The sequence below is a fragment of the Daktulosphaira vitifoliae genome, unplaced genomic scaffold, assembly GCF_025091365.1.
Source record: "Daktulosphaira vitifoliae isolate Bord-2020 unplaced genomic scaffold, ASM2509136v1 Scaffold_1, whole genome shotgun sequence".
Classification (NCBI taxonomy): Eukaryota; Metazoa; Arthropoda; class Insecta; order Hemiptera; family Phylloxeridae; genus Daktulosphaira; species Daktulosphaira vitifoliae.
Window position 1 is genome coordinate 24399392 of NW_026099572.1, and position 120043 is coordinate 24519434.

The 120043-nt window shown below is 24.5% G+C and overlaps 11 protein-coding genes across 23 annotated transcripts in view; 5 read left to right on the forward strand and 6 right to left on the reverse strand.

Moving 5' to 3' along the window:
- Nucleotides 1-230, reverse strand: part of LOC126894953 (5-hydroxytryptamine receptor 1-like) — a 136799-nt gene extending 136569 nt beyond the window's left edge. For all 3 annotated transcript variants that reach the window (XM_050666329.1, XM_050666330.1, XM_050666331.1), the window contains exon 1: nt 1-230. This exon is cut by the window's left edge and continues 128 nt beyond it. The gene's annotated coding sequence lies outside the window, so the exon portion shown is untranslated.
- Nucleotides 231-18473: 18243 nt separating this feature from the next.
- On the reverse strand, nt 18474-22537 carry LOC126894959 (cdc42 homolog). The gene is made up of 6 exons (XM_050666339.1): nt 22275-22537; nt 22020-22135; nt 21667-21739; nt 21485-21594; nt 20564-20761; nt 18474-19669 (listed from the first exon to the last, which is right to left on the reverse strand). Exons 2-6 carry the CDS (start codon nt 22122-22124, stop codon nt 19580-19582), a joined length of 576 nt encoding a protein of 191 aa, XP_050522296.1. The 5' UTR covers nt 22125-22135; nt 22275-22537; the 3' UTR covers nt 18474-19579.
- Nucleotides 22538-22708: 171 nt separating this feature from the next.
- LOC126894957 (replication termination factor 2) lies at nt 22709-25245 on the forward strand. Its single transcript, XM_050666335.1, has 4 exons — nt 22709-22921; nt 23149-23328; nt 23414-23930; nt 24191-25245. Exons 1-4 carry the CDS (start codon nt 22853-22855, stop codon nt 24400-24402), a joined length of 978 nt encoding a protein of 325 aa, XP_050522292.1. The 5' UTR covers nt 22709-22852; the 3' UTR covers nt 24403-25245.
- A 2129-nt stretch (nt 25246-27374) lies between these two features.
- On the reverse strand, nt 27375-38216 carry LOC126894950 (GRB10-interacting GYF protein 2). 3 transcript variants are annotated; one of them, XM_050666320.1, is made up of 24 exons: nt 38035-38215; nt 37404-37474; nt 36454-36646; nt 36163-36396; nt 35802-36100; nt 35620-35731; nt 35467-35563; nt 35054-35404; nt 34391-34561; nt 34168-34325; nt 33963-34096; nt 33674-33761; nt 33435-33602; nt 33119-33364; nt 32334-32510; nt 32208-32266; nt 32039-32150; nt 31598-31800; nt 31002-31185; nt 30613-30940; nt 30308-30532; nt 30076-30248; nt 27636-27738; nt 27375-27565 (listed from the first exon to the last, which is right to left on the reverse strand). In XM_050666320.1, the coding sequence occupies exons 2-24, from the start codon at nt 37433-37435 to the stop codon at nt 27555-27557; spliced, it is 3858 nt and encodes a 1285-aa protein (XP_050522277.1). In that variant the 5' UTR covers nt 37436-37474; nt 38035-38215; the 3' UTR covers nt 27375-27554. The 3 variants fall into 3 exon arrangements, with proteins under 3 accessions (XP_050522277.1, XP_050522278.1, XP_050522279.1); XM_050666321.1 differs by lacking the exon at nt 38035-38215 and adding an exon at nt 37586-37853; XM_050666322.1 differs by lacking the exon at nt 36163-36396 and having other exon boundaries at nt 38035-38216.
- Nucleotides 38217-38510: 294 nt separating this feature from the next.
- On the forward strand, nt 38511-43741 carry LOC126894954 (guanine nucleotide-binding protein-like 3 homolog). Its single transcript, XM_050666332.1, has 7 exons — nt 38511-38722; nt 38831-38938; nt 39815-40050; nt 40133-40599; nt 41924-42116; nt 42187-42335; nt 43529-43741. The coding sequence occupies exons 1-7, from the start codon at nt 38704-38706 to the stop codon at nt 43704-43706; spliced, it is 1350 nt and encodes a 449-aa protein (XP_050522289.1). The 5' UTR covers nt 38511-38703; the 3' UTR covers nt 43707-43741.
- Nucleotides 43742-46955: 3214 nt separating this feature from the next.
- LOC126894952 (sodium/potassium/calcium exchanger 4-like) lies at nt 46956-62280 on the reverse strand. 3 transcript variants are annotated; one of them, XM_050666327.1, is made up of 8 exons: nt 62152-62275; nt 61836-62062; nt 53219-53422; nt 52649-53053; nt 49009-49152; nt 48726-48926; nt 48543-48644; nt 46956-48443 (listed from the first exon to the last, which is right to left on the reverse strand). In XM_050666327.1, the coding sequence occupies exons 2-8, from the start codon at nt 61951-61953 to the stop codon at nt 48118-48120; spliced, it is 1500 nt and encodes a 499-aa protein (XP_050522284.1). In that variant the 5' UTR covers nt 61954-62062; nt 62152-62275; the 3' UTR covers nt 46956-48117. The 3 variants fall into 3 exon arrangements, with proteins under 3 accessions (XP_050522284.1, XP_050522285.1, XP_050522283.1); XM_050666328.1 differs by having other exon boundaries at nt 61872-62280; XM_050666326.1 differs by having other exon boundaries at nt 61836-62280.
- Nucleotides 62281-65208: 2928 nt separating this feature from the next.
- Nucleotides 65209-71743, reverse strand: LOC126896584 (sodium/potassium/calcium exchanger 5-like). 4 transcript variants are annotated; one of them, XM_050669502.1, is made up of 11 exons: nt 71661-71743; nt 71297-71471; nt 69347-69491; nt 69022-69225; nt 67977-68170; nt 67271-67418; nt 67106-67213; nt 66799-67044; nt 66337-66438; nt 65997-66226; nt 65209-65707 (listed from the first exon to the last, which is right to left on the reverse strand). In XM_050669502.1, the coding sequence occupies exons 3-11, from the start codon at nt 69471-69473 to the stop codon at nt 65636-65638; spliced, it is 1431 nt and encodes a 476-aa protein (XP_050525459.1). In that variant the 5' UTR covers nt 69474-69491; nt 71297-71471; nt 71661-71743; the 3' UTR covers nt 65209-65635. The 4 variants fall into 4 exon arrangements, with proteins under 4 accessions (XP_050525459.1, XP_050525460.1, XP_050525461.1 ...); XM_050669503.1 differs by lacking the exon at nt 71661-71743 and adding an exon at nt 71571-71603; XM_050669504.1 differs by lacking the exon at nt 71661-71743 and having other exon boundaries at nt 69356-69491; nt 71297-71620.
- Nucleotides 71744-71988: 245 nt separating this feature from the next.
- On the forward strand, nt 71989-78872 carry LOC126896587 (innexin inx3-like). 3 transcript variants are annotated; one of them, XM_050669507.1, is made up of 7 exons: nt 71990-72151; nt 72221-72343; nt 72908-72946; nt 76089-76273; nt 77145-77476; nt 77864-78358; nt 78432-78872. In XM_050669507.1, the coding sequence occupies exons 4-7, from the start codon at nt 76117-76119 to the stop codon at nt 78555-78557; spliced, it is 1110 nt and encodes a 369-aa protein (XP_050525464.1). In that variant the 5' UTR covers nt 71990-72151; nt 72221-72343; nt 72908-72946; nt 76089-76116; the 3' UTR covers nt 78558-78872. The 3 variants fall into 3 exon arrangements, with proteins under 3 accessions (XP_050525466.1, XP_050525464.1, XP_050525465.1); XM_050669509.1 differs by lacking the exon at nt 72908-72946 and having other exon boundaries at nt 71989-72151; XM_050669508.1 differs by lacking the exons at nt 71990-72151; nt 72221-72343; nt 72908-72946 and adding an exon at nt 73330-73474.
- An 11512-nt stretch (nt 78873-90384) lies between these two features.
- LOC126896586 (probable citrate synthase 2, mitochondrial) lies at nt 90385-98012 on the forward strand. The gene is made up of 7 exons (XM_050669505.1): nt 90385-90537; nt 90696-90771; nt 94359-94517; nt 94580-94966; nt 95187-95522; nt 96254-96562; nt 96634-98012. Exons 2-7 carry the CDS (start codon nt 90724-90726, stop codon nt 96805-96807), a joined length of 1413 nt encoding a protein of 470 aa, XP_050525462.1. The 5' UTR covers nt 90385-90537; nt 90696-90723; the 3' UTR covers nt 96808-98012.
- Nucleotides 98013-101670: 3658 nt separating this feature from the next.
- Nucleotides 101671-107964, forward strand: LOC126896588 (ADP-ribosylation factor-like protein 5A). Its single transcript, XM_050669510.1, has 4 exons — nt 101671-102321; nt 102414-102622; nt 107395-107630; nt 107701-107964. The coding sequence occupies exons 1-4, from the start codon at nt 102276-102278 to the stop codon at nt 107744-107746; spliced, it is 537 nt and encodes a 178-aa protein (XP_050525467.1). The 5' UTR covers nt 101671-102275; the 3' UTR covers nt 107747-107964.
- A 3394-nt stretch (nt 107965-111358) lies between these two features.
- On the reverse strand, nt 111359-116002 carry LOC126894683 (uncharacterized). 2 transcript variants are annotated; one of them, XM_050665868.1, is made up of 5 exons: nt 115782-116002; nt 115050-115253; nt 112275-112349; nt 112031-112090; nt 111359-111889 (listed from the first exon to the last, which is right to left on the reverse strand). In XM_050665868.1, the coding sequence occupies exons 1-5, from the start codon at nt 115930-115932 to the stop codon at nt 111852-111854; spliced, it is 528 nt and encodes a 175-aa protein (XP_050521825.1). In that variant the 5' UTR covers nt 115933-116002; the 3' UTR covers nt 111359-111851. The 2 variants fall into 2 exon arrangements, with proteins under 2 accessions (XP_050521825.1, XP_050521824.1); XM_050665867.1 differs by having other exon boundaries at nt 115050-116000.
- Between the last annotated feature and the right edge of the window lie 4041 nt (nt 116003-120043).

Below are 120043 nucleotides of genomic sequence, written 5' to 3' on the forward strand. Positions count from 1 at the left end.
TCTTTTTCACAACTGCGTAACGATAATAAATCGAATGCCCAGAGAGCAATAAACAAAAAGTATCTCGAAAAAAAATTGACGTGTACGTAAAATTTGTTATTTAGCGACAGCGACAACAATAAAAAACGGCACGCGGCCGCCAACAGAAAAGCGAACTGAACTCGTCTCCGGCTACCCGCGAGCACACCGTGCCGAATTTATGAACACCGACGGCACCACCGTCAACGCGCAACTCCTCGTCTAATCACCATAAACACACAAACACAACACAATCGCTCACCCGATGACCCATCCGACCGACATGGCCACTGTCGGTCACTCGTATCGAGCACCCTCCTGCATATGTATGCCAACGTGTCAACCTGTCCCGAAACACAAAGAATCAGTTGCGAATAATGTATAATCTCGGTAGAGCTTCGCGAATTTTTTACCTGTTGAACATTCCTATTGTTGTTATCACGGAAACTCAATATTTACGCATTTCAAACCGTACACGTTTTCCCTTCAATATTTCTCCGTTTTCCATTCATCTCGGACGCCGCTATGACCACAAAAGTTCTCAAAAATAACAAATGGCGTTATACGTCCACTTCAAAAGTATGTCCTAATGATATAGTGTCACATGTTATGCTGTGCGTTTTGCAGTGATGAAATTTGTAGCTTTCAACGGAATACATATTTTACATGAGCTGTTCAAACTTGTATTTGTTGAAGATAACACTTTAAACGATAATACTTTAAAGAATTAGTCTGTCGGGACTTAACTTTACTCAACAAGTTCCGTCAACAATTATTCACAGCGGAGGGTTTATAAATAACGAGAACAGACTCAATTTTCGTCATTTCTTTGCCCTCTTTAAAAATCTATGACGGCTCATTATTCACGGTTTCGAACATTCTTAACGCATAATATCTACATTGTATGATAATAATGCGACCAGAGGCTTTTATTTTCCGTTTGTCATTTTCGTGCATACCACTTGATTTTTATCTAATGAATAAATAGAAAATTGATTTATAGCGATTTTTCTGAAAATTATTATTACAATGATATACAATATAACAATTATAATAAAGCTTTTAAGAAACAATAATCAATGTACACAACTTTTTACTGACGTTGAGTTTTTTAGGAAGATTTTACAATTAAATTTGCCGCGAAGTATCCCAAAAGGCTTCGCGTGGTAAACCGGAGTTACTGTAAACTCTTTCAGAGTGACAAACATGAACCAAAATATTGAATATTTGTCTACGGCGTGGGATCTAACCGAAGAATGTAATCTGTATGGTAAAGTACACAAATTGATTACTAATTACATAAACGTGACAACAGCTCAACGTCTATGGATACACNGTCTACGGCGTGGGATCTAACCGAAGAATGTAATCTGTATGGTAAAGTACACAAATTGATTACTAATTACATAAACGTGACAAGACGTCGACGTAGAGATCGTCGAAAAACACAATACTTTTGTTGATGTTGCTTTTTACTAGAAGACTCTAAATTTGTCCACATACGACTAAAGTTTTTATTCAAACGCAATAATTAGAAGATTAAAGAAAATAAATAGGCATTAGTGTGGAATATAATTAACACCGAGTAAGTTAAAAGGACCACGGCAAGAATAGCGATTACGTTAATCCAACGAACATAAAAACTCCTCTACTTTCTTATTTACTATTTAAGCACTTCGGTTTATTTTTCCCAAAGCAACACTGTATTTATGAGGTAGAATTATATTACTTTCGAACAACAAATCTTCTTGCTTTGTACGATTCTAGATAAGTTTGACAATATAAAAATAATAACATCTTCTGTTTCATATAGCTGTAATGTACCAGCCATTCTTGCGGCTTGGATCAGATAGTAAAGAGTTGAACTTTTGCGAATAGTTTTGTTTATTTAAGAGATTCAACGTTTAAATTTCAAACTTTCAATAAAATTGTATTTTTTATTTCAGAAATACAGAATTTTCTGACATTTTGACAATTTACAAGGTATTTTCTAAATATTTTTTACAATATTAGCATCATTAGATATCTATCCAACGTTTCACTAATTATTACTTGAACGTGAATGCCAAAAACGACAAAGACTGTTACCTGTTAATTAGGTCTGTTGGCCAGTCAAGTATTTTTGTAAAATTAACTATTTTAAGAAATATTGGCATACAACAACTTCAACAAAAATAGTGTAACCTAAATCCATCATAAAAAGCATTGGAAATCATGTATTGCATTCGTTAAATAACGAATGCTCTTTTATTTTTAGGAGCAAGTTTATATTTCAAAATTATTTTCTATCGCCTATATTTAGTACATATAATATAAATAAACAATATCAGAAAAAGTATTTAAATGGAGGCTTATCTGCTAACGACGTTGTTTTAATTTTTTAAATGCAGCTATTGATAAACCTTTTATTCGAAAAAATTATTTTGAAATATATTAAATAGAGCACAGTTGAAATTCCAATATTAACAATATTTCAGTTGGTCTATTATTTTTTTGCTAAAAATAAACAGTTATAACCAACAAGTTATGTTTTCGCGAAGTTTCACAAATTTTTTCTGGGAAAATTTAATTGTCCACAAAATCTTTTTATTATTTGGCAATTGAAAACTTCAATAGTCCTGTTAATATAATAAAAACAGAAACAATACACGCTAAAAAGTCTTTTATTTTTATTATTTGTTTTTCATAATGTCTATAAATATACTACAAAAAATTTATGAAAAATGCATTACTCTTTAAATAAAGTAAAATGTTTAATAAAAGAATAAAAATACTTAATAAAAAATATATAGTGTGTAAAGTCTAATTTTGTGAAAGTGTGTTCTAAAACTAATAGCCTATTTAAATTGTTTATTATTAACAAAACATATTTATCACATATTTAATTGTGCTTTGTAAATATTTTACAACATTTTTATTTTCGTGCGGTACCATTCGTGCAATAATATTTACATTTAAAGTGTACACCAAATAAAATATAATATATTTACTACTGCTAAAACGTGTACTCTAACCATACTTTTTTTATCATCTGTCATTACTTTCAATAAATGTGTTATTGTAAATTACTTAACATTTTTAATGTATATTCTAAACATTTTTATTATATTTAATCAAAACATAAATTTAATTTTTTCAATTAATTTTATACATATATAATGATATAGTAATAATGTAACCTATTATTCAAAAAATTATTTATATTTTTTTATATCGTTCTTATACTTTTCTACTGCTCGTTTAAATTTAAACGAAATTTATGAAATTAAATTAATGAATTATATTTGTGTAATGTTATAAACACATGTAAAAAAATTCATGGATATGTCTGTTATCATATACATTTAAACCAGTGCTGTATGGTTCTTTCAGCTACTCATACAAGAATTATTTACACGTCCTGTAAAAATAATCTTGATCCTTTCATACAATAGTTAAAGAATATATAGAGAAATTGATTAATCGCTGACTACTGACATTATCATTAAACAATAATAATTTTGAAAAAAGTATTTTTGATTTTGTATTATTTCATTATTGATTATAAGTGGTTAAATATTTCTTAGGTTCATCCATTGTCCTTTGTAAAGATACCAATTTTTTATTTTTAGTAACATACATATTTATCTACTCCATACAACAGAAAAATATCTAATTAAGGAAATGACTGGTCAATAACAACTTGTGAATCAGTATTTTTAAATTTATTAACATTTTTTAAATGTTTACTGAAGGAAAGGTGCGGGTAATGTTATTTTTATCATTATGCATTTCTCTGTCGCGTTCTCCTCACATTTAGTTGTAAAAATATTTATAACTCCTGAACTACTACTTTAAAAGTTATTATGGACTAGTCATCTCCTTAATTGGATCATTTTCTATTATATGAACTGGCTAAATATTTATATTATCACTTAAAATAAATAACTTAGTACCCTTATAAGAAATGAAGGATAGACCTAAAAATTATTTAACAACTTATAATCGAGAAAGAAATTTTATTTAAATAAGCCAAACAATTTTTTTTTCAAAATTGTTATTATTTACAAAAAAACGATGAATCAGTAATTGTATATATTTACTTTAAAAACTACACCACTAATAATGTTTTTCTCTTTCAATATTTATATAAATAATTTATTAAAAGTTTAAATTAAAACTATCGATGCAATCCGGAAAGACTAGAATGGGTTTAGCTCCTCTTAACTTCGTCGTCCTCTAGAATTTATGAAAATCACATCTAAATTTATATAAAAATAATTTTAAAGAATGAAAAAATTAAATTAATACCCCCAAACATTTTATTAAAATTGTTCCTATGATTACATTTAAGTATTTATTTATTGCATTATGCATTACTTTAATTTACGAGTAGTATAAAAGTAATTCTATGATTATATTAACTTAAAATAATAATTTTTATCGTCGACAGTGATAAAACAATGCATGTCTTACTTTTTCCAAGTGTTTAAAGTTTAATGAGCAGAGAAATGTTACTAAAAACAAGAACATATTATTTCATGAAGAAATATTATTGAGTTTGTGTTTCTAGATTGTGTTGTAAAATTTAACGATCTTCTACCCTTGTGTTATACACTCCACAATGAACCTATTTACGTTACAAGAAGGTCATGCATTTGTCATTGCGTGGGGTCAGACTTTTTTGTTGTGACTTGTTAATGTAAAAAAGTCATCTTTTATGTTTGCGTGCAATTGGCTTTTTATTTTTAACTCGTGGAATTTATTGTTGTAATTAGGAATTTCAAACAACTATAGAAGCAACTCGAAGTTTAAGAGCTATTCAAAGCATTTTTAGAGCCAATAAATATTTTCTACTAAAAAACGACAGCAAAAATAATTCAATAAAATATAAAAATTTTTGTACAAGTTATTTAATTAGAGTTAAAATACACGAAAACTTGGGCATAAAAATGTAACAACAACAAAAACATTACAAATTGAAATGAGATTATGAATTTGTATGATATTTTTAGCACATACGGATTTTTTGTCATTCCATTGAGTAAATATAAATGTGTCAAATTAATATGCTCAGGAGCGTATTTACATATAGGAAATGTAACCACGTGCATACAGCGACAAAATTTTAGGGGTACCATTATTTTTTTATTAATTATAGTAATTACGTATTGGAGATACTGTTTTTAATAACAATGAAAAAAAATAAGGTCTTGGCGGCGAAGTTTCCCTTGCCATCTTATGAAGGGCGTTAATTTTTTAGATGCTTGCACGCAGAAAATATGTAAATACTATACTCATACATAGCGATAATCATTTCAATTGTAATTCAAATTGAACATTCAAAAAATTAATTTTTATCGTATAAAAGAAAGAAAAAGTAAAAAGAAACAATACACTCGTTACTCCAATGAATAAGTACAATGTTGAAAACTCATTTAAAAACCTGTACTTGTCAAGTGTTTTGTAATGTACACGCTTTTAATTCAAAATATAGATGGTGATCAATTAAGGATAACACAGTCATTTAATAAGAAACAATGGAATGTTTTCAATTTTTGCAAAGAAAAATATTGCTTAAACTTTTATTGTTAAACTTTAATTTTCTTTGATAGGAACCCCAATTTTTAGTTTGATGATATGATAGAAAAAAATTCAAACAATTTTCATTATATAATTTTTTTTATCTGTTTTTTATTTGTTTTATAATTTTAAAACTCAATTAGTTGATTAATTGAGTTTTAAAATTGTTTAAAGATTTGAATTTAAAATAAAATTCATCATTAATTTGGTTTTTGTAAAACCGAAACAAAAATGTTTTAATGGTTTATGTAATTTGCGCCAAAAATTATCTATACTATAAAGAGTTTTGGTAATTTGCATTACATAAAAAACTGATTTATGTAATCTACGTCACGATTGATAAATATCTAAAGTATACACTTTTCACCACACTAACATGTATAAAATGTAATCTGCCAAATTATTTTCAAATGTTTTTTCTGCGTTTGATAAACGGTTATTGAACAATCCTTAACAATCTTTCAAAAGTTAACAATCAGTTCGATTCATTTGCATATGAGTGTAATCGATAAACATGTATAGTACAAGGGTGTTAGGAATAAGTATAGATAACAAATATATGTTGCGATTTGACAACTACACATATAAATATACCAAATACTATACAACTACTCCAACAGGGGTGTATTTAAAACGTATTTTAGAGAGGGCGACTTAATTTTTTTTACCTTGGTGAGCGTGCAAGAGAAAATTGTCTTACTAAACAGCAAAGCAATGACCAAAACGAAAAGGTCTTTAGAGCTTTATGTTGTAAATATGAGCTTTAAAAAATATTAACAGCGCTGATTCGTTCGCATCTATTGCCCTCATAAAATTTAGCGCGAATTTCATTTATAATAGGATTTTTTACAAGTATAAAATGGTGCAAAATACATGTGTACAATTTTACACTTATTGGTGGCGCAAATTACAAAGGTTAAAAGTAGCACAAATAATCATCTGCTGAGATGATTACTGAATTAAGTTTGCTAATCGGCTAATATATACCTTAAGATGAGCGTATATTATTCGATTAAGCTCATTATATTCTGTAATATTCAAATAGTTTGGGTTTAATAGGATAATATTCGCAATTTTGAGTAAAACCATTATTAACTCGCTAATAAGATATGTTCAATTGTTTTGAAAATTATTTGGTTAATTTAATTGCAAAAAATTACAAGTAGATGTATATATTTTTAATAAATAAAACTTACTAAAAAATTTGTAAAAAAAAAAAGGTCATACGTCATCTAGTAATATAATAACTCTATTGAGATAAAAAAAAATATTTTAATAGATTATTTCATGAATTAAGTAAAAATTTCCATTGCTATGAGATATAAACATTTTTTTTTTGTTACAGTAATATAGTAATTATTTTGTAAAAATACGCTGAAATATTTTATTGATAGAATTCCAGAGACATTAAAAATAAATTGAAAATATAAAAACTTATCAGAGAAAAGTGGTATTTTAATGTTTTAATAAAAATGTATAGATTTACATTTTTATTAATACAAAAATAAGTATTCAATATAAAATATTTAATGAATTTTAATTACAAAAATGAAATTTTTTTATTAGGGTAGGGGTGATTTGGGAACGCTGGTCAGTGCATAATCGCAGTCACCTAGTTTTCCACACATGTATTAAAGCTAAAAATGATTGACCACGTTAATTGGGTTATCAAACCAAAAAATGAAATATAATAATTATTAGTTTAGTTTGTCTCCAAAATATTGTTTTAAAGTTTTATCATAAATATTTTGTTAAAGTTCGCGATCTGAAAACTTTATTCAAGGTAAGTTTACTTTGTTATATTTCACTTTAATTTTAATATGAATAAGAAGCAGGTTGTAACGAATCTGTATTGCAAATATTGTTATGATGGTTAACAAAAAATCAGTAATGAATTTTTAAAACATATTAAAATTGAGTAATTATCATCCCACTTATGTCTTTGGAGTAACCATTTCCAATTTTTTAATTTAAATATAATGAGGTAACAAATATTGCGACCCTTAAGTTTATAATTTTGAAAGGGAACTCATCAATGATGAACATTTATTTTTCGGGATATATCGATTTTATTTTAATATTTTCACCTAACATATTTTTAAGTGATCTGATAACAATGAAAATTGAAACTTAAGCCGACGTTATTATGTCATAACTTTTTGTGAGGACTCCATCTTAATATAATTAAACATGATATTACAAGTTGTTAATTTTTTTTCTTTTAAAATAATTTTAGTATGGCTCATTGATTAATTAATTTTAGTAATATGACTGGGAATTATAGTGATGCAAATAATATCGATGAATGTTTTTAAAAAAGTTTTAATTCATTAAACTACCTGAAAATAAGCAAGGTTCGTGCAAAGTGTAGGTCAAAAACGTGGTATTTACACACACTGTCATGGTTTTATCAGATATAAATACACCTAATGACTATTCTTTTATATATTATATATATGGAAAGACTTTTCAATAGTTATATCACATTTGACATATCATTTTATTATACTCTGTTACATTTTAAAAGTTATCAAAGAAAAAGTATTGACTATTGTAATTTTGAATAGTTATTTTTTTTAATTTAAAAATGAAATTAATTTAACTTTTAGTGAGACTTAGGACACTTCCAATTGGAATAACCTTTATTATTTTCGTATACATTTATCTTTATAATTAGTGGTTTTAAATAGTTATGTCCTATTTAATTATTGTTTTGGTACAAATATTTGAATTAATAATAATTATCATTTTTATTGTATATTATTATTGTCATTTATTATAAATTTACCTTCAATTGATCAATATTGAATAGTTTTTCTGGAGAACAATATTTTTGTATTACCCATTTTTCTGTGGTCTTTATACGTAATTCATTATAAATATATATATATATAATAAAATTACATTAATAACTGTCAAAATTCTAGTAGCAAACAAAATATGTGTAATGGTGTTTAAAAATCATCCTTGTCGAAATAATAATGAGTAATGACGACAAACCTTGACAAGTGTTTAACAAATATGTATGAATGGTACGTTGGTAAGAGGTGATGTTTCATAATTTTCAATGGGAAATGTGTTTCTTACTTCTAAAAACAATAGGACAGTATGACTTTTAAAATATTTTTAGAATAAAAACCATTTTATTATAATAACAAGCCTAATATTTAATATTTTATGGAAAGTATACAGCACTAAAAAATAACACTCGCACGATAAAATGTAAACGGTTTATTTTGTTAATTTAACCATACATGTTTATAGAATGTCAATGATTAAATTTTCAAAAATGTTTTTTCGTTAAATTTAATATTTTTCATTCAATCGAAGATATGTTGTATTCGTGTTTAATCACATTAGTTAATTTTTTTGTTTTTCAGGATAGACTCTGTTGTGTAAACGAAGATTTCTGTATACCTGAAAGTATGTAGATATCGTCTAAATATCTCCGCCAAATAATTCGTCTAATGTTTTTAAATCTTCCGACTCGTTAAACAATATAAAGATACACAGTTTACAAAAGCAAGGAATTCGAGCTTTGTGCATTAATTTCATTTCACTTCACTATACATACGGTTTAAATTTTTTTCCTATCAAACAAAACGTATGTTATGTGAAATAGGAATGTATATTATGTAAAGTTTTCAATACATAGTATTATTATAGCTCGATAATTATGTTCTATTACTGTTATTATTTTTTAAGAGCAGTTTTTAGAAATGATGCAACAAGTTTTGAGCTTATATGAAAATTTATCACAGATAAGTGGGATACAATGACCGACTAATCTCTTTTTTTTTTCGAATTTTTTCAAATCGATTTTTGAAAATCTGTAAATATTATAATAAAAATTGATCACCAGTGACTAATATTATTTCGACAACTATTTTTATTTGATCAACATAAACTGTTTTTTATTTGTATTAAATCGAAGGTTATAGTTTTAATTATTCGTATATTTTAAAATAATTTTTGAGTTATGAATATAATTTACAGTTATGTATTTATACGCCAAAGAAATTATACCAAAATCCAAAACTGGAATTATAATGTTTGCAAATAGACACATATACAAAGTCCTTCACGAATAAATAATAAATAAATCACACGGGTATCGTCATTACTATATAGACGATGTTCAAATTAAACTATAGTACACGACATGCAAAGACACTAGTATACATATATAGAGTGTTCAGTAAGTAAAGAAACGGATTTCTATTGTTCTCTTTGTTGGTAACAACTGCTCTGTTCCCTTACTTACTGAACACCCTCTATATTTGCGTTAACATCATAAAAAATGTAAACAGTACTTCAATGGTCTCCTGGTTTGTAAAAAACAAAATACCATAACAATTAAAGTCACAATTTTTCGTTTTTAAACCGCAGTAGAAGGGACCATTTCTCAATTATTAAATTCGTTTATCTCAGAATTAATTTTTTGTCACTTTGATCTCTTTTGCTTTAGGCGCCTCGTTTATAGTTTCGTTTGTGTTTGTCATTCTAATAATTTGTATATTCTTAAAACAATAATTTATAAATAGATTTAATTAAGAGTATTCATGTAAACTATTTTCATTGTAACAACAAATTAAAATTAAGCAAAATATTGATACGCTAATTATTATTTTAATAATTAAAACATAATTATTCTTCGTCTAATTTAACAAAATAAAGTGAATTACATCCCCTCCAAACAATAGTCTCAAATCAAAAATATTAATAGATAATCGATATTTCTTCAAAGGAACCTAACAATCGGAAATAATTTTATATTAATCTCCCCACTCATTCTCATTCTCAAAGTTAGATTTATAGCCTAATTGTTGTTTTTCCTATTGTTAATTTTTTTTTTTTTATCTTACCTAATATGTTTATATATGAAATGTATGTAGTTTAGATGTAAATATTATAATGGTAGATGTGTAAATACTAAATAAATCAATAGTTATCCAATGAAAAAAATTAGAGTACATATATTTACATTCCGGCTAAAGAATCGGTTTGAATATTTGAACTAAAAATATTTGTTTTAAATTATTCATTCCATTGTAGACTGATAAAGTTGAATATTATTTTAATACTCGACTTAATGTTGCAAACGTTTTGCCTTTTACGGTAATGTTTTATAGAAAAATAAATATACTAAGCTTTTGTACAAAATGAATTCTCTTATAAACTATGTAATTTTTTTTTATTTCCTCTTTGCAAATAAAAGAAAGCTGCCTTTTATTGGAAATTCAATGTAATTTGTAACCTCCAAAGACGAAGAAATCCCAAGGGTCGGCTCTTTTTTTTGTTCGTAATGACAGCTATGTCTCTAGATATTAAATACGTGTCCTGGGTTACATTGTGCTTAGGTCATTCATATAGGTTTATGTATATTTATATATGTGAAAAATACAAAATTAAAAAGGTATACTTAAGTCAGCAATGCACGCACGAGCACGCAATAGAAATAAAATACTTAAAATTTTTTCAACATTAAAAACTACTGATATATTGATTTGTTTACAGCAAGCAATAATAATAGTAGTTTGTTCAAATTAATAAAATAAACAATTCCCAATAGTACCGAATATTTTAAAAATATATAATATATACAAGTTTACATGCAACTTAAAATAAAATTAGTAATAAGTAACTGACAAATATTATAAATAAGTTAAATAATATATATATATTTAATAGTTTTATATTAAATTATTATTCAAATATATACTTAAAATTACATATAATGGCGTGAAGGAGAAATGTATATTATTTGAGTAATAGTTACATGGCTCTTGATAAGATCAAAATTTTCAAATAATTTGCGCTGTAATATGGAATGTAGAATATTGGAGTAAAACGTTTATTATAAGAGAAATATTAATAGGAATGCAATTTAATAAATATAGTTATAATATATTTTATAGTTGGGTGGTTCATAAATTAGATAAATTAAATTCCCACCTCCAAACGAGACAGACATATTTAGAACATGTCTAATTTCTGGGTAATTATAGTCATTGAAATTAATATTAAACTTAAAAGTTAAAAACTTTAAAATTAAACTCGTTTCAAGCTAATGATGTCATCGACATATTTCTATATGAACTCCATATAGGTAAACTCATATTCATGGATTAGTCGTATTAATTAACAATAGTAATTTATGTTTGCAGATCATTAAATTTGAATGAATATCGTTTAACGAGTCTTAATGTTTTTAATGACTTACTTACAATATTATCAATATAATCTTGGGAATTTAGATTATGTGCTTATATTATACCTTATAATTTGTAATGAAAAATTTCCATGTATCACATATTATAACAAGTGATTAATATCTCTGTTAATGGTTATTATGAAAAACATTTAACTGAATCACCTTTAAAAATTATTCATTTTTATGAAAGTTGTAGTATTTAATTTAAACATTTTTTTTTACTAGTTTAATAATAGTTTTTGAAACTTTTGATGCTAGCGAAAAGTTCTACCTAAAATTGTAAAAAATTAAAAAAAAACATAACATAAATTATTTTTTAATTTTTAAGTAAATATATATTTTTTTAGAAGTTACTATTCCGTATAATATGACCAAAGTAAATCCAATTTTTTCATGATTTTCATTTAAAAATGTTTTTAACTTTTCTTATTTTGTTATATTTAAATAATAAATAAGGTATAACATGAATAATTAGTTTTAATTTTGATTTCTATCCATTTGTTAGTAAGAGTCAAAAAGAATTAAGTCAAAAAAATTTTAATTGAAAAGGCTCAGTACTGTACTAAGCCTTTCAATTAAAATTGTTTATAAATATTTCTTTCATAATCGAGGATTATATTAATTTATTCCACTTAGGAAATAATAATTGTATTTATAAAAATATTCAACATTTAAAAACTTTCGAAAATTCAAGATGCTGTTCAATAAAATTATTATAAACCTTCTCTACAATAAAACGTTTGTTCACAGGCATACATTTTAGAATGATTTATTTCTCACAAAGAAAATAGTATCTTTAAATATCCAAAGTTCGTCAGTTGTTTTTTTTCGTTCTATACATTTCAGTTGTAGTTAGTGTCATACATGTAAGTGCACAGGTATCAAGTTTTGATTGCTTCCTTCCTTGGTGGGACTAACATAAAATTACTTCCTTTAGAAGACGTTGAATTTCTTTTTCATTAATATTAAAATATTGATTCTAGATTTAATGACCTCACAATTGTTTGAAAAAAATCATAATCATAATCTAGATTCATTAATATATATTAACAACTTTATTCAAAAATTAGGTGAGTTGTTCATTATGTTTTTAAATATAACCATTTAATTAAAATTAAATAATTACTTAATAATCATATGTTGTAGACCTGTTTATAAAAAATTTTATTGTACAATTAAATTTTTCATAAATTATCATAAAAATTGTGTTCATAAAACATTTTCTTAAAATTCATCATCAATATGATTAATGTATAACCCCAACGTAAATACAAAATATCAAATAAAATAAATACATAATATAATATAAATGAAGACTGAAAAATGATATCTTAAATACCAACATTTACTTTGCAATCGTAAAAGTTACATTTTAAAAGTATAAACGAACTTAAGTATAGAAAGTTAATTACAGAGTATTAGAATGATGTATAAATTTTAAAACTCTAATAAATTCTGATAATTATGATGATTTTTCATTCAAAATTTACAACTTTTTTAACAATTTTTTCAATAATAAATTTATTTATCTTATCTACAGACATGCATGTCTTACTTCAGGTAATAATTATATTATTATATTGACAAAATTTTACAGATAAGTACTTACAGATGAGACAAATAACTAGATTAGTTTTAAAGATGTGTTTTCTATATAAGTATTTACAAAGCTTAGTTAATTGTCTTTCCTATTTTGAAAATTGTCAGTATTTTATTCTAAAAATTTGTTGAGATATTCTTCAAAAAATTTTGTATTATTATAATATGTAATATTAGCTTTAATTTAACATACTTTTAAAGGATTTTGTATTTTTGGTACAATTTATGTTAAAAGTATTAATTTTCCATGCAAATGTTGAAAAAAATATAAAAAAAACCTTTCCAGATAACAACTTTAAAAAATAATGTTATAAGGATCATAGTAAAATTAATACCTTCTCAGCTTCGCATCAATGCTAAAAACATGTACAATGCTTTTTGAGCTATCAGATAATTGTAATAAAATAAAAATTAATTGTAATATTTTTCTTCAGTATCATTTAATTATACAATTTATTTTTCATAAGTAAATAATATACTAAACTTGTGTTCTTTATTTTCGTGAAATAAAAAATCACAGATACAACTCAAAAAATTTGAAAACATTGCTAACAATAAATTTACTGTATTTCTTTTTGCAATATTGTATGATTTTCAAATATTCACAAATAATTTTACAATAGGAACCACTTTCAAAAATGAAATATATCTTATAATACTTGTATTGAAAGTAGACCTTACTAGTCTTCCATGACAATTGAATACCGAATGATACATTGTCATTTATAAACGCATTTTGTGTAATGGTAAACTATGAAATATTATATATATATATATGGTCAATGTCCAGTTGTTGATATTCAATTTCTTGCTATCGAGGTCAAATACTTGTATAAAACGAGAAACATCACTCTTATTCTTTCTTATTCATAAAATCCTATGTACTCAAGTAAAATATTTTTTCTCAATAAAACTATACATACTCTCATATTTACTATTATTATTATTATTATTATAAATTGAATTAAAAATTTTTTTTACAAATATTTTGCTAAAAATGTTGTACAATTTATTAATAAATTAACACTTTAAAAATTGTAATAATTACTTTGAACAAAAATCTTTTAATTTTTTATAATTGCATTCAATCAATACATGTTATTATTTTAAACCTTTATACGTGGTGCTTAAAAATTTAACTTGAACAGAATTAACACACTTGTCTTAGATTTATACACACATTTTAGAAAATTTAATCGCTGAATTTTCTCCAACAGTTTTAAATGGACAAAATACGGCAACACGAATAGGCAATTTCACTACTTTTATGTTAGTGGAATTATTTAACATTCTTGTTACTCGATATACGAGAGTAATCGTCAAATTAAAATATATTTATTTAATGATAATAAATTAATTTAAAAAATAATCAAATGTTAGAATAAAATTGAATTTTATCCCTATAAGCAATACAAAGTTATGTTATTAGAATTTAATAAATTGGATAAATAAATCCGAATTGGATAAATAAGAAAAATATATTGACAAATAAAGGTCTTGAACTCAATTAAGTTTGCGCTCAGTTATTAAATATATCAAGTACTAGATAACGAAATAAATTTCACTGGGTAACATTAAAATCAAATAAATTTAAATGAACCTCTAAACAATAAAATTATTATTATCTTTACTAAACTCTCAAAAATCTTCTATAATTTTCTTAAATACTGAACGATTTCTCAATGTAAGTAAAACTTGACTAGAACAGAGTCAAACGACCCAAACAAAAAAATAATTCTTGTTTGATGGGATTCTTAGTCAAAAAACCCGTTATATGTACGACAGCAAGTACTATGATGTAAACTCTTAGTAAAATGAAATATATTTTAACTAAATGTTTAGAAAATATCATGTCCCTGACTAAACATTTTTAATTAGTTCCCCTATGCAGTAAAATGAAATTAGATTTACTATTTTAAGCTTACTTGTGCATTTCTTTTAATTTCCATTAGCGAGTACAAATAAAAGTTCGTAATAAAAAATAAATAACCATTTCTAGTATACGAAATTCAAAATTAATCCCTAATCAAAGTCAAAACTATCCTAACTCAACAGTTATAATATAAAGTAAACGCTTCCCTTTTAACATCTACTTGATAATTTAAATAACTTTTACTTTTATAACATTTACGATAACGTGTATCAAAGTTCAACCACTAAAAAATTAATTTATTGTATAAAATAAAATCTCTAATTAAAAATTTGTGTACATACACGAATGTGACATTTTATCAATTTTAAGTTTATAGCTACCTTTTATGGCGTTAGTCATGTCGAAAAGCGTTACTGCGATTTTTCGGTTTTTTCGAATTTACAGAGCAATAAATTTATACTTTATGTATAGAATATGGAAGCTATCGTAAAGATTTTCACATCAATCTTTAGAAGTAATAAAGTTGACTATCTAGTACACTTAGTATCATATAAATTATACTACTTGGTTTTTATACCTTGTTGAGTGTTACTATGCATGAACAGTCATAAATATTCGGAATTCTATATTATTAAAAGCGTTGATTACACCATACTGGATAATGCGCAGTAAATTGTTTAAGCTTTCATCAATGTTATTGTTCAAGTCACAATTTTGAGATTTTATGTCGAAAATACCGAGTAAATATTCTCACTACTCCTTTCGAACAAGTCTTCATTGTATACTTATTTGCCTAATTATTTAACTTATAACTATCTTGATAAATATCGTTATTATTCATAATAAACGCAACTAGAATATAATTTTGCGGTGGCTAAATGTATTTCCACTCCCTCCTTAATAATATATTTATAAAATTATAAATACAATTTACTAAGTTCTTTTATTGTGGGATAAAGTAATTTTTAAACTTAAACTGTAGATTCACTAAAGTTTCTCGTTGAATCAAAAAGAAAAAACCCTTTAATGTAATCCTCAAACTGATTTAAAAAGTAAATGAACTTATTTTTTAATAAATTAAATCATTAATTTATTTCACTTTAGCTTTAATTAGTTAAATTTATTATTTGCTAATAATTAATAATCGTCATCGTTTCAGCTTAACTTGAGTTAACAATTTCAATTAACTTGCTTATCTATAGCGATTATTAATAATTTTTAAAAAACATAAAAATCCCAGTATAGAAGATGTGAAGAGGTAAATCACCTCACTACTTTTAATTTTGAATTTATCTGGATTCCCTCTCTAAAAAAAAAATTAAAATTACGCCACTATACATTTTATTATTTAGTTAAAACTCTTAAGATATTTCACATTTTAATTTAAAATATTAAATAGCATTTCCTAATCAAATAATCAGTTAACAAAATTGTTTTGATGTTAACCTGTATTCACTTATTTATATGCTGTCTGGGTCAGTTAAGCTTTTAAATAAATACAACATAGGACGACTGGTTTTCTCCGAGGAGTAAAATCCAGCCGTCTACTTATCATAAAATAATAAAAATAAATATTGTTCGCGGTACTAACAAAAATTACTTAAAAACTGAGGACACTCTTTGTTCTCATCGCCCAGATATTATGAAATTAACAGACCAGAATGAATCCATCGTATATTTATGAAGGAAAATCATACAATTGAAAGTAAATAAAACAAAATATTTAAATTTTACATAAATCTAAATAAATACACTAGGAGCTAATAATGAGGAGGTGCAAAAGGACTCAGTCTCTCTTTCTCTAAGTGTTTAAAGAGCGTCCCACTTAAAAAAAAAATGTTTTTTGAAGTCTCCTACAACACTAAATGTTTAGTCAAATTAACAATATGATGTAATAAAAAAAGAACTTATAAATTCGTTNTGTGAAGAGGTAAATCACCTCACTACTTTTAATTTTGAATTTATCTTGTATTTATTTTGCTATCATTATCGCGCACTATTACTTTGTAATGATAGCAACTATTGTAAAACTTTTATTATATCAACTTTTTAACCTTTACAATGAATACCACAATCACAATAAAACCGTGACCATGATTAAAAATATATCTATAATCGTGACATGACCACATAAAAATAATTTTATTATATCTGGTCATCAGTTATAACTAATAACAAAATATTATTTGATGAATTGCTGTTAATGTTCATTCGTTTGTTGTTGTCTCAATTAACAAAATTTTAGAATAAAATATCATATGTGTTTAAACAAACTTTATTGCCTTTATTTTAAATATTAAACTTTTTGACAAAAAAATACTATTTTATTTTCTATATTTTTAAGTATTGTATGAGACATAATTATGAAATCATCCTATATACACCTATCAAATAAAGTAATTAGGTAGGTAAAACTTTTTCTTTTCCGATCCTTATCTAACAATGTAAATAAGTATAAGTTTTCTAAATTATGAAAACGTCATCTTTATTTCCTTAACTTCCAAATTTTTGGGGTCGGCTCTACCGTTTGGTAGATTCATAATTTGACAATATTTTTACACCGGCTGTTGACCAAACGGAACCTTATTACACTAAGAGAACCAGTAAGGGCGCAAGGTGTATTTCTCATTGTAAGCTCCCGTATGAGCACATATTCGGAAAGTAAGAGCAAACAGCGTAGCTGAAAATCAACGCTAAGGCAGCAACTAGATGATCCACTACACTTTAAATTATGAAATAATGATCTATAAAAAAATAAGGGTATCATATTATTATCCCTTAAATTGAATCTGTCTTATAAATCTATCCACCTTCTTGTAATACCGTTCATGGATACCTATGTAAAAAGCTCAAAATAATATGAATGTTATGTATACGGATCCATTTCATCTTAATTAAACTATAAAATAGTTACCGGTATCACTCAGATTATGGAATATTGTATATAATTATTTAGAATAAGTAGCATAGAAAATATTTTTTGATAAAATTTAAGCTGTACAGTTTTGAACTATTGAATGTATGAAAGTATATACTTAGAAGATAAAATGAGCCCACAATTATTTTTTGTAAAATCAATAATATTTTTGTTGTTCTGCCGTCAAAAAACTTAATAAATATTTTAAAAATAAAACAATGTTAAGGTTAATTCGTTTTTTAAATTAAAACATTCAATGAATAATTGTATTATGATACATTAATACAAAGTAAAAATAAACATATTAATTTTTATTTAACCAATGTTGAATAAATATATTCCAATGTTTCTATTAATAGGTACACATGGTAGTTAAAAATTTCATATTAAAATTAAAGTACAATTTAGTTATGACTATAAAAAAATTTAACAACTGTAATCAGCTATATAACAAAAATCATTCAGGAGGTAGACAATAAATAAGTCTTTGTTTATAAATAATTTTTCATATATGTTCAGTTAATTTTTTGTTCTGCTTGTTTATAGCAAAAATCAAAATTGGCCATTTGAAAACAGTAATATAACATATTTATGGCTGTATATTTATCGCATTATATTGACCAAAGTATAAAAAGCCACTAGACAATAAATAGTTTCATATCATAACATCATTACATAATTTCAAGAGTAATTAATCTAAGAAACAGTGATATAAAAAATAAATATACAACTAGGCATAAAAAAGTTTAGTTTAAAAAAATATTGTTAAATTTAAATTTAATTGTATGAATTTCGCAAGTCAATATTCACAAGTAAAATTCATTATATTTTGTTTATTCATCTACCTTCATACAATTTAAAATCAAGTATAGAAATAAATTATGTATAAAATTTTCATTTTATAAAATTGTTTTTAAAAATATGGCAGGATTTGACCTGATAACTATTCATTGGGTATCTTAATATTATAGGTTATTAACAGTATTTTCATTTAAAATTGAAGTGTTTAATAAAATAATATATAATTAAAATTGTACATAAATTTGTATATATAAAGTAAAAATTATATATCAGAAAAAATTAGCCTTTTAAACAACAGACTAGGATGACAATTTTTAATGACAAAGAAATGATATTAGTTATTCAATATTTAAAATTATTGTACATCTGGATCTCATGCAAAATTTTATATAAAGTAAAAAATAATTTAAATATATATATGTATATTATGTACTACATACATATAATATATTTTTTAAGATTAGTTAAAACAAAATAATTAATATTTTATCAGCGTTTACATACTAAACCATTTCATTATTTTTATAAATTTAAAAAATTTTAATAAAATTATGACATATTTGTCATATTTTTATTTATGTATTTGTCCATAGCTCTAGAGTATAATACATTTTCTTTTTTTCACTGGTTCTGGAGGCTCCAGAGCTGCAAGAATAGCTTCATCAAAAACATTTTTTAATCCTTTCTGTTAAAAAAAAAATATCTTGATTACTTTCTAAAATAATTTTTTTAATTATTTAAAAATATATCAGGTAAACAAGTTTTTATTTTAATCATTTTTGTTATATTAAATAATAATATAAAAATTCTCATATACCATCAAAATTTGTTGTATTATTTCTATAAACTGCTTTTTAAAAATAGTAACAATAACAAAAAAGAATTGTCAAGCTATAACAATACTTTGTATTGAAAGTTATAAAAATAAACAAGTAAAAAATAATAATAGTAACAATATATTTTTAGGATAGTGGACTTTCATATAATACAAATAAATTATTTATTAAAATAAAGTATTAAATACAATTTTTGATAAAGCCTACATTAAAATGCAAAACACCACAGTTTGTTTTGTTGATTTTTCACTTAATTTTTTTTAATTGAAAAGTTTCTATTTTTAAAAAATATATTAGCAAAACATTTTTTATATTGTTATAAAAACATACAGACTATATCATTTTTTCCTTTAAACACTTCTTAAATAATGCGCTCAAGGCAGTTTATTATAGTTCTTCAATTATAAACAGTAAATACTGATTTTAGAAACCATATTATACTATATAGCAACATTTATTATACATTAATAGCATAGATCAATAATATAAAAATAATTTTATTCTGAGTATATAGAAATAATTTTCCAGTTAAGAATTTTATATGAAGTTACAGGATTTACCAATTTGAGGAGTTGGTACAAGTTTTAAAATGTGAATATTACTTAAGAGTTTATTTACAAATTAATCAAAAACACTTAATGTGTTTAAAATATTTCACTATTATTATTATGAATAAATATTTTTTATTATATTAATTTTGTAAAAAAATTATATTAAACAACAATAAATTGTTAAATACTAACTTGTGTTAATGCAGAACACTCAACATATTTTACAGCTTTAAGCTCTTTAGCTAGTTTTTCTCCTTGTTCAAAAGATATAGACTTTTGTTTATTTTTGGCTAACTTTTCTACAGTTGTTGCATCTTCTCTAAGATCAATTTGTGTACCAACAAGAAGGAATGGAGTTTTTTGACAGTGATGGGTTATCTCTGGCACCCACTACAAAAAAAAAAAAAATACTATAAATATAGACAATGGCTGAAATACACTTATATTAATAATTAAAAAGACTTTATATTCATAATCACTAATAAGGTTATAGTTAAATTTAATCAAAACAATTTGTGACAATAAAACTATAGTTGTACCAAATTAAAAATTGGAAAAAAATGTAAGAGATTAATATAAAATTTCTCATCTTGTCCTTTTTTAATTTATTATTTATTGAAAACCACGTGAACAAGAAAATAAGAAATGTTAAATCATATCACATTATTAATAAATTAGGGAGCAATCTCAAATATATGATTATGATGTTTATGAAAATCGACATGAATATTACACATAAATATATTAATTTTGTATAATAATATATAAATAAGTAATACTTAATTTAACTTTTATGGAAGATCATATCTTTGAATTCATATATCTTAAAATATAATTTTTCGAGATTTATCATATAATATAGTTATTAATATGCTTTTACTACCTAGAAATATTATACATACTATTGTATTGATAGTGAGATATTATTCTCTTCTGAATAAGCAAATAATTTTATATCAATTTTAAGGGTTCTAGTATTAATGTAATTAAGACTAGATTTTTGTTAACATAAAAAGAATCTAATTCTTAATCATATAATTATCTAAAAATACAATTTTACTTCCTCCGAGAATTCATTATCTCTATAAATAATAAATAATTGATAAAACATACCTTTTCTTTAACATTTTCAAAAGATGAAGGAGAAACGACTGAGAAACAAACAAGAAAAACATCTGTTTGTGGATAACTCAATGGTCTAAGGCGATCATAATCTTCTTGGCCTAAAAAGGAAAGCATTGTATATTTATAATCAAATTTATATACATATAAGCATTGAAATAAAAAAAGTATACCTGCTGTATCAAATAGACCTAATGTGTATGGTTCTCCTCCGATCATCACAGTAACAGCATAATTGTCAAAAACCTAAAAGAGTTTTTTATTATGTAACATCAAATATATATATATATATATAAAAAAATCGAAATAATATGTAAAATTTTATTGAAACAATGAGATAATACTAAAAAATTAGATAAACAAAAATTTTATAACTAATCTATTTGATACAATGAACTGTAAAAGTAAAAAAATATTTTTCATTTGGTTTGAATTCTAAATAAGAATTTAATTTAAATTATAAATTGAAACAAAATGTATATTCAATAAATTAATATATTCTTATAAATATGATTAAATCACTTACTGTTGGTACATATTCTGATGGAAATTTGTTTGTTGTATATGAAATAAGTAAACATGTTTTACCAACAGCTCCATCACCAACAACCACACACTTAATAGTTTGCATGTTGTAGTTGACTATTAACAAAAAATATACAATAAAAACTCTGAATGCAATAATCAAATAATACTTTATAAAAATCAGTTACAAACATTAAAGGTTTAACTATTACGATTAACATATTACACTATGAATATCAGAAAGAATTATTTATACCTGTAAATAGTTATCTACAAAGTTCAACTATGGCACTAGAATAGAAAACGTATACGCAAAGCAAGTAGACAATAAATAATACACTAATAAGATGTACACAACCAAGAAAAATGTATAATAGAAATATTTATGAGGAAAAATAATTTTATCAAACTAATTAACTACGTAAAAATTAATACATATGAAGAGCGGCAAGTCATTAAATTCACACAATCGCATTTACGGAGTAATGGTTCGGAATTACTACGACAGAATAACAAGAATTTCGGGAATCGGGCGTCAACACACACAAAATAGCTCGGGCCACGTTGCCGCACTGTGCTATCGTAAAGGTTATTCGCCGACAAAACAGTGGTACCACAAATCCAACAAATGGTACGTGTTGGAGATACTGTCCACAAATATTTTATCAAAATTGTTTTCATTAGCCAAAATCACCAATAAAAATAGTTCATGGTTAAAATATTATTATATTGATCTTAACATTCGATATATTTCACTTCAGTCTACTGTAATATATAACATAAATTCAACAATATTTATCAATTTATTTATTTTTATTTAAAAACAATTTTAAAATGGGATGTGATGGTGGTACTATACCTAAAAGGGATGAATTGGTTCGAACTAAAAAGAAGCCAGAGCAGGTAATGAATTCCTTCAAATTTGTTTTTAAACTTATTATAATATATGTATATATATAGTATATAAAAATACTTAGATAATTATTTTTACAAATGGTTAAATTTATCATAACAAGTACTAATAACCGAAGCCTCATTATAATATTTTTTTTGGAAAATAATTATTAAATATTTATAAATATTCATTATTTCAAACAATCACCATATATGTTTAATAATTTATTTTACAGAAGGATAAATCATCAGAACAGTTATTCCGTTGGCGCAATTGCCATCTAACTCAAGAAGCTCTTAGATCACCAATAGTTGCATGTGGAATGGGTCTTTTATATAATAAAGAATCTATATTACAACATTTATTGAATAAGACTCCACTTCCTGAATGCTCTATACATATAAAAAATCTCAAGGTATGTAATTTTTTGGCTAATATATCCATAAAAATTAACTAAAAAATGTTCTAATCATTATAATATTTATTTATTCAAATTTCAGGATATCAAAGAAATAAAATTTACTGCAAATCCTGCATTCAAAGGAAAAGCCCAAAGTGTTGGAGGATATACAGATAATAATGTCTCACCCTATATATGTCCTTTAATTGGTTTAGAGGTGAATGATCGTTCCAAATTTTGTTTTTTATGGAATTGTGGGTGTGTTATTTCAGAAAGAGGTTTAAAGTTAGGTGCTGATAATAAATGTGTAAACTGTACATCTGATTATGTAGACGATGATATTGTTATATTAAACCCAAGTGAAGATGATATTAACTTAATGAAACAAAGATTGGTTAAACGAAAGGAAAAATTAAAAAGTAAAAAAAATAAAAGTAAAGAGATTGTCATTAAAAAGGAGTCTAATGAATCTATTGATTTAAAAGATGTTAAGCCACAAATTATAAAACCCGATTCCATTAAAATAGAATTTAAAAATATTAACGTAAAATTAGAAAATAAAAGTGAAGAAACTAAAAGAAAATTGGAGCCCAGTTTTAAAAAAGAACAAAATAAGAGTAAGTTTAAATATAATTTTATTCACTGTATTATTTTTCCTAAGTAAAATTTAGATCTTTTTTTTAGCAAAAACTAACATAAATATCTATTAAAGTAATTAATAGCTTCTATATTATCTCCTACTAAATCTCTATGATAATCATACCTCTTAAAAACCAACAAATATTTGTTTAGTATTTTTATTATAAATGTATACCATATTTTAAAAACACTACACTCTTTAAATTTTAGTGATTAATTAGATAAAATTTGTTTACAGAAGCTTTATACTCTGCCAGTTCCAGTTCAACAAGTACAAATTCTTGTTGTCGTAAACTTGAAGATCCAGTTTACAAAAAAGCAAAATTATCTCATAGTATTGCTAAAGATGAATCAGCAACTAACGTGTTCAAATCTCTATTTACTAGTCATGAAGATGATAAAAAACAAACTAGGGCTCATTGGATAACATACAACCCATTTTATAACTAAATTTAAACATGTAAATTATATAGCATAATTGTTATTTTCAAAAAACCATTTTAATTGTATAATATTCATATATACATAAAATTTTAGTGTACAAAAATATCTATGTACTTATTTTCTAAAAAAATTAAATTATACTAAGCTTTGGTTTATATGGTTCATTTTAAATTTTCTGAAAATTCAGGGGCTAAATGAGGATAAATAGTTATGGTGTTTAAATTTTTTAGTTATATCAGAATAATAATTTCTTCACTAGCTTTTCAATTTCTCTTAAAATTGTTAGTTATATATCTTCATTAATCTGTTAAAAATATTTTTTATGTTCATTTCTTATACCTTATAAGGGTGACAATTCTTTTTCAAATAGTACTATCTATAACTAATTATTATACCTGGGTATTAAAATATAATATATTTTTAATTAATAACAGAAAATTTTAAAACATCCAAAAACATTTGTTCATATTTTTAAAAGTTTAATACAAAAACACTATTTAGAAGAAGGAGATTAAAGTTTAATACAAAACTTAAAATAAATTCATTGAAGTATAATTTATTTAATTAATAATATATAATTATATCAATATTTCAATCATATTTTAACATTGTAAAAAAAATGTAACATCTAGTATTCATTTATTATCTTTGGTAAACACACTACACATTAATAAATACATATAAAACTACATTATTGACCTCTGCGTTTGACAAACCTTACCATTAAAAAAGGTAGCCCAAATCCGGAACTAAAGAACACCGCTAAAAGTGCAGTAAACTTATACTTGCTGTACACATCAAAGGGCAAATTTCTGCCAGGGCCTTCATACGCATGACTATTTCGAGCAGCTGTTGCTGAAAAATGACGAACCATTTGTAATCCCTTTGATGCAATCATCTTTTTAAAAAATTATTTTGAAAATATGGTACAAGAAACTTTTTGAGAAGGAACAATAGATTCGCAGGGATAATGTATGGCTTTCTTCTAACCCTTTGCAAAAAAAGTTGTAAGATAACAGCTGAGAATTGAAACTGATTTATCAGTGGTACCAAGATCCCAAACATAAAATAAGCCCTTTAAAATTGTTTCCAATAGGTATGGATAGATATAAAATTAGAAATATTCTATTCTAATTATAGAATAGAGAAGAATTAATGAAACCATAGACAAAGTAATGTCACTATGATTATAAAGATTAACGCTATACTACAGAAAGTCAAACATCTTATTCTGTGGCTATACTAAGAATATTACCAGTGCCGTCGTGAAAGCACAGTTACATTTAGAGTTTTGCTTTTTGAGGGATATATAGAAAAACTAGATCTTCACCGTGTATTCATTTTCACTGCGATAATCTATCCTACTTAAAGAGGGGGTATAAGTGGGATAAATTATCTGTCACAGAAGCATAATTATTTTTTGCATTAAATATTACTATTGGGTTGTATCTTATTCCATAAATATTACTAATAAATTTATTAGTTAAATTAAGTATTGTTTTAATTTTGTAAACATTGATTTAAAATATTACATTTACACCTTTAATTCAAAAATTAAGCAAATAGCTTTGATCTGACATTTTTTTATAGGCGTAGGGTAGTCAAATTCTTTAGAGGAGTACTAACTAGCTAATAATCATTAACTAGCTTATTTGATAGATAATAATGTAATTAAGAAAATTACTTGTTAATAACAACTCTAGTACCAGGCTTCGGAAGTCATTCTTATTTTTATACATAGACAGGACGAAGAGTACTGTAGGAAAATAACTAGTGATAAAAATAGAAACACTTACAGTTTACCTCCAGTCATTAATTAAAATTGTTAATAAATTCTGGTCCAAAAGTTGTTATTGACCAGTCATTTTCTTAATTACATCTATTCATGTATCGTTGCAAATTGAAAAAATAAGATTAACACTCCTATTTTGCATATAATATTTAAATATTTTGGAAAAATTTACTGTATATTTTATATAATTTTTTTTTTCAAAAAAAATATTATTTTCATGTTTAGAACTTTTTATTTTTAAGTTTTTTTATCGTAAAAAAATTTGTTTTTTAAGTGTATAAAACTAGTTTTAAGCATAAAATGTTTCTTTATATACAAATATATGTTACAAGTTATATTATAATGTATTATATTTTAAACATAATATAAAATAACCATTATTTTATATTATTTAGCCATTTAACAAATTTACCAGGAGCTAATTTTATGATCTAAAATTTGAGCTATAGAGAACATTGACCTCTACATTTTGCTCAAAACTTACACAGTAAACAGTTTTTAAAATTTAATCACAAGTATCAATCAGTAAAAGTCAAAGTAGTGAAATACCCAGTTATCACAATTAAAGATAACTTTGTACACTATCACAATAAAATAGCTATTCATTATAACCAGGGATGATATTTATGAAACAAAGGAAATGTTACACATGTTGGATGTCAAATGTACTAATCTTCTTGAAACTCAATTTAAATACATTTTGAATTCAGAATAAATGAAGCTCATCATTCTAAATTATCGAAAGTTATCATATTATTGATAGAAAGTATTAATTAGCAATTGTTAGAAAAACTCTTCAAATAATGCAAAACATAATACTTCAACAAGTTATTAGTTTGTCAAAAGTTACAAAATTGACTTGAATCATCGACTCAAAAATAATTCATAGAAATATTCATAAATATTATACAATTTTTCAAACATATTGAACAATAAGATAAAACGTATATACATATACTTTTTACTATAAAATTATATTTATTTATATATGTATATATAAATGCTAATTTGCATTATTTATTACACATACATTTTCTTTATAATAGTGTTATAATAACTAATCTTTTATTTACATAATAATAAATAATTTAGGCAACTAGATGAAAGGATATAAATGTACAGTCAATATAAAAGCCTACTTATTTAACCAGTGGATGCCTGTACAAAAAATATGACAACAATCATCTAGAAAATTAACAATAATTTTAATATTATTAATTTTTTATATATTTACAAGAAAAAAAATGATGATAAAAAGAATTGAATTTATTTAAATATATATATTTATCAATAAAAAAAATTTCAACGAGAAACATGGAAAATATTTAATACTCAAATAAAATTGTTTCTTTACATTCTCAAAGATCTAAATCGTTCCTAAAAACCAAGATGACAAACAAGATTAAAAATCAGATAATTTAATGATTTAATGATCAACCTTATTCACCAAGGTCTAATTCTCCGACATTGATGCGTTCTGATGCAACCACATTGAAACCAAGAACCTTGTTATCTAAAGGCACCATTTTATTCCTCTTTTTATTTTTGCTCTGTAAAAATATTTATCAATTAAACATGAAAGTTGTGAATTATTTAAATATCTTTCTCTTATTACACTGATATCTATAATTTATAATTTCATAAAAATGGATCTTAAAAGTTATTAAAAAGTGAATTCAAGGCAACTGAATCTTATATATATTTTAAAAGGTCCAAGAATATAATAATATAAAAATTCAAATTAATTATTAACAGAAAAATTAATTTTAATATAACTATATAACTTATGATATTTTACAAGATAACAATTTAATAATATATGTTTATAACAATTACATTTTTTGTTTCTTATAAAAGTGAAAAGATTATGTTGAATTAAATCTTTATATATTAAATTAACGTATAAAACTATATTAAAATTCTATTGCAAATTTATAAAAGACTATAAACTTTTCAATTTATATCTAATAACATATTTTAAAAATGATTAAGGACTATTTTTTAGAATACTGAAATAAGACTACAGTTATCTAAAATAAAGAGATCAAAATAATATTTTTATATTATTATTATTTTAATGTTAAAACTTGAATTTTTTTCATTTAAAATTTGTGTTTAACCATAAATGGTGGAATTTAGAATAAAAATAACTCTATCATTCAACTAAAGCAGTTTAAAGAACGGTCAAATGATTAGCTTTACATAAACAATTTTTTAATTTTATACAATTTAATTTTTAACTATCATTTTTGAGAAGAATATATAAACATATTTTAAAGTATTGTTTAATGTTATGAATTGATATATGTTTAACAATATTTCATGGTTATTAGGATAACATATTTTTGGTATAAAATTTATGTTTTTATTTTGACAAAAAAGTTCATTTTTAATGTTGTAGTTATGAAAAAAAATGATTACAGTAAGAGTACTAAATAAAACATTTTAAATATTTGAGTACTTGTAAAAGCTGTGTAACTAAATATTCAGCATTAATGAAATAAAAAAGCCAAAATCTTAATTTTAAAATATTCTCTCCTTATTTAAGTAAAGACCATAATACAGGGTAATAAGTTTAAACCAATTACCCAGTCCAATCATAAACAACTTGATTATTAGATAAATAAATACAATATTGAAAAAAAAAACATTTTTTTTCTACTAGTTACATATATTTCTTGATTTATAAGCTTATAAATACTTTTTTGAATCGTACCTTATAACTAAAAGAGGTGTCAACTTTATTTTTAGATGGTATCATTTAATTAAACTTTTTAAACTTAATTAAACTAATTTAATTAAGAAAATAAAACCAGTATTTTGGAAGTTATTTTCATTTTTATACATAGGTGGGGCGAACAAACGACTAATAATAAAAATAGCAACACCCATTTTTCACCTTCATCATTAATTTAAATTATTAATAACTTCTGAAGTACTGGTTCAAAGGTTTTTATCGACCCCATTCATTTTCTTAATTAAATTAGTTTCTATTTTACAATTTAGTTAAATATGTTGCTATTTAAAAAAGTTAATTTGACACCCCTTTTAATTATAAGGTATGATTCAAAAAATATTTATTAGCTTATAAATTAAGATATATATTTAACTAATAAAAATAAAAAAATTTTTTTTCCAATATTATATTTATTTAGCAAGTAATCAAGTGATTAATGATTAACTGATCACCCCGTAAAGGCATTAGGTGGAAAGCTTAACCCCCATATTCAGAATTGTCTCTTCTAAAAATTAAGAAAAATCATGTGTAATTAGTAAAAAAGTATTTTTAAGGAGCAATATTTGGCCTCTTCAAAATTTTGTCCACCTAACAAATTCTTGCAAATACTTTTTTATAAAATATTTTTTCAGATAATTTAAAAAAAAAAGCTTTCATTAAAATGTTGTAATTATTGAATACCATTTAAATTTATATAATTAAACATTTTTTTTTATTACTTCATAAACATAATAATATTCCTCAGTGAATACAAACTAATAAAACAATTAATCAAATAGGAGCTACTTATGCTGAAAGACAACAAGAAAATATACACAGGTGTAATACATATACTATTAAAGGGCGTTATCTACCTGATTTTTTATATACACAAATAATATTTGTGATTCAATTATTCAAAAGCAGGGTATCTGTCAAATTTCCAATTTTTATTACAATTTATCAAAATTGTCCCTTTCATCGAATCCGTTAAAAATTCCATTACATGTATATAAAAAAAAATTGACATTTTTTTATGAGAGTAGTCTATACTATTGTTATCTCATATGTTATTTATTAAATTACAATACTTAATTTTCATACTTTAACTTGAAATTAGTAAAGAAAATATAAACAATTTATAAGATAAAAATATTTAAAGTACACATACCTTCATTTCAACAAAGTCTGACCCTTTTTGTTTGTTTTGAATTTTCAACCTTTTATCAAAAAATTGTTTAACAAATTCTCGTACTTCTTTATTATCTCCTAGATAACTCTGAATATATTCTTTAACTTCATACTCAGACTCAACATCTTTCAAGAATGTAACAAATGTAGGTACTAAAATAATTATAATTTAATTAAGAAAATATGATTTTATTTTTTATTTTTTTACTTACTATCAATAGTGTTTTTGTTAATAGCTGCAAGATGTTTACAACACCACTGACTAAATTCATCATTACAATTATTATTTTCACCACGATTTTCTAAAACTTTTTTCATTACATTATTCTGAGCAACTTGGCTAGGATTTTTTACCACATTATTTTTGGGATTATTTTTGTTGGTATTTGTAATTGAAGCCTTATTAGATTTGGGGGGATTTGGCTGTTTTTCAGTATCTAGTCAATTAAAAACTTAGCTAATGAATCCAATATTTTTAAATGAGTCACTAGGATCATAAAAACATGTAAAACATTACTTGTTTGATTAGTAGTTCCCCATACAGAGTTACTAGATGCAGACTGGGGCTGAGGAACATTTTTAGCTATTACTGTAGACCAGGATTGCATTTTAATATTAGCTCTAGCTTTTTCTTGTTTTGCTTGTTCAATTGCAGCTAGACACATCTCTCGTTCAGTTCTTTCCCGTTCTTTTTGCTTAATTAACTGCTCACGCTTCTGTTCTTCTGCTTGAATTTCTGCCATTGATTTTACTTGAACTTGTTTTTTTTGATCACTACCTGCCCATGGAGCAGAAGCTGTTTCAACACCATTATGAGCTACAGTTTGTGGGTCTTTTTTTTTCTTCTTTAAAAAAATAAATACACTAATAAGTAAATTATAATTATAAAATAATAATAATAATTACTTTTTGTGGTTCTGTAACAATAGGAACTGAAGAATTTGGTTTAGAAGAATCTTGTTTCTTCTTATGATCGTCATCTTTTTTTTTTTGATCTTGTTTTTTAAATTCTTCTTTACGCTTTTGTTCTTCTTTCTTTTTTTGTTCCTCTTTTTTTTTTAATTCCTCTTTCTTTTTTAACTCCGTCTTTCTAAAAATTTAAAAACAATCATTATGCATAAAATAATTATTTATTTATTTATAATTACAAGTTTCATTCTACTTGAAAACTTGTAAATAATTAAGATAAAAATGTATTTAAGGTAATTAAAAAATTTCTAACATTATTTTTAATTAAATAAGAATAATAATAAAAGGAATGGTATAAGCAAATCTGAAATGTGACTGTGCCTAATGTACAGTTACAAGTCAGTGCTAAGATAGTATGGCTCTATTTTTTTAACCAGGAAATTTTCAAATTTTCCAAAAATCAAATTTTATCTGAATTAAGCATGAAAATTGGATTGAAAAAAAAATATTAAACATTTAATAAGAAAATAATAAAAGACATAGATAATACATTTTTATTAATAGCCAAATATGTATAAAAAGTTTTGAATTACTTTTTTTTCTCTTCTTCAATTAGTCTTCTATCTTCTTCTTTCTTTTTTTCTTCTAACAGTCTTTTTTCTTTCTCCTCTTTAACTTTTTTTTCATGTTCACGTTTTTTTGAATTTTCTTCTTCAAGTTTTTTTCTTTCTAATTTTTTTTTTTCTGCATCTTCTCTCAATTTTTTTTCATGTTCTTTATGTTTTCTTATTTCCTCCTAAAATAAGTATGTATTATATTACAATGTTTTATTTATGAATAAACAATCAATTATAATAAAAAGAATTATTCCATTTTTTTAAAATAATGACTAAATTCTACATATACAACTCCTTACCTAAATTATAACATTAACAACAATATATTGAAAAATTACGGGAAAAAACAAACATTTTTGTTGAATTTTTAATGAAACATAACAATTATAACATTTAAAATTTTTTAAATAAATTTACTTTTCTTCTTTCTTCTTCTAGTTTTATTTTTTCTAATTCTTGTTTTCTTTTTATCTCTTTTTCCATCTTAGCTTTCTCTTCTTCCCGCTTTTTTAACTGTTCATTTTGTTTCCTAATTATTAATGAATTAGTACTCAGATAATAGGAGAATAAAAATAAATTTAATTACATGATTTCCTTTTTTCTAGCTTCTTCACTTCTTCTTGCTTCCTCTTTAATTGCCTCCTCCTACAAATTTTATGATATGGTTTCAATTTAATGGGCAATTCAAAATTACATTAAATGATTTACTAACAATTGCTTGATGATCAGCACCAATTATTTTAGTGTATTCTCCAGATCCCCATAAGACTCCTGGAGTTTGTTGAGATTGGTCGACTGAAGGCATTGATTGCCAACCACCTAATCCAATTGGGCCATTCATTTTTTGTTTATCAGAGAAATCCATTCCCCAAACACTTGTCTCAGTAACCTGAAAATTTAAAACAAACATTTTATAATAACAATGAAATATGTTTTATTACTATATGTCCATACTATGATCTGAAAATGTACAAACATAAATTATAACACATTTTTTATTATGTTCATACATTCACTCATTTAGACAAATCATTTAAAGACATTTATTCAGGGAGCAAAAAAAAAAAAAAGTCTTACTACTCAGTTTTTATTGTACAATAAGTAGCAGAAGTTACATTGTATTGTTATCTTTTAAAATAGTATATTTATATATATATATACTTTTTACTTATCATGTAATATTTATAGAATTAGTAACATTTTAAAGTATCCCCCGAGAGCTGTTTAGATTAAATAGACCAAGCTAAATTATAATTTTAAAGTTTTATTATTTATTTAAATTTTAAGTTATACCACAAAAACACAAATAGCATTTCTATGATAAGTAATCTTATTTCTACCAAACATTTAAACTATAACAACGTCAAATTAAACAATAAAGTAAAGTTTCAGGAGATAACAAAAAAGAAAAATTATAATTTTTACAATATTAAATCAGACAAGTAGTGTAGAAATCTTACATAAACCTAATGTTAAATATTAATAATCATAATTTACCTTCAATGGTTTATCTTGAGGTGCACCTAATTGTCTTAATAAATCGGATATAGGATTGTTTTCTGGTTGTGTAGTATTGGTCCGAATAGCGTTTGAAGTCGGATGATGATGTGGTACACTTACTGGTGATGATGTAGAGGATTTTAAACCTCCCATACTTTGAACTAATGAATGTAATGGATCCATTTGTTGATTGATAGGCTGGCTTGGAGGAATACCATGAGCATTATGTTTAGGATCTATTTGCTATGGTATTATATACTGTTTAATAAATCATAACTAATAACACAAGTAATTGATCTTATTTTCAACTTACATGATTAAAATGTTGTTGTTGCATTTGTGATAGCATCACCATCAAATTATTATTAGTAGGGGGGTTCATTGAATGTAAGGATGGCTGAGGTTGAGGAATAATAGGCGCTGCAAATATTGGAGGTATGGTGGAATTAACTTCAACATTTCTTATATGATGCATTATCATCTAATACAAAATTTAATTGTTTAAAATAGAAATCCATAAATATACAATTGAAAAAATAATGTTTAGACTACCTGTTGCTGTTCAATAGGTGATAAAGTATTCCATCTTTCAGACTGCGATAGCTGATGAACTGCACTCTGTATTGCAATTTCTCTTTGTCTAAAAAATTAAAAATTGTTCTTTACTTTTTAAAATTTACTTTTTTAAACTATAATTTTTATGATGAAGTACTCTATAATTAAAAATAGAACATATATTATTCACTAAAACAATCATTTTTTTAGGTTCTAAAAATCATCTTTAGCAATTGACTATCACTATAAATCACAACAATATAACAAAAATCTAGATTTATCTTACTTCAAGTATAATTGTCTATATTGATAATGTTGTTGCTGCTGTTGTTGTAGAACCAAGGACTCATTTATTGTGAATGGATTATGTGGGGGTGGAGGTTGTACTCCTATTCGAGCTGTCATTTTGACATCTTGTTCCTAAAAAATATATTGTTGTACAAAAATATATATATATATAAAAAAAGTTTAAAATTAATAAATAAGCATACAGTAAATGGAGTATCTGAAAATGGTAAATTTCCTTTGAGTCTTACAAGATCACCCAACGAATAAAAATTTTCATCACATGACCGCTTAACCATCAACATGTTATCATGAAAATACCCCAAACTATACCACTCAGTCATTTCTGATGTCAAAAAAGGTCCTGCAAATAAAAAATTAATATTGTATAAAATGGAAATTTTGTTAAATTAAAAAATTGTCCCAAACCTTGCACATCTCCTTGAGGATCTCTATAAAACCATTTATTACTTGATTGTGGTGCTAGAGCAGAGTGTGTAGAAGTACCAATTTTAAAATTATCACTAGTTAACCTAGACACCATAGATTCTGCTTCAGCATCCATAGTATCTAAACAATGATTAGCATTGGCATTTAAACCTAAAATATAATCATAACACACAAATAAAATATTAAATAAATATAATTTTTTTAAAACTAAAGTATACTTTTGGTAAAAAGTAATTAATATTAATAGAATAATTAAAACATAAAAATATATTTTTTTAATTAAGACTAAAATAAATTTAAAACAATTTTTATTTTATTTTAATATTTTATATTAAAATATATTTTGAGTTATATATATATATGGTACTTAGATAAAAAATAAAAATTGCATAAATTGTAAAATTTATCTGATGGAATAATAATAAAAAAAACTTATTCCATTATATAGAAAAATTAAATCTATAAGAGTAATCATGTTTGCTAAGATATCTCACTTAAGCACAGCAGAATTCTTAAAAATAATTAACATTTCAATTAAGTAAGACTTCAAATTATAAAATATTTTATTATTAATTTTACAATATTTTTCAGATATTAATTCTATGAGACAGTTAAATTGTATAAAGTAATTTTAAGTCTTACTTGTTGATCGATGTATCGAATTGATATTAGTATTTTCTAAACGATTATTAATTAATGACACATCTCTAATATTTTTTAGGTTCTCTAATTTATTTGGTTGACAATCAGAGATCAATGGTAAAGCTGGACTACTTTTGCTATGAACCACAGGAATATCTTGTTCAACATGTTGTGTTCTTATACATTCTTGATGATTTATGACAATTGGTTCATTTTTAATAATGGATTCTTTAGGAACCTGTGAACTAATATTAAGTTGATGCTGTTGTCTCATAGTTTTAAACCGTTCTGGGGAAGATACAACTTCTTCATTTTGTGAAGGTGAACTAGATACTGAAGTTGAGGTAACTTCTAATTATAAAAAAATTTTTATTTAATTAAATTATTAAATAAAAAATGACCAAACAACAAACCTTCAATTTCTTGACCATTCAATTGCTTATCAGAAGTAATTTCTGAACATTCAATATTTTCATTGTTAGAATCAATGTTTTCCTCATACTCATGATCCTTTAACATTAAAATTATTAAACAATTTATTTTTTCAAAACCTTCAATAAACTTACATTGTTTGACTGCTCTCTTTCGCTATAATGTTGATCTTCAAAATGATTGCTATCATGGAAAGCTCCAGACGAGTCAAAACTTCCTCCCTTTTCACCAGGATTGTCAACAGCCCTACCAAATTATTTTTTTAAATATTATTCATCTTCTTAGATGAAATTTGAAGTATAAATAAAGTACCAACCATTCTGGTAAAGTTTCTCCCCAATCAAGTTTCCGTCTATCACTAATATTAGTGTTATTTGACCATTTAGAATCTCCTCTATCCCACCCTTCATCTTCATCAAATTTAGATGATGGCCTCCCTGCAGGCCATTTGTCATTATTATAAGAATCTGTTCGAGTTCGACCCCAACGTCCATTAGATTCTTCAGACTGATTTTGGTGTAGGCCACCTCTATTTTTTCTCCACCAATTATTGGATTCGTCTCGTCCTCTCCAATCATTTGAGTATTCTCCATTACGATTTAAATTTCTCTCATTCTATTAACAATTTAAAGATAAAATTATAAAGGTTAAAATAAATTTTAATAAAATAAAATTACGGAGTTAAGGCGTTCAAAAGGTCTATGAGGACCTCTGTTCATTGGTGAACCTCCACCTTCAGGACCCTCTTCATATCCAGGCCGAGTAGTATTATAGTAATAACCACCACGTCCTCCTCGTCCTCTAGCACTAGCACTTCCACCCCGTACTTCAATAGCAGTACCTCTACCACCAGTAGTTCGTACAGATGCTCTAACTATAGTATCACTATTTATACCTCGATTCCATAGTCTCTAAAATTATTAATTAATTTAAGTATATAAATTAAAGCATAAAAATATATAACTTACAGTTTCTTCTTCAGACATTTGCTGTAAAGACAGTGGTGTTTGAGGTTTTTCACTATATACCATAGAGAGCTCTTTTAGAGATTCTGGAGGAAGATTACAGGATGAAATATCAAAAAGGGCTAACATTTCTTCCCTACCATAACGATGCTCTGCTAGTTGAGGCTTTGATATGCCTTGAGACATATTTCTTAACCTAAAAATATAAAACTTCTGTCATTATATAGTTTTTTTCACCAAATTAGGAATAAATAACAGTGTTTAAGAACATATTTTACATAAATCTTAGTTAAAAACAAAACATTCATATAATTATACCATCAAATTAAATTTTTCAAATAGAATAACAAGTTACATATTAGAAATATTGATTAATTTTTATAATAGAAAAATACAAGTTAAACATAATACATGTAAATGTAATATAATAAATTTAATGATTCTTATATTAAAAATCTCAATTCAAAAAGACATAATTTAAATATGAAAACTCAATAGAAATTAACAAATCTCTTAAAAATAATGAACAAGATTACATAATATTAAAATTTAAAAAAAATTTTAATTTCTTAAGTAAAAAAGTATCTTATCAGCTATAAATTTAATAGGATATGCATTTTAAATGAAAATAAAAAATAAACTATATTATTTTGGATTTAATAATTCCTTGACTTATTTATGTATTTTATGAATTAAAATTTTTGTACATTACCATTTTTTTCATAAATTTTATATTTAAAAACTAAAAAGTTACCAATAAAAACAAAATTGTATATGAAAAGATAGTTATTTTACATTTAATCTGAAATTTCTATGTTAGCAAAATAGATAAGGAAGGAATAATAATAATTACCAAATGAAATTGGTTAAATTAAAAAAACAATGTAATATATTAATTTATAATACTCAAAATTTTTTCAGAAGAGTTAAAAAAACACTGTTTGATTGCTTACCATTCTGGACCAAATTTAATAGAATCCGTCATGTCTTCAACTTATTTATGTAATTTATCAAACTCAATATGCTGCAATAAAAGAAAAATTATGATTAACAATAATAAAACATTATAAACCTGTTGATTATAAAAAATAATCTAATTAAATAAAAAAAATGTCTTAAAATTTTAATGATATACCTAAAATATTAAACGTCAAAATCAAACAAAATTTAGTAAAAAGCTAATTATTCAGTTGAATGTTTGCTTCATAATAAAATCGACGACAAAATTCACGAAAATCAACAAAAAAATTTAATTCTCAACAAATCTCACATTCAAAATAGTGACAACAAAGCAAACCTAACCTAACAATCGTTAGTCAATACAAGCACGAAGAACTTGTAGTGGAACGTTTGTAATTCAGCCGGAATCTTTTCAATAACGTTTAAGAGGTTTTTCTTAATTAATTAATAGGAAATTACAGGTGAAATAAAAGATAAAAATTTATTATGGATAACATGAATGTAAACAGTAGATAGCGATGGCGCAGCTTATAAGGTCTAGAGTAATCATTCAATTCCCAAGTTTCAGGTGTTTATTATTACGAATTGGTGGCTTTTGTGTTAACATAAATTTTTAAGGCGTACCTGAAATAATATAATCCAAAAACGGGATTAATGGCAACAATATGGCCGACGTAGGTGCACACGTTCTCATGTAAAAATAAAAAAACAAATTTATATTTATTCCGTGCCAGCGTATTAAAATATATATTACATATACATGTACACTCAGCAGTAGATATAGATATAGATAGATATTGGATATATACGTGTTTGCATAAATGTATATAAATATATCTATCTTATACAAAACACTAAAACGTGGGTGCGAGTGAGACCGAATGAACAAAAATGTAGAAGGGATATAATCATATGACTGGTATCCTCCAATCATCGCCCGATTCTATTGTTTACATTAAACAGCTGTTAGTATTTTAGTAAGGACGCTTTGTATAGATAACACGAATCACAATGAACGTTAGAAGGGATTTTTGTTTATCAAAGTACTATCAACCTGATTTTGTCTTACGTTGATTTCTATATTTTATAGGTTATATTTCCAATTCGTACTTACTGCACGAGTGCAACAAAACTTATGTATAGTTTTGTTCTTATGAATTGTTATGTTTTGATTTCAAAGTTAAGTGAATAAATATTAATTATTTTACACACATGTGGGTTTTTTTGAACCATAAAAAAACTTATTTTTTTAATACTTAAAAACTTTTTTAGTATATACGTATTCTATTTATAATGGCTTTACCAAAAAAAAGTAGGTATAACAAAAAATAATTTATTTAAAAAAATTTACTTGTTTATTTATTTTACATTCATTTTATAAAAATTATTTTATTTTATTTGGTAATTCTTTATTTTTTAGGAAAACAATCAAAACGACTTCTATGTCGTACCAAGTACAAGGTAGCAAAGAAAGTACGAGAACACAACAGAAAGAAAAGAAGAGAGGCAAAAAAAAATCCAAAAAAGAGTAATATGAAGCAAATTTACATTAAAAAGTTTATTTTTTTAGTGACACTTTAAATTAAAATATTTATAGAATGATATCCTTACAATTTTTAGTACTGTTCTTAAAAAAATAAAATATGATATTCTTCTAAAAATTTATTAATTATTAGTAGTCTATGGTGTATATTTTGAATTTCTTCTAGTGGGATCTCATGAAAGACAGTACAAAACTATTATAACTAACATATAGGTGTTTATTTTTTTTTGTAAAAAATTCCTTAAAAACAAATTAATAAAAAAGAAAGTTCTACTGAGGTATTGTTACCTCAATAACCTTAGGATTCTGGATAACTGCTTCTACTGTCCCCTTTACGCCGTCATTGCTTTAGGGTACCAAAAAATAAATACTGGCTCCTTAAAATATGAACAGCGCCAATTCATTGAGTCGACCATTCCTTACCCTTAAATACATCACTGGTCATCTAATACCTTCAGACAAATATATATATTCATAATTTTTAAATTAATAGTAATGTTTGCTTCTTAATTACATTTATAATATTAATTTAATTCTTTCCATCAATTTTTTTAAATTCTATTAATGCTTTTTATGAAAAGGGTATTAGTAATTTTTTCACCAGTTTTCAAAAAATAAATTATTTTTACCAATAGGTATTTGAAGTTTAACCTTTTGCTATTTGGACTTAGTTATTTCAAATAGCAAAAATATTTACGTAAATGACAGTGATATCAGTAGATTAGGCACAAAATACTTACAATTTTCATTTATAACAAAAAAAATTTTCAAAAACTGATTTGTACCTTTTCTTATAAAAAGCATCATAATAAAAAAAATTTATTTTAATTTTAGTTTTTATTTTTATAATTTTTATTTTAGAGACAAAAAATAGTATGATAATTGCTCCCAATATGTGTCCATTTAAAGAAGAAATTATTGAACAACTAAATGAAGCAAAAAAAAAAGAACGTGAAATTCGAATGGCAAATTTTGCTGCTATGGATCAACTACCAGAAGAAAAAAAAAAAAAATCTGAGCCATCCTTACCATTTAGACAAAGATGGCTTGCTAAAGAAACAAGGGAAGATAGATATCCTGATAAAAATTATGAAAATGTAATTATAGTTATTTTATCATGTAGTATTTTTATAAATCATAATCAAATGTTTTCATGAGAATATTTTTAATTAATTTTAGATAATTTCAATGTGTGATGTTGTTTTAGAAGTACTGGACATAAGAGATCCATTAGCCACCCGTTCAAAAGAAATAGAGGATTACTTTGCTATATTTTCTGATAAAAAGCGTATTATTTTATTAAACAAAATTGATTTAGTTCCCAAATCTGTAGTATCTAGTTGGGTAGACTATTTTAGTAAAATAGCACCAACAGTACCTTTCAGAGCTAGTCGAGAAGTTAGAAACACGCCGAAAACCAGTGCAAAAGATCCTAACTTTTTAGCTAGAATTAAAAAGAAGCAAGCAAATAAATGTTTTGGAGAAACTATTGTATGGAATTACTTGTTAAATGCTATCAATACACCTATCTTAGGTATAACTATTGGTGTAGTTGGTATGCCCAAAGTAGGAAAATCCTGTGTAGTTGATACCATTAAGTGGAAATATACTAGTGGAGATGAACCTGTACCATCAAAAAAAAACCAGTAAATACCTATATTTTAAATAAGGCTCAGGTGTTTATGCAAATTCCTTAATAATCAAAAAATAATTTAAATTAAGAATATTAACGTTTCTTAATGTGCAAATCTATATACATAGATTATATTTATATACTATATACATAGTGGCCCAGCATTCACTAACAACTTAAATAACTTTTGATCTAGTTAATACTTTTTACTGATTTTTTTCAAATAACAGTTATATGTTAGGTCTATGAATATATCTCAATAATTTATATTTTTACATTTTATTAAATATATTAATTATTTTTAAATTTTAAGTAAAATGAAAAAAAAATCCAAGATAACTATTTTTAAAGTAGATTTTGGTAATATTATTTTTAATATTTTAAATTTTGGTAATAAATATTTTATTAATATTCAGTAGTTAATTTTCTGTAAAATTTTTTAATTCGTAAAAATTTGAATTGTCATATTTTATTTTACAGTATTAAATTTTGAAATACGTTTTGAGACAAGGACAGAAGAAAAGTAAGATAAGTAGTTTTATCTCAAAGAGATAAGTGTTAATAATTTTCATGGAAAAATCCATACTCATATCATATTTAGTGTGAAAAGATGGTGTTTACTTCTGTTCTTTTTTATATAACATAGCCAGCGTTTGAATCTATAGAATAAATACAGAAGATTAACTACCAAAACATTAATGAGTATCGTTTTCACCAAATTATTATTATTTTTTTAAATCTATTCTAAAAAATGATTATCTAAAACTTTCTTTAAATATTTTTCTTACATTTTTAAATTTAATTATAAAAATAATATTTATTTATTTATTATTATAGTCCTCAAGTATATTAACTAAAAAAAAAAAAAACTGGATCAAAAGTTATTAAATTTGTCAGTGAATACTGGGCCACCCTGTATATAGATTTTTTTTTTTAATTTGTATTTTTAATAAATATTACATGTAACAGTTACCGTTTTAGTGTTATTAAACATATATTTTTTCTCAGAAATTTTTATGTATGTATTTTGATCATAAAATTATATATTCATCAAATTTTTCTCAAAATTCTTTAGCTAAAACTCTTATTGTCTACACTTTAATATGATTGGTTTTTGATAAGAAATTTAAGCAAAAGAAAACTGTTTTTCAACTAATATATATTTTTACTATTTAATTATTTTGTGGTGTTCAATTTATTTTTTAGAGCACATTAATTTTTTTTTATTTTATGCTTTCCAATATTTTTTTTGTAAAAATTCAGCTTTAAATTACAATTATAATTGTTAACATATTTGAAGAAATAAAAATAAAATGTATAAAATAATTCATTTTTAGAGAAGTCTGTGTATTTCCTTTTAATGATGCAAAAATTGAATTATTGCCTTGGAGTTGTATTGGTGCTAATACAATTTTGGACAAACCTAGTGATAGCCGCTTATTAATTAAACAAGCTTTGGATGTTGATTTACAAAATGTAGTTCCAATCAAACTATGTGCACTTATATTACCATTGATAAACAGGAATCAGGTTTGATAGTAAAGTTATAGTCATTTGTTAAAATCAGTATTAATTTTTTCTTAAATTTTATTGTTTTTAGTTAAAACTTATGTATGATATGTATGTAGAAAACACTGAAGATTACACACAAATTCTTGAAGTAAAAGCTAGACGTAATAGTTTAATTAATAAACATGGTAAACCTGATCATGTAAATGCTGCTAAATCCTTCATGAAAGATCTTAAAGAGTAAGTAGAAAAAAGTTCATAAATATATTGTTTACTGGATTATAAATAAGGTAGAGCAAGTCTTCCTGCTTATTTAAAATATTTATCAGTTGTTAATTTTTTAAAAAAATAGTCAAATTACACAATCTTGGATGTCAAAAAGGGGCTTATCCTTTCCAAACTCTGCTACAATTTCTAAAGATTAAAAAATTAATTTTTTAATTTATGTAGACATATTATTTAGAAGAAGTAAAAATTTCAAAATTCAGAAAATAAAATACTTTTATTTTTTTTACATTATTCACATATTAAAAGAGGGTGGTAGGGTAACTAATCCCCAAGTCACCAATTTTTTTTTCTACACATTTGCACTTAAGTATCTTATAATAGTGTTGTTAATCACTATTAGGTTTCAGTCTGTAGCATTGGTACTATATCACCAACCTCTATTCCCATGATAACAACTGTTAATAAAAAGTAAGTTATGTCATATACTTTTTTTATCTCATGTATGTATGTTCTTGTTCCTCATTACATTTAAAATAAAGCAATTATGTTTAACAAATATTAGTCCTATCTTTTAAATTTTTAATGAAAAATAATTAATCAAGGCCTTCAAAACTATATTGTCCACTATGCCATGTTCAAATGTGATGATTTTTTTTTAACTTTCTTACAATTATCATCTATATAACGATTAAGTAATGTCGTCATATTGATAATCTAGTTATAACTACAGAGTTCTACAAAATTTGTACTATCTTGAGACACATTTTCTAATATTCTTTTTACTATTTATATACTTTTGAGGTGTAAACTTACCCAAAATGATAAATGGTTATAAAATTATAATAAATTGCTACTATGAGCAACAATTTGTATCTATGAATTTTCAATTTTTATATTAAAGTAATCAGAATACTCTAGAGTATATTTATTTTGAGTAACTAGTGTATCATAAAATCAAAAAAATTGTTGATGCATATAACATTTTTATATGAGACATCATGTTTCTTTTTTGGCTCTTCAATAAAATAATACTTTTAGTACAGGTTTACACAATATGTAAAATGGTTACCAAAGTGTATCATATGCCAATGTGTAATATTTATTTAAAAAATTACTCTTATTTTTCATAATTTTGCTTTTCCTATAAAATTGAATTATTTATAAAAAAATTTGAAAGAATCTGATTATATACTTTTTTGTTTCAGTGGAAAATTATTGTATTATACAAGACCACCCAACAGTGATGCTAAAGGATTACTGATGTCTCTTGACCAAGAAACCAAGGTGAATATAGATGGCATGTATGCAAGGTTAAACAAAGAGCTATTACACTGTAGAGATAAACCTAGAGTAATTTTTTTTGATATGACAGACTCGTGTTGAAATTCAATATTAATAAAATATATTATTTATAGAAATTGTATTTAATTATTTTTAGATAATTCTAATAAAAAACTTAGAATTTAAATTATCTAAACAAGAAAACATTAAAATTAAAAGTTCATCATTACATAAAAAAAATATTGTACAATTTCAGTCTTATAGGAGAGCTAAATTGTACTCCTCTCTTTAGAACAAGTTGTAAATAATGATTATTTGAGATAGGATGACCAAATTAAAACTTTGCCTTTTAGAATCGAATTTCTTTTTTGAAATTCTATCAAATTTTGGCTGCAAAACTTTTTACATTTAATATTTTCTGTAATTTTGAAATTACTTAATATAAAACAAATTAATAATAATTAATTATTAAATTATTTATAATTAATAAAGAGTCGTTTTTAAAATTGCTGACATCTCTTCTAATGGCCGATTTTAAAGTATCCGTATCAACTAGTTTATCTTCATATATCACTTTAAATGTTCCTACGAGAAAAATCAGCATGTATTAAACCTAAACTACTTGATAGCTAAATTAACTGTTTTTCGCTAAAAATATATGAAATGGCTCAATCACACTGAAATCATGTTTTGATAGATTTATACAAATCTGTTGTAAGGAAGGAATAACGTGTTAAAAGATATTAATTATACATATTTTATTAAGTAATGATTGCCGTTCGCACTTTCCTCGAAAAAATACAAACTGATTATCGTCTTCGGAGATATTTGCGTCATACAATAATATGTGAGGAATGTGATGGTGTAGTATGTGCTAACTTTGAGTTTTTGACAAAATAGTATATCATATGTTTTCCTTGTTTACTTGTCCGCATGTTTTAACCTTCTTTGATGTTTCTTTAAGATGTACGAGATTTTTTAAGTTGACAGGTTATGTGCAGGCTGAGGATTTCGCGTCTACGTAAACTCCTCAATATAATTTTTATTCTTAAACATCGGTTAACGATGTTCGTCATGATTATCGTTACTTTGAAGGTTTCTCGGATGTTTTCCATCCAATTTAAAATAGTTTAATGGTCTAGAAACTCTTGTTTTTTTTAACACGTTTATATTAGTTTCACCTGTATGTATGTTTGTGTGTTTGTTTGTAACTCTCCATGCGCCACGTATTATTCTCGCGTATCCCGTCGTCTATGGCCTTGAGACTAGACTATCGTAACTCATTCACCCCACTCCACTCATCACACGACGGCCACACTATTCCTGTATAATTTTATTTTTGGTTTTCGTACCCGTACATGCGTGCATATCATCAATATTATATATATATAAACAAATTTTTGTCGTTTATTATTAGATATAAACATTTAAAGATTCAAATTTTTTTTGAGATAATATTCATGTATAATATACAGAGTGTTCAGTATGTCAGGAAACGGGTTTCTATTGTTCTCATTGTTTGTAACAATGAGAACAATAGAAACCCGTTTCCTGACTTACTGAACACCCTGTATAAGGGATCACAAATACAGGTAGCAAATTGTTTTTTTATGACGATATTCGCAGGTGAGTTTATAAACACACTAACTGGCTATACAGATATTATATCTATTTGATAGTCATAATTGACAATAAACACTCCGTGATTGTAACAGCGATGTCATAAAAAACTAAAAAGTGAAAAATAATTTTTAAAATAAGCTTAAAACAATAATGAACAAAAAATACTAGTATTATTGTGAAAAAAGCGTGGAGACTTTGTGTCATATTTTTCGTATATTGAGTGCCCGACTTTTATTTTGCACAATACTAGTATTTTTCGTTCGGTATTGTTTTAAGCTTATTTGTACAATTATTTTTAACTTTTTAGTTCGATATGCTTTAAAAGCATGTTTTTCAGTTTTTTTTAACTATATTTATCAAATTTAAATCGAGTTTTAAATATTCGAAAAACTAACACGACTTTTACATTACAATAGAAAAAATTCTTAACAGTGAATAAACGTTATCATAATCCAAGGAGCCATAATTTCTAACTACTATTTTTACTTTAAATATTTATATCTATTTTTGTTATCGCCCTAACACTATTAGTTCTCGTTTCAAAGTGGGGATTGCATTTTGGACTAGCTGTATCTATTAAGTGTTGACATTAAATAATATATTTGAACAACAATTACATTTACTTAATATTAACAATTAACCTTAAATTACTTAATTTCTATTTCTAAAATACATAGTCATATATAATTATAATATATAGCTATTTGACTTCTTAGCTAGATAATTACAAAAGTTCAAAAAAAATAATGTATCAATTAAAAATATATCTCCTTAAATCTAAGTTTATTAAATGTCTTAGATTTTGGCTTAAATTATCTAAATATTATTGCTACATAATAATGGAGAATTGTATATTGTGATCACAGTATGCAATACAATTAGTTTGTTCTTAGCTTATCCCTACGATTTTCTTTTGATACTACTGAATAATTTAATTTTCATCATACTTCATTTTTTTGAAGATCGTGAACTTCATATCTTATGTTATGATAACATAAGAAATTTATTAAATAACAATATTATCCTTTCTTCATCAACATATTGAATATTCAATTAATTTCCGAAATTCTTTGGGTTATTAATTGTATTAGAAGTAAGAAACGAAAGATTCTTTTATAATTAAAAGGATATAACAAAATCGACGGTAATATCCAAACATTTTTACCTTATCATACCTTACCATTTTTTTTTGTACTTTTCCTAACATTAGTAATAAAACCTTTGTTTAATATTTATCAATAGTATAAAATATTAAAAATTTTGATTAAAACTAGATTAAATTTTAATCTACTCTAAATTTTTACAATATATGGCCACTTTATTTCATTGAGTATCTAAAACGCCACTGATAATTTTTTTTTTACATCAATTATTTATATATGTACAATAAAAATTTTCAAAAAAAAACTAATTGACTGAATTTGATAATGCAGTTTATTTTTTAATTATTTATGATTTCAAAAAGTCTACTAATGAAAGGTCATCTGGGCTAAACGTTTATTTATTTAAAATTACTAATTATTTATGACTACTAATATTTCCAAATTCCGAATAAACTTGTTTTTAGATAATGAAATTATTTATTTTTTTTAAACAAATTGGGTATCTCTCTATCCCTTTTAATTTTAGTCATTGCAAAATTTTACTTAAGTTAAACACTTATATTACTTACACAAACACAGAATGAGAAACGTAGATCTCATTTAAGGATACGACCCTTAAAAATTCTGAAATTTTTAAAGATAATGGAAATTCATAAGACTTAGTCCTCTCAAACTTTTCTGAACCCTATGCCTATGCTTAATTGTTAAAAATCGTTTAAGGGAAAACAAAAACTGAATTTACTATCGTAAGATTATATAATAATCATCTATAGTAAAGCATTTTTTCAAAGGGAAAATGATTGAATTTAATCATGGTTGGACTAAATATCTGTGATAGTGCTATTATAATGATAATTATTAACTTAGTTCAATTTTTATAAATGATAAATTCTTATTAGCTCTTAAAAATCATCAGGTGGTTACTTGGTCTCTCATTTAGAGATAAAGATTATTCAAGAAAATTTAATGTGATCTTTTTTCTTTTCAAATTAATATCCTCTGCTACGTTTCAAAATTTGACAATCAATCATTTATATTGCTAAAAAGACTTTTACTACTACAAAGTTTAAAAATCACTACTTATTTCAAAGTGAAGTCAATTACAATCCAACTTAACCCTACCTCATGGTTGTTCTTCTTCTTATTATGTTAATTTAATTAATTCATAAAAAATTGCAATATCTTATTTTGATTTACATTGTTCAATGCCTCGTTCGCTGAATATGCTTCTGCTACATCTAATAAGTGATAAAGCATAATAGTTATAACACATATATGTTGAAACACTAGATTGTATCAAATTTTGTCTTTTCATTTAATAGAAATCCATCTTGTATAATTAAAAACAATTACTATAGAAGTGTTAAGTGATACCATGAAGTTTTCTTTTACCATATTAATTTCTGTAACATCATTTATCATTCGGACTATTTATTTTCATAGATTTATATTAGTATTTTTTAACTTCTAAAGTAAATTTAATTTTGGCACGTTCATTTGTACTTATATATTAAATGAAATTTGTATTATGAACAAATATATACATTATTTGGGATTGGTTATTACGTTTTATTCCCAAGTCACGTGAATTCCAATATGACATAAACAAAAGTTTTGTTTTGATTAAATAATGGTAATGCACTTGAATTGTAAAATAGCACGATCCTGCGCTAAATAAGTACTTTCTTACTACAAGTGTTATTATAACCATTAAATTTTACGTTAATTCGACTTCCTTAAACACCAATAATCTTAGTCACTGCTTTATTAATATTGTTTAATCAATATCAGCATTGACCTTCTATTGGTATTTTAACAAAATTTAAACCAACTATTATAAATGTTGTAATGATAACCACGTGGCCGACTAGACATATAATTCCGAATATTTTATACATTTTGAAACCGTTAGCTGCAGCTGCCAAATTTAATACGAACACGCTACCAATCATGCATATACAATTGAAAAACAAATCGCTAGATTCCATTATAACTGGTCCTCCATTCATAGATGCTGGCAATAAAGATTTAATAAACCATGGCAAACCGAGACACAGTAAAATATCTAAAGTGTTCCCTCCAAGAGCGTTGCTTATACTCATTGATCCTACACCTATAATTATTATTTTTTTTTAATCTCTTGGCAATTATTATTTAATAATTATAGTTAACAAATTATTTTCTTATTATTTATTTGATATATTATTATTACCATTTAACGCATTTATGACACTAGAAACTGCTTCGGGTATACTTCCACCTGCCGCCAAAACTGCTATACCCATCACGATATCACTAATATGAAAAGTATCCCCTAAAGTATTTAACACATTTAATTTTTTTTTTAATTGAATGTTGCCATATCATTGCATATCACTTATCTTAATATACTAACCGCATATTGTTAACATCCAAGACACAAAATAAGAACTAATACCTATCCAAATAATGCACATTATAAATGTCAAAGGATATACTTTTCTTTTAGTTCGACAATCTGGTATCGTCATGGCTAACGAGAATGTAACCGGAAGCGAAAACGCCCACCACGCAGTTGTTAGAAGGTTGCCTTTTGGTACTTTCCATACAGGAGAAACTGTAGCAAAAATGATAGTTTAATTAATAATATTATAAAGTTGCAAATTTCAACTTAAAAAGAATTACGCTTCGTGACGTACCTTCTTCTTCAACTGGTAAATTAAAGTCTTTGGTAGTGACTGGTGGTTGAATTGGCTTTGTAGGGGGTACATATTCAGTAAAATAAAACGAACGATAAATTCCAAATCCAATATCGAATCCTGGAGGTTTCGTTGTACTTTTGGCTAAAACATTTAATTTCATATTTATTTATATTTGTTACTTAAAGGGGTCGGCCTGTCCTAGTGGGTAGGAATGTATGTTTCAGCGCACGGAATCAAGTGTTGGATCCCAAGAGTGCCAACGAGATTTTTCTTGTGTTTTTCTCATTGGTAGTATCTGGTCTCTAGTGCAAACCGGCATAATACCCGTCCAGTTTATTATTGGCTTAGCCAAAAAATATTTTTGACTCCCTAATATGTGAAAGAGGGCCTCCATCCTATGTAGCATATTAAGTTCGAGAAATAGAAGAATGTAAAACTGATCATTTATTTTATTTCTCAGATTATTTTTGAATTATAAAACTATAAGCTAATAAACCATATATAAGCATTACAATTTTCATAAAATTGATGTCGGTTTTGTTCAATTTTAGAACAAAAGTCCACACGTTTAAAACTTAGATGTAAATAATTGTATTTAATATATGACAAAAATTCCATAAAAAAAATTTATTTTTAACTAAAGTCAACTCAAGGTAGCTACATCGATAGAATTCGCATATTTAAATAAGTGGAATGTCTATAGCTATTTATTATTTTTTTAATTGGTTTAGGGTAGCATTCAAAATATTGCCAAGGCAAATTAACTTGAACCCACAATAAATATATATTTATACTTAAGAATATATATTTGTTTGATTCGAAACTCGTTTAATCACTATTGGTTGATTGTAATTATATGGTTTCTTCTATGAGTAATTCTACTTATAACTTAAAATGAGTATAAGGTGTATAAAATATTTGATGGGGTTATTTAAACAATAATAAATTAGATAAAGGTATGTCAATGCTATTATTAGGAAATAAGAAAAAAATGTCCAAATATATTTTTTTTACAAAATACTTAGTACAAAGTAAAATAATATTTAAATGTATAATGTGCACTATACAAGTTCAAAATAAAAGTGATATTAGCAATCACAGTAATATAACAAAGTTATATATTATACATGTCAAGCTCTCTAAACTTTTTAATGCTTATTTCAATTAACAAATCAGTAGTAAAAACAGTTGAGCAACGCAAATCTAGTAGAATAATATTACTCATTTGATATGTTAATTAAATAAATTCAGATATAAAGATACGGAAAATGATTTACTTTATGGTAAAGCATACCTAGAATAATAAATTGTATGTTTATATAAAAAAAAAACGTATATAAAAAGCCAAAAAAAAATTTAAAAAATAAAAACTAACATTTTATATTTCAAAAGTGGTATCTTATATTAATTTTAATAACAAATATCATTTCATTTTCAAGGATATTTGCTATTACAATCATTATTATCAATTTCACGTACTAATAATTGCTGAAGCCTGGTAGACAAATATATAAAATAAAAATTAAATCCAGACAAAATATATTTGCAATAAATACCAACTCAACATGCTCAAAATCATTGTAATTATAAAGCTTAAAGATCACTACAATGGCCGTTGCCCCTTGTTTAAAATACGAGGGGGGCAAAAGTATCATTATGTGCCTCGCCCAATAGAATCTAACAATAAATTTATGATTAAAAAATAAAATAAATTATTATTATACAAATTAAGTCAAAATAACGGTTTTTAATCATTTCATTTATATTATAATAAATTCATTTAAAAAAAAGTATAGACGATATTTGGCAGTGATTAAAATCCCCATCATAAAAAACGCTTGGATACAAATTTGTAGATAGTGTTTAATTTTAAGATTATAAATTAGTGGATTATTCCAAAAGCAAAATTAAGTCCTACTTTTTGTTCAACTTCGACTGCCATTTGCACATATATGTCCCGGACGAATGTCGTTGTGACATTTTTTTTTAGCTTCGATGCGAAGCTGAGAAGGTATTAAATTTACCATGATATGTTTATTATTTTTTTATTTTATTTTTTTGTACCTGTCACTACATTTTCTCAGCTTTCACTGGACCGAAGTAACTCAACGATACATCAAAAGATCATAAATTGTATCTAGCTGAAGACAATACCCTCAAAAATTGAAAATTTTAATTTTAATTTTACTATGAGTTCAAAAAAAAAAAATTTGTCCCGACGACTTATCTTCTATGTGCAAATGGTTGCCATAGTTAAAAAACATGCTATTTTTGTGTTAAAATTCTTGGTATTGTATTTTAATTTGTTTTAAAACACCTTATAAAGGGGTACTCTGATTTTCATTATTATTATTATAAATCTAATTGACATAGAACATAATGTTAAACTTATTTAAATTTTTTTTTCTTTAATGTCGAAAAAATTAATTTTTACATTTGAATCAGCTTAATTTGGCAATTTTATCAAAAAATGAATGCGATGAACGTTTGCCTATTTAGTAAAAATCATTGCCGGTGACAATGATTTTTTTGCAATTTTTCCGTAATTCTTTTTGAGTTAGATTATACTTTTCAATAATCCGCCAATTTCTTAAAATTAAATACTATCTATGTCGCGAAAATAAGTTATCGGGACAATTTTTTTTTTTAATTATTAGTACATAACATAAGCTTTAATTTGACATATGTTTAAAGGACGCAGTATTTCCAGAACATTTTCAAAAGTTAAGTTGAAAACATTGAATATTGTGAAAAAGTTGTTATTTTGAAAGCTCCTGGGAGCAAATAAAGGGTCAGATTTTCCAAAAAATATATCGAATAAAAGGTAAAACCTGATGTTTTTATACAAAAAAAAATTATTTTGGTACGTTCATTTTTCAAAAAGTTGCAGCATTTTTCAATGGAAACTTTAAGAGAAAAAAATTTCAACATTTGCCGATTTTTTTAGGGGATTTCCTCTATTTACAGGGAATAAGGGAATTTTTTTAAATTTTAAAGGCAATATCTTCAACTAGATACGATTTGTGATATTTTGACGTATCTTTGAAGAAATCAGTTCGATGAAAGCTAAAAAAGTGTTGACAGACACAAAAATAAACACATAGTAAAATTAATACCTTCTCAGCTTCTCATCGAAGCTATAAATTCATTTCTTATTAATTTCAGATTTTGAGAGTATTCCAATATTATTTTTTAAGACTTTTTTTACTAAAATAAAATTTTAATTAAATTTTCACCAAAGATTAAATTTGTTCTTATTTTAGTACTTCATTTATATATTTCTAAATTTTAATTTTTAATTTAATTGAAGTTAATAATGAGGTAATTTTTGTTATTTATTGTAATAAATAAAAAAAATTTTAATTAATATATTAATTATATTTTATTATATTATCAATACTTATTAATAATATAATAAAATAAATAAGTATTAATAAGACAAACATGTATAAATTACCGGATTTTTTTTATGTAATCACTAAAATCCACCAAAAAATATCTTAACCCGCTTTTTAGCTTAGTAACAATCAAGGGTACCGAGTTTTGGTCATTAAATTTTTGCCCCTTTCCTGTAAAAAATAGTTCCGGCACCGCTGACTACATGTATATACAGAGTACAAGATACGGTTATACTTACAAGATCGAAATGAATTCTTGTTTTTTAATTTCTTAGCGGCTGCCTTGAGCTTTCCTTGAGTAAACATTAATAGGAAATACAAGAAGTACATAATAAGCATCAAAAAAGCTTCATACCACATGACAACACCATCCATTACGACAGAAGCCAATACCATAACAGATAAAATGTATACACCACTATCTCTGATCAACGGCCATTTTTCTAAATCGATTGCTTTCTTAGCCGCTAAACCAGCACAAGCCGATACTCCTAGTGTATTATAGACTGCACTCCCAACAACAGTACCGACTCCTAAGTCGGATTCTGTTAGAAATGTACCGATAACACTGATAAAAAGTTCTGGAGCACAAGTAGCTGTCGCCATAAATGTTGCTCCAGCCACATCTGGTGAAATGCCCAAATCTAAATATAATTTTTTTATTAAATTTATTTTGTTAATTATTATTATTAAATTAAATATACTTAAAATTACTTATATTATTTATAATTTTCTTATAATCTTATTTATTTAGAATTTTTTAATGAAGTGATTTTAATACTTAATAAGTAAATAAAATTTATACATACCTAAACATATACAGAATACTGATGGCAAAAAATAATCATTGCAAACGATCGCTATAAAAACAAATCCATAAAAAGCCACCAAAACGTGCAAAATGATAGCACCATGAAGCCTTTGTTCTTCGGTGAAATAATCTGGTGGGAAATCATCAATTGAACGAGTAACATTTTTACAGCTGATATTTTTGAAATTACTTAAATTGTTTTCTAAACACAAAATTGTAAAAAATATAATTACTTTAAAATACAAACAAGCTATGAAAATTGGTGTTGTATTTAATAAATTTTAAGATACAAGTAACTAAAATTTAACAGTTTACTAAATTATTTGAACTAAAAAAAGTGCTTATCATAACACTAATTTTAGTGGATATACATTTTTAATTTCTTCAAACCGAAATATTATATTCAAGGACCATTATAAGTAATAGGTAAATAATACCACTAAACAATTCCTTGAGTACTAATGCTAATTTGATTCATTAAGTTATTTCTCATAATAAAACTTTGATGTAATTTATAACGGTTAAATATTTAATACCTAAAATACAATTTAACGAAAACATTAATGACGGTTAATATATTTATTAGTTTCATTGGCGCTAATTTAAGGGGTATTTTAAAATTCAAATAAAGACACCATGTCATTTTTTTATCATTTTGAAAAATATTAACATATAATAAAAATATTGCTAACAATGAGTATTAAATTTAAAATTTTCTCAAATTTGATGTTAAACTAAACCAATTTTTTTTTAATTTCATGTAGTGTATCAAACAATTTAGAACTTTTTCAACTTAACTTTTGAAAATGTTCCTGAAATATTGACACTTTTTTATATATCTCAAGTTAAAGCTAATGTAATATACTTTATTAAGGAAAAAAAAATTTCGGACTTTATTAAGTCTTCGCGGTGAAAATTCTCAATTTTTTATTGTTTAACTTTATATTTTTATAACTTTTTGAAAAATGTATGTATCAATACAATTTTTTCATCAGAAGTAGTGTTTATATACATCTTTCATTCGACATACTTTTTTTTTAAATCGGACCATTTACCTATATACGAGGGGGGTTCAAATCTAAAAAATGCATGTAGAAAGTAGAACTTTTTCAACTTAATTTTTAAAAATTTTCCGGAAACTCTGACACTTTTATATAAATCTTAAATTAAAGCTTATGTAATATACTTTATTATGAAAAAAAATTTTTGGACTTTATTTTGTTTTCATGATAAAAACAGACATCAAAGTTAATAAAAAAATATTCGATTTTTGTAATACGATTATTTTTTATATTTTAACTTTATTAAGCTATAACTTTTTGAAAAATGTATGGATCATTATATATTTTTAAGATTAGTACTATTTATATTGATATATTATTAATATTGTATATATATTCATATATTACACTTATAAATCATAAAACTTGTAATCTGAATATAAATAAGGAAATAAGAGATCATGTAGCTTTTGGAAATAATTTTTTTAAATTAAAAATTATCTACAGATTTGCATTGAAGCGTTTCTTATGATAGTGATTTTAATAACGGTCAGATATTATCTATACTGGACCCAACTATACCACGTCCCCACTATGCTATCGTTTTTTTATTTAATTTGAGTAAAAATAAAATATTAAAATATTATACATAAATGACGCTTGTGATAGAATAGCCTTATTGAAAGTTTTAATTCCAAGCCTGACTACATAGTTTCACTCAGAGCTTGATTGAAATTGTTCTGCTTTATTTATTATTTATATAAATATAAATTTTCTAAAACAAATATTTTTGGAAATTGTACTTATTAATTACTGAACTATTATTACTAAGATTTGTATGAATATCTAGTTTAAATTCAGACAATAAGAACGAAATATGATAAGTATATTTAGCTAATGCGGATAAATAATATAATTGATATGATATACATATATATATATTTAATTATATTCGGTCTAAATATAAGAAATATTTTTGTAGATGAAATTCGGTATACGCTCAGATTATAAGAAAATATTTCATTTGATTTTCGTATAGTGTGTAGTAAAGTGCAACTGCATCGTTAATATAATTTCTTGGAAATTAATCGATTATTATTTACGTCCTTCAATAGTTTAAGTTAAAATTATTAAATTCTAAGAATATTTTAAGTGAAAAAGACAATAAAGACTTTACCAAACGATAATAATACCAAACTAAAGTAAAACAAATTGAAAGGTATAATGATATTAATGTTCAGTTAACACAATTTCTATATTAAATCAATTTTACTTATTGTACTATTGAACTTTAAATGTACTATTTTTAAGATATTCTATGATGCATAATAGACCGATTAGTTTGTCTGACATCTATCGTAAATGTTCTTTCATAGTCATTTCAAATAGTCTCTGTTATATGTTTATTTAGTAGCATAAAAATGATTAATAAAAATAATTTACAGCTCACATAACTTTGCCAAGCTCATAAAATTTAATTTTATTAATAAATGCTTGTTAAATTATTAGCTTATTTAAAATAAACGTTTATTTTTGCTTTGATGGCCAATTTCACATAGTAGAACAATCGTTAGGTAATGTTGTTTTTTTATATTTTAGTACACTTCAAAAAAGGGGTTTTTCATTTTTTGGCAGTGTTAAGTTGAACTAGATTAAAATCAGGTTCTTTTTACGTATTGATTATTAAAATTGTTCCAGTGAGAGCTGAGAGTTTTCATGGACAAACATAAAAAACACACCACCAAAAAAACAATATCTTCTCAGCTTAGGATCAAAGCTAAAATAATTAAAATACTTAATAAGGTCACTAAAAAATACTTGCGAAAATAGCGTTTACGAAACAATTTATATTATTCAACAGTAATTTGAACAGTAGTTTTGTGTTGTATAATATGTGCTTCAATTATTGAACATAAAATTGAAGAGGTCAGTGGATAGCGGTGTAAACTGACATTTTTTCGAAAATAAATTTCATTGCATAAATAGAAGTTTTATAGTGTAATACAAATTTTATATTAGTATAAAATTGATTTTGACTCATGGTTACCTAATTAATAAATTGTTAAAGGTGTTATTAGAATAATGTACCATATTTAGCTACAAAAACAGCATTCCTAAACAATTTCAAAAATATTGGTTAATCTGGGTTGACAAAAAAAATCCTGTTTAAAACTCAAGTAAACAGTTCAAAATGTTGACATTTTTAGCGTTTCAAAATATATAATGTTTAAAACGTAACAGCCTAATAAATACATTTTTTTCCACCGATCAACTCAATAATAAAAATCTTAATAACTAGCAGAATCGAAACCGAGATTAGTTTAAACTTGTCATAATGTCTTCAAAAATATATAGAATTATAACACTTTATATGGCGGTTTTTTTTAGTTATGTCATTTTTTTCATTTATTAATCATGAAGTATTTTTGATGTTTATTCTTTATACAATATAAAGGTATCAAATTTATTTACTAACAGAAACATACACAATTAACTAGTTTATTTATTAATTAATAATCTAATTGAGAAAATGACTCGTTGATAACAACTTTTAGACTAGTATTTCAGAAGTCATTAACAATTAAAAGTTGTTCAGGTGAAACGCTATTTCTACTATTTTTATCACAAGACATTTCTCAACTTAAATATTTTTCCCATCTAGATATAAAAATTTTAAAAACTTCTCAAATAGTGAATTAATACAGTAAATCATGAATTAATAACACTCTTTTAATTATGCAGATTCAAAAATTTGATATAGATAGATTATTCATTTTTTATTTGAATAGTTTTTAAATTATTATTTAGTTTTTAAAAATGCTATAGATAAACATTTTTTCTTTTCATTGATATATTATATATATATATATATTACATTTTTTTGTGTTTTCATGTAAATAACGATTACCATGTTACTTAGCAATTCAATCATATGTTTACCAACTAGTATACATAATACTTTTTCTGTTAAACCTTTACTAAATAACATTGTTTCATTTATATTTTAAAAGTAATAAAACAATAAAACAAGTAAATAATATAATTATTATCTATTATATTTATTTAGAAGTCTAAACTTTTTACATAAATTCCTCTAAACAACATTCAATCAATTAAGGAAATCAAGAATTAATATTTTTATTTTATTTTTAATTATTAGGAATAGCGAAACACATTAAATATATATATATATATATATTTATACACTAAACTTTGTTTATAAACAGAAATGTTTAATGATTTGACAGTTTTAAAAACTGAAATTCCTATCTTCTTTATATTTAGGCTCAAGGTTTTCAATTCAGTCAACGAAAAAAAAAATGAATTATTAATTTGATTGAAAAAAATTTAAATCGAAATCCACAGTTCTGTACCTCAGATTATACTAACGCAAGTAACATCCATTAAACAGGAGTATAGGTGAGGTAATTTTTTTCAGAGGTCAACCAGTTTATTTTACCAACTGAGATAAATTTAAAGAAACAATCTTCTCCTTACCAATTTAAGTTTCATTCCGGAATTAAAATCTAAAAATTATATTTATACTAAACTTATTTCTATCACAAAATATTATAAATATTTTTAAGAAACTATAAAATTCCTTTATTGTTCAGTTACTAACCTAATTAGTACAATTGGGTTTACTTATTAATACTTAAAATTTATTCATTTTTGATCTCTATTAACTTGTGATCTTTATTCTAAAATCATTAACGTCACTTGTAATGAGATAAGTTTATATATATATATTAGTAATATATTATGTAAATTTTTGTGACTGATGCACTTCGACAAAATCTATAGCTTCCAACACACTTTTGAGTTCATATAGTAAAACATGCAGTAGTTATCAAATATCTGATGAAATAAAATGTTTATGAATAAAGATAGCTTTAACTCTTTCAAGTGTTTAAAATATGAAACAATGTGTTGCTCTAAAATTTAATTAGTATATGTAAAGTACTTGTGATTTGTAAAAAGGTATTGAGCAATTCTATACATTCTATCACCACACTATATATAATCAGAACTACATTTTTTGAATCAATATCTTAAAACATCATGTGAACACTACTACCAGTTCATAGTAGTACCATTAATGATGAATATTTATTGTATTCATCATACAGTTACGATAGAACACATACAAAATAATCTGAGTTTCAAAAATCCTTTTAGTTCTAATTATATTTTCTAATGGAACATACTAAATATTGCAAAACCGAGAGCATTTAAAGCTTTGAAAATGAAACAAACATCATTTGTACAACATAAGCTTTTAACACATATTGTAAGCATTGCGTAGATTTTTTAGTATATTTTAAAATGTTGAATTTAAATGTCTATGATTCTTCTAATAACTATAAGTAATCTTAATATTTAAAGTCGCTCAATGATTTGCTAGTTTTTATTTTTTTAATTGAATTAGGTATTGTGTGTTTGTAGTCAACAACTGTTACAATTAAAAACAAATTGACAATACTCAAAATTAACACGAATAAGTCATTCTCGCATTATTTTTGTTACGGAATAATTGAAATTAGAGTTTCTTATACGACGCATGATGGTGACCTTGTAGCAGATGTTGCTTCCGCATCAATCATAATAGGTGTCCAAAAAGTTTACGGTGCCACAACAGTTGTAAAAAAATCAATTTCATTGTTGCTTTCACGGTTTTTTGTGACATATACCAAATTGAGTTATTTAAAACAAAAGTACTGAAAATACTCAGACAAGAAATTGTCTGGTGCGCTAAATCTAACTTATGTTTTTTTTACTATTGTTCATTCAAACTACCAACTATATATTTGTCCGTTGTATGCGTTTACAATGAAATTTTAATTCAAATCACGACTATTTTGTCTTAAAAACCTAAGTAGAATTTAAAATTTAGATTTTTTTTATTATTTGTAATGTATTATAATAAAAGTAAATATCATTAAGGAAATTATTAAATATATATTACAATTATAATGAGAATAATAATAATTGTAAATAACTAGCATTTTTAACCTACATATGTATTTAAATAATTTATTTTGTTAGTATTGTATTCTTAACATGATAATTATAAATTCAAATCTACCAGTGGCGTAATTAAACAGAGATCAGTAATAGGAGTGGACGAACAAACATAAATATGGTAATGAATATGCCCCTTAAGTTAATAATTATGCCCTTGTTTAACATAAAAATGATTTTTTTTATGCTAAGTTTAGCAAGTTTATTATTATAGTTATGAATCAAATTCTGCATTACAAAAGTAGTGCAAACTAGTTGACTTTAATATTATTTAACATCTCGTTCAATTTAGTTTGAATAAAAAGTGTATTCTTACAATCATCGATACATTTACTATATCAATTATGGTTAAGATTCCATAAACAAAATGATATATTAAATAGATTTAAATTATGAAAGACATACGTTGATAAGTTTGTTTTCATTAATTTTCAATTATTCCGAATTAAATAATTAAGATTTAGCATTTTTTCAGATATACGTTGCTGTTCAGTTCAAAAATTTAACAGGATAGATTTGAATCTTTTAAAAAAAGTTATGAATTATTTTGAATAAAAAATTTTTTTTTGAAAGTATTTTAATAGACTTTATTTATGAAAAATCTCTCTTATAAAAAGATTGAGTCAATTTTTCTTATTTATTGTTTGAAGGCTACATATTTTTACAGAAATTTCATGTTTTTGGACATATTCTTTAGATTGAAAGCATCAAACATTGATGTAAACATCAATACATTATGTAATTCATAAAAATATAGAATAATTTTATTTTATAAATTAAATTTATAAAATTAAGAATTTAATCCGTTATACAAATAAACGCAAGCTTATTTAATTAAAAAAGACTATAATTATGACTTAACAGTTGAAAATGTTCCAAAATACTCAAACATATATTAAATTAATACTTATGCTACATACTATAAGTTAAACAAAAACTTGTCTTTTACATGTAAATGGCCCCCTTAGTTAAAAAACATGGTATTTTTAAGTTAAAATGATCAATTTTAGATTTTCAACTTTAAATCGCTATAACTTTTCGAAATTGTATGGATCAATTTAATTTTTATTAATAAGTATTTTACACAATTTTTTTTTATCCAACATACTTTTTTGTAAATCGGACTATATCCCCTTATAGAAATGCAATTCAAAACTCGAAACAAACGTATTATAAGTAGAACTCTTTTAATTTAATATTTGAAAATGTTCCGGATATACTTCGGAATTTAATTATATGTTACATTAAAATGATGTTACATTTTATACAGAGGTTTCAGTAAGTAAGAAGATTGGTCAGTCGTTACAAACAATGACAACAATAGAAACCGTTTCCATATCACTAAAAACTGAATATGTTAAAAATTTTTTTTTTTATCCCACAAAGATTAAAATGACTGTCAGATATCATCTATACTTATTCTATACTCATCCTCACTGTGCCGCGACCCCTCTGTGCAACGTTTTTTTTAGTAATCAAAAATGTAATATTCTAACATTGCCAATGAAAGCGTTACGTTATTGGCCGCATATTGTATAAACTTGTTTTTTTGGTAATAACAATTAAGATTGTTTCATAAATTAATGATTGAATTCATGAAGTCCATATGTGCAAAACCGTGCCTATCTAGTATGTTAAGTCTAGTTATAAATGTAATGACCATCGATTATAATTAATTATGATGTTTAAAAATACAATTTTAACCAATTAACGTATAATTACTACAAATAGAGTCCATAAAAATAGGTATTTATAATTCCATAACATAGATAATGTATAGCAATCCATCTAGTTGAAATCGAATGTGTTTTAAAAGACTTTCCATAATATATAGACGAGAGGTCAATTATGTACTCTTAAATTTATAGGAATGTTTGTTAATGACATTGTAAAATAATCAAAAATTAACACAAGTAGGGGTGAGCAGGGTTTGTTAATACAATTTTTATATTTTTAGTAATTTTTCTTCCCAAACTTTTGTGAATAATAAATCTATAGACTCTACGCTATTATAGAGTTATAAAATATTTAACAAAATTGTACTTTGTACAATGTTTAACTTCAACAAGTAAAAATGTACAACTTGCTTAAAGGTGGGGTAAGTTGTTGTAGTATAGTTTTTGTAATATATTATTCTATAAATAGCATTGAAAAGTAATTCTTGTAGTGATTTATTGTGACAATAACCACCTTACGACTTTTTAAAAATATGAAATATTTTGTAATAATTAATGTAGAAATAAATTTTTTTTTTTACCATTTGTACAAGTTAATAGATTTAAAAAAAGTAATTTTTATATTTATAAACAAAGAATAGACATTTAATAATCTTTTCAAACATATTCACTTTGGTCAAATTTTAGGTGCAAGTCAATTATTTTTTTTAATAAAATAATTTACTGTTTAATTTAACTATTTCAAACGAAATCACAACGCCTTGTACAATAACTGAGGGATTTGATTACACAATACGAGAAAATAACGGGATAACTTTTGCTACTTATCAAGTTATATCATTATTAATATGAAGTATAGATTGCTTTTCATTAATGGTTTTATAGAATTTTGCATAATAATAAATCGTAAGTATACCTTTGTTTTCGAGGGTAGTAAATGTGAAAATCGTACCATTGCTAGAATCATTGTTTGAAAACGATTGTAACGCGAAAGCAGCGTGTACGCACAATAAACCCAACACCAGTTTGAACATAATCACACGATAGCAACGACTGCCGATCACGATTTTGCCTCCAGACTCGACCGTACGCTATAGAATTGACTGGCAAGTAGAGATTTGATTGATAATGATTCGTATCGTTCTTTTAGATAAATTTGCAAAATTCAATTTCAAAACTTATGATTTCCCAACCCCACCAATGCATATTTTTTACTATTTAACAAAACTAACTTATTGAGAAAGTGGAATAGTTAACGATATCTATTTGATGCAAAAATGATACGACGAAGAAAATCAGCGATGTAGGGTTCCTAACGTAGTGCGATAACTCGAATGTGAACGTTACACTGTCATGGACGCCCAGATCTTCAAGCGTTTTATAATTACAAAATCGATAGATTTGCATTTCAATATCAAGTGGGACGAACGAAATGGCAGACTTGTCCTCTATTTATTTTTTTGTAATTGTTTCAGTGTGAGGAGTGGCAAATTGTTAAGTATGACCAACAACAACCAAATCAAAGCAAGCAAATAAGACTAATGTCGTATTTCAATAATTGTATTATATGATAAAGTGAAATGGTAACATTATTATTGATGAAGTGAAATACAGAGATTTTTTCAAGCTTATGTACAGAGTAAATAAAATGTAGTTAAAAAATATTACTGATAGAGAATTTAGATCATTAAAAAGTTGAGCATAAGAGAAAAATATGTATTTAGAGATTCAAATAACATACGACTCATTATACCTTATGTTTTATATCAAAGATAATTCAAAATTTAATAAATTCGTAAATTCATTTAGTTGTTTACTTAATAATACGTTGTATTTTATTTGAATTATCATATGAAGAAGTGTTGTTAAATAACACTTGAATCATAATAATTTAGTTTTTTATAAGTCACTTGCAATTAATTGATACAATAAAGTTTCAACAATTTGTATAAACATCCAGGCTAGATTAATTAAAAATAAAATTAAGTTTTAACAGACTTATAAAAGCCATCGCTGCCTCCTATAAGCAGTAGAATATGTTTACTCTTAAAAAGATTCCAAATGGTTTATAGATACTGCTGATGCCTTTAAGGTTCATGATCCAGAGAGCATTTAAAAAAAAATGCTATAATAACATTGTTATAGGATTAGAATGAAAAAAAAACCCAGCACAGGGGGGTCGCGGCACAGTGCTGACGTGGCATAGATGGATTAAGTATAATAATATCTGACAGTGATTAAAATCACTATAAAAAAAAAACGCTTCAATGCAAATCTTTAGAGTGTTNAAAACGCTTCGATGCAAATCTTTAGAGAGTGTTTAATTTTAAAAAATTGGTGGATTATTTNTAGTGTTTAATTTTAAAAAATTGGTGGATTATTCCAAAAGCTACATGATCTGCTAGTTCATTATTAATATCCTAATTAAGATAAAGTATGTAGAATGAAAAAGGGATTATTAAAAAATATTATTTCTCATAAAAAAATAATGTTAATCCATACACTTTTCAATATGTCATAGCATTATAAAGATAAAAATGTAAAACACAAAATCGAAAATTTTCACACAAAAATAGCATTCGGTAGCCATTTTAACTATGAAGATAAAATAAAGTCCGAAATTTTTTTTTTGCATAATAAAGAACATTACATTAGCTTTAATTTAAGATATATATAAAAGTGTCAGACCTTCCGGAACACTTTCAAAAGTCAAGTTGAAAAAAATAATTTTTTGTGGAAAAGTTGTCATTTTAAATCCCCCCCTGTGGGCAAGTAAAGGGTCACATATAAAAAAAATAATACCAAATGAAAGGTAATGATATCATGCATCTATAAAAAAAAGAATTATATTGATTTGGTTATTTTTAAAAAAGTTATAGCAATTTTAAGTAAAAAAAATTGAAAAACTTTCGAAAATTAGCGTTTTTTTAAATTTGTAATTTTTTTGGAGGTTTCCCCCATTTACGGGGAACGAGGGAATTTTTTTCAATTTTTGAGGGTAATGTCTTCGACTAGATACGATTTGTGATCTTTTGACGTATCATTGAAAGAAATCGGTTCGGTGAGAGCTGAGAAAAAGTGGTAACAGACACAAAAAAAAAAAACACATTTTAGTAAAACCAATACCTTCTCAGCTTCGCATCAAAGCTAAAATAAGTTTTTTTTTTAAATTGTTTTTGTTCTTTTTACATAAAAATGAACTCGTTTATGATAATGTTATGTTTTTATGTGTTCGTCCATGGAAGTAGATCTTTCCAAACACTGAATAGAATAATGTTTATCAAACGTAAAAAGAAACCATTTAGGTAAACTATACTAAACATCTTAATTTAATTTTGAAATTTTATTATTACTATTTTTTTAATAAAAGACTAGCTCATTTTATTAAATGTATATAATGTATACCTAATAAATGTATATAATAAGCCGAAAAAGTTATCACTAAATTAACAACCAATAATAAAATGTTAATTTTTATGAAAGCCTGAGAAAGTATTTATTTTATGTGTTATTATATAAAAGTTCATTTTAAAATGGAGGAAATTTAATAAAATATCAGGATTAATTCGTTAAAATATAAAATTAAGTTAAATAACTTGTTAATTTTTGAGTAATTTAACTTTTAACTTAGTTTTTTTTTTTAATTTAATAAGTAAACTTGAAGATATTATTGAAGAGCGTCTTCTATTATTGTAGAAGACTTAGGAAAATATTCTAATCAATAATATTTGAGAGTATAATAATTAAGAAAAATTAATTTTTAAGTTATTTTTTACTTAACGAAGTAAAAAATACATATTTTTTACTTAACGAAGTAAAAAATACATATTTTTGTTAACTTTTAACTTATTTTAATCTTTCTGAAATTAACATAACGAGTTAAAAAAATTTGTTACTTTGTCCAGTTTTGCAGAATATATCATTAACTTCTTCAAAATTTGTATTTTCATTTCGTCTATAGGAAAAACCTTTAATATATTCTTACTAAGAGAAAGCCCAAACCATGTGGATGGGTTAAGAGCAAAAATAAATTCAAAGTATATATATATAAATTTACGAGATTATTTTCCTTGAAAAATGGTCCATTGTTTAACTTTTTTATAAATTATAAAACATTTCTAGCCACTATACAAAATATTTTACTTTCTTTATTAAACCTTTCAAAAACATAATGAGTATATTAAAAGTTCAATGTTTATTAAAGTTAATTTAGAAAAGGTAAAAAATAAAATTTTAATTACAGTATAATTTTTTTCTAATTTATTATTTATAAAGAAAAACAAAACATCTTGAGTTAAATGTACATATATTTTAAAATAAATGTACATCTATACAAGTTTTTCTATATTCAAATCAACATTTGATCTTTTACTATTGAAATAAACTTAAAATTTACAAATAAATACACCAGTTTAGTTCTATAGTTATCATAGTTCAAAAAGAAATTTAGTTACATGTTCAGTTCATAAAGTATAATAAACTAACATTTAGGTAAAAATCATTCATTTGCATGTTTTTTATTATTATGTACAAGTATATAAACTGTTTTGGTAAAACACAATGGTTGAGCCATGCAAGAATAACAAATTAAATTAGATACTCAAGTATTCCAGATTCAACCTTAGGTCTATTTTCACGTTGGAACTGGAATTCACTTTTGATTTGCTCACAAATATCATAAAGTGATCTTTTTCTATGTCTTTTTTTTCTTCACACCTATGTGGCGTATTCATTGTAAACCATTGCTGAACAAATTAATATCCACATAAAAACTAAAAATATGCCCGTCTATTGTAAAAAAAAAAAAATTTAATTAATCGATATCATACATATTTATTCACAAACAAGGGCGGATTAGTGTTGAAAGTGGTATAGATTATTATTAAAATTGGTGCACAATGTCATTTTTAGACTTAATTAGATTTACTAATTTTATTTTTATTAATACAAGAAGATAGAATTTTATACTTATTAATTATTATAAATTTATCGAAAATCACTAAATAAAGCAATCATCTTCTAATTTAATGTATTAATCCACCTTGTTTTTCAATTATATTGTAAAGATTATTCGTACTCGTTTGGTTAGAATAAATTTGTTGAAACACATCAGTGACATGAAACCAATTGTGCTGAACATAACAGCAAGCGCACTATCATCAAGACCCCTTGAATGAACTCTTATTGAAGCATTTAAACCTTTTTTGTGAAATACCATTGCTTTTATGAACCATGGTAGACCAAGACATATTAAAACGTCAAATGTAGATGAACTTAATGCTGTGCATAAAGCCATAGTTCCCTGACCTTTAAAAATATGAGTACATTAAATAAATAATAATGTATAATGTATAAATACATTTATACATGTGCTACTTATATGCATTCTGTCAATAAATAGTATCTTTAATTCGTACCTTGTTTAGCTACCGCAATACTAGAGACCATTTCAGGTACACTCATACCAATTCCAAGTAATGTTAAGCCCATAACAGATTCCGGTATAGAAAATTCATTTCCTAATATGATAATTATATCATTATTTGGCTTTCATGAAAGAACATTCAATTTACTTTCAAGATATTTAATTAATATAAAAATAAAAATTAGCTGTTACGCTTGTATTTATTTTTTTATGTAGCATAATATTGAATAAATAGTTACTATATTCATAACAACAAATTCATGTTTCAAAATATAATTAAAAAAAAAAAATAAAAACAGAATCGTCTGTTCATACTTTTTGGAGAAATAATTTTGTATTAGGCAGATGATAAATGGTTCAAATTTAAGTAACACTGCCAAAATGTTATTTCCCAGTAATAAATATATAATGGTATAAGAGTTATAGCTAGTTTTAATAATAAAAATATGTTTACCTATTATGGTTATTAACTCTACTACTACAAATGATCCACATCCTATCCAAAATATACACATAAACATTGTGATAGGTACCCAAAATACCCTATCATGACTATTACAACTAGGGACTGTTATTTTTAATACTAAAACTATAGGCCAAACGACTATTTCTTTCACAGTTAATAAATATTCATAAATCGAATCACTCCACTTGGGAATAATGATTTGTTCGTGAACTAAAAAACCATTAGCTTCAATTCCTGGAAAAATTCAGATTATTATAAGTTATAATATTTAAATAATTATTTAAATATATTTTACCATTTAGTGGAAGAATAGGTCGTTGTTCGTTGCTACTTTCAATATTATTTTCATGGCGTAATGAGAACTTCTTGAAAAATTTACTTAAAGAGGTACTATAAGAAAGAACTATTGGGAGTTGTAGATTGTTAATTATACAATTGTTTAATGATGTAGATAACTTACTTAATAAGTATAAAATATACACGATAATTAGTGTCAATGCTTCGTATCCATAAACTTTACTATCGGCTAAGGACCAAACTAATAATGAAATAGTTAACAGGTATACGAGGATATCACGTGTTATTGGCCAATATTCTAAATGTATTGTCTATGAAACACAAAAATAACTATATAAACGAAAAAATAAATATTTCATTATGTAAAAAATTTGATGAAAAATATATTAATTTTAATTCGTTTAATTTATATTTTTTCTCAATCTTCAAATATAATTTTATATAAAAAAAACATAATTTTTTTTTAATTTTTAGGGGGCTATGCCCCCTAATAATTTCGAATGAAAGAATTTTGAATGTTCCTTGTGTATATTTGTACTCGGTAAAATTAAATACAGAATGGGAAATTTGAAATAACTTCAGATAACTAACATTTATTTTTTTCAGTTTACTTGAAAGTTTATAAAAATGTATTTAAGATGTATTCAAATAAATATAATTACGGGCTCATAAATATTATAAACCAAATTTTTGATTTTGTATTCGTATTGATTTTATTTTTATTTAATTTAAGAGAACTCTAACTTTGTAAATCTGTGTCCCATTACATGCATTTGTGTCAAAATCTTGTTTTTATATAAGATACAGAATGTAGCTTAACTTTTACATAACTCGCATATATTATTCAAATACAAAACAAAAAAACTTACTTTATGTTGAGACATCAGTACACAAAGCCCAGGAACTAACAGTAAATTAAATAAACCAGTCCCAACTACTGTTCCAATCCCTACATCTCCTTCAGTTGCAAAAAAAGTTGCCAAAATATTGACAAATAACTCAGGACAAGCAACTGCTGCAGCCATTACAGACGCCCCAGCAACATCTTGACTCAATTTCATTCCTAAATTTAAGAAGTATTATATAAATATTTTACAAAACATTGATTAAAAAATAAGATTTGAAACGTAAGTATAGTGAAACCTCCTTTCAACTCTCTATTAAACGAAATTCCCTCCGAAAAAAAATTTAGCCGCAGGGACTCCATTATAAGAAGATCCAAAAGTATTTTAATTTATAAATATTTGCGATTCTTCACGAGAAGTAATAGATTAGTAATATGCCTATATTTATATGAATTACAATCGATCAACGGCAATACAAAACTCAAAGAAAATAATGCATTAAATGTTAAGGTCAAAGTCGACATCTATGATTCAAATCCGTAGTTGTACTTCGTTAAACAATACTTATCAATAACCATCAAGTTATGAAATGGACCTATTAATTTTAAGTCAAACAATAAATCGAGTCGTAAAGTAGCTATCAGATGAGGTTAGCAAACAAATGTAAATATTAAATAAAATATTAAAAATTTAATGTTTTTTCCATGTGCAATGGAATTTGTAAACTTTATATGACTATCAAATAAAAATGAATAACATTTATTTTTTGTATTGAACAATAACAAATTCCCATTTATATCATTTATTTAAATGAATCTTAACACATCGCTATAATTATACCATCCTTTATAATTAGTAAATAATTGTTGATTTTAATAACTGCATTGGAGTTTCTTCTTTTATATACGGATACTTACATATAAATAATAAAAACTATTTTTGATTTTAAATATTAATAATTATTGTCCTGACCTTGATTAATTAATCAAAATTGGTGAATCAAGAGACTCATAAAATTGTAACAATTGTACTTAATTTGATAGTTCAGACACAGATTCAGATTACTTACTCGTTGAAATTATATGAACGCATGGTACTAAATGACGATTACATATAACACCTAGAAATAAGAACAAGTATAAGGATACCACAGAAGTCACAGATATTGTTAAGGTTTGTTCTTCAAAGATGAATATATCTTCAAAAAATGATGTTTTATTGGTATCATCTATGTTATTTTTTGATAGCAGTACTCTACTAATATATCTGACATCTGAAAACAATAAATTAATAGTAACTATTGTTTATCACGTATGTAGGTGTTACTGACATTTATTTATATAGAAGCAGATAACGTTAACGGTTGTTAATAAATATATAAAGATATATCTTACTAGGCTCACTTAATATTTGCGTTTTTAAGTAATAAAACGTAATCACAAACATCATTATAAATGCAAAGCATATTTTTTCTTTTGAGAACTGAATTGGGACTAAATACTTGATATTGCTCTTTATCATATTTCATCCCGTTTGAAACTATACAAAAAAACAGTCCAAGATTATATTAATATGTAATAAATATTATTAACAATTTAATTCCAACGTTTTATTAAAAAAAATACACGCCTTTCGTGTAGGGCTATTATTTTAATACTTATTTGGTGAGCATAGATATCGCATAAGTCATTATGTATTTAACGATGAATGGCGGCGGTGAAAATACTCAAATTTTAGGTGCCAAAAATAATAACAAAGTATTTTAGGTACACAAATGGATATCTTGCATACTGAAAATGAAGCTCCCTGGTTCTTTGAAAGAAATATGAGTTAAGCGTAACTATTTATTATAAAGCAAAAAAAAAAAACGATAGTTTTAGACGAATACTATGAAATTTTGTTTTAATTAAAATGACAATTAACTTATAATAAGCTTGCAATTTAACAACTTTTTAACATTATATACTTGACTATAACTTAATTTATAAGAATTGCAATACTAATAAAATTAAAGAACGTCGAAGATGACTGTATTTATAACTGAAAAAGCTACTAGCAAAGTAATTGGACGACTAGAATCCCTATAACAACATGAATGGGATAATGCTTCCAGTTCAAACAAATTTAAAAAAATTAAAAAGAATAAAAAAACTTAACTATTACAAATATAAATCGTAGAAATCAAACAGCTAATAACCGAGCCAGAATAGGACACTCCCAATTGACCCACTCATATCTCATCAGATATGAACCACAACAATATGCGATAGATGTCAGATGCGTCTAACACACAATACAACACAATATTATATAATACAACACACCTATTGTTGGTTTTATATTACTAATTTTTAAAATCGTTTGTTTTATTAATATTAGAACAATTATTTTTATTATTTCTTTTAATATCAAAAAAATTATGATGTGAATAAATTAATATTATTAAAATAACACCTTTTTTTTAACATATAGTGTAATGTACTGTAACTTTATTTTTAACAGATACTAGTCAACAGAAGCAAAGTCAAAATTTCCTAATGGAAGGGCATAACCAGATAAATTTCTATTTAACCTATATTTTGGATTTTTTTGTTAAGTTTCACTTCATTTTGGACAAATATTAGAGTAACTGGAGGGATATAACTCCCGTGACCCACCTAACTATACCATTGTTAAATTATGGTTACATGTACGTGGATATATAGTTTAGGTTTTTGTGCCTTAAAAAATAATTTCAGTTTGATTAATTTACCTTTACTAAAATAATAATTTAATGAATATATTTACCAACAAAATTAATTTTGCTTATAATTTTTTAATTGGGGGTTTTATTAAAAACATACTATTGTATTACACGCAAGATTAATTATGATTTTAGATACTCTAATATATTAGTTATAAAAATACTCTTTACGGTAAAATTATTGTAATTTAAAAAATGAATAAAAATGTTTGAGAATAATGTAGTAATTATTACATATTTTAGATTATTATAATTATACGTTCCCTTAAATTATGAAGTAAGTGATCTAAGTTTGTTTGTTATCTATTTTAAAATGATAAGTAGTTTGATTGTAATGAATTTAAATAATTAAGTTTTAATGTGCTGTAAAAATATATAGTCAATGTTCGCAATTTTAAGCTTAAATGACTTTACTTTTACATAAACTGATTTAAAAATAAATAAAAAAGAAATGTGAATATAAAAATTTTATACTAATCAACCAATTTAAACATTTTAACTATGATATCAGCACAATACACATCAATAAATTAAATCATGAAAACAGGCCGATTAAATTTCATAATCTAAAACCTATTTTAAATATAATGAAAAAGCTTACCAGTTTATGAACAAAAAGTTATACAAAATCGAATATTTTGATTCTTTGTGTTGATTGTAACTGATTTAATTTATCTTAATAGCGCCACAAAACTGTAACATCCAATGATCCACCACAATACTATTATATTACGTCACATTCGATAATGAATCATGAAATTACAATCATTGCTTATCTGTTTTGTAAACAAATCGATGGGAATTTATAAATTATAACGTCAACACTACTTTTTTTTAAATTGAACTTAAATTAAAATAAAGGAGAATAATTTTACGTGAATGGGCAGCACATGTTACTTGATATTTCGATTGAAGATTAATGTGAATATGCCTTACAATACGATAAGAACTACTAANAATTTTACGTGAATGGGCAGCACATGTTACTTGATATTTCGATTGAAGATTAATGTGAATATGCCTTACAATACGATAAGAACAACTACTAGTACATTCAAATTGATACATTGACGTGATCATTTACTTTATTTATAATCAATAGATTAACGAAAAATAGGTTTTGTTGTAACTTTAAAACTCTGATAAAACAATATAATAAGTCTTCTAGACGTATCAAAAATAATACATTATTTTGGATGTGCATTATTAAGTTTTTAATAAGCAATATTTTAACACTATAAATATACGTGTCCAACTGCACATATTTAATCAGTAATAATGTTTAATTATCAGTTTTTATTAAATTTTTTCTTGACAAACAGTTTTAGTATTTACTAATGAATATAAATTCATATTTTATCCAAATTAATAACCTATGTCTGACCTATATCTAAAATGTTAAATTTCAGGATTTATTAAGACATTCTAAATACTCTACAACAAATAAGTATACAATGTTTGTTCAATACCTTTTTCTTTAATAATTATTCTCTATAAAAAATATTAAGGTTTTTAGAATTTTTAGGTAGGGTAACGGGACAAGTTGTTGGCATATTGAACAGTTTTTAGCAATTGTTTTTGATGCTCATCATAGACACTATACCTATTATATACTACATACTTAACATACAATTTAATACAGTGTTCGGTAAATATTGAAAAACAAATTTTTGGTTTTTTTAGTTAAACAAATTTTTTGATTTATTTAAAAGTATTTTAAATTATTTCTAATAAAAACCTTTTTATAATATTTTAAATACCAATTATATTTTGGGTAATTATAATAATTCAGTTTTAGTGCTAAAAAATGTATAAATAATATGAAACAATTTGCTAGTGCTCGAAGTCGTACAATTACGAAATTTAGCATTATTATTAATAAAATACGTCAAGTAAAATTTATAGTGACCAATGATATTTTTGTGCATATTGGCACATTTATACCAGCCATGTAGTTTGATATTTTATCGAATTATCATAAACAATGAACAGTGACTGTTTTTCTGCTTATTGTCTTTTTATTATAGATAGAATATAAATTCACTGCATAAGTTTTGATTGATATTATAGTTCATCTAATTGTTAGGTTAAATCAATAATAAAAAAAAAAATTTTCCTATTTAAAATTAAATATTTTTACAGTATTACGTTAATTATGTGAAATTTATGAATTGTTAGTTTAAAAATAAACAAAAAAAATTTGAATTTTTAGGTAGCTTTTCGTATTGATGTTAAATTATAAAATGTCGTGGTAAGTATTTTTTATTAATCATAAAATATTAAGAGGTGTAATTTAAATAAAAAAAGACTTTATCATAATCAATATCAAATAATATATGATTAAATTTTGTTTTAATATTTCCTTTGAATTTGTTTATTGAATAAGATTATTTACCAAGTTCATAAAGAAAAATATTGTATAAATAAATATATTATATTGATTGATTTTATATTTTAATTTAGTGTAACTTCGTTTTCTATTTTTGTATTCAGAACTTAATTTAGTTATAGGCGAATATTTTATCATAAATACGAGGAATAAAATGCAACTATATAATAAGTAAAAAATAATTTTATTGGTTTTCACAAAATAAAGATTTTTTCTTTCCTTTTAATACATCATTAATTTTTTAGACATCAATTTTTGAATTTTGAAATATGAACAAAAAAAAAATAGATATTCAATTTCTTTTTATAAGGTCCTTTGGAAACATCGCAAATCCCTTATATGAATTAAATTATACAATTGTTAACTTGATAAGGATCATCGAATAACATAGTATGTAAAAAATGATATTTTAAGATTTATCATTAAATTTTATTCCAATATTATTTGTAAAATGCTGTATTAGTATTGTAATATTTATATATTTATCACTACAATTTAAATTATACTTTAAATAAATTTAAAGTAAGTATACGATTTAATTAAAACAATTTTACAAAATTCAGTTGTCAAATAGATATTTTGAATTGAAATTTAATATGATATTTTAAAAACAAATATTATGCAATTTTTAAATTAATTTTAATAATTTTATGAATAGAAAAATTGGCAATAAAATTAAATGTCAGGTATAAATACAGAGTGCAATAGATCTAATTGATTTGTTGCACTTCCAAAAGTATAATGCAATTAACATTACATTATAATTTTTTTTCTTAATAATTTCTGTATTCTTAGACTACGTTAAAATCAAATTTTAGCTTCGATGCGAAGCTGAGAAGGTATTGGTTTTACTAAGATGTGTTTATTTTTATTTTTATTTTTTTTTTGTGTCTGTTACCACTTTTTCTCAGCTCTCACCGAACCGATTTCTTTCAATGATACGTCAAAAGATCACAAATCGTATCTAGTCGAAGACATTACCCTCAAAAATTGAAAAAAATTCCCTCGTTCCCCGTAAATGGGGGAAACCTCCAAAAAAATTACAAATTTAAAAATCGCTAATTTTCGAAATTTTTTCAATTTTTTTTACTTAAAAGTGCCATAATTTTTTTAAAAATAACCTAATCAATATAATTCTTTTTTTTATAGATGCATATCATTACCTTTCATTTGGTATATATTTTTTTTATATGTGACCCTTTACTTGCCCACAGGGGGGGATTTAAAATGACAACTTTTCCACAAAAAATTATTTTTTTCAACTTGATTTTTGAAAATGGTCCAGGAGGTCTGACACTTTTATATATATATATTAAATTAAAGCTAATGTAATGTTCTTTATTATGCAAAAAAAAACTTTCGGGCTTTATTTTATCTTCACAGTTAAAATGACTACCAAATGCTATTTTTGTGTGAAAATTTTCGATTTTGTATTTTACATTTTTAATTTTATTATGCTATAAATATTTGAAAAATGTATGGATCACTACAATTTTTTCATGAGGAGTAGTATTTATATACATCTTTCATTTGACATACTGTTTTTTTAAATCGGACCATTTTCCTATATACGAGGGGGGTTCAAATCTAAAAAATACATGTAGAAAGTAGAACTTTTTCAACTTAAATTTTGAAAGTGTTCCGGAAAGTCTGACACTTTTATATATATCTTAAGTTAAAGCTAATGTAATGTACTTTATTATGCAAAAAAAAATGTGGGACTTTATTTTGTCTTCACGGTGAAAATAGCTACCGAATGCTATTATTGTATGAAAATTCTCGATTTTATTTTTTACATTTTTAACTTTATAATGATATAACTTATTGAAAAGTGTATGGATCAACATAATTTTTTTATGAGAAATAATATTTTTTAATAATCCCTTTTTCATTCGACATACTTTATCTGAATCAGGATATTAATAACGAACTAGCAGATCATGTTGCTTTTGGTATAATCCATCAATTTTTTAAAATTAAATACTATCTAAAGATTTGCATCGAAGCGTTTTTTTTGATAGTGATTTAAATCACTGTCAGATATCAGAATACTTGATCCAACTATGCCAAGTCACCACTGTGCCGCGATCCCCCTGTGCTAGGTTTTTTTTATTTCTAGTTTTTATCAAAAAAAAATGTTGATTTTTTTTTAGTTTTTAATTTTTTCAACGTTTTAAATTATTGAGTGTTAAGTAGTATTTTTATAAAAATGGATCGATAACAATTTTAGGACTATTAATTATTGAGTAAATAGCATTTTTCATCCAAAAATTGTCAAACTGAAGTTACAAAATTTCCATTTAGTTTAAATGTAAATGTAAATTTAGCAGAATATCAAACTTATAATAGTGAACTTATAGTAAGTCGTTTACGATTTGACCTTTTTTATTAATATTATTGATAAAAAAAAGTGCGGTCAAATGGCTAGACATGGACAAGCCGTTTCTATATCAATTGTATTAAGATCGACTTTTTAAAAAATGCTTTAAAGTAGTTATATTCTTTTTGGAAGTTAATTAATATTTATACAGAATAATTTCTTAACAAAATCTCACGAAATATGTTTTAATAATATTATAGCTAATCATTATATTCTTTTAATGACAATTTTTTTTTGTTATCATATATTAATAATATAGCCATTTTTTTGCTGAAATAATTGTAACTCTATGGAATATATTTCATTCTATGTAAATTGAAAAAATATTTATTTTCAGTACAAAAGATCTTTAACTAACATTTTAACTTCATACTTATTTTAAAGTTATTTAATTTTTTAATTCAATAAATTCGTTACATTTTTTTGATTCTTACACCTCGATGAGTTAATAATTAGGGATCACTACCATTTTATTGAGACCTCAAGGTTTTTTTTATTTTAATTATATAATTTTTGGTTTTTATTTATGTATTAATTCTTAATTGATACGTTAAAAATATAAAAGAACTAAAATGATCATAATGTTTTATTTTTATGATTTTTAAAACCTTTTAATTATTACAGGGTCTGAACATTAAATTTTCAACAGAAAATGGTTTTAACTACATCATTAAGCATTTTAAGCAAATCGTTTAAAGTTCGCAACGATAAACCAAAAATCGATCACCATATATTTCAATGTCACTATAAATTAACAACTAATATATTGTTCACATTTTGTATTTTAGTTACAGCTAACAGCTTAATAGGTTTGTTAACTTATGTAATACAGTAGTATTCATATTTAAATAATTAATACTTGAACACTGCAAGAAAAATGTTATTATATGTTTAAAAAAATATATTTATGTCTTTTATTTATGAGAACCTACTATTTTAAGATCATTTCATTTTTTTTTTTATTTACTTTCATATTTCATAAAAGGTCACTTGTACTACCCCGGGACGGGTATAATATATTTATACATATATATATATATATATATAAACTTGTAGGTGGCTTTTCATTCATTTTGTTGAAATTAAATTATGGGGTACAAATCCCCACAAAAAGATATAGGAGCTTCAGTTTTTTTTTGTTATGTATTTTTAACCGATGGTGCTGTGGTAAAACTGTATTAAAATGTATTATGTCATACATAATTAAATAATACTATGCGTTTGTATTTATGAAACAATGTAAACCATACAACCGTTATAATATTTTATTAAAGTAATAATTACTTTAATTAATTATTTTAAATTATCAATTTAATCAAATGTTAGTCATATATTTTACAAATTTTTGACAGTTTTAAAATATTGTTAAAAGTAATTTATTGCAGTTTCTGTTCTATCCCGTTCTTTCATAATTAATCTCAAAAAAAAAATCTGTATCTATGCCTCTATTTTTTAAAATAATTTATTATTTTAATTAAATGCATCCATTAAATGAGCGCCTGAGTGCAATAGTGATGTAGGCCACTATTGCGCCTAGTTTTTCAAGTATAGAGTTTGCACTAGATCAACATTGATCAGAGATCAATATTGTAAAACTTAAACAATTGTTAATTAATGTATTAACAATTTATATATATTTTTTAATAATAAATGTACAAATTAATTACAGTATTACTTTAGGTGATCCGATTGAATGTTTATCAAATTTTTCTAAGAAACCCGAAATTCAAAAAGTAGTTACTAAATACTGTTGGCTTTTAAACACTTTTACTATTAATAATCATACAAAATCACAACCTATGCGAGGTCTTGGACACGTTAATGGAGATGTACGACAACATTCTTATTACCAATGGGTGCCAGTAATGTTGTTCTTCCAAGCGATTACATTCTATATACCTCATTGGATATGGAAAATACTAGAAGATGGAAAAATTCGTATGATAACCGAAGGAATCCGCGGAAGGCACATTGATGGTTTTGATAACAGAAAAATTAAATTAAATAGATTGGTAATTTTTTATTTTTCAAAATTTCGTACATATTATATATTATATATTATATATATATTATACATATTATATATATATATATATATATATAATAAAGTGACAAGATTTAATTTTTTTTAGATTGTAGCTCTAACATAGATAAATATAAAAAAATTGATTAGAGAATTAATATATAATTTTTAGAAAATGTCATTAATTCGCCATTACATTGTTAATTTTATTTTACTATTCTGTAAAGTTTGTATTTTTTCGAGTTATGTCACTATTCTTGATAGAATTTGATATTAATAAATAAAAACATAAGAAATAATTTTATCCCTATTATATTATTTTACCTTATATTTAATGCATTATTAATAGTCTTAATTTTTATTTTTTTTATTATAGATACAATACTGTCTACAAACGTTACATACGCATAATGTTTACGCATGTGGGTACTTTTTGTGTGAATTATTAAATACAGTTAATATTTTAGGAAATATTTATATAACTAACAAATTCTTAGGAAGTACGTTCCTATTGTATGGCTATGAAGTAACCATGTTTTATATTAATCATAAAACAAAATCTTTTGGATATAGTAATCCTATGGAAGTTGTATTTCCTAAAATAACAAAATGTATTTTTTACAAGTATGGACCATCTGGCAGTATTCAAGACATAGATGTAATGTGTATTTTGTCTCAAAATAATATTAATGAAAAAATTTACTTTTTTCTATGGTTTTGGTTCATAATAGTAGGCATTCTATCAATTTATGCTGTGTTGTATAGACTGGTTTACATAACACAATCGTTTATATGGAAAAATAAAATAGTGAAAATAGCAACGACTTCAAATAATAAAGATTCACAAAAAATGTTCATAAAAAATCTACAAGTACATTAAAATAATATTTTCTTATATTATTTAATATAGCTGTAATTTTTACTAATAAATGTTTTTAATTTAGGTTGGTGATGTACTATTTTTAAATCTAATTGAAAAAAATATCCACTTCATGAATTTTAAAGTACTTGTGGAAGAGTTGTGGCAACAAATAAAATTAACTCATTCCAGAAAAAAATCAGATTTATAAGAGACAAAATAATTTGAAATGAAAAATGAAAACAATATGTATATTCCATAAAACAAACTGTAAATCACATTTTATCTATTAATATAAGATTAAAATAGAAAGTAGAAGTTTTATGTTTGTAAATTTAGTGGGAAATATAATTTTAAACTTTTTTCGTTTTTAACAATGAACGATTAAGAAAAACCTAGTGTCCTAAGTAAACAGGAATTCTATTATGTTAAGTCTATATTTTAGTATAAATATGGTAGTGGAATAGTTAAAATATTGGTAGAACTAATATTAAATTTTCACATAAATAAAATGACATTGACCTTATTTAACAATCTTGAATTTCATATCTTAGTGATAATAAAATGTGTTAGTACAAATTTATATATTAATTAAAAGTGCAATTTAATATATTAATAATAAAATTTCTATATGTTTTCTTAACTTAAGTGAAACGTGTAATGTATTTTTAAGAGAGCTATTAAAAGTATGATTTACGAGGTCACATTGAAAAAGTGTATGGTTAGAGATTAAAAGTTCATCAATCAACTGATAATTATACTATAATATTTAAGTTAACTTATTATTGACCTTTACAAATGAAAGTTATTCATTTATTTTAATGCATAATGTAATAATAAATGGTACGCGTGTAAAATAAAGTATTTTTATTAAAAAGAAATTGTGAATTTTTTTTACTTTGACGGCCATTTTCTCAAAGTGGATAATTTTTTAGCTTCGATGCGAAACTGAGAAGGTATTAATTTTATTATGATGTCTTATTTTATTTTTTTATTTTTGGTGTCTGTGAACATTCAATCTCAGCTCTCGCTAGACCGATTTTGATGAACAATGAATAATCATAAATCGTATCTAGTCGATGACATTACCCTTAAAAATGAAAAAATTTCCCTCGTTACCTGTAAATGGGGGAAATCCCACAAAAAAATACAAATTTAAAAATCGCTAATTTTCGACATTTTTTCAATTTTTTTACTTAAAATTGCCATAATTTTTTTAAAAATGACCAAATTAATGTAACTTTTTTTTTTTTATAAATATCTTAGGTATTTATCTATCATTTGATATATTTTTGTGAACTTTTGACCCTTTACCAGCCCACAGGAATGGTAATTTTTCACAAAAAATAAACTTTTTTAACTTAACTATTGAAAATGTTACGGAAAGACTGACACTTATATATAAACCTTAAATTAAAGCTTATGTAATGTACTTTAATTTGGAAAAGAAAAATTGACCTCTGGATTTGTCTTTATGGTGAAAATGACTACCATATTTAAAAATATGCTATTTTTGTGTTAAAATTCTTAATTTTATATACCAAAAGTAAAAGCCCAATCCAAGCTAATATCTGAGTATGCTACTGTTTAAAATATATATGCTTTAAATGTTGACTCAACTGTAAATGTTAAATGTAAATATATTTACATCATATACAATGTATATGTAATGTATGTATAGTATACATATATCCCTTTATGTCACATTTTGATACAACTACTCTGGTAGCATTTATCGTCTAAGGTATTAATTTCTGTTTCGCTCTTTTTGTTTTATTTAAAGGAGGAAAAATTAAGGTATTCAACTTGTATAATTTATATTAATTAATATTTTAGCGCCACCTTTAAGAACATACCACCTGAGGTAATTGCACACACCCTAAATACAGCTGATCTTGTTCTCTGTACGATATAAAACCTCTAATTAATGTTAACATTTTTACGTCGCATATAAATAAAAATTAATACTCCGTGAGATGTCACATATAAAAAAATAATTCTTGCATTAAACATTGCCGAAATACTATTACTATGTTTACTATTACTCTATCGAGATATAATGACTAAAACCTTTAAGATAGATAACCATAAAAGGTTATCTATACATTGAAAAAGAACTTATATTTGGAAGTATTATCTACAAAATCTTTATTTTTAAATTATTTAATCAAAAAATCGATTTACAATTAAATAATCATATCAAAATACCAAAAACATTATGTAAAATAAAATAAAAATGTATCAAGTTTTCAAATAATATTAAGAAAAACTTGTCTTAATATACATTTAAATATAATTAAATTTACCTACATTTTAGCTTCGATGCGCTAAAAGTTCCGGAAACACTGCATCCTTTAAACATATGTCAAATTAAAACTTACAATAAATACTACTAAGTTCAAAAAAAAAATTTGTCACGACGCCTACTCTTCTATAGGAAAACGGCCGTCGAATTTAACGAAACTTATAATTTTTAAGTAAAAATCACTGTTTAACATGAAATATTTTAATACTTAAAACTGCCATAATTTTGAAAAATGAACAAATTAAAATTATTATTTAGCTTCAATGCAAAGCTGAGAAGGTATTAATTTTATCATGATGTGTTTTTTTTTTTTTGTATCTATTGCCACTTTTTTCAGCTTTCACTGGATTGATTTTGTTGAACAATATTTCAAAAGATCAAAAATCATATCTAGTTGAAGACATTACCATTAAAAATTGAAAAAATTTCCCCTATTCCCCGTAAATGAGGGAAATTTCCAAAAAAATTACAATTTTTAAAATCGGTAAATTTCGTCATTTTTTTCACTTTTTTTTCTTAAAACTACCATAATTTTTTCAAAAATTAACAAATCAACTTAATTTTTTTTTAAATTGAAATTTAACATATTTTCCTTTCATTTGATATCATTTTTTTTTGAAAATCTAACACTTAACCTGCATACAAGGGGGGATTTAAAATAGCAACTTTTTTACAAAAATTAACTTTTTCAACTTTACTTTTGAAAATATTCCGGAAATACTGCATCCTTTAAACATATATCAATTAAAAAAAATTTGTCCCGACGATTTATCTTTTAAGTATATATAGAATATAGTTGCCGTAGATAAAAACATACTATTTTCATATAACAATTTTTGATTTTCGATATTATATTTTCAAGTTTAAATTGCTATAACTTTTTGAATAATGTATGTATTAAAACAAATTTTTTTTTTGTAAATAAATTATATATACTTCTTTCATTTAACATACTTTTAATTTAAATTGGACAATTTCCCTTTTTACAGGGGACTTTAAAACTTGAAACATATGTATAAAAAGTAGAGCTTTTTCAACTTAACTTTTAAGAATGTTCTGGAAATACTGCGTCTTTTATTAAACATATGTCAAATTAAATCTTACAATAAATACTTTATGTTCAAAAAAAAAAATTGTCCCGATAACTTATTTTCGCGACATAGATAGTGTTTAATTTTAAGAAATTGGTGGATTATTGAAAAGACACCTTTTATTTTATAGGAAAATGGCCGTCGAATTTCACGAAAAATTTAATTTTTACATAAAAATCATATTTTAACATGAAATATTTTAATACTTAAATTACTTACTTTTTATATTGAAATCTTAAATATTTTTCTTTCATTTGATATCATTTTATTGAAAATCTAACTTTGGACCAGCTCGCAGGGGGAATTTAAAAAACAATTTTTGCACACAAGTTAAGCTTTTTTAATGTAATTTTTAAAAATGTTCTGGAAATATTGACACTTTTATTTAATCATAGATTTAAGCTTATATTATATACTTTACTATAAAAAAAAAAATTCTTAATATACTTTCTTCTTGGTGAAAATGGCTACCATATTAAAAAATATGCTATTTTTGTGTTAAAATTCTGTGTTATGTATTTTATTTTATTTTAAAATATCTTACAAGGGGAATACACTGACTCTCATGAATATTATATAATTTAATTGACATAGAATAAAGTTATTAAGATATAAAAAGTTAAATTTATTTAAATTTTTTTGCTTTTTAAAGTCGAAAAAGTAACTTTAAAATTTGAATTAGCTTGAATTGCCAATTATATCAATCGATGCAAGCGACGAACAGTTGCCAAATTGGCAACACTTATGTCTTTCATGCTTAGGGTACAAGGTTCGAGTTCGCCTTTGGCAATTAATATTTTGCATTTTTTTTGAGTTAGAAAAAAATTTTCAAATCATTTGATATTTATCTCATTTAGATTCAATAGCTTCAATAAATATAAAGATTTCCAATCACTGAATTCTCTCCTCATGAGAAGAAGTTTCTTATTCGTATTAATATGATTTTAGTGTTTTTTTTTGTGGCTGCGATTTATATGTCAAATGATTATAATTCGTATTGAGTTGAGGATATTAGCCTCAAAAATTAAAAAAAAATCCCTTAAAATCAAATAAAAAGTACCTTAACCAGCTTTCTCCAAACAAACAATTAAAATCATTAATTTATATATTTTTAAAGTTTTTATTGTCGAATTAGATTTGATATAATAAAAGTATTCAACAACAAAAGTAAATAATTTTTTACAAAATTTTACAGTGGGTTTAAATCCCAATTAGTTAAAAATTCGTATTTTTAAACATTACTATGGCCTTTCTTGGGTAGTTTGTAATTATTTACGATTTAAATCACTATAATTGTTTTATTAAAATGAATCTGTCAATAAATATTAAACACTATTTACAGATTTGAATAGAAGTGTTTTTATGATAGAAATTTTAATCACAGTCAGGTATCATCTTATAATGTACAATCTGTTTTTTAGCTTCGATGCGAAACTGAGAAGGTATTAATTTTATTATGATGTCTTATTTTATTTTTTTATTTTTGGTGTCTGTGAACATTCAATCTCAGCTCTCGCTAGACCGATTTTGATGAACAATGAATAATCACAAATCGTATCTAGTCGATGACATTACCCTTAAAAATGAAAAAATTTCCCTCGTTACCTGTAAATGGGGGAAATCCCACAAACAACACTGATTTTCATAAATATTATACAAATCAAATTAATATAGCATAGAAAGTTAAACTTATTTAAATTTTTTTGCTTTTTTTAAGTAGAGAAAATAACTTTGAAATACGAATTAGGTTAAATTGACATTTTTTTCAGTTGATGGAAACGACGTGCGGTTGTCAAGTCGGTAAAATTTGTGTCTGATGTGCTTGGGGTTGATATGGTTCCAACCCGTGTATTGCAAGGAATTTTTTTATATATTTTTAAGTTGGAATAAATTTTCAACTCATTTGATTTTTATAAAATTTCAAGAAGCAATTTCTTATTCATATTAAAATTATTTTACTATATTTTAGGTTTTGGCTTCGATGCAAAGCTGAGAGGGTATTTTTTTGTGACTCGTTTATTTTCTCTGCTATAACTTGACCTACTTTTTTCAACGATACGTCAAATGATTACAATTTTTATCTAGTTGAAGATATTACCCTCAAAAATTGAAACAAAATTCTAATTTATCAATTAAACAGTTACTTATCTCATGTTCTCCATACAGACAATTAAAATCATTCATTTATAATGTTATCAAAATATTTATTGACGAATCAAGTTCGATATGATAGGTTTCAATTACAAAATTAAATCATTTTACTTTCTAACTTAAAAATTTTTTTACTCTATTTGTGTGTGCTACTATTAGACTATAATATTCCAAATATTTTGGTAACATGATGCTATACAAACCATTTCTAAAAAAAATGATTGTTGAAAATGATAGTTTCTCCTGAATTAACAATGGATTTTTAGATATTTTTAACAACTATTTTTTGATTAGTTATTTTAGTTAAAGTAAATCATTAAAATTAATTCAGTTCATATTTCAATTATAGAATCTTTTTAAACACCAAAAGTTACTAGGAAATGATTACTATTATTTCTAATTAAGTTATCTATTACAATAAAAATGCAAAAAAATATTGAACTTTTCTGATAAATTTACTATAAATAGTTATTATAAAATTTCCTGACTGCATATTAATCTTAACGATACAATTTTTTTAATTTCCATAAAATTTAATTATATCAATTTCAAACTTGCAAATTTAATAGGACAATTATTTTTTATTTATATATGTTTAGTAATTTCTGTATATTAATTTTTTTATAATAATATTTAATAAATTATTCAACACTATTTTAAATTTTATATGTGTTTTGTTATATCTGAAATGATATAAGGAAAATACCCTTCTTCTTTGAGTGCCGTATACGTTAACGAACGTTAGCAATCATGTTAGTCATTTGGTCTCTATCAACGCCTGCTCTAAATAGAGAGCTCGTAGATATATTGAACTATTTTTGGAGGTTGTCCATCCAAGAAATTTGAGGTCTTTCATGTTTCCTTCTTCCAACTATTTTACCTTGGATTATTAATTGTAGTAGATTATATTTTTCTAGATGTCGCATAAAATATCCCAGGTATTGAAGTTTACGCGTTTTTATTGTTGTCACTAATTCCAGATCCTTGTTCATTCTTTCTAATACTGTGACATTCGTTATATGATCGCACTAACTAATTTTTAATATTCTGCGGTATATCCACATCTCGAACGCTTGGATTCGGTTGATCGAAACTTTGGATAGAGTCTAAGTCTCTGCTCCATAAAAAAGTACGGTAAATACATAGCAACGAATCATTCTAATTCGGAGATTCATGCTTAGTTGATGGTTATAGAATATACTTCTCATTTTCATAAAAACCGCCCTTGCTTTCTCTATATGACATTTTATTTCGTACGAATGATTCCAGTTATCTATCAATAATTGTCCAAGATAAGTAATTTTATGTACTCTGTCTAAGGTGACATTGTTAAGTCTAAGCATATTTATCGGGCTTTTGTTCCTTATCGATTATCATATATTTGGTTTTTTGGACATTTAAATGTAGGCCTAAGTTTTCACTGGCTGTTATTACTCTATCCAATATTTTTTGTAATATCGATACTGCCAGCTATCAACACGGTGTCATCTACATATCTCAAGTTGTTTATAATTTTCCTGTTTATAACAATGCTCTCCTCTGCCTCTTCCAAGGCCTCCGACATTATTTCTTCTGAATGTAGATTGAAAAGCAATAGCGAAAGGATAACCTTGTCGAACTCCTCTTCGAATTTTAAATTTTAAAGTTAGAAAGTGTGTTATTTATTTTAATATTATCTTGCTGATGCCAATACAAATTTGTTATGAATTGTAGATCTTTTCCATCTATACCAATTTTTCGCAAAACTTCAAGCAGTCTTTCATGTCTTACCATGTCAAAAGCGTTCTTGAAATCGATGAAGTATAAATAAACCTTTTGGTTGATATTTCGGCATCGTTGAACAAGTATTTAGATGCTAAATAAAGCCTCTCTAGTTTCATGACCATTACGGAAGCCAAATTGTTCTTGACTCATATATTTTTTCGCTTTTTTGTAGATTCTGGTGTGAATAATTTTTAAAAATATTTTTAGTGTATGGCTTATAAGACTAAATTATTCTATATTCATTACACTTCTTTGCATTTGCCTTTTTGGGTATTGCGACAACTGTGGAGTGTAGCCAATCATTTGGTATGTAGCCTGTATCGTAGATAGCATTAAACAACTCTGTTAAGCGCGTTATGCAGATGTCTTCAGTAATTCTGTTGGTAATTCATCTGGGCCCTTTGGTTTCCTGTTTTTGAGTTGCTTATGGCTTTCTGCACTTCAATCACCAATATTGGCGGTCCGCTATCGTTAAATGTTATTTCATGCCTTTCTGGTCGTACATCGTGGAAAGTTCTTTTTTTAAGTATTGTTGCCACCTCTCGAGTTTATCCTCCAAGGTTGTCATTAAATTTCCATTCATATCTGTTAAGATGCTTTCTGGTGCTTTTGATACCATTCTGGCTGCTTCTGTAATCTTTTTATGTACATTGAAGCTATTACCCACTCTCATATAATATATGATAATATACAATATTTTCTATTTCTTTAAATTCATTTGCGAAATGTTCTTCTTTTGCAAGTCGTATTTCTCTTTTTATTTGTCTATGAATTTATTTATATTGTTGGTCATTTACATTTCTATGTTTTCTTCTTTCATTCATTAAGTTCAGAATCTTGTCAGTAATCAATGTTTTTTTCTTGGTGCTTATATTCTGTCCCAATTTACTTTTGGCTATTTCTGTAAAGGACTTTTCAAAGGATTGCCATGTTTTTTCAATATTGACTTCCAATTTTCCGTTTACTGTATTAATTTGTGACCATTCTATTTTATTTTCAATATCTGTCATTAGTTCTTCTTGTATTTTCCCATCTGTCAAGGTTTCTAAGTTAAGTTTAATTTTTCGAGTAGGTTGCTTTATCTTTTTAAGTCTAATCTTGAGTTTCGCTAGTAATAAATTATGATCTGATGGGACATCTGCTCCTGGATATGTTTGAACCGTTTGGATTGCATTCTTATATCAGTTGTTAATTAAAATGTAATCTATTTGATTCCGCACCACATGCATTTTCGTGTCAATAGGAGATTTCCAAGTGTATAATCGTCTTTTGGAGAGTTAAAAACAAGTATTCATTACTGTCAGTTTCTTTTCTATACAAAACTGGAACAGTCTTTCTCCGCGATCATTTCGTACTCCTAACCCAAACTCTCCGACTACGCCTGGAATTTTACCTTCACCAATTTTAGCGTTAAAGTCTCCCATAATTACATTAGTGTCTCTATCTTTAGTAAATTTATGTGCTTTAATAAGGTCTTCGTAGAAATCTTCTATTAATTCCTCGTCACTTTCAGCAGTCGGAGCGTAAGCTGCTATGATATTCACCTTATTTGGAACTGCTTCTAATTGTACTATTAATATTTTATCCAATATCGGTATGAATCCGCTTATGGCTCCGTTCTTCTCCGCTATAATAAACTGTGTGTTCATTTATTTGGCATTTACCCGACTTAGGCCATTTCATTTCATTTATAGTGAGTATAGAGATGTTAAGTTGAATCATCTCGTTAATATATTGTGAATTATTCGGTCTTCAAACATACTTCTAACATTCCATGTGCCCACTCTTCTTACATTGCTGGTATTGTAAGGATTTCGCTAGTTGATGACCGCAGAAGCCCCTCTTCTACTTGCACTGCCGAATCTGGAATTCCGACATACACGTGATTAGTAGTAACGTTTTTATCTATATAACTGTTTGCTAACATGATTTTAACTAGGGAATTTTATGTAGTGGTTTCCCGTTGCCTTCTTCAACGTGATATTACTTCTGAGAAGCAACGTGAATAATCACGCCGAACTATCAATATTTGATTTACGCCGTGACATTCTAGTGAAGTCGTCGCTGTCCAACCACACTCTCTATTTGGTCCACAAGTGTTTATTGGTTATTGACAACTATACTATCTAATATCTAATGGACATTTGTGATGGAATTGAGATTCTCCTGCCTACAAGAATCGTCTTCCTGGAACTTTCCGCCAGTAGGAGCTCGGGGCCCCGGGTTCGCTATACCCATAGTATAAAATACTTCCCCTGAGGGTAAGGAAATTACTACAGAAGTATAAACTTTCAGTGAAATTGATTATTGATTATAATCTTTTCATTATTATAAAATAATAAATAATAATACAAACAGATTATACACAATACATTAATGAGTGAATGAAATTCACTCATATACATATTGAATATACATATTCATTCATATACATATGAATGAATATGTAATATTTACCAATTATTACGATTTAAATTGTATTTTGATTAATTATAATTAATTGAATTTTTATACACTACAAATAATCTACATTAATGAAAAATTATTATATGAATTCGATTTGTAGCTATATATTCATTGAATCTTATGTAAAACCTACTCAATGAATTGGATCAAATTGAATGATAATTAATAATAAATATGTATTATTTCTTTTAACTTTTCAAATCAAAGTTAAATAAAAATAATATTTCATTTATCATTAGCATAAAACCATTATCAGCCAATATGTTCTTTCTGGACAGCTATCTAGCGGAGAATGCTAACATTAAAGTGATTTAGAAGTCGGTTTGAATGACCGCTGCTTTTTCTTCATTAAATCAACCCAAAGCACCTTTATATGACTCTACGAGTTGGAAGTACAGGAACACTAATTTTTATTAAAAAAAAATATATATTACAGGGAATCTATCAATTCAGAATATTATAAGTTTTTTTGAACATAAAAAAGAGGGCATAAGTAATGAATTACATTAGTCTCGTTATACCATTCTACGATAAACTGCCGAATTTTTATTATTACCATTCAATTAACAGTCATGAGTTGACGCGCACTTCTTTTGTGATTATATACGGTAGCTAATTTAATCAACATTATTCTTGAAATTTATATTTATCATATGTAAAGATTTAAAAGCTTATTATATATTTTTATAATTTACTTAATAAACATTTATATGCATTCTGTTATTATTTATATTTTTTTATATTAATTATTTTGTGTAATTTTAATGAAATTAGAATCTTCGAATCCTTACTTTGTTAAATAATTCAAATACTTGAAACTCAATAGATGATTTATATTTTGATAGCTAACAATTACATTGTCAATTTTTCAAAATTTTACTTCAAGTTAATACGTTAAAATAAATTTTCTAAATACTCTAGAAACACATGAATTCTTACCAAGTTACCATTCAATTTACGTATATTCATCATTTTTTTATAATCTTTGCTTGTTAGAACTTTTGCTTTAGATTCTTAGTTTGGTCAATTGAATTCGCTATATATAGATCGTCATCTACGTTTACTTTTAATATTTTAAATTACTCAAATGTTTATTGTATTACATTTTTAATTTTTGATATAATTTTATATTTATATAAAATTATATGTTATATATTAATGTATCTTTTTATATGAAAGATAAATATTAGGTTTAGTAGAAAAGAAATCTATGATGTTTTTGATTTTTTAATATTCAAAATTGAACATGTTATTCAACGAGATATTATTTGAAAATAATTTGCACATTTGAATATTACATTCTTTAATACTTTGATTTTTATTTTTACTCTTATTTAAAATCATTGTAATGCGACGATATTAATAAAAAAAATTTCTTGATAAGCTTCAATTATTGATACTCATAAATCAAACCAATAATATTTTTGGTAGCTTCATAAGCATTATAAATATCTCATTATAACTTTCTCACGTTGTCTCCACCGTAGCATTATTATATTGAAAAAATATAGGGATTTTTTTGGTTATATAATCATCTAAACTAGATATAAACCATATTCCAAGACTCTCGGTGAAATTTCAATACAATTTGATGGGTCACATTAAAGTTTAATTTTTTTCAACTTTTGGGCCCAAAAATCAGTAACATTATGTAACCCCCGAAGGAATGACATGATTCTTATTATAGATATTTTTTAATCAAACAATATTTTCCTTTACAAAAATTAAAAATATTCAATAGTTTCTGAGAAAATTGGTGTCTTATCTTTAATTGATCACTCTTTAATAGTTTTGAGTTTTGACTTACATTATTTTGGCATATGGCAAGTTTTGACTTAAATATTTTATAATAAATTTCACATTAACAAACCGATTATTTATAAAACCAGTTCAAACAATGTAAATTATAAGCCTTTTAACATTCAAACAAATCTTTAAAATTTTTATTTCGATTCATCCCATCACTAGTATTAACCATGTTGAATGGTTTCTGTTAAATTAAGTTACTAATAATTATTCATTAAATAGAATAAAGTTGGCAATAGTAATGTATTTTAAACAGTTTAAATCTTGTATCATGGCTGGTTTGATAAAAAATATGAAATATTACGATTTACTTGTAGATTTATAATTTTAATGCAATTATAGTGTTACCAAGTATCAAGAGGTTTGCAAAATATGTATTCGCTTAATTTTGCGTATGCTTTTATGGCTACACTGTAATAATGTAGTACATGTGGATATTGGTAGGGCAAATAACTGGCGGAGCTCTACAGCGCCGTCGTCGACGATGACACGGTAATCTACGGGGCGCGACCCGGTCTTTTGCTTGTCCGACTAGCACCCCGATCAAACGCCATATTTTTGTGTCGATCATCCTCGTCGTGTGGATTCTGTGCGCAAAATCTCTTAGGGTAAATATTGATAATTTTCTAATATTTTTTTAAGTAAATTTTCCATTTATAATTATTAATTTTTTTTAAATATATCACTGAATAATCAAATTTTATTTGATGATTCCATTTCCTTTATCACATTACTATTACATTTATTTAACTGTTCTAATTTTCAGTATCGAAGTGTGATAACTTTTCATTAAAATGAGCTTATTCAGAACGACCGCAGTAAAATTGTTGGAAATTAACCAGGTAATAAAAATTATTGCTAAAATGTTTATTATTTTATATATTAGTTAAATTTTTCCATTTTACAAAGTTATAAAAATCATATTACTTAGACATAAATTAATTATTCTCGAATAAAATTATTTTAAAATTGTATTTCAATTATAAGTGGAACTATGATTTATATATTTTATGGTGTTTGCTTGTAAAAAGTAGAGGTCACAAAAATTTTATAAAAAATATTTCCTTTCCAAATATTAAACAATTTTATTATTTCACTGTGCTTTTTAAATATTTCAATATTTTGCTTGAAATTATAGATATTTAGTGTAAATACTGTAATTTAATAGTTCTTTTCACATGTAATTTAAATGGTTAAATGGATTCAATTTACTTGTACTGATAGTTGGGATTAATGATGACCTCAACTAACCTTGAGTTTTCTATTTACAACATCTAATAAAATTGGCACATAACAATCTTATTTTTTGTTTATTTAAATTTTTTTGTGTTATTTTCTTAATAAAATTAGAATTGTGATCCTTATTTTAATATAATAGGTCATGATCATTTTAAAATTTTTCAAACTGATAACTATAAGTATTATACTTATCTAAAATATTTGAGTTGTTGTAAGTACCTTAAATGAATAAAATAGTAGGTAATTAAAAATAATTATGCCATGATTTATTTTAAGTATCTATATTTCTTTATTGGTCTATGTTAGTTTAAGTAATTACACTTGTATAATAATAAATAAATTTATTCTAACATGTGATAAGAGATAAATAAATGAGTTATTATATTTTTAATCCATTTCAAGTTAATCCTTTCAATAATTATTCAATTTGTAAAGTGATTGATTTATCATTGAACACTAAATCTCTATTAAAATAATAATATTGAATATATATATATGTTTCGCTTTGTTTTGTAGTATTTATCTTTTACACTTTACAAGTGGTTAAAACCTTTTCTTTTAACTCTTATCCTTTGTTATGTTACAAACTTTATTTTTTTAAATAACAATATAAATATTAAACTAGCTTATGAAATAGTAAATGATCTAATTTAGAACACGACAGAGATTGATATCAACTTTTGGACCAGTATTTCGGGACCACATTTTAAAGTGATGGCAAGAGATGAGATCCTGATGTTGTTATTTTTATCACTTGTCATTTTTCGCATTCTTCCTAATTTCTAGGTACAAAAATGTTAATGATGTACCAGTTAAGTTCTAAACTAGATCATTGTCTATTAAACAAACTAGTTGATTATGTATATGGTTATTTAAAATAAATATTGAGACCCTTATATATAAGGAATATGTAATTTTGTTCAATAATAAGTTGATCGATTCTACAATAAAGTTTTTTATTAATATTAAATTCTATAACAAATACACACATAAACAATAAAGAATCGATAATTTAAAACTTATTACTGTATACTTTTTTAATTATATAAAATAAATATAATTATTAATTATTAAATATGTTACCATAGATTTTACACATTACTTCTATATGATTATACAAATTACAACAGTGATTACAGTGTCCCCATAAGCAATGCGGCCACTGTTATACCTCCCCTCCTCCAGACATAAACTCCAGTTTATGTACTCAAATTTTGTGCTGGAATTAATTTATTACTATGGAAACTTTTTTTTTTCTTTTTTCTTCTATCTCATATATTGAATTTGATATTTGTTTTATTATTTGGAAAGGACCCCTTCTAACTTCATCCAACTTGTTCATATTCATTTTGTTGCCATTTTCTATGTATACTAACTCATTTTCTTTAAATGTATATTCTTTTCTTGTTTTGTCTACTCTTTTTTTTATTTTTTTCAAAATTTTTATTAGAATTTATTATAGCTTGTTCTCTATCTTTTTCTAAATTAAAAGTTTTTTCTTGAAGTTCATTTGGCACTATATAAGAGTTAACACCAAATAATAGATAAGACGGTGAAAATTTTGTTACACTATGTATTTTATTGTTGTATTCCTCTACACATTCCTCCGCTATCTTAGACCATGCTTTTTTTTCTCCACTATTAATTTTACATCTTATTCTGTTTACCAATGTTTGGTTTAGTCTTTCATTTAATCCATTTGATTCTGGTCAATCAACTGATGTAAATATTAATATTATATTCTTTGATTTCATATAATCTGTGATTTCTTTGGATTTAATCCCTGTATATTGATCCGCCAAAACCATTTTTATTTGGTTTTTTTATTAATTTTTTTGAGAAATAGGCAACCGGATGGAGAATACCATTTTCCTGAGGTTGTTTTAATACTGCTCCTATACCTTCTCCACTCGCATCAGTATAAATAAAAACCTCTTTATTTTGGCTGTATATAGATAGAATTGGGCTTGAACATAGGTATTTCTTCATATTATTAAATGCTTGCTGACACTCTATTGTCCAACCAAATTTTACATCTTTCCTTAGTAAATTATGTAACGGTTCCAGTTGTATTGCTGCATTTTGAATATATTTATAGTAAAAATTTATTTTCCCTAGGAATTGTCTAATATTCTTTTTATTTGATGGTTCTTTAAAATCTATAAGGTTATCATTCAAAGGTGTAATTGAATTTTTCTCAATTTTATGTCCCAAATATTTTAAGGAATTTTTTGCAAAATTAATAATATAAATAATAAATAGATATAAGTGATAAAAAAAAGTCTTAAACCACTTATAAATCTTAAATAATAGAGATAAAAATAATGCTTAACAAAGCCAAAAAATATATTTTCAAGATTATAAATATTGTTTGATTTTATATAAGAGTTTCAACATTTTTTTCTACAAAATTAGATATATTTTTAGTCTAGTAAAGTGTTATTTTAATTTTAAATAATGTTACATTGTGATTTGTTGTATCTTAGACAAGTTATTAACATGGTACTCCAATCTTAAGTTACTTACAACCAAATTGCCTTTTTTATACATATGTTCAGTAAATAAGAAAACAACTAAATTGTTACAAACAATGAGAACAATAGAAACCCGTTTCCTTACTCACTGAACACTAACTTACTACTGAAAACTATATATTTATTAAAAGTTCAACATCAAAGGTTATTTTTTGCTCATTATTTTATTACAAGGCCTCAAAACAATAACAACAAAAATAAAATAGGGGCCTTGGGTGTTGCCTATTAGCCTAGTCCTTATTGTAACTCATAATTTATATTTATAAATTATAATTATGAAAGATTAATTCATTATGCTTTTTTTAAACTTGATGTCAGTTAAATATTTACTAAAAATAATATTTATTATTTATTAAAAATATATCTTAATAAAATTTTCGTAATGTTAAAATAGTGATATATTTTTAAATGATTTCATCTCATCTTGTAAATTTTTGGTTAAATATATTTGACTTTCAATAGGTTATTTCTAAATTCTAATCATGTATATTTTAATTTTATATTCTATTATTGAAAATAAATAAGAATTGTTCCATTATACTATTGATACTTCATATTATTGATAATTACTATTATTAATCTATCAATAAAATATATAGCAGAAAAATTAACTTCTTGTTTTAAAAACATATGATATAAGACTTTTTAAATCATAGGTTGCTGCTCCATTATGGACAGCATCACGTAACATGGCTAGTTCATCAACTGATCTCAAAACAATAGTTGCTGAAAAATTGAAACAGAGTGGTGAGGAAATTAAAGCTTTCAGAAAGCAACATGGATCTACTGTTGTTGGTGATGTAACGTTAGACATGGTAAACTATTTTTTTTATCAATTTATTCATTATTATGGGTACTAATATTATTTGTTATCAAGATGTATGGTGGTATGAGAGGTATTAAAGCTTTAGTCACAGAAACTTCAGTATTAGATGCTGATGAAGGTATTCGCTTCCGTGGATATTCTATTCCTGAATGTCAGAAGTTGTTACCAAAAGCACCTGGTGGAAGTGAACCTCTACCAGAAGGTCTATTCTGGTTATTAATTACTGGTGATATCCCTACCCAAGAACAAGTTAAATGGTTGTCTAAAACATGGGCTGAACGAGCTGAATTACCATCACATGTTGTTACTATGCTTAACAATCTTCCAAATTCTGTACATCCAATGACTCAGTTAGCAGCTGCTGTTTCTTTGCTCAACACTGAAAGCAAGTTTGTTCAAGCATATACCAAAGGAGTTCACAAATCACAATTTTGGGAGGTAATTAAATACTTTAAAATTAATAATTAGTATATAGTAAATCAATCCAAAATTTTTAAAGATTATCAAAAAGTTAATTAGTGAATTATTTGTTTTGTATCGCTAAAAATATCTATTAAATTAATATTTATTGCATTTTCAACTTATATTAATACATATATATATAAATACATATATTTACTTATATCAACTTAAACAACTATATAATTTTTTATTATAGTATACCTATGAGGATACCATGGATTTAATCGCTAAATTACCAGTGATAGCAGCTACAATTTATAGAAATGTATACCATGGCGGAAAACAAGTTGGCACTGTAGACACTGAACGAGATTGGAGTGCTAACTTTACATCAATGTTGGGTGCTAATAACTCTGAAGAATTTATTGAACTTATGCGCCTATATTTGACAATTCACTCTGATCATGAAGGTGGTAATGTGTCTGCTCATACAACTCATCTAGTAGGGTCAGCATTATCTGATCCTTATCTATCATTCAGTGCTGGAATGTGTGGTCTTGCTGGTCCATTACACGGACTTGCTAACCAAGAGGTAATAGTCCTAAATAACATTTATTAAATATTATCATTTGATGATGGAATATGTTAAATAGGGCATAATTTCTTATTTAATTTATTGAAACTAATAAGTTAATTAAACGGCTTTCATGATCTATAGAGAACTCGTATCATAATGTATAGGTACATATTGGTAAAAATCAACTACACTGTGTCAAGCAATGTAAATTTCCTATCCTCTACTACAAGAAATTATTTACCAAAATGTACTTTAAAATTAAATATTGTATAATTTCCAAAAAGGAAATGATTTTAATTATGGAGTAATCTTTTAATTGTAAATATGAATAAGTTGAAGTTAATCTTCTTAATATTTTTTTCCTTATAATATCCGTAGAGTTGTTATATACAGATATTATGTACAGATTTACAAGTGTATTAATTTCTTTATATTTTAAATTGTAATTTACACCATGACATTTTTTTGGGGGCATTAAGTGCCATTAGTTTTAATATCACACCAGTGTGATCATTCAAACAAAAAAATGTCAAGATGTCACAATATCTCAACTCAAGTGTTGCTTATTAAAAGTGTTTGATATGTAATATAAACACTGGTGGTTTCATGCAATTAGTGTCTCTCCACTTTACTGCTATCGTTTGAATTAAATTTACTAGCAATTTGTTAAGAAAAATGATATAAGCTATTAATATGATAAAAATTTTCTACTTTATTTATTACTAAATTTTTAAAATTCAAATCAGGTATTAATTTGGCTAGAAAAATTACGCAAGGAAGTTGGTGATTCAGTAACCAATGAACAGCTCAAAGAATTTATTTTGAAAACATTAAAAAGTGGACAAGTAGTACCAGGTTATGGTCATGCTGTATTACGTAAAACTGATCCACGTTACACATGCCAACGTGAATTTGCATTAAAACACTTACCTAATGACCCATTATTTAAACTTGTATCTCAAGTATTTGAAGTTGTACCACCCGTACTTAACGATTTAGGTAAAGTCAAAAACCCATGGCCTAATGTAGATGCTCATTCTGGAGTATTATTGCAGGTATGCTAGTTTTACATTTTCTGTTGTATTAATATATACTAGTTTTAATAAACATATTTATTATTTTTTAGTACTATGGCCTAAAAGAAATGAATTACTATACAGTATTGTTTGGTGTATCTCGTGCTTTAGGAGTATTAGCTTCATTAGTATGGGATCGTGGTCTTGGTCTTCCTATTGAACGCCCAAAATCATTATCTACTGAAAAGCTGAAGGAATTAGTTAGCAAGGCAAAAGCTGCTTAATTAAATGAACTGATGCTTAATTTTTCATTGAAAAACTGTTACCCTATTTTCTTTTTTATTCAATTTGAAAATCCCCGTCCAAATATTCTTTGCCATTAAAATAGACTAAAATCATTCTAATAATTTTATCATATTTTATGGTAAACTAATGTTTTTTTCATTTAAAATAGTACTTATCAAGTAAATTGGGAATCTCTTGAAAATAAATTTTGTATTACTATTTACAAACATAATAGTATTTATTTAAATATCATAATAATTAATAAATAAAAACAATCAAAAATTATTTTCTGATTACTACATGTAAATTTATTTATTAAAAATGTGTAGTAAAATACTTGTAATTTAAAATAAATTGCTAAGTTGTTAATACAGTATAATTATTGTGTATTGGTAAAGAAATTGAGTTTTAGGACATAATGACAATAGAAAATATATTTATTATAAATAGTATATGTTGTAATTTTGTATAAGTATTGTTGATTATTCAAACTTTTGATATAATTATTTAAATGTAGTGATAGTCGATTGTTGATTAGTTACATTTAAATTATAAAATTGCTTAATATTCAAAATTTAGCATATTTTTCATTTATTAACAAATTAAACTTCCTTTAAGAAAAAAGTTAAATTAAATAAAAAATATTTTAGGATCCAGTACATTTTTTTTTTTTAACTTTTCATAGTAGTAAAGTCTACATAAACTTAGACAGAAACTTAGTTGTTCGGTTCTGTTGAACTTGATTATTTAGGTACTCTCTTTCTCTCTACATCAAGTATATATTTTAGATAAAATGTTTATAAATATAAAGGATATTAACCTTTTGAAAAAATGTAGGAGTTAAGTAAAATAGGTATTTTTACCAAAAAAATTATGTCAATTTATATTAATTATTAAGAAAGCTGTTAGAAATATTTTAATCCTCTAAGGATTAATATAAATGTAGATATTGAAAACGCAACCTATTGCTTTATAATATATTATTATTCCCATAGTTAGTGTCAAAGAGTGTTTGAAAGTTATATATATTTATTTTCAGGTCAAATTTGTTTTATCAAATATTGACTTATGTCACTTTTGCTCTAACATTCATAAATATACATGTATCTAGCATATGTAAATAAGATTTTCTTTTTTAATTTGATATTAATTTTATTAGAAATTATATGATTGGAAAAAATATATTTTTAAGTTATATACAATATCATTTGAGTTGAAGTTGATCTAAAAAATATTAATTTCTATTCTACCTACACTACAACATATTTTCATCACGCTTATGATTACTATTAAAATATATAATGTTAATATAATAGTAATTAATTTGTCTAAAATTATAATACGTTTATTAAAATATTAATGAAATATTTACACTTACATAATGATTGCTTATTTCGTTCTTTTCTATGAAAAACTTTGAAAATATTTATTTATCTACACATATTTTACTTAACAATCAGTTCTAATATATATTGAACACATTTTTGTAATAAAAGAGTTTAAAGGCATTTATGCATTAAGCGGTTAAGATAACAAAATATTGTTTCAATGATGAGTATTTATTATCCAATCTGCTATTGTCACTTATAGATCTATAAAATTAATGGCTACATTTCCCTATAATTATAGAAGAGTTCTCAATGTCAGTTTTCAGATAATTTCTATTACGGTAATATTAAAACAAAATAAATAAGATAATAATGTTTTTATACTTAACAAGAGACTTCTACCGTAAAACCATGCTTTATAAGCGTAGTTGAGAATGACTTATACATAGGCCGAAATATAACGAAAGATAATGATATACTTTGAAATTATTCCAACTTAAAATATGTCTTTATAGGACACATCAACCAGGACGTATGATTTTTACAATATAAAATAATATTTGTGCACGTTTGAACACGAAATAAATAGTCGAATATAATTATGATAAATATAATTTTACACATAACAGACATAATAGCAATAGAATAAAAATTTTTTTCTAAAAACGTAACGTTATTTTTACAATCATCGATATACTTTTGGAAAAGTAACGATTATTTTTAAACTAATCTGAATTCTAAGAAAGCTTTTTCCTATAGAACCACTAATCATAATGAGTGATTGGTTAATCATAAACCACTTGATTACTCGCAAAATAAATACAATATCGGAAAGAAAGTTTATATATATATAGCTGATTTATCATTTAATAATATATTAGAATAGTCCCTTACAACTTATTTTTTAAACAGCAACATACATATTTGACTAGCTTATGAAATAAGAAATAATCTAATTAAGAAAATGACATGTCCATAACAATTTTTGGACCAGTATTTCAGAAGTTATTAACAATTTAAAGTAACGACTGACGGTCAGGAATAGGTGCCGTTATTTTTATCACTAGTCATTTCTCTGTTTCTTCATAAAAATGAGAATAACTTCTTAAGTACTGGTCCAAAAGTCGTTATTGACCACCAGTCATTTTCTTAATTAAATTATTTCTTATTTTATAAGATAGTTAAATGTGTATGTTACATTTTCAAATAATAAAGTTTACACTATACATTATAATAAATGATCCTAAAAAGTAATTGATCGCTAATAAACAAGAATATGTAACAAAAAAAAAAAACAAAATTTTTCTGGTAATATTGTATTTATTTTGAGAGTAATCGAATGGTTTATGACAAACAGATCACCTTGTATATAAATAAGGTAACTTATATTATAGTCCTTGATACTCGTATGATAATAAAATAGTTGCTGTTTTCAAGGACAAGGTTTTATTATATTTATTTAAAATAAGTTAAATGTACACAAACTAATTTTAACATTATACTTTTTACAAATTAAACAGGTGTTCTAAGAAACACTAATATATTACTGTAATTTATTTATGGATTATTAGAAGTTCAAAGTATAATAATATACAATTTAAGTATTCATAGCATTTTTAAAACACTTCAAAAACATTATATAATATATATTTATAATATATAAATATTGATAATTTTAAGGAAATTTTTACGGAAATGAGCTCGGTTCGTAATTGCAGTAACAATACAGTCGATAGTTTAATTAATAAATATTATTTTTGATGAAAATAATTTAGAGTATGGAATAAATATAAAAAACATCGCTTCCTAGAACAGCAATGAAAAAAACTTAATTTTAAAATTTAATTTTTAGGCTACTAAATTGTATTAAAAATGTGATGTTACTTAAAAGAAAAGTTTTCCAATGGCTTTTCTGTAAAAAGACAAAAATGATCTTAATGTATTTTTGTACTAAGTTCTACACAGAATGATTCGTTTATCATAAACCAATTAATTAATTGAAAAATAAAAATACTTCATGATTAGTAAATTGAGAAAAATGGCGTTAGCGGGTTTAGCCTAAAATAAAATATATTTTTACACTTCTATATATCCTTATATAACTTTCTATAAAGTTGCATGAACTTTCAAAATATACAACCCGGCACTATTCATGATAAATGAATCAATATATTTATTTTAGTATTGGTTGCTATGAAAAATTTTACAATTTCAGAGATAATTATTTTGTTTTCGTTAAAAGTGTAAAGAGTCGAAAAGATTATTATATTTATAGAACTTTACATACATTTCTAAGTTAATGTATTAATTATTAGCCATGTCCAAAATTTAAACGATTAAAAAATATATGCGGATCATTGAAAAATGTAATTGTAAGAACTTAAATAACATTTTAAGATGGATTCTAAGTATTAAATAATTTTTTTTTATAACAGGAACTATATCAGTTAAATAATTATTTATACTATTATATAGAAATTTTTGCAAAATTTTTAAATTTTGTTGTCATTGTTTAACCTTGTCTTATTAAAAATACTTATGCATATGCTCAGGGTCGGATTAAGAGTTCAATAGAAACACAAATTAAAGATAGATTTTTAATAAAAAATTAATTAATTTATATAGTTTGAGCTTAAATGGACGGTCTATATAGTTCAGCGCTACATAATCAAATCCTGAAATAAAGATAAGAAAAACTATTGGTATTAAAACTTAAATATGATTGATTTTTAAATATTCCTTATAATAATGTTAAATAGGCGCTACTAGAATACAATTTTTGGGGTTGCTAAATTATTTATTTTTCCATCCTAAACATATTTTTGTATAATTTTCTCATTTTTGCTTTTTAACCCCCTTTAGTTGCAACGATGAAAGCAAAATTGAAAGAACTCCTTGATATTAAAAAGCGTTAGGACATATTCTAAATATAGTGTTCCTGATTTTAACTACAATCCTTCATTCAAACAATTATGAAAAATTTTCGTTTGTCTTTCAAGTAAAGAATTAAAAATAATTTATTTACTAAGAAAAGTGTAACAAAGTCAGAGACGTACATTGAAAGTATTTATAGTTCAAGTGATTAATATAAATACAATAGAACAAAAATGAATCAGGACAGATTGCGAAAAAGCAATCTATCAAAAGCATAATTTAAAGCTTCAAAAAGATAGTGTTTTTGAATTTTAAAAAATGTTGTCAATTATATTATTAGGTACATGTAACAAATTGTCCCAAAAGATTAAAAATAAGCTTTCAAATAGACCAACATTATTATTTTTAGCTTAATAGCATTTTTTATTAATGATATTGGTTAGTGTCAATGATAATAAAAATAGTAAAATAATAGCACAATTGGAGATTAATAATATTGAAAATGATAATTCATGATAAATAACCACAGATATAAATAATAGTTTATTATCCACATCTTTGCAAATAACATATATTCCACTATGATACCACATATACCATATAATAATTATCAAAATTTTGATAAAAATAATTGATAATGAAAAATGTAGTGATAATGGCCCCTTCTTGAGTTTTAAGAGTGAACAATGTTTTATACGCACCCACCACAATTTCTATTTTCAATATTAATTTAGTTTAGTTATCACTATTGTAGAATTTAGAAAATGTAATTGGTCATTCATCACTCATACGTGCTGTTGCTTTCCTATTTTAGATATTATCTTAAATTCACTGTTAGTTTACGTGATGATAGAGTAGAAGACATCCAATCTACAAATCTCGTCGACCGTCGTATTATTTTAAACAAATGCTATGACCTCCAGTTTAAGAGACCAGACATCATTTATGCTTAGCTGAAACCTAATAGTCATTGTTGAAGCCATCCTTGTTGTGTAATAAATTTTTATGGTGCTAAATAAAGCACAATTTAAAGTGAAAGTTGACCATCTCATACACTGACCAGTAATATTGGTGGGAAAAGTGAAACAAAATATTTAGTAAAAATTTCTCATTCATAAAAACGTTTTTGATTTTAATACAAAGAGTATGAGTATTTCGTTACTCATGCTAAATACTTACTACAAAAATGATTTTAATTTTTGATAACAATTAATTTTTGTTCGCATCATTTAAATTATTTGTAGTAACACAGTAAATACACAATAATGGGTCTGTTGTTTTCGAAGATTTGGAGCTACTTTGGAACGGAAGGTAATATTTACAATATAGAATATTACCATTACAGGGTAAAATAGCTTACTGTAACTAATTAGTAAGTGATAATTTCATCCTGCTTGTTTCAGAACATAAGATTGTTATTATTGGGTTAGATAATGCTGGTAAAACCACTATACTTTATCAGTTCTTAATGAATGAGGTTGTGCATACATCACCAACTATTGGTTCTAACGTTGAAGAAGTTGTATGGAATAACATACATTTCATAATGTGGGACTTAGGTGGGCAACAATCACTCAGAGCTGCTTGGTCTACATATTATTGTAATACTGAGGTATGTATGCTACATATTTATTACCTACTCAATTAAATTGATCTGATTATATAGAAAATTCAAGTTATTCAACATTTAATAAATGCAATAAATAATTAAAAATGAATAATTATTAGTAAGTATACACATTCTGTGTTTCATCTTAGAAATTCATTATTCTTATTATTAATTCCTGTTAATGTTATTAAATATATAAAAAAAAATTGGCTAGTTCTTTACACTTCAATCAGAAGAATATTTCTTATAATTCGAACATAAATTAAAAAAAAAAAAGTTTATTTCAAAAGGAAAACAATGTATGTATTAGATGAAGGTTGTTTTTAAATAGTTTTTCATTTTTATTTGAGGTAAAAATTATTCCAGTATAAACTTATCACATACTTTTTACAATAATTTTGTACCATAATTTTTTTCCCTACTTTCTTCAATTGCTATTCAAGAAACTTTTGTTATATTATCAAATGTAAGGTACAAATATTTATATTTTATAATATCTCTAATAACAAATATATATATATATATATATATATATATATTACATTACTACAATCAGAATGTGAAACATTATATGGTCAATTATGATAAAAAAAACTTTTTGGTAAATGTCTTAATAGTTAAGACGTGTTTAATATTCTTTGACGGATTATTTATTAATTTTAATTTTGAGAAAATTGTAAAAACATAATTTTAATTATTTCATGTTAAATTTTAGTCTTTGGATCAAATTATTCCACCCATAAGCCACATAAAAAACTAAATAGTTCATTCACTTGAAAATCCTAATATTTATTACTAGTTTTATTAATTGAATGGTAATTTATTGAAAGGGGTCATTAGACATTTTGGTTATTATCACTATTTTTTTATTTATGTTTTCTAAATTTTTAACATCATCAGATGATGTTATATGACATTAATTATTATTTTTTTTAAGTTTATTAATTGACAACATAAATTAAAAAATATTGTGAAAATTGCAAGAAATTAAAAATTATCATATAGCTACTGCTGTATACCACGTAATAATGAGTAGTTTAATTAAAAAAACTGATAGAATTTTAAAGAGGAACCATAAAAAATATTAGAATATAAAAAAAAAAAGTTTACTTTTTATGACTGTCAAAATAAATTGAAAAGAGATATGTTGAACATAAAAAAAATTATTCATTGTGTCTAAAAGTCAGTTTTCGTATTCATTTTAAGTTTGTATTTCATATTTATTTATGTATTTTTAATTATCTAAAAATAAGGTTTTTACCAAGAAAAATCATTGTTACAGAAATGTTGTAATTTAAATCAATTTTTTTTAAAGATTATAGTCACGGTAATTAATATATACACAAAGAAAGATATAATAAGTTGTTGGTGGTGAGTAATGAAAAATTGGGTTTTTATCAGTTTGTCAAAAATTTAAATTTGTTAATTAATATCTTCTTAATAAATTAAAGTTTAATAATTTATTTAGTGATAGTTAAACACAATTCTAGTTTTATTTTAAAATAAATATCAAAATATTATATATATCAGTTCTATAAGTTACTATTATATTATTGATGATGTATCTTTATAAAAAACATTTATTAGTGAGAGAAATTAAATAACTGGTGTACACAAAGTTTTAATGTCTTGTAGTTGTCTCCTATTTTTCTGTAAGCAAAAATTTTGTTAATATGGTAATTCAATTTTTTTTCTTTTTATAACTATAGAATACAGTATTTTATATTTAATTGGAACTAATATTGAGAATCATATATTTTTCAACTAAACTCCTTATAAAAGTAGAAGTTACCTGTAATATTTAATATAATCACTCTTATTACTATTTGAATTTTATGTCTTTATATGATTTTTTTTTATCAAAAAACATTTATAACAGAAACATTTATTTTTATTCTATTTAAATAAATTTGTATTTTAGTAATGATTAAAATTTGTTTAAATAATTCGTGATTTTTTAAATATCTGATACAATTGTGGGTCAAAGAACCATTATTATACATAATAAATTCCATTCAATTTGAAAATGTGCATATTTTCTACTATACAATTCTATTTTATTATATCATAAAATTTTTTATTTAATTCCAAGCTAAAATTTTATTTTATTATAATTAATGCTGAACAAATTTTAGTATTAAATAGTTTGTTGTCTATGGTAGTTTCGTGATAAGCTAATGTACATTGAGAGAAGTGAATTTACCGGCGGGGTAGAGAATCTGGACCTTCCAGACATCAATATTTTTTCATTATTTAATACGTTGGGTAAGATTCTAATATGTATTCTAAGTAAATTTTAACTTTAGGACCCCTCCTCCATAAAAATTTGAAAATCCGCCACTGTACATTGATATGGACAATATATGGAGTCCAATTCTTTTTTAAATTAAATTTTTCTGTGTAATTAATTGTCAAAAATTATAGTTTTTAGATTATAAATATTTTTTTATTAATTTATAATTTAATAAATTCTAAAAATGATTCAGTTTTTCAAAACTTTATAAAATGTTAGAAAAAATTATTGAATATAGTTAATGATTCGTTTGATTTATTGATAGATTGATTTCATTGTTTAATAAGTAAAAATTGAACAAAAATTTTCTGACGTAATAAAATATAAAATTCTCTTTTTTAAACATTGATTGTAGTCGTATGAAACAATTGCGCATCTATTTGCGTCATATACAAATTTTTGAAATACGTATCTATATAACTTATAAAAGCTTTATCAATTTACGTATTTGTTTTTGGTGCACACAAATGTATATTAGTTATTCAGGTTACTATATTTCTAAGTTTATTTTTTAAGGATTACGAAATTGATTAAATTTTAGACTTCAAAAATAAATATATTAACTGTCATAAAATAATATTCTCAGAGTAATATTTTTATAATGCCTTGTTACAAATGATCAGATACGTATTTGGTGAAGAATAAGAGCAGTATATGCCTTGAGAGTCAAAATTACAGGGGGGGAGCGTTTTTAGTTAAAAAAAGAATTATAATAACTAAATGTAATGTGTACAATAAAAATTATGACACTTATAACTATAATAAATGTATTTGTAGGTATACTTTGTACGTTTGCATATTCTTAGTGTTTCCAATTAACCCATTGTTTTTACTTAGAAAGAAATTTGATTTAAGAGTAAGCTTTTTTATTTTAACCATAGCGGAAAATTCTTTTTGTGATGCATAATTATTATAATATTTTTTTATTATTAAGTTAAACTAGTGATATTTAAAAGTTGCAAGAAACAAGAAAGTTTTAAGTTTCCCGCCCTGCGTTAAATAGTTATTATGTTGTTACAACAATCTAAATCGCATTAGTTTATACAGTTACATAATCATTTTTAATAACCAATTATTTTGTAGATTAATTCAAATGGAATGTTATTCAAAATATTTCTCAATTAATTATGGCTCTTTTTTAAAATTTATCAAAATGCGTTAAATATATTAGCTTGAGATAAAGATGATAAATTAAATATTATATAATTAAAATTAAAACTATATTAAAAATATTAAACTCTAAAGCCACAAAAAATTACTGAAAAGTTATAATATTTAATAATATTAAATATTATAACTGATAAATATGCCTAAGAAATAAAATTTATGATAAATAGAAATAAAAATAATACAATTTTTTTATAAGTATCTTACTAGGTTGATAAAATATATTAATGATAGTAACTAGAAATTGAATAAATTACAATGTAATTTACCTAATTCAACTATAGTTCATATTAATTATATTGGCGTTATTTTTTTATTTAAATGTTACGCGGGCTAGTTATTAATATCATAGTGTTAAAATAATTCTTTATTTTATGTATTTAAAATGGAATTTTCAACTATCTTTAGTTTTTGTTTTTGAATAATTATAAGTATTTAAAAGATTATTTAATTACTATAATTATTTATTATAAGAATGATACATTTTGTAAGAATTTCATTTTTGTTATTCGCATGCATGAAGATATTTAATTTGATTATGAAATTTTCAACGTTTTTTTTGTTTTACAATATGTATGTCTGAATTACTCAATATATCTGTACATCTGATGTCAGTGCATATATAAAAGCATTCTATTCTGTATCAAATTATCATAGAAATTTAAGCTGATTAGTTCATCTAATGATGCATTAAGTGATAGCATTTAACTTATTTTATATTAGATTATAGTTGAAACCTAATTTTACATGGTATGTAACTAATTACTAGTGATTCATTAAATAAGTAAATAAGATTACTACTCAAGTTAAAAATAAGTTTTTCGTTATATGATTTCTTAGTTTTTTATTTTTACTTGTGACTATTTATAAATACTAATAATATTCGAGATTATTTAGGAATAGGCCCTTTAAAAATTAAAAAAAATCGTATGTTTTAAAAAACGTATTTTTTAAAGTGCGGGACAATAAAATAAAGCCCTTAAAATTTTTTTCCCTATTCTGTTTATAAATAGTAGTACCTTGATAAATTTTTAATTAAAATTCCTTTTCAAGCTTATACTGTTTTATTACGTACATTTATAGCCTTTAAGCCAAGTTATAGAATACTTAAGGAATGCAATATTTAAATTTAAGCAATATTGTTATATGTTATGGGATATATTTATACTAAGATGTCTATTTGCACAATACTTTTGCCCTTTGGATGTTAATCTTAAAGTAAATAGATACAATAAAGACTATCGTATTTTTTTTCGTTGAAAATAATACTAAATATAATTATTTATTTATGAACATATTTATAATTTTGTTTTAGTTCGTTATAGTTGTTATTGATTCGACTGATCGAAATAGACTCGATTTAAGTAGGGAAGAACTATACAAAGTATTAAATAATGAAGAATTATCCTCAGCGGCAGTTCTAGTGTATGCCAATAAACAAGATATGAAAGGCGCAATGACCGCCGCAGAAATTAGTAAACATTTAAATTTAACATCGATAAAAAAACAGCAATGGCATATTCAAGCTTGTTGTGCACTTACCGGCGAAGGGTATGTAATTTTATGTTCTATGAACTTATGTATGAAAAAATATTTAAAGTAATTTTATTGTAATTTTCAGATTGTATAAAGGTTTAGAGTGGATATGCAGCCAATTAAAAAATTAAATAATATTAAACAATATTCTTTTTTTTATGTAAATAATATTGTTTTTTTGTAAATAAATTATGTACTTGTAAATATAAAAAACTAATAATGTAAGGATCATCATTGTAACATATTTTTTTATGCTAAATTTATTGATACTGTTTAATTAATTTAAATTATGTTATGTTATTTCAAATAAAATCGTTTTATGAACTGTGTGAAGCAGTTTGAATTTTTTCTTTGTAATTTTTTTTTCATATTCTATTTTTAAATAACTAAAAGGGTTCTTAGGATAGATGATTCGGCATTGATAATTCTTTAAAAATAGTAGCGAGTTTAGAAATATTAAATATATTTACTAATATAAGGTGCCTAAGTCCGTACTTTCAAACTATATTAAGTTAAAAGAATAATTTTTTGAACTTAAGCACGATATAGTTTCAGCCTTAGATTAAACAAATATGGATGGTAACTTTTTTATAACAATTTTATACGTTTTTAATTTTTATTGAAATATTTTTTCAACTTAAATTTCGATAACAACGTGCACAAGTTTATGCACGACTAGGTAATAGCAATATTTTGAAAAATAACTAATATTACTTTTATTATTAGTAGTGCTCGAACCTCAATGTATTACATATTTATGACTGGATAAAGACAACAATTAAAATGTTTAACACATGAAAATTAAATAATGTTGTATAATGATTGTACTATTGTAATTGTAGGTATTTGTTTAATTTTCTTAACTCAATGTTATTAGATGTTATTATTCTTAATTTTTTACTTAAGTTGACAATATTTAGTATTTTGGGTCTATACAGAGGTAGACTGAGAGGCATTCGGCTTGCGTCGTCGTTTACTGATTCAGGAAATGATTATTATTTTGCCTATTCATTTTTCTATTATTTATCTTAGCGATAAAATTATCATGTGTTTAAAAGGGCGTACAAGTACTTTTTTTCGGCGCACCAAAACATATCTCGGGCGATCATAGATTCTGGAGGATTGAGTGGTCGTAGAGACACGATCAATATGTTAGATTTAAACATGACAAAATTATATGCAATCGTACATGGGCGATTTTTGATAAAAAAAGTTTTAGCCTTTCGAAATTTACGTTTTTTCAACTGTTATAACTTTGTTTAGAATTGGTCTTTTAAAAATCGCCATTACATTCGTAATGTAGATAATTTTTTCATGTTTAATTTGACATATTAATCATGTCTCTACTACGCTCAATCCTCCAGATTTTATGATCGCCCCAGACATGTTTTCTTATATTTTTTCAATGATTTACGCTGTTTGATTTACTACGTCCTAGCGAAGGTCGTTGCAACCGTTGGGGGCGCCGATTTCGTAAACCTGTTTTGGCGACGTCATAAATCGTCATCGCTCGTGTGGCAACGAAAACAATTATAATTGTATTTTACATTGAATAATATTTTCTAATTTACTAATTTTTGTTATTTTCCTAAATTACGGCCTACAATCATACATTACTTTATTTTTTCAAGATTATTCCAATTCTATTGTATTTATGAAAAAAATTACAAAAGATATAAATTGTTTCAAAATTTGATTTTCTATTTAAAGGTGAATTATAATTAAATAATAATTTAGTCTATTGACATAATGCAAAAATAAGGAAAAGGTTTTTCTGATTATGCTTTAATCTGTGTAAAAATTCTATTATCTTTCAACGATTACTCATATTCTGTTGTTGCATTTAGAACAAAATTACCAGATGTCTATTTTCTAAAGTACTTAATATTCTATTGAATAGTACTTTTTACGAGGCAAATTATACTATTATTGTTGAGTATATGCTAAATTACATCAATGATTTTTTTAATATTTCTCAAATTTTAATAAATTTAGCATGATTTTTTCTCGATTATTTGAGTTGTCTATTTAGGAGAAAAATTCTACATATCAGTTTTTTTAATCGTGTAATTTTATATTCAGAATTGTACCTCAATGACTTATTTTTGTTGTTTTTTTAGAGTGAGTTGAAGCTAAAATTAAAAAGTATACTTCTCAAATTTGTAAAAATACACATGATTTTTTTTCGTTTCCTGAACTTCTGTTATACTTATGAAAGAAGCACAAGGCATCAAATACAGTTTAATCTAAAAAGTCATAATGAAGTACAACTGAAATAAATAACTAACAATTTTTAAAAGTTTTAATAATTTTCGTATTTTCCTCAGTTATTTAAGTTGTGTCAAATTTAGAAAAAATAACCAAATTAAATTATTAAAATATATAATTTAATAATCAAAAACGTATATTGCTATCCTAATTTATTTGTTTTTGATAAATTAAAGCCAAAAAAAAGTTCATAACTTGTAAAAAATACATAGTTTTTATGCGTTTATTTCAATTTCATTGAACTTTAAAACATTCTTTATTTAATTCGTAAACTCTATTTATAGTTTGTAAATGCAACCCTTTTTTCTAGCTATATAGGGAGTGCAAAGTAGGACTTAACATTTTCCCAGATTGTTTTTACTATGAATTGTTTTTTTTTTATCTGTTCTTAAAGAGTATTATCAGATTTCTCCAGATTGATTATATTATTGTTAATCTATACGTTAAAAGAATCCAAATTTAATCAAACTGAACTTATAGTTTCCAAAATTTGAATAAGCCGCCTCAATATTAATTATTTAGAAGAATATCTCAAAATTAGTCAATCGCCGGAAGTTACAAATTATAATTTTTTTTTATATTTTAAAATTGCTATAATTTTCTTTTAAACTTCACTATCTAAACAAAATTTTTAACTTTTATACCAGAGATAAATAATTTTTAAACTATAAATGAAAATTTAATTAGAAATCTAAGTACAGAAAAGCTATGAAAGCAATCAACTATACATTAAACAATTTTTTTTTATTTCAATTTTTGAAAATGTGAAAAATTAGATAACTTTAAATTTTTCTTAAATTAAAAATTGTAATGTAGAATGAAGGTGGTTAATATAAACAAAAAGAGAAATTCAAAATTCATTTTTTCTTTAAGAATATTTAACTGGTTTTATTTTAAATTGAAAAGTTATGGTCCTTATATGTTGATATCATATTGAATTTAAATTCGAAATAAAAACTTGTGCATTTATCTAAAAAAATGCATTATTACAAATACCACACTTCACCTTACTTAATTCAGGAAAAAATAATTGGCATCGATTTGTCTTTTATGAACAAATGTTCGTCAAAGTTTCTTTAAACTCCAAAATTCAGAACGTTTATATAAATAGTTTTACAGAACTTTTTTTCTAGGAAAGGTTTTAAAAAAAGTAGTGTTAATGATAGTGATGTTAAACGTTGTTAAAATTTAACCTATACTGATTCATCTTATGCTTATTCTCAATTTTATAAATTTAGAAAAATATCGTAGATTAAGCTAATCTAAAAAAAAAAGAATTCTAATTTTTCTTTTTAACTACTACTTATACTGATATTTTAAGATTGCTATAAATTTTTTACAAAGATTTACCTATCCTAACGAACTTTATATAAACATATTAGATGCAATAATGTTTTTTGTATATTATTTGACAGTATTAGGTCAGTAGAAGTTGAGTAATAGGGGAAACAGATACAAAAATAAGCAAAAGCACATAATAGTATAAATTTGATATAATAATTAAAAACTGAACAAAAGATTTAAAAAAAAAATACAAAAATGTTGCGACTAAAACTTATATTTTTATTCATTAATCATTATTTTAAAGTATCAAATTAATAAAACTCGTTTTAGTCTCTTGACCGAGTTGGTTTGCAAAATTAATAATTCCCTAGTTTTAGACTGAATGTGCATCATTAAACTTCTATGATCAAAATCATAGAACTTTTAAATGCTCAGTTATGTTTTAGATTGCTTAATCAAATAATTAGGATCGTATAATAATATCTTAAATATGCAATATTATATTAGACTATTTAAATAAACTTCTAATCGTTAGATTTAATTTGACTTAAATATGATTTTTTAAAAGATGTTAATACAAATTGGATACTTACAGCATTTAATTAAAAAAAAATATATACATATATTATTAATTGAAAAATAGCTTAAATAATTTTATAAATGTTTGTATTGATATATTTGTGATCAATCATGTTCTTCAAGTATAGAATCGGGGTTTAATCCTGAATGAAAAAAATAGTTGAATTTTTTTAATTATAAAATTTTAGTTTAATTTAGATTATGATTAAAATAAAAATGAAAAAATAATTTTTTTGTATAAAACTGTATTTAATGTATCCGTATTTGAATAAGTAGTAATTTACCTTCGTTAAGAAATTTGATCAATTCTATTATCTCATTATTTTTGGATTGATTGTCCGATTCTAAAATACAACGTTTGAAGACATTTTTAGCTTTAATTATCGTGGGTAACCATATTATGCAAGTTTAAATTTTAATATAGTAAATTAAAATTAATATTTCATTTTTTTTCATAAAACAATTTGCAAAACAATTTTTTATGAATTGTTTTTTTTAAATATCTAATTTAATATTAAAACATTTTACCTCGTTCATAAGAATCTTCATTTTCTAATTTCAATTTTATTCCACATTCACTATTCAATTGCAAATTACTGTCAACTATTGTAAATAGTATAAAAAATATTAGGTTGGGTTAATTAAATATTTTTAATAATTTTATTATTGTTTTGCAAATAACATTTCTGACCGGAGAGGACTTGTAATCCAGTCTCTGGTTTTATGAGAGTTAAATATTGAGTATAGTTAGACAAAAAAATTTCAATTTCAATATATCATTTGACTCATCGATCAACCTAAAATATCAAAATTAAAATATCGATAAATCATCTAAAAATCATTATCAAAAATGATTTTGAAGTGTAGATAAAAACACCAAAACATTTTTTGTTACTAAATATTGATAGCAAGCTATAACATAATTCTTTTGACATAGTAGAATCATGTAATATTTTTAATTTAAAAAATACTTTTGCGTATAAAATTATAGATTAAAATAACTTGAAAATATTTGAAATATTTTTAACTTTGATGCGAAGTTAAGAAGGTATTAATTTTACTATGATGTTTTTTTTTTATTGTGTCTGTCACCACTTTTTCTTAGCTCTCGCCCAACTGATATCTTTCAACGATATGTCAAAAGATTAAAAATCAATAATTTTCGAAATATTTTTTACTTATAATGGCCATAATTTGTTTAAAATTGACAAATCAATAAAAAATTTTATAGATAAATGAGGTATTTAGTATCATTTGGTATATATTTTTTATAAATCTGACCATTACCTGTTCACAGAAGGGGATTCAAAATGACAACTTTTTCACAATAAATTAACTTTTGAAAATGTTCCGGAAAGTCTGACACTTTTATATATGTCTTAAATTAAAGCCTCTGTAATATATTTTAAATATTCATTTTCTTTTTGGTGAAAATGACTCAAAAATTGAAAAAATGCTCTAATTTATCAATTAAACAGTTACTTATCTCATGTTCTCTATAGAACATATGTTCTATAACTATATGTTCTATAATTATATGTTCTTTCTTCAGACAATTAAAATCATTTATTTCTAATATTTTAAAAATATTAAATGTCGAATCAGGTTTGGATATGATATAGGTTTCAACTACAAAAACAAATAATTTTACTTTGTATTTTATTAATTTTCTAACTTTATTTGTGTGTGATACTAAAAGTCTATAATATTCCAAATTTTCTGGTAACATGTTGCTGTATAAATCATAAATCTAAAAAAAAATGATTTTTAGTTTCACCTGAATTTAACTTAAATTTTTTACAATTATAATCGAATTTTATACTACGCTTAATTGAGAAGATTTAAACATTTTGATTTGTTTTTTTAATGAAAGCAAATTATTAAAATTAATTAAGTTCTGAATATTTAAACTTTAGAAATTTTTGAACACCACAAGTTACATAGAAATGATAACTATGATTTCTATTTAAGTGATGTATTATATAGAAATGCAAAAAAAATATTGACACTTTCTGATAAATTTACTATAAATAGTAATTATAAAGTTTTCTGACTGCATATTAATTTTAAAAATAACATTTTTTTAATTGTCATATTATTTTCTATTTAATGATGACAATTTTAAACTAACACTATGAGCAAATAGTTATAGTAACAAATTCAACTTTTTTTATCTTGAACAAAAATAACTTTAAAGAACCAAAAAAATAGGTTAAAAATGATATTTTGCACTGATTATTTTTAACATATTAAAAATCAAAATCAGTTATAATTTGAAAACACTTTTTTTTTTTTTTTAATTATTTTTTGTACTCATTTTTTACTAATTAGTAATCATATCAAAAATTAGAAGTGTTAGAAAAAGTCTGTAATGGTAAATTTAAAAACAAGGAGAAAAGTTGATTTAAAAAAGTATATTTTTGATTCTAGTGAAAGTTCGTTGTAGAAAATTCATCAGAATATAAATTTTACAAAAAAAAAAAAGATATATTATTACTGATTTTGATTTTCAATATGTTAAAAATAATCAGTAAAAAATATCATTTTTAACCTATTTTTTTGGTCCTTCAAAATTGATTTTTTGAAAGTTAATAATAAAAAAAGTTGAATTTGTTACCATAACTCTTAGCTCAACTTGCAAGTTTGATATTGACATCATTAAATAGAAAAAAAATAAGAGAATTAAAATAATGGGATTGATAAGATTAATATGTAGTCAGAAAATGTTAGAATTACTATGTACAGTAGTGTCAGTGTATCCGTAACATTTTCAAAAGTTTAGTTGAAAAATTAGTCATTTGGAATACCCCTAAGTGGGGTATTCAAATTACTGATTTTTAAATTTGTAATTTTTTTGGAGATTTCCCCCATTTACGAGGAACAAGGGAATTTTTTTCAATTTTTAGAGTATAGTCTGCGACTATATATGATTTGTGATATTTGACGTATCGTTGAAAAAAGTCGGTTTGGTGCGAGATGAGAAAAAGTGGTAACAGATACAAAAAAAAGCACATCATAGTAAAATTAATACCTTCTCAGCTTCACATCGAAACTAATACCAAACTTGTGTTTGGTTGTTTTTGATTAATTTCTAACAGCGTATAGTTAAAATTACTAAATAAATTTAGTTAATAATTTTTTTATAGTTGGATCAATTATGAGAATTTTTTCTAAATTTTTTCTTTTTTATTGATTAAATAACTTTATTCGCTATATTATTATCTTTGCATTCAATGTTTAAATAAAAATAATAACGTCGATTGTTTGAAGTTATTGCTATATTAATTATTAAAAAGTCATTACTTTCAATAGATTTCAATTGTTCACGTGTAAAAATTTTCTTGGTTTTTAAATCGTAGTCGAATCCTAAATTGTGATATTTGTCGTAAATGATTGTTAAAAATTTATGATATAATTTTTTACTCAAATAGTCATATAACCTTTGGTTTTTGTTTTTACTAAAAGAGGTATTCTTGTATTCTTCATTCAAATTTTTCCATAATGAGTCTAGAATATAAGGTTTATATTCACAGTGTCCCTTTATACCAATATTAATTTCACTTTCTATGTTTATAAAAAACATATCTATGGTTTTTAATATATTATTAATGGAAGAGGAATCATTTGATGATAAGAGAATATCTTTGAAAGACATACTATGAAACATTGTAGACACTTTAATAAACATGTAATCTGATTTTGTATAGTAATTTTTGCCGGTATCCCATGGTTTTGTATGTAATGAGTCCAATGCCATTAGAGATCCTTCCATTATTGTTACTAATAAAGGTATTTTATTTATTACATTTAAAAACTTTGTGGCGCACTCATATCCCATAATTTTTAGTATCGTAGAATTATTCAAATATCTACAATGTATAATAAACTGTTTGAATACATAGATTAATAACTTGAAATCCTTCATGTACGAACAAGCCAGAATAATAGTAGAGCCCCTTATTTGTCTATCACAAGATCTAGTATTGGGAGTTTTAAAAATTTCTTCAAAAATATAATTTTTGTTAAAAAAAATACCTTTTTCTACGTCATTTAGATTTATCCATCCTTTATTATTGAAAATATTATTTACCATATTAGTGATTTTTATTGTATTGTGTGGCGCTTCAGCTAGCCATATGGCACAAAGTAATAATAAACAAAATTCTAACAGAATAAAACGACTCATATTTTTTTTATTAACTAAATAATAATGATATTATACTAAAAAGTATCAAGTTTTATATCATGGCATTAAATAAGTCAAGATTCAGTTATTAGATTCATTAAAATCTATTTTAATAATTTGTGTCGTTAGTGTATTTGTATATCTGTAACTTAAAAATAGAGAAATCAACAGATAATTATGTATTTTTCGATTCTGATTTCAGAATTAATACCAGAGAAAAACTGTTTTAATTATAGAATGTCTGTTACATTAAACATATTACACAAACATGAAGCAATTGCAATAAAATTATAAAATAAATAATAAAAATGAATTAATTAAAAAATAAAGTATACGCATGTTTTTTTAAATGATAATAACTTGACAATTTTTCTATTCAATTTGTTAATAATTTTTTATAACATAAAGTTGATTGAATAAAATTAAAATACTTTTGGAAAAAATATGCCCTTCTTGTGTATTTCGCATTTTTATGTGATTTTTAAATAATATACACTTTTGTTTTCTGATGAGTATAGTAGAAAAAATTAATATAGATGTACTGAAAATACGTCAATATTAATTTAAGAATTGTTGATTAAATAATTATATTAATTTTACTATTTTAGTAAATTTTATAATTTTAAAGTATTAATTAATACTTTTTTGTGAAAAAAATTATAAAGTTAACTGATATATATATACTCTTAGATACTTAAGTCGAAAAATAAATTTTGAGATTTAGTATTTTTTTAATAAAAAACAATCGCACAGTGGTGTCGCGGAACAATATGGATGAACAAGCTGTGCTTGAGACTTTTTAGTGAGGCTTGGAATTAAAACTTTCAATAAGGCAATTCTATCACAAGTGTCATTTATGTTTAATATTTTAATATTTTATTTTTACTCAAATTAAATAAAAAAACGATAGCATAGTGGGGTCGCCGCACAATGGGGACGTGGCATAGTTGGTCCAGTATAGATAATATTTGGTAGTTATTAAAATCACTATTATAAGAAATGCTTCCATACAAAACTGTAGATAGTATTTAATTTTAAGAAATCGATAGATTATACTGAAAGCAATAACAACTTTCATTTTTTTAATTGTGTCCTGATTATTAGTTTTGTGATTTATAAGTATAATGTATGAATAAATACTAATATAGTAATGAAGTTTAGCATGAAATGTAGTTCAATAATTTAATATTGTACTAAACAAATTATAAAGTAATTGTAAATTTCGTTACTTCTATGAAAAACGTGTATTAAAATTGAAGGGTATGATACAAATTATTTCAGAAAATAATTTGGTATAAATTAGTCTACAAACAAAATTTTAAACAATGACAAAAATATACTTTTTCTTAATCAATTTTTGCGCTGATTTTAAATCAGCGCAAAAATTAAAGTATATTACATAAGCTTTAATTTAATATATATATGAAAGTGTCAGTATTTCCGGAACACTTAAAAAAATTAAGTTGAAAAAGTTCTAGTTTCTATATGCATTTTTTAGTTTTGAAACCTCTCCTGTATACAGGGTAATTTTTTTATCATAACCCACTCAATTACTTACAGAATAATAATAATTAAAAATTTTTTTTTTATTATTATCTTTAGTTATTTATTTTATGATATTACTATCACAGTCACGGATTGTTTATTACCAATTATGATTATCAATAGGTATACTTTTTGTATTGTCAGTTAGTGTATTTATAAACTCACAATAATGTACCATACTATCATTGATAATAACAATACTGTGTACCTGCTAATATCGATGTCATAAAAAATCAATTAGCTACCTGTATTTGTAATCCCTTGTGTATTATACCTATATATTAACTCAAAAATTTGAAACTTTAAATGTTTATATCTAATAAACGAATTAAGTTATATTAAAAATTCAAATGCCATTTACTATTAAATTAAAAACTCAAACATTTTATTAAATTAAAAATACGTGTTACCATTTAAAAAAACAAAGTTGACTCCCTTACCAGGCATAAGGGATGAACTTAAAAAGCATTACATAGTTAATAATTCAAGAATAATGTGTAACTAAAGATAGTAATAAAAAAAAATGTTTAAATTATTATTATTCTGTAAGTAATTGAGTGGGTTATGATAAAAAATCACCCTGTATAGGGAAATAGTCAGATTAAAAAAAAAAGTGTGTCAGATGAACCAGGTATATAAATATTATTTATAAAAAATAATAATATTGATGCATACATTTTTCCAAAAGATATATTAATATAAAATTAACAATGTAAAATATAAAATCGAGAATTTTCACACAAAAATAGCATTCGGTAGCCGTTTTCACCATGAAGACAAGTCCAGAGGTCAAATTTTTTTTCTTTATAATAAAGTACATTACATTAGCTTTAATTTAAGATATATATAAAAGTGTCAGACCTTCCGGAACATTTTCAAAAGTTAAGTTGAAAAAGTAAATTTTTTGTGAAAAAGTTTCTATTTTAAATCCCCCCCTGTGGGCAGGTTAAGTGTCAAATTTACAAAAAAAATATACCAAATGATAATTAAAGACATAATACTTCTATAAAAAAAATTATATTAATTTGTTAATTTTTCAAAAAGTTATGGCAGTTTTTAGTAAAAAAAATAGAAAAAATTTCGAAAATTAGCGATTTTTGAGAGCTGAGAAAAAGTGGTAACAGACACAAAAAAAAAAAACACATCATAGTAAAACCAATACCTTCTCAGCTTCGCATCAGCGCAAAAAAAGAATTCAGACTTTATTGTGTCTTCAAAATCTGTGATAACAGATATCAAAGTAAATTAAAAAAATACGATTTTTGTAATAAATTCTTTTTTATATTTTTTTCTTTATAATGCTACAACTTTTTGAAAAATGTATGGATCATTATAATTTTTTTTATGATAAATACTATTTATATACCTCTTTCATTCGAAATACTTACATTCATATATTACACTTATACATCATAAAACTTGTAATCAGGATATGAATAAGGAAATAGGAGATCATGTAGCTTTTAGAATGATCCATTAACTTTTTAAAATTCAACATTATATATAGATTTGCATCGAGCGTTTTTTATGATAGTGATTTTAATCACTGTCAGATATCATTATACTTGACCCAATTATGTCACGTCTCAATTGTGCAGCGACCCTACTGTGTTAGGGTTTTTAACTTTATTTTGTAATGTGAAAATTAGTTTATTGTGCTTGTAATAATATTTGAACCATAATACTCAATGATATATTGTTAATAAATATGTCCCAATTTTCTCATATATTTTATGGAAGTTTTTAACAATAAACCTAAGTAGAGATTCGGACAAATAGAGATAAAAATTTTATATTTTTTATCGAATTTTTTAATCTTGTCAAAACATTACATGTGTTTTGAATTAACGTGTATATTAAAAATATCATACTGACGAATGAGAATATGTTTTAACCATATCTTACAATTTAAATTTTTTGTCAATTTTTTTAAAGATTTTTAATATTTTTAAATTAAACTTTTTGTAGAGTAATTAAAAAAAAAATTGAAATATTTTTCCAACAAATATTAGCTTTGATGCGATTCTGATAAGATAACTAATATTTAAGGTTATGAATTTTACTATGTGTTATTTATTTATGCCCCATAGATATAATTAATTGATTATAAAACTATGACTTATATTTTGTGGTAGGAATAAGGAAATAATTGACATAACTATAAAAGTTTTCCAAAAAATAAGAAAACTTATAAGTATACAAATTTATTTTTCTAAATCTAATTACTTATAGATACTTCATACATTTTTGAACACATAATTTTTACTTTTAAAGAAAATAATTATGTTCATTAAATACGATTTTCAGCTAAAATCATAAAATCAATTTAATATTTATATTACAAAAAATGTCTAAATAGAGATAAAATATATTTTAACTGTAAAATGAATGTATTAATACATGTGATTTAGGAAGAATATTGATAGTTTTGGTGATAGAGCTATTAGTTTGTAATAGAAGTAGTAGTAACTCCTATATTAACGGTAAAGATTTACCATTAGATTTTTTTTTACATACTTCCGTGGCTTTTATGAAATTTTTAATACTGACAGTAATTACTTTTAGA

What these genes read in the sequence shown, in the direction of transcription:
- LOC126894959 (XM_050666339.1), bottom strand. Translation starts at nt 22,124, where the DNA reads ATGCAAACTATTAAGTGTGTGGTTGTTGGTGATGGAGCTGTTGGTAAA. An exon ending in AGGTCTATTTGATACAGCAG is followed by an intron (nt 21,595 to 21,666) that starts GTATACTTTTTT and finishes TTTCCTTTTTAG; the next exon opens with GCCAAGAAGATTATGATCGC. An exon ending in AGTGTTCTGCATTAACACAA is followed by an intron (nt 19,670 to 20,563) that starts GTTAGTATTTAA and finishes TTTTTTTAACAG; the next exon opens with AAAGGATTAAAAAATGTTTT.
- LOC126894683 (XM_050665867.1), bottom strand. Translation starts at nt 115,932, where the DNA reads ATGAGTCGTTTTATTCTGTTAGAATTTTGTTTATTATTACTTTGTGCC. An exon ending in ACAATTGAAATCTATTGAAA is followed by an intron (nt 112,350 to 115,049) that starts GTAATGACTTTT and finishes TATTTACAATAG; the next exon opens with TTGACAGTAATTTGCAATTG. An exon ending in GATCAAATTTCTTAACGAAG is followed by an intron (nt 111,890 to 112,030) that starts GTAAATTACTAC and finishes TTTTTCATTCAG; the next exon opens with GATTAAACCCCGATTCTATA.
- LOC126896584 (XM_050669502.1), bottom strand. Translation starts at nt 69,473, where the DNA reads ATGATAAAGAGCAATATCAAGTATTTAGTCCCAATTCAGTTCTCAAAA. An exon ending in GCAAATATTAAGTGAGCCTA is followed by an intron (nt 69,226 to 69,346) that starts GTAAGATATATC and finishes TATTGTTTTCAG; the next exon opens with ATGTCAGATATATTAGTAGA. An exon ending in TACTGATGTCTCAACATAAA is followed by an intron (nt 67,419 to 67,976) that starts GTAAGTTTTTTT and finishes TGTGTTTCATAG; the next exon opens with ACAATACATTTAGAATATTG.
- LOC126894957 (XM_050666335.1), top strand. Translation starts at nt 22,853, where the DNA reads ATGGGATGTGATGGTGGTACTATACCTAAAAGGGATGAATTGGTTCGA. An exon ending in TACATATAAAAAATCTCAAG is followed by an intron (nt 23,329 to 23,413) that starts GTATGTAATTTT and finishes TTCAAATTTCAG; the next exon opens with GATATCAAAGAAATAAAATT. An exon ending in TAAAAAAGAACAAAATAAGA is followed by an intron (nt 23,931 to 24,190) that starts GTAAGTTTAAAT and finishes ATTTGTTTACAG; the next exon opens with AAGCTTTATACTCTGCCAGT.
- LOC126896587 (XM_050669509.1), top strand. Translation starts at nt 76,117, where the DNA reads ATGGTTTTAACTACATCATTAAGCATTTTAAGCAAATCGTTTAAAGTT. An exon ending in TACAGCTAACAGCTTAATAG is followed by an intron (nt 76,274 to 77,144) that starts GTTTGTTAACTT and finishes GTATTACTTTAG; the next exon opens with GTGATCCGATTGAATGTTTA. An exon ending in TGTTCATAAAAAATCTACAA is followed by an intron (nt 78,359 to 78,431) that starts GTACATTAAAAT and finishes TTTTTAATTTAG; the next exon opens with GTTGGTGATGTACTATTTTT.
- LOC126894952 (XM_050666326.1), bottom strand. Translation starts at nt 61,953, where the DNA reads ATGTTCAAACTGGTGTTGGGTTTATTGTGCGTACACGCTGCTTTCGCG. An exon ending in TACTACCCTCGAAAACAAAG is followed by an intron (nt 53,423 to 61,835) that starts GTATACTTACGA and finishes TTTTGTGTTTAG; the next exon opens with AAAACAATTTAAGTAATTTC. An exon ending in TTGGATGTTAACAATATGCG is followed by an intron (nt 48,645 to 48,725) that starts GTTAGTATATTA and finishes TAAATACTTTAG; the next exon opens with GGGATACTTTTCATATTAGT.
- LOC126894954 (XM_050666332.1), top strand. An exon ending in CATTGATAAACAGGAATCAG is followed by an intron (nt 42,117 to 42,186) that starts GTTTGATAGTAA and finishes TATTGTTTTTAG; the next exon opens with TTAAAACTTATGTATGATAT. An exon ending in TTCATGAAAGATCTTAAAGA is followed by an intron (nt 42,336 to 43,528) that starts GTAAGTAGAAAA and finishes TTTTTGTTTCAG; the next exon opens with TGGAAAATTATTGTATTATA.
- LOC126896588 (XM_050669510.1), top strand. Translation starts at nt 102,276, where the DNA reads ATGGGTCTGTTGTTTTCGAAGATTTGGAGCTACTTTGGAACGGAAG. An exon ending in GAGCTACTTTGGAACGGAAG is followed by an intron (nt 102,322 to 102,413) that starts GTAATATTTACA and finishes TGCTTGTTTCAG; the next exon opens with AACATAAGATTGTTATTATT. An exon ending in CATATTATTGTAATACTGAG is followed by an intron (nt 102,623 to 107,394) that starts GTATGTATGCTA and finishes ATTTTGTTTTAG; the next exon opens with TTCGTTATAGTTGTTATTGA.
- LOC126896586 (XM_050669505.1), top strand. Translation starts at nt 90,724, where the DNA reads ATGAGCTTATTCAGAACGACCGCAGTAAAATTGTTGGAAATTAACCAG. An exon ending in GTGATGTAACGTTAGACATG is followed by an intron (nt 94,518 to 94,579) that starts GTAAACTATTTT and finishes TTTGTTATCAAG; the next exon opens with ATGTATGGTGGTATGAGAGG. An exon ending in ACAAATCACAATTTTGGGAG is followed by an intron (nt 94,967 to 95,186) that starts GTAATTAAATAC and finishes TTTTTATTATAG; the next exon opens with TATACCTATGAGGATACCAT.
- LOC126894950 (XM_050666320.1), bottom strand. Translation starts at nt 37,435, where the DNA reads ATGACGGATTCTATTAAATTTGGTCCAGAATG. An exon ending in CTTTTGAACGCCTTAACTCC is followed by an intron (nt 36,101 to 36,162) that starts GTAATTTTATTT and finishes AATTGTTAATAG; the next exon opens with AATGAGAGAAATTTAAATCG. An exon ending in TAACAAAAACACTATTGATA is followed by an intron (nt 30,249 to 30,307) that starts GTAAGTAAAAAA and finishes TAATTATTTTAG; the next exon opens with TACCTACATTTGTTACATTC.